The sequence below is a fragment of the Scyliorhinus torazame genome, chromosome 5, assembly GCF_047496885.1.
Source record: "Scyliorhinus torazame isolate Kashiwa2021f chromosome 5, sScyTor2.1, whole genome shotgun sequence".
Lineage (NCBI taxonomy): Eukaryota > Metazoa > Chordata > Chondrichthyes > Carcharhiniformes > Scyliorhinidae > Scyliorhinus > Scyliorhinus torazame.
In genome coordinates, this window is record NC_092711.1 from 75,115,558 (window position 1) to 75,252,126 (window position 136,569).

Sequence of the window (136,569 nt, forward strand, 5' to 3'; positions counted from 1 at the left end):
GGCCTTAATGGGCCGGTTAAGAGGGCCCGAGTGTTCACGCACTGAAAGGGACTGAAGGCAGACGTGGTCATGCTTCAGGAGACACATCTGAAGGTGGCAGGTCAGGTTAAGGAAGGGATCGGTCGGACAGGTGTTCCATTCGGGGCTGGGTGTGAAGAATAGAGGGGTGGCAATACTGGTGGGGGAGCGGGTGTCGTTTGAGGCCAAGAACATAGTAGCGGACAATGGATGCCGATACGTGATGGTGAGCGGTAGGTTGCAGGGGCCGGGGGTGGTATTGGTAAATGTATACTCCCCGAATTGGGATGATGCTGGATTCATGAAAAGGATGTTGGAGCGTATTCCGGACTTGGAGGTAGGGAGCTTGGTAATGGGTGGGGATTTCAACACGGTGTTGGACCCAGCATTAGATCATGCCAGACCTAGGACGGGGAAGAGGCCGGCTGCGGCCAAGGTGCTCGGGGTTTATGGATCAGATGCGGGGGGGGGGGGGGGGGGGAGTAGATCCGTGGAGATTTGCCAGGCCTTTGGCTAGCCAATTTTCTTTTTTCTCCCATGTACATAATGCCTACTCCCGGATAGATTTTTTTGTTCTGGGCAGGGCATTGATCCCGAAAGTGGAGGGAACGGCGTATTCGGCCATAGCCATTTCAGACCACGCCCCGCACTGGGTGGAGCTAGAGCTGGGGGAGGAGAGGGACCAACGCCCGTTGTGGCGGTTGGCTGTGGGACTGCTGGCAGACGAGGAAGTGTGTGGGAGGGTGCGGGGGTGCATCGAAAGGTACCTGGAGGCCAACGACAATGGGGAGGTACAGGTGGGAGTAGTATGGGAGGCGCTGAAGGCGGTGGTCAGGGGAGAGTTGATCTCCATCAGTGCTCATAGGGAGAAGAGAGAGGGCAGGGAAAGGGAGAGATTAGTGGGGGAGATTTTAAGAGTGGACAGGAGATATGCAGAGGCCCCTGATGAGGGACTACTCAGGGAGAGACGTAGTCTCCAGACGGAGTTCGACCTGTTGACCACAGGGGACGAAGTATGAATATGGGGAGAAGGCGAGTCGGATGCTGGCACATCAGCTCCGTAAGAGGATGGCAGCGAGGGAAATAGGTGGAGTCAAGGATGGCAGGGGAACTACGGTGCGGAGTGCGGTGAAAGTGAATGAGGCATTCAAGGCCTTTAACGAGGAGCTGTATAGGTCCCAGCCCCCAGGGGGAAAAGAGGGAATGCGATGATTCTTAGACCAACTGAGGTTCCCTAGGGTGGAGGTGGCTGGTTTGGTGGCGCCAATTTGGGTGGAGAAGCTGGTTAAAGGACGGGAGCATGCAGGGAGGGAAGGCCCCGGGACCGGATGGGTTCCCGGTGGAGTTCTATAGGAAGTATGTAGACCTGTTAGCCCCGTTGCTGGTAAGGACCTTCAATGAAGCAAGGGAGGGGGGACCCTGCCCCCGACAATGTCGGAGGCGACGATCTCTTTGATCCTGAAGCGGGATAAGGACCCACTGCAATGCGGGTCGTATAGGCCGATCTCGCTCCTCAATGTAGATGCTAAGTTGCTGGCAAAAATGTTGGCTACGAGGATTGAGGACTGTGTCCCGGGGGTGATTCACGAGGACCAGACGGGATTCGTAAGGGGTAGGCAGCTAAATCCCAATGTGCGAAGGCTCCTAAACGTGATAATGATGCCATCGGTGGAGGGAGAGGCGGAGATAGTGGCAGCAATGGACGCGGAGAAGGCCTTTGACCGAGTAGAGTGGGAATATCTCTGGGAAGTGTTGCGGAGGTTTGGAGAGGGGTTTATCAGTTGGGTTAAACTATATAGAGTCCCGGTGGCGAGTGTGGTTACGAATCGGCGGAGGTCGGACTATTTTCGGCTGTATCGAGGGACGAGGCAGGGGTGCCCCCTGTCCCCCTTGTTGTTTGCACTAGCAATTGAACCTTTGGCCATGGCATTAAGGGAGTCTGGGAAATGGAGGGGGTGGTCCGAGGGGGAGAGGAGCATCGAGTGTCGCTGTCTGCAGACGACCTGTTGCTGTCTGTGGCGGACCCAGTGGAGGGGATGGTGGAGGTCATGCAGATCCTCAGGGAGTTTGGGGACTTCTCGGGCTATAAGCTCAATGCAGGGAAGAGCGAGCTCTTTGTGGTGCATCCGGGGGATCAGGGAAGAGGGGAAGACGACCTACCGTTGAGGAGGGCGGAAAGGAGCTTTCGGTACTTGGGGATCCAGGTAGCTAGGAGCTGGGGGGCCCTGCACAACCTTGACGAGGCTGGTGGAGCAGATGGAGGAGGACTTTAAACAGTGGGAGATGTTGCCACTCTCGCTCTCGGGCAGGGTGCAGTCGATTAAAATGGTGGTCCTCCCGAGGTTTCTTTTTGTATTCCAATGCCTTCCAATTGTGATCACCAAGGCCTTTTTTAAGAGGGCAGGCAGGAGCATTATGGGCTTTGTGTGGGCGAGTAAGACCCCGAGGGTAAGGAGGGGGTTCCTTGAGCGTAGTAGGGATAGAGGAGGGCTGGCGTTGCCGAATCTGGGTGGCTACTATTGGGCAGCCAACATGGCGATGATCCGTAAGTGGGTGATGGAGAGAGAGGGGGCAGCATGGAAGAGGGGGAGATGGCGTCCTGCAAAGGAACGAGCCTGGGGGCGCTGGTGACGGCACCGCTGCCGCTCTCGCCGACAAGGTACACCACGAGCCCGATGGTGGCGGCAACGCTAAAGATCTGGGGGCAGTGGAGACGGCACAGGGGTGCGACGGGAGCCTCGGTGTGGTCCCCAATCAGAGACAACCATAGGTTTGTCCCGGGAAGGATGGACGGGGGGTTTCAGAGCTGGCATCGGGCAGGGATTAGAAGAATGGGGGACCTGTTCATTGACGGGACGTTTGCAAGCTTAGGGGCGCTGGAGGAGAAGTTTGGGCTACCCCGGGAAACGCTTTCAGGTACATGCAAGTGAGGGCGTTTGTGAGGCGGCAGGTAAGGGAATTCCTGCTGCTCCCGGCACAGGGGATTCAAGACAGGGTGATTTCGGGCGTATGCGTCAGAGAGGGCAAGATGTCGGCGATATACCAGGTGATGAAAGAAGAGGGGGAGGCTTTGGTAGAGGAGCTGAAGGGTAAATGGGAAGAGTAGGGGCTGTGGGCTGATGCCCTAAGTAGGGTTAATTCCTCTTCCTCGTGTGCCAGGCTTAGCCTGATACAGTTTCAGGTAGTTCACAGAGCGCATATGACGGGGGCGAGGTTGAGTAGGTTCTTTGGGGTGGAGGACAGATGTGGGAGGTGCTCAGGAAGCCCGGCGAACCATGTCCATATGTTTTGGTCATGCCCGGCTCTGGAGGGGAGTTGCGAGAACATCTAAGGTGGTGAAAGTCCGGGTCAAGCCAAACTGGGGGCTAGCACTATTTGGAGTAGCGGACGAGCCGGGAGTGCAGGAGGCGAAAGAGGCCAGCATTCTGGCCTTTGCGTCCCTAGTAGCCCGGCGAAGGATCTTGTTAATGTGGAAAGAGGCGAAGCCCCCCAGCGTGGAAGCCTAGATAAATGATATGGCAGGGTTTATCAAGTTGGAGAGGATAAAGTTTGCCTTGAGAGGGTCTGCGCAGGGGTTCTACAGGCGGTGGCAACCGTTCCTAGACTATCTCGCGGAGCGTAAAATGAAGGTCGGACGGCAGCAGCAACCCGGGGGGGGGGGGGGGGGGAAATATCTTTCTTGGGGGGGGGGGGGAGAGAGGGGAAGGGGTTTTTTTCTGGGGGGCATTTGAGCAAGAAAATACATGAATGATCCGGAAAACTGATATGTATGGGGGGAATCCAATGTACAAAGTTCTGTACCATATTGACTTGCCATGTTCATGTCTTGCTATGTGCGCTTTCTTTCTTTTTTGTTACGGGGGGGCGGGGTTTGTTTGTATGGTTGAAAATTTTGTTTAAAAATTCTTAATAAACATATTTTAAAAAACGTCTTGTTCAAACTAAGACAATTGAGTGAACTGTTTACAAACTCTAGTGGATTGGTTGAAAATAATTCCATGTTCTAATATGAGATCACCTGAAAGTCTATGAATTGTCTGCATTGGGTGGAGCCCATGTCGCCTCATGTGAGGATATCGGTGCGAGTGTGCAGATGTGATTTGGCAAATGTAAAATAACTTATCAAGAAATGTTTTGTGAAATTCAATTTGTAGGTAATCTGCGACTCCCGAAACCAAATTTCAACAGTCCCAGCTCCCCATACCTTCCATGCTGTCTCCCCTAGCCTTGCCATCCAGGGATGGTTTTGCAAACCTGCCTGTGTATCTGCCCCAGCAGTGTTTGATTATACTAACCCTGTGCTGTACCTGCCCTGAGAATGTTTGATGATATAGTGTAACTGGAGCTTTACACTGTATCTAGCCCTGTGTTGTACTTGTCCGGGAGTGTTTGATGGGGACAGTGTATAAGGGGATTTCTTCTGTATCTAACCCCGTGCTGTACCTGGCCTAGGGGTTTTTGATGGGGATAGTGCAGGGGAAGATTTACGTTGTATCCAACCTTGTGGAGTGTTTGATGGGAACAGAATCGAGGGAGATTTATTCTGTATCTAACACCATTTTGTATCAGCCTTGGGAGTGTTTAATGGGGCAATGTAGAGGGAGCTGTGCTGTAAGTTTGGAGAATGGTTCAAGCTGGCACTTGGTACTCAGATTTTCCAGTACAGACACCCTTCACTTTAAAAATAACATTTCATTCAGAGATAAGAGAAACCATCACCGGTTCCCCCACTGCCCCCACCCCCGCAGGCCCAGAGGGACATTGAGAGTCCTGAACATTGTTGTACAGTTTGCTTGATATTTTATATGAGCCCTTTTTCCGTTTCATAAAATCCCTATTGTGCAGATGGAGGCCATTCAACCCATCGAGTCTGCACCGACCCTCCAATACGGCACCCCACTCCTCCACCCTATCCCCAGAACCCCACCTAACCTTTGGACACTCAGGGGAAATCTTTTAGAATGGCCAATCCACCTAACCTGTGCGTCTTTGGACTGTGGGAGGAAACCGGAGCACCCGGAAGAAACCCACGCAGACACGGGGAGAAATTGCAAACTCTACACAGTCACCCAAGGCCAGAATCAAATCCCCCCCCTCTGATCTCCAGTCAGCCTCTGTACGAATGAAAAGAGCCCCAGTTTCTCTAATCTCTCCTGGTAACTAAAGCCTCTCTTCCCTGGGATCATCTCAGTGAATCTCTTCTCCACCCTCTCCATGGCCTTGACATCCTTCCTGGTGTAAGATCCCCAAAACCTGATCTAATATTCTAACTGCAGCCTAACCAATGATTTGTAGAGGTTTACATGACCTCTGTCCTTTTGTGCTCCACACCCAGAATTATAAAACCTTGGATCCCATGTGTTTTTGAAACACTTTATCAACTTGTCCTCCCACGTTTAAACATTTGTGTATCTGAACTCGTTTTCGGATTTTGGAGACATTAATATAACATGGCTGAAATACATTGACATCCAATGTCTGATATAATGTGTTCATGATGTGGAGATGCCGGCGTTGGACTGGGGTGAGCACAGTAAGAAGTCCAACAGTGACTTTGTCTACATATATATATATAATATATATATATATGTTTCTGGAACATACCTCTTCATTCACCTGAGGAAGGAGCAGCGCTCCAAAAGCTAGTGTTTGAAACAAACCTGTTGAACTGTAACCTGGTGTTGTAAGACTTCTTACTGTGATATAATGGGATGTTATGGGAGATAGAAGTTTAGTCTGAGTTAGAAACTCAAGCAGGTGCTTCACTGCAGACAGGTCACCGTGGAAACGCTGATAAGACATTCCATTCCACAGAATCGACTCATTGGAAACTCTAATCGGATCGGGGAGAGGACAGAGTTTGTCTGTTATTAACCTAAACTTAAACCAGAGTGAGCAACAGAATAGATTAAATTCTGATGCATAATGTTTCTAGCTACAATAATGGAACTATCAGAAATAATAGAATTAACAGGCAGGGTAGTTTAGGGAGAATGAGGATGTTACTGAAGAAAAGTAACTGCTGGGAACATACATACATAGAAGATAGGAGGACGCCTTTTGGCCCTTCGAGCCTGATCTGCCATTCATCATGATCATGGCTGATCATCCAACTCAATAGCCCAATCCTGCTTTCTCCCCATTGCCTTTGATCCCATTCTCCCCGAGTGCTATATCCAGCCGCCTCTTGAACATATTCAAATTTTTATCCTCAACTACTTCCTGTGGTAATGAATTGCACAGGCTCACCACTCTTGTCTCCTTATCTCTGTCCGAAATGGTTTACCCTGAATCTTCAGATTGTGACCCTTGGTTCTGGACACACCCATCATTGGTAACATTTTCCGTTCATCTATCCTGTCTAGTCCTGTTAGAATTTTATAAGTCTCTATGAGATTCCCCCCTCATTCTTCTGAACTCCAGTGAGAACAATCCCAACCTAGTCAATCTCTCCTCATATGACAGTCCCGCCATCCCTGGAATCAGTCTGGTAACACACCCTCGGGAGCAAGAACATGCTTCCTCAGAGAAGGAGACCAAAACTCCCCACAATACTCCGTGTGGCCTCACAAAGGCCCTGTACAATTGCAGCAGCACATGCCTGCTTCTATACTCGAACCCTCTTGCAATGAAGTCCAACATACCGTTCGCCTTCTTTACTGCCTGTTGTATCTGCATGCTTACCTTCAGAGAATGGTGCACAAGGACACCCAGGTCCCAAAGCACACTTCCCTCTCCCAATTTACAACCATTCAGGTAGTAATCTGCCTTCCTGTTTTTGCTTCCAAAATGAATAACCTCACACTTATCCAAATTATACTGCATCTGCCATTGATTTGTCCACTCGCCCAACCTGTCCAGATCAGACTGTAGGATCCCTGCATCCTCGTCACAATTCGCCCTCCCATCTAATTTGGTACCATCTGCAAACTTTCAGGATGTTACATTTTGTTCCCTCATCCAAATCATTAATATATATTGTGAATAGCTGGGGTCCCAGCACCGATCCCTGTGGTACCCCACTAGTTACTGCCTGATAATTTGAAAAGGACCCATTAATCCCTACTCTTTGTTTCCTCTCTGCCAACCAGTTTTCTATCCACCTCAATACATTTCCCCCAATCCCATGCGCTTTAATTTTGCACAATAATCTCTTATGCAGGACTTTGTCAAACGCCCTCTGAAAGTCCAAATATATCATATCGACTCGCTCCCCCTTATTGCCTGTACTGGTTACCTCTTCAAAGAATTCCAACAATAATAAATCAAATCATCGTTCAGAAAAGCACAGACGATAAATGAGGAACTGATCTTAAAGACAATCTCTTGTAGTTTGTCAGGAGGGGGATGTAATGAGTCAGTTTTAATTGGGTTTTTACATTTGTTCATGGGATGTGCACATTACTGGATAGACCAGCATTCATTGGCCACCCCAAATTGTCCTTGAGATGGGGGCTGCCTTCTTGAAGTGAAAATTTGAGGTTACTATCAGATCAGTTGTGATCTTATTGAATGACGGGCAGGGTTGAGGGGCTGAATGACCTACTTCTGCTCCTATGTTTGTATGTTCATTGCAGTCCATGTAGCAGGGGGACACCCAAAGTGCTGTTAGGAAGGGAGCTCCAGGACTTTTACCCAATGGTCTAATTCCAAATCAGGATTGTTTGTGACTAGGAGAACTTGCAGGCGGACGTGGTGCCATGTACCTGCTGCCCTTGTCCTTTAGGTGGTAGAGTTTATGCTAAATTGCCCCTTACTGTCCAAAGATGTGCTGGTTCGGTGGGGTAATGGGAGTTACAAGTATGGGATGGGGCAGTGGGAGGAGGGTGCTCTTCAGAATGTTGGTGCACACACGATGGGCTGAATGGCCTCCTCCTGCACTGTAGGAATTCTATGGTTCTGTGGAAGTTAGAGGTCGTGGGGTTGGAAGATGCTGTTGAAGGTTAAATGATATACGTTTTCTATGTGAACAAATAATCATATTAAACAGTGGAACTCACGTGAGGATATGGATTACTGACATCTAGATCAATGTATTGCTTGCAGAATCCTTAAAATCAGAGGTAGTATTTTAGAAACAATCCCGGTGATAGCAGATATCCCATTGCTGTTGGCAAGACCAATGTAAATATTTAAAATGGAGGCCATAGGTGGCTGGAGGATGACGCACATGTGGAATTTGTTAGCTATCTGAGATAATAGTGAGGGGAAAGGAAGAGGCCTGGAAAGCAGCAGACATGTTGTTCCAGGAAAAGTGGGGTCTGGTTGTGCAGATGTCAGGTTTGACACAGTACACGGTCACCCTGTGGATGGATTTGTTTATTGTCACGTGTACCGAGTTACAGTGAAAAGTATTTTCCTCCAAACAGATCATTTCGAACATGAAAATAAAATGAAATACATAATAGGGTGACACAAGGTACACTATGTAAATACATAGACACCGGCATCGGGTGAAGCATACAGGAGTGTTGTACTAATCAGGTCAGTCCATAAGAGAGTCATTTAGGAGTCTGGTATCAGCGGGGAAGAAGCTGTTTTTGAATCTGTTGATGCGTGTTCTCAGACTTCTGTATCTCCTGCCCGATGGAAGAAGTTGGAAGAGTGAGTAAGCCGGATGAGAGGGGTCTTTGATTATACTGCCCACTTTCCCCAGGCAGAGGGAGGTGTAGATGGAGTCAATGGATGGGAGGCAGGTTCATGTAATGGACTGGGCTGTGTTCACGACTCTCTGACGTTCCTTGTGGTCTTGGGCTGAGCAACGCCCTGTACAATTGTGGCAAGACATCCCTGTCCCTGTACATAAATCCTCTCACTGAGAGGTCCAACAGACCATTTGCTACTTTACTGCCTGCTGTATCTGCAATGCTTACCGTCAGTGACTGGTGTATGAGGATACCCAGGTCTCATTGCACATTCTTCTCTCTTAATTTATAGCCACACAGATAATATTCTACCTTACTGTTTTTCCTACCAAACCTCACAATTATCCAAATTATACGAACCTGCCATTCATTTACCCACTCATCCAAATCACATTGAAGGATCTCTGCTTCCTCCTGACCACTCATCCTCCCACCCAGCTTTGTGTCATCTGCAAATTTGGAGATATTACATTTTGTTCCCTCATCTAAATCATTAAATGTACATTGTGAATAGCTGGTGTCCTAGCACCGATCCCTGCGGTATCCCACTGGGCACTGCCTGCCACTCAATAAAAGACCTATTTAGACATAGAATTTACAGTGCAGAAGGAGGCCATTTGGCCCATCGAGTCCTCACCGGAAAGACCAACCCACCAAAGCCCATACCATCCACACCTAACCTTTTTTGAACACTATGGGCAATTTAGTATGGCCAATCCACCTAACCTGTACATCTTTGGACTGTGGGAGGAAACCGGAGCACCCGGAGGAAACCCACGCAGACACGGGGAGAACGTGCAGACTCCGCACAGCTAGTGACCCAAGCCTGGAATCGAACCTGGGACCCTGGAGCTGTGAAGCAACTATGCTAACCACTGTGTTATTTCCTGACTGCCAACCAGTTTTCTATCCATCTCAATACACTACCCAATCCAATGTGTTTTTATCTTGCATGCTAATCTCTTATATGAACTTTGTTGAAAGCCTTCTGAAAGTCCAAATAAGCAACATATACTGGCTCCCCCTTAATCAGCTCTACTAGTTGCATCCTCCAAGAATTCCAGATTTCTCAAGCATGAATTCCCTTTCGTAAATCCATGCTGACTGTCTGATGCTGTCACAGACTGTGAATCACTTTGAGATGTTCAGAGGGTGTGAAAGCTGTGAAATAAATACAAGAACTTTCACCTCCACATATATCCACAGGGGAGTTCTCCTGGTGCAGTATGACCAACATTTGTGTTTCAACTAACACCCAAAGAAACACTGAATTAATCAGTCACTGGTCTGCTTGCTGTTTGTGGAACCTTAGTTTGCACAAACTGGCTGTGGTGAAACAATAACAACCTGTATTTATATAACACAATTAATGTAATAAAACATCCCAGGGTGTTTCAGCTAACTTGGAGAAAGTAGGCGGTCAGCAGTTTAGTCAGAGTGAAATCGAGGGAGAAGGCAGATCTCATGGACAAGAGAATATAGAAGGAGCTAAAAGAGAGGAGAGAAACTGGACGATGATGCGAGTTCAGGGCTTGCACAAGCCGGACCTTTAGGATGCAGTTTGGCCCTGTGAGAAGGGAGAGAATCAGCAGAGGCAGCTGATTGACTGTCTCAATCTTAGTGACAAAGAAGCTCTCGGAGCGCCTCACACTTGTTGGAGGTGAGCATGGAGGAGACAGGGCAGAGGGAGAGCACCTATTTCACAAGTTCATAAGATATAGGAGCAGAATTGAGCCATTTGGCCCATTGGGTCTGCTACACCATTCGATCATGGCCGATCTTATCATGGCCGTAACTCCACCGTGCTGCCCATTCTCCAAAACCCATCACCAATTAAAAATCTGTCTAACTCCTCCTTCAATTTCCTCACTGTCCCAGCATCCACCACACTCTGAGGTAACGGATTCCAATTCACAACCCTTTGAGAAAAGTAGTTTCTCCTCAAATCTGTTTTAAATTTGCTACCTCTTATCCTAAGAGTCTGACCTCCCATTCTAGAATGCCCCACAAGTGGAAGCATCAGCTAAAAAAGGAACAAACTTGTATGAGAGTTATTAAAATATTCAGCACACTGTGTATTGAAAATAAAACTGATCTATTCTTCATAGAGAAATATTATTTTAATATAAATTTAGTGTACCCAATTATTTTTTCCAATTAAGAGGCAATTTAGCATGACCAATTCACCTACCCTGCACAGCTTTGGGTTGTGGTGGGGGGAGATGCACACAGACATGGGGAGAATGTGCAAACTCCACACGGACAGTGACCCAGAGCCAGGATCTAACCTGGGACCTCAGCGCCGTGAGGCAGCAGTGCTAACCGCTGCACCACAGTGTTGCCCCTTTATACAGAAAATTAATCATTCTAACCGGGTTGGCCTTTAACATTAGCAGAAACAGATTCAATGAACATGGTTCAATCCTGGATATGATTAACAACAAAATCCAGTCACTGCGGCTACTTGTGAATTTGCTGGTGACTCAGCAGGGTGGATGGCTGGGTGAATCCCTTCCCACACTGGGAGCAGGTGAATGGCCTCTCCCCAGTGTGGACTCTCCTATGTTTCTGCAGGGTGGATGAATCAATAAATCCCTTCCCCCACACAGTGCAGGTGAATGGCCTCTCCCCAGTGTGAATACGCTGGTGAACAGTAAGTTGAGAAGCTCGTCTGAACTCAGTTCCACAGTCAGAGCACCTGAATGGCCTCTCGTCGGTGTGAGAACGCTGATGGAGCATCAGGTTCCCAGCACTTTTATAGCATTTGCTGCAGTCTGGACATTTAAAAGGTCTCTCGCCTGTGAACTCGTTGGTGTGTCAGCAGCATGAATGAGTGTTTGAATTTCTTCCCACACTTGGAGCAGGTGAACGGCTTCTCCCCAGTGTGAACGCACTGGTGTGCAGTGAGTTCAGAAGATCGCCTGAACCCAGTCCCACTGTCAGAGCACCTGAACGGTCTCTCGTCAGTGTGTACACGTTGATGGGATATCAGTTCCCAGGAACTTTTAAAGCACTTCCCACAGTCTGAACATTTAAAAGGTCTCTCCCCAGTATGAACACGTTGATGGCGTATTAGCTCCAGGGAACCTTTATAACACTTCTCACAGTCTGGGCATTTGAATGATTTTGTGTCTGTGTGAACCTGCTGGTGTCTCTGCAGGTGCTGAGACCGAGTAAATCCTTTCCCACATTCAGAGCAGGCGAATGGCCTCTCCCCTGTGTGAACTCGCCGGTGTCGCAGCAGTCCTGATGATTCAGTGAATTCCTTCCCACACTCTGAGCAGGAGAAAGGCCTCTCCCCAGTGTGAACTCGCTGGTGTGTCTGCAGACTGGATAACCGAGTGAATCTCTTCCCACATTTTGAGCAATTGAACGGTCTCTCTCCAGTGTGAACTCGCTGATGTACAGTGAGGTCAGACGATCGCCTGAACCCAGTCCCGCAGTGAGAGCACCTGAACGGTCTCTCGTCAGTGTGAACACGTTGATGGGACATCAGTTCCCAGGAACTTTTGACACAGTTTTATGGTTTCTCCACTGTGTGAACTTGCTGGTGTGCAGTGAGATCTGGTGATGAATTGAACCTCTTTCCACAGGATTTGCAGTTGGGGCATCTGAAAAGTCTCTCTCCAGTGTGAACTCGCAGGGTGAATGACCGAGTGAATTCCTTCCCACAGGATGAGAAGTGGCCTCTCCCTTCTGTTACTGCACCGATGAGTTTCCAGCAGAGACAGGGACCCGAATCCCTCCACACAGTCCCCACATTTCTCAAAACATCTGATGATATTCAGATCCTGATGTGATGTTTGGTTTGAGTTTTCCACCCACAAATCCTCTTCTTCTAATCCTCTGTGAAATTGACTTAAAACAGAAAATAGGGAGTGAGAGAGAGCCCACAAAAATTCAAAGGCAGGTTGTGAAATTGAGTTGAATCAATCTGGTCATTTGTGGGGCCAGCACTACCTAAAAATGACCATGAAAATGGCTGGATTATTGTAAAAACCGAACTGGTTCATTAAGATCCTTCAGGGAAGGGAACCTGCCTCCCAGTCTGGACCTACACAAAACTCGGACCCCTATTGGATCATAAGAAATAGGAACAGCAGTAACATATTCGGCCCATCGGGTCTGCTCTGTTAATTACTCTGATCGTAGATGGCTTTGGTCTATTAACTCCACTTTTCTGCATCTCCCCAACTCCCCTTACCCCCTGAGAGATCAAAACTCTCCATCTCAGCCTGAAGTATATTCAATGATGGAGCATCCACAAACCTCTGGGATAGACAATTCTACGTGACGAGAGAGAAAAAATGTGAGAGAAGTGGGAGAGAAAAAGATTGAGAGGTGGGAGAGAGACAAGTGGTTGGGAAAGACAGGGTATAATGGAGAGATATTTTATAGATGTTAAACTGAACCACCATTTGACAATCTCCCAACCCCTCAACATCCACCACATAGAAGGGTCAGTCTAGCAAGCGAATATGAACAACGTCATCTCCAAGATCCCGATCAGGTCAAACACCATCCGATCTGTCTGATGTCCAATACTGCATGAGCACACATTTCCTCCAGTTTAATATTGGGAAGACCAAAGCTGTTGTCTTTAGTTCCCAGTATAAACCACACTCCCGAGCCAATGACCCCATTATTCTCCCTGGGAACTTTCTAAGGCCAAACTAAACTATTCACAACAATTCCCAAACTGAGATTCTGACCAGATATTCAAATCATCACCAAGACCAACTATTTCTGCTTCAGTTAAATCGCTCAATTCCACTCTGCTGCTGAAACCATCACACATTCTTTTATTACCTCTAGATTTAACAATCCTAAAGCACTCCCAGTCGGCCTCCCACATTCAACCTCCCTGTATTCTGGAGGTCATCAAAATCTTTGCTGCCTATGTGCTTAGTCACACCAAGTCGTGTTCCGCCCCTGTGCTCGCTGACCTACAAAGGCTCCAGTTTAAGAAATCACTCCATCCTTGGTGTCCATTCCCCAGTTTCCAAGCCTATAAATGCTGGAATTTCCTCCCTAATCCTCTCCCCTCTATCTTCCTTTCCTACTTTAAAATATTCCGTAAATTCTATATCCTTGGCCAAACCTTTGACAATCAGTCCTCAAGTGTCCCTACATACTTCTGTGCCAAATGTTGCTTTATAAAATTCCCATGAAACACCTTGGAATGTTCCATGACATGAATGATACGATATAAACACACATTGTATGAGACAAATATTGCTGTTCCTTCAACATTGTTGCATGAATAACCTGCAACTACCTATCGAACAACACTGTGAGAGCAACTTCTGCAGCAGTTCAAGAAGATCAGTCATCAACTTCTCCACAGGTAACGGGATGGGGAATATTTGCAGCTGGTCCTGTGAGTGAAAGCACAGGGGAGTGGGACTAACTGCTTTGTTCTGGCAGAGAACTGGCACTAACAGGAAGGCTAAGCAGTCTTCTTCTGTAATAGTAAGAAGTCTTACAACACCAGGTTAAAGTCTAACAGGTTTGTTTCGATATCACTAGATTTCGGAGCGCTGCACCTTCCTCAGGTGAATCTTCTGTAATGTAATCATTCAATGATTCTACGACTTAACGAACAAGAGACAAACATTGGAAGCCAGGTACTAACTTCTGGAATTCATGCCAAATGCCCCAAATAAAGATGGCGCAGCACATGCGCCATGCTGCCCATTGCCCCCTACAAAGATGGCGGCCGCACTGCTCGCTGTTATCTAAAGGTGGCGGCTGCAACATCGGTCCCAACAAAGGGCCTCGATGTTTTTATTTGCGGATGAGGCCTTCGTCCGGTGTTTATGAAACCTTCTATTCCTGCACCAGGTATTCATGAAGCCTCCCTCCTCACACGCCGGCTGCATTTAACCTCACTCACCCGCTATCTTAATTAGTTCATCTCTGCCTGCAGCTCCTGCACATCCCATCCGAACACTTCCAACACCCGCACTGCGCATACTCCAGTAAGAGAGACACTGCGCATACGCCAGTAAGAGAGACACTGCGCCTGCGCAATGGTCTTCTGGACTGAAGCTGGGGCATAGCCACCCTCTCGGTGAATGCTGGGTAACCGCATCGCCATGGGCAAGCCCCATTGTCCAATATAAAATCATCCATCGCCGATTACGATTTCAGAGATAGATATAAAACAATTAAGTCAGCTGATACAGCATCCGAGCGAATGGGATCTGCTCCATAGTTCTAGCCTAGATTTGATTAAAAGCAGAGTTGGTCAGATGCCAACTCATTTGAACCTCAGCAGACAATGTGAACAGGTGTCTCTTTTCTCACAAAGAGAATATTAAAACATCACCTTCGCACTAAGAAGCAGTGACTGTATATTAATTGCTTTGGACTTTCAAAGCTCAAGTGTTAACAGGTAGAAAAATTGAATAAATCTATTTGCATATATGAAGTTCCATGGTTAAAGAAAAGCAAAATACTGCGGATACAATAAATATGAAATAAAAATAGAAAATGATGCCAATACTCAGAATTTGTACAACTTCCAGGTCAAACCTTAAATTGAAGTGATGTGTCACAGCTTTGAAGAAACTGGTGGGCATCAATATGATTCACAGCAATGGCATCTGCAGTAAATGCAGCACCAGGAATATCAGCTCAGAGTTGTTGAGCTGTCGCCTGAACTATAGAAATTAGACTGGGGAAGGAGAAAGTTTCCTGGATAATTTGATCCAGAAAGTCGTAAATTACATAATTTATGATTTAATCTATGGTCAGGGTTAGGAGGATCATAGAATCCTACAGGAGGCCATTCGGCCCATCGAGTCTACACCACCCCTCTGAAAGAGAATCACACCTCGACCCAAATCCCACACTATCCCCGTAATCCCACCTAGGGCCAATTTAGCATAGCCAATCCACCTAACATGCACATCTGGGACTGGTTTAGTACAGTGGGCAACCCGCTGGCTTGTAATGCAGAACAAGGCAGCAGCATGGATAAAACAGAAATCAAACATTCCCATTTGGTTCCAGGCATTCGCAGATTTTATTAGTTTCTTCTCCATTTTGACCCATTATAAAGTGCCTGATGTTTTCTCATTTCAAAATGATCCCAAATCCAAATAACAGTGTTTGCTCCTTAGTTTTATAGAACAGTACAGCACAGAACAGGCCCTTCGGCCCTCGATGTTGTGCTCAGCAATGAAAACTAAAAATCCCTACAATTGGTTTGTCCAGTCCTTGAAGATGCACTGAAAACCTTCAAGGACCAAGGTTCATTAAATTGCCGTCTAAACAGTTTTTGGCGACGTCTCGCAACACCACACACACGACCACTCAGAGTTCCCCAGCTTTACTACTACTGAAGAGGAAGCTGAGAACGACATGTGATCAACATTTGCCCCGAGACGTCTGAGATAGTGGAACACAATCAGCAGTCACAAACCTGAAGAGAAGGTAATCCCAAAAAGCACTCGATTGTACAAGGAGAGCAAGTATTTGTGCACAGCTGTACTACCAGCGAGAAGTGGGTTCCTGCAATTGTATTGGCAATACCATAATAATCATGGGGGACTTCAACATGCAGGTGGACTGGGAAAATCAGGTTGTTAGCAGATCCCAAGAAAGGGAATTTTTGGAGCAACTTGTGGTAGAGCCCACTGGGGAACAAGCAATTCTGGATTTGGTGATGTGTAATGAGGCAGACCTGATTAGGGAACTTAAGGTGAAGGAACCCTTAGGGGGCAGTGACCACAATATGATAGAATTTACCCTGCAGTTTGAGAGGGAGAAGCTGGAATCAGGTGTAACGGTACTACAATTGAATAAAGGTAACTACAAAGACATGAGAGAGGAGCTGGCCAGAGTTGATTGGAAGGGTAGCCTAGCACGGAAGACAGTGGAACAGTAATGGCAAGAGTTTGGGGGGATTATTCGGGAGGCACAACTGAAATTTTGTTCATGTTTAGTTTATTTCTCGACAGCTCGTGTGGTCGAAACCCAGGGACCACCCTGACTGTTTTATAGCTCGCTTTTTAAAATGAACATTTGATTATCCTCCAAAGCTTCAAATACATTTGCTTGAAATTTCCCAAAACATGACCATGGGCCTGTGGATTACTGGTCTAGTTGGAGGACAATATCACTACGCTATCACCTCCCCATATAAAACCTTTCGTCCATGTTGTCACCAGAGTGTTGTTGGGTTGAAATTAGAATCAATCACTTCAAAATCACTTTCCTGTCTAAAATTATTATTTCTCTCTCAAAGGCCTGGTGCAACATTTACTCAGACAAACCAACGACAATTGGTTTACGTATCCAACTGAATCAGGGTTATAAATGTTTTGTTTTAAAACCCGTGCTGGAGTCTTGTTCTGAGCAGAGATCACAGGCCTGTCCTATAATTGTCAGCCAGCAAGCTGTTGTGAAAGCTTTATTCAAGATAGATTGAGTGTGAGCTTTTGCCATAACATATAATGACTTTCTTGAGATTTAAAAGATTAATACATGGTTATTTCTTGAGGTCGATTCCATTCCCGTGCTGAGGAGATTTCTGTACGAAGTCTTACAACACCAGGTTAAAGTCCAACAGGTTTGTTTCGATGTCACTAGCTTTCGGAGCGCTGCTCCTTCCTCAGGTGAATGAAGAGGTCTGTTCCAGAAACACATATATAGACAAATTCAAAGATGCCAAACAATGCTAGGAATGCAAGCATTAGCAGGTGATTAAATCTTTACAGATCCAGAGATGGGGTAACCCCAGGTTAAAGAGGTGTGAATTGTCTCAAGCCAGGACAGTTGGTAGGATTTCGCAGGCCAGATGGTGGGGGGTGAATGTAATGTGACATGAATCCCAGGTCCCGGTTGAGGCCGCACTCATGTGTGCGGAACTTGGCTATATGTTTCTGCTCGGCGATTCTGCGTTGTCGCGGGTCCTGAAGGCCGCCTTGGAGAATGCTTACCCGGAGATCAGAGGCTGAATGCCCTTGACTGCTGAAGTGTTCCCCGACTGGAAGGGAACATTCCTGCCTGGTGATTGTTGCGCGATGTCCGTTCATTCGTTGTCGCAGCGTCTGCATGGTCTCGCCAATGTACCACGCTTCGGGACATCCTTTCCTGCAGCATATGAGGTAGACCACGTTGGCTGAGTCGCACGAGTATGTACCGCGTACCTGGTGGGTGGTGTTCTCACGTGTAATAGTGGTATCCATGTCGATGATCTGGCACGTCTTGCAGAGTTTGCCATGACAGGGTTGTGTGGTGTCGTGGTCACTGTTCTGAAGACTATTTGTCTATATATGTGTTTCTGGAACAGACCTCTTCATTCACCTGAGGAAGGAGCAGCGCTCCGAAAGCTAGTGACGTCGAAACAAACCTGTTGGACTTTAACCTGGTGTTGTAAAACTTCTTACTGTGCTCACCCCAGTCCAACGCCGGCTTCTCCACATCAGGAGATTTCTGTACCTGACAGGAGGGATAGCATTTGGAGACTCTCGATTCTCGACCAATTCCCATTCACTGTTGGATAATGGAGGTGTCACTGTGTGTAATGTACAACTTAGTAAGAATTGTCAGCAAGGTTAATCAGCACTTTCTAATTGAAGATGCTAATCAGTGGCACATTTCAGTGGCACATTTCAGACACTGAAATGTAGAGTTCTTACCAAAAGTCAATTCAGGAATTACCTGATCAGCGTTTCTGAATTCTGGGGAAAGATCAGACAGCAGTTGTGAAAGGGGCACCACAGCCCCGTGTACGCAATCGGCTGTAGATCCCCAATATTAAACTCTGGTCCAGTTATTAACTTTTATTTCTTTATTCTTTAAGGGGATGTGGGCATCACTGGCAAGGCCAGCATTTGTTGCCCATTCCTAATTCCCCTTGAACTGAGTGACCTCGAGGCCCATTTCAGAGGGAAGTTAAGTGGCAACCACATTGCTGTTGATCTGGAGTTGCATGTTGGCCAGATCAGATAAGGATGGCAGCTTTCCTGAAAGGACATTAGCGAACCAAATTTGTTTAAAAAAAAAATCGATGCTGGGTTCATTGTCATCATTAACTGAGACTAGCTTTCCAGATTTTGTAACTGAATTTATATTATCTCAGCTACTGCTGAATTCAGTCTTAGAATCAGTCTTAGAGATTCAGTCTTAGAATCAGAATGGTGACGCCACAGAAGGGGGCCATTTGGCCCATCGAGTCCATGCAAGAGCATGTGTGGGAATTTGAACCTATGTCCTCAGAGAATTAACCTGGGCCTCTGGATTACTAATCTAGTGACATTACAACAACACCACCATCTCCCCTGAATAACCTTGAACATCAGCAGAAACAAACTCGAACTGTCGGAATGAACATTGTTCAGTGTGATTAACAGCAGCATTAACAACAGAATCCAACTTCACTTGTGAACTCGCTCATGTGTCAGCAGGTTGGATAACTGAGTGAACCCCTTCCCACACTCAAGGCAACCAAATGCCCTCTTCCCAGTGTGAACCCTCTGGTGTGTCAGCAGGGCAGATGACTGAGCAAATCTCTTCTCGCACACAGAACAGGTGAATGGCCTTCCGCCAGTGTGGATTCGCTGGTGTATCAGCAGCTGAGATGACTGAGTGAATCCATTCCCACACAGGGAGCAGATGAATGGTTTCTCCCTGGTGTGACCTCGCTGGTGCAGTGAGGGCGAATGACTGCCTGAAATTCGTTCCACAGAATGAGCAGCTGAACCGCTTTTCCAGTGTGTGAATTCTCTGGTGTGACTGGAAGATGAATAATGCAGTGAATCCCCCCACCCCCCAACACACACTGAGCAGGTGAATGGCCTCTCTCCAGTGTGACTGTGGCGATGAGTTTCCAGCTCCGATGGGTAATTGAATTCCTTCTCACAGTCCCCACATTTCCACGGTTTCCCCATGGTGTGGCTGCGCTTGTGTCTCGACAGGCCGGATGAATGGCTGAAGCCTCGTCCACGCACTGAACATGTGTAGGGTTTCTCACTCTGGTGAACGGTGCATTTTCGCTCCATGTTCAAATTCCGATGATAGGTTTCAATAAATGGAGCAGCTGTCAGATCTTGAAATGATGTTTCTGATGTCTGACTGCAAATCCTCTCCTAATATCCTGTGGAATTGATTTTATAAAGAAAACAAGGATGATAGAACTGTAAAGAGGCCTGTAAATCCCCGTCCCACACACTCTCCCTCCTCCTTGGGCTGAAATCCAAACCCATCTCACCATCTGCACTCTTTCCTCCACTCCCAGTTTTCTCCCTCCCTCTCCTCTGCCTGGGTTCAGTTCTCCAGCTCCTGTCCGCAAACTGACAATAAAATCAGTGGGTCTTATTGGGGGTTTGGGGCCTCCAGCGGGTGTTTCTGAATCTTCCCCGCCCACCTGCCAAGGTTTCCGTCCTTACCAGAGATCAGAGTCCTCATTGATTTGAGTGCAAGGTGTAAGCTCTTATTTATTGTCCCCCCTCCCCCATCCTCTGATGTGAACCATCCTCCAGTGGCTGAAGCAGGATGGTGACCGTTAACCGCTTCCACTGGGCAGAAGATACGAAACTCTGAGAACACACACCAACAGATTCAAAAACAGCTTCTTCCCCATTGTTACCAGCCTCCTGAATGGCCCTCTTATGGACTGAACTAATCTCTCTATGCATCTTCTCTATTCTTGTAGCACTGTACTCCATGTGCTTCACCCATTGTCCAGGTTTATGTATATACGTTGTGTATTTATTGTATGCCCTATGTTTTCCATGTATAGAAAGATCTGCCTGGACTATACGCATGACAATACTTTTCACTGTACCTCGGTACATGTGACAATAAATCTAAATCTACACAGTGTCAAAGACTGTTTTCCAAAGTCACCGATTTACTTTGGCAAAACTTGAACTTTCTTCTTTTATTGCACAGAAATTATTGCAGTGTTTTGGGGAAGATGTTGAAGGCACAAGCATGATATGTTGGAATGATTCCCTTAATATGGAGAGTATTAATGCTTCTGTGAATTGCTTCAAATTTTTATAAACATAGTGAATGTGCTCTATAAATGCAAGTAGTTACTGTTGATTATGGATGATCCTTGTTTGCCATTCCAGGCAGAAAACGCAAGGATACACTCACTCTGCAAAAAGACTATTCGCCAGCTAATTGTGGATTCACGGGGTCGTCCATTTACTGACACAATAACACAGAAACATTGGAGAGGGACCATTCAGATATTACACATGTCCAAAGGGGTTCACTCACCATTTCCAATTGTTAACACTCCAATTTTCAAAGACGAAAGGATTTGATTCATGATTCGCTGTGCAAATATTTTGCACAGGGAAAAGCTTCATTCGTTAACCCCCGTTTACTGACCATTAATGAGTTTACATCTGTTCATCGTCGTTGGTTCTGATATTGTTGCTGTTACAATAACCAGGATGGAATTATGGTGTAGATCCCTTGAGATTCTGTACTAATTCATTCATTTTATATCCTGGCCCACTGGCTCTCAGTAAGATCATTAACTTGTTTTTTAATCTCTCCATTCAGCATAAAAAATCACTATAAACTAATGGAGACATTCAATGACGGGACTATTACACAGCATTCCCCGCTGTGGCGAATATCCCCGATCCACAGCACAGGACACCAGAGCGCAGGAGGAGAGAATATTCTGAATTATACTGGAATTTGAGGAACATAAAGACCAGGATTGAACGGCGGAGCAGACTCGATGGGCCGAATGGCCCAATTCTGCTCCTATTTCTTATGTTCTTTTGATCTCTATTCTGCAACTGTGCTAACCACTGTGCTGCCCGAGGACAAGTATATCTTCAGCCTTTGAATGTGGAAGGAGAATGTTATTTCTGTCTGTGGGAAAGAATTTGAAACAACGGAGTGACTGCAAAAGCACCGAGATACACACACACCGAGCGAGAGTGTCCCAGTGAGCTGACTGTGGAAAGAGCTTTAACCAGTTATACAGCCTGAAACAAACATCACACCATTTACAGTGGGGGTAAACCATACATATGATCTATGTGTAAACAAGACTCAAAGTGATCATCCAACCTGGAGAGACAACTGCAGCATGGATAAACCGTGGAAATGTAGGGACTGTGTGAAGGGATTCACTTATCCATCCACACTGCAAATTCATCAATGCAATCACACTGGAGAAAGACTGTTCACCTGCTCTGTGTGTGGGAAGTGATTCATTAATTCATCTGACTTTCTGACACACCAGTGGGGTTACACAGGGGAGATACCATTTATCTGCTCCGAGTGTTGGAAGGGATATGCTCGCTCATCCCACCTGCTGATACACAAGCGATTTCACATTGCGGAAAGACCGTACACCTGCTCTGTTTGTGAGAAAGGTTTCACAAATTCATCTGATCTTCGAACACACAAGCAAGCTCATGCTGGGGAGAGGCCATTCACCTGTTCCACCTGTGGTAAGAAATTCACTCAGTCATCACTCCTCACTGCGCACCAACATGTTCATACTAGCAATAGACGATTTAAATGTTCTGACTATGAGAAGAGTTTTAAAAGCAGATGTGAAATGCTGACACACCAACGTGCACACACTGGGGAGAGACCATTCACCTGCTCTGAATGTGGAAAGGGATTCGCCTGTTCATCCAACTTTCTGAGACACCAGCGAGTTCACACTGGTGAGAGGTTGTTTACCTGCTGTACGTGTAGGAAGCGATTTGCTCAGTCAGACAACCTGGTTAGACACAAACGACTTCACGAGTGACTGCAGGAGTTGGATTCTGCTATTATTGCTGCTGTTAACCACGTCCCGGACTAAACCATGTTCATTTTGACTTTTGGTGTTTCTTTCTGCTGATGTTAATAATTATAAGTGCTTAGTACTCTTGTTATTTCTCAAATAAATCAGCTTTGTGTTAAACCCATTGTTGTAGATTTTTAGCTTTGCTACCTTAGTGTTTAACATCACCTGGCAGGAACTCAGAAAGGACAATCTGGGGGAGGATCGTACGGCAGGAAGAGAATTTAAGTCTGGGCACAATCCAGGAGATGATGGTCATCTACAACTTGTTCCTAATGGAAAAACCTAACACAGTATTTATATGGGCAGCACAGTGGTTAGCACTGTGGCTTCACAGCTCCAGGGTCCCAGGTTCGATTCTGGCTTGGGTGTCTGTGCGGAGTCTGCACATTCTCCGTGTGTCTGCGTGGGTTTCCTCCGGGTGCTCCGGTTTACTCCCACAAGTCCCGAAAGATGTGCTGTTAGGTAATTTGGACATTCTCAATTCTCCCTCTGTGTACCCGAACAAGCGCCAGAATATGGCGACTAGGGGCTTTCCACAGTAACTTCTTGCAGTGTTATTGTAAGCCTACCTGTGACAATAATAAAGATTATTATTATTATATTCAATCTAGTTATTGGATTTTTCATTTTGTACAGTTTAGTCTCCATGATAGCACAGATATTGTCTTTACTTCTTCATTTCCAGTCAATTTAATATTTGTTTCCTCCAACCAATCCAGAACATCATATGGACCTTCTCAATGAGGCTCCCAGTCCCACCACTTTCAACAATGTTTGTAACAATGGGCGGCATGGTAGCACAGTGGTTAGCACTGTTGCTTCACAGCACCAGGCACCCGGGTTTGATTTCCGGCTTGGGTCACTGTCTGTGCAGAGTTTGCACGTATTCCCTGTGTCTGCGTGGGTTTCCTCCGAGTGCTCTGGTTTTGTCCCACAAAAGTCCGGAAAGACTTGTTAGATGAATTGGACATTCTGAATTCTTACTCTGTGTACGCGAACAGGCGCCAGAATGTGGCGAAGAGGGGATTTTCACCGTAACATCATTGCAATGTTAATGTAAGCCTACTTTAAAAAAAAAATATGTTTATTCAAATTTTCCAACAGAATTTTTAACAAACCCCCTCCCCCCCAATAGCAAAACGAAAGAAACACAAGTCAAAAATTATACAAAACTTATACATTGGGTTTCCCCCATATACAGTAACCCCCCCCAATGACATTCAAACGTACCCATAGGGAAGCCCCCCCCACCCCCACCCACCCACCCGAATTCCTCCCCCCCCGAAAGAGACCCCCCACCCTTGGGTTGCTGCTGCAGCTGACCTCCTCCTAACACTCTGCGAGATAGTCTAGGAACAGTTGCCACCACCTGAAGAACCCCTGCACAGACCCTCGTAAGGCAAACTTTATCCTCTCCAGCTTAATGAACCCTGCCATGTCATTTATCCAGGCTTCCACACTGGGGGCTTTGCGTCCTTCCATAATAGCAAGATCCTCCGCCGGGCTACCAGGGACGCAAAGGCCAGGATACCGGCCTCTTTCGCCCCCTGCACTCCCGGCTCGTCCGTTACCCCAAATAATGCCAACCCCCAACTCGGCTTGACCCGGGCTTTCACCACCTTGGACATAATCCTCGCGAAACCCCTCCAAAACCCATCCAGTGTCGGGCATGACCAGAACATGTGGACGTGATTCGCCGGGCTTCCCGAGCACCTCCCACATCTGTCCTCCACCCCAAAGAACCTACTCAACCTCGCCCCTGTCATATGCGCTCTGTGAGTAACCTTGAATTGTATTAGGCTGAGCCTGGCGCAAGAGGAGGAAGAATTAACCCTACTCAGGGCATCAGCCCACAGACCCTCATCTATCTCCTCCCCAAGCTCCTCTTCCCACTTGCCCTTTAACTCCTCTACCGAGGCCTCCTCTTCTTTCAGCTCCTGGTAGCTCGCCAAAACCCTGTCTTCTCCAACCCATACACCCGAAATCACCCTGTCCTGAATCCCCTGTGCCGGGAGCAGCGGGAATTCCCTCACCTGCCGCCTCACAAACGCCCTCACTTGCATATACCTGAAAGCATTTCCCGGGGGTAACCCAAACTTCTCCTCCAATGCCCCTAGGCTCGCAAACGTCCATCTATAAACAGGTCCCCCCATTCTTCTAATCCCTGCCCGATGCCAGCTCCGAAACCCCCCATCCACCCTTCTCAGGACGAATCGCTGGTTCTCCCGAATCGAGGACCAAATCGAGGCTCCCACCTCGCCCCTGTGTCGTCTCCACTGCCCCCAGATCTTCAACGTCGCCGCCACGACCGGACTCGTGGTGTACCTCGTCAGCGAGAGCAGCAGTGGTGCCAGCGCCCTCAGGCTCGTGCCCACACAGGACGCCATCTCCAACCTCTTCCACACCGCCCCCTCTACCTCCATTACCCACTTATGGATCATCGCCACATTGGCAGCCCAATGATAGCCGCACAAATTTGGCAGCGCCAGCCCTCCCCTGTCCCTACTACGCTCCAAAAACACCCTCTTTACCCTTGGGGTCTTATTTGCCCACACGAAACCCATGATGCTCCTACCTACCCGTTTGAAAAAGGCCTTGGGAATCATAATGGGAAGGCACTGGAACACAAAGAGAAACCTCGGGAGGACCATCATTTTAACCGACTGTACCCTGCCCGCTAGCGAGAGTGGCAGCACATCCCATCTTTTGAAATCCTCCTCCATCTGCTCCACCAACCGCGTCAAATTGAGCTTGTGCAGGGCCCCCCAACTCCCAGCCACTTGGATCCCTAAGTACCGTAAGCTCCTTTCCGCCCTCTTCAACGGTCGGTCGTCTATCCCCTTTTCCTGGTCCCCTGGATGCACCACAAAGAGCTCACTTTTCCCTACATTGAGCTTATACCCCGAGAAGTCCCCAAACTCCCTTAGGATCCGCATGACCTCCGCCATCCACTCCACTGGATCTGCCACATACAGCAACAGGTCGTCCGCATCCAGCGACACCTGATGTTCCTCTCCCCCTCGGACCAGTCCCCTCCATTTCCTGGACTCACTTAGTGCCATGGCCAGAGGCTCAATTGCCAATGCAAACAAGGGGGACAGGGGGCACCCCTGCCTCGTCCCTCGGTACAGCCGAAAGTACTCCAACCTCCGCCGATTCGTAGCCACACTCGCCACCGGGGCTCTATATAGCAACTGACCCAACTGATGAACCCCTCCCCAAACCCAAACCTCCGCAGCACTTCCCAAAGATACTCCCACTCCACCCTGTCGAAGGCCTTCTCTACGTCATTAGCTGCCACTACCTCCACTTCTCCCTCCACCGAGGGCATCATGGTCACATTGAGGAGCCTCCGCACATTAGTGTTTCGCTTCCTGCCCTTTACAAATCCCGTCTGGTCCTCATGAATCACCCCCGGGACACAGTCCTCAATTCTCGTAGCCAGCACTTTTGCCAGCAACTTAGCATCCACATTGAGGAGTGAGATCGGTCTATACGACCCACATTGCAGTGGGTCCTTGTCCCGCTTCAGGATCAGCGAGATCAGCGCCCCGGACATTGTCGGGGGCAGGGTCTCCCCTCTCCCTTGCCTTATTGAAAGTCCTCACTAGCAATGGGCCTCGCAGGTCTGCGTATTTCCTGTAAAACTTGACCGGGAACCCATCTGGCCCCGGGGCCTTCCCCGTCTGCATGCTCCCCAATCCTTTAACCAGCTCCTCCAGCCCAATTGGCGCCCCTAAACCAGCCACCTCCTGCTCCTCCACCCTCGGGAACCTCAGCTGATCCAAAAATCGTTGCATCCCCTCTTCCCCGGCTGGGGGCTCAGATCTGTACAGATCCCCATTGAAGTCCCTAAATACCTCGTTTATTCTCACCGCACTCCGCACCGTATTCCCCCCGCTATCCTTAACCCCACCTATCTCCCTCGCTGCCTCCCTCTTACGAAGCTGGTGTGCCAGCATCCGACTCGCCTTCTCCCCATACTCATACGTCGCCCCCTGCGCTTTCCTCCACTGTGCCTCTGCTTTCCCTGTGGTCAACAGGTCGAACTCCATCTGGAGGTTCCGTCGCTCCCTGAGTAGCCCCTCCTCGGGGGCCTCTGCATATCTCCTGTCCCCCCTTAAGATCTCCCCCACCAACCTCTCCCTCTCCCTGCCCTCTCTCTTCTCCCTGTGGGCCCTAATGGAGATTAGCTCTCCCCTGACCACCGCCTTCAGCGCCTCCCAGACTACCCCCACCTGTACCTCCCCGTTGTCGTTGGCCTCCAAATATCTTTCAATGAACCCCCGCACCCGCCCACACACCTCCTCATCCGCCAATAATCCCACATCAAGATGCCACAGCGGGCGCTGGTCCCTCTCCTCTCCTAACTCCAGCTCCACCCAGTGCGGGGCGTAGTCTGAGATGGCTATAGCCGAATACTCCGTTCACTGCACTTTCGGGATTAGCGCCCTACTCAAAATAAAGAAATCTATCTGGGAGTAGGCTCTATGGATGTGGGAAAAGAATGAAAATTCCCTGGCCAGGGGCCTGACAAACCTCCATGGATCCACTCCCCCATCTGGTCCATAAAACCCCTCAGCACCTTGACCGCAGCCGGCCTCTTACCCGTCTTGGACCGAGAGCGATCCAGTGCTGGGTCCAGCATCGTGTTGAAACCCCCCCCCCCCATTATCAAGCTTCCTACCTTCAGGTCCGGAATCCGACCCAGCATGCGTTTCATAAATCCGGCATCATCCCAATTCGGAGCATATACGTTTACCAGTACCACCCGCACCCCCTGCAACCTACTACTCACCATCACATATCGACCTCCATTATCCACTACAATATTCAGTGCCTCAAACGACACCCGCTTCCCCACCAGTAGTGCAACCCCTCTGTTCTTCGCATCCAGCCTAAAATGGAATACCTGTCCTACCCATCCCTTTCTCAGCCTAACCTGATCTGCCACCTTCAAATGTGTCTCCTGGAGCACAACCACTTCTGCCTTCAGTCCGTTTAAGTGCGCAAACACCCGGGCCCTCTTGACCGGCCCGTTCAGGCCCATCACATTCCAAGTTATCAGCCGGATTGGGGGGCTGCTCACCCCCTCCCCCTCCTGCCGACTAGCCATCTCCTTTTCTAGGCCAGCCACGTGCCCGCGCCTCCCGCACCCTCCAGTCCCCCAGACGGCGGACCCCCGCCCCGACCACCTCTCCTACTTCCAGCTCCCCTTTGGCCAATGCAGCAGCAACCCTATACCCCCCTCCCCCGCTAAATTCACATCTAGCCCTTTTGCTCCCCCCATAACACTCCCGTAAGTCAGCTGATTCCTGCTGACCCCGGCCTCTCCCACCTTTCCATCGACCCCCCCCCAGTGTGAGAATCCCCCCCCCCCCGGCAGTCAGTTTGCGCTCCTCCCCAACACCGCCCCCCCCCCCCCACCCCCCGTCCTTCCCTAGCGCGGGAAAAAGCCCGCGCTTTCCTGAGCCGGCCCCGCCCCCTCTGGCGCAGCTCCTTTTGCGGCCTTACCCCAATTCCCCATCCCCGGGCCTCCACTCCCCCTCTTCCTTCGTGGAGGTCTGCCCCTCCAACACCGACGCCCACACTCTCCCGATCAAATCCCTTCACCCATCCCCCTCCAGCACCCAAACCAAAGGAACATTCCCTAAACGTAATAAACACCATATGCACAGTAAACATCCCCCCACAACAAACCCTCAATTTGAGTTCAACTTTTCAGTCCGTAGAAAGTGCCATGCATCATAAGGCGTTTCAAAATAGTGGTGCCGATCCTGGAACGTGACCCACAATCGCGCTGGCTGCAGCATACCGAACTTCATCCCGTTCCGATGGAGCACCGCGTTAGCCCGATTGAAACCAGCTCTCTTTTTTGCCACCTCTGCACTCCAGTCCTGGTAGATTCGGATCTCCGTGTTCTCCCACCTGCTGCTCCGCTCTTTCTTGGCCCATCTCAGGACACACTCTCTGTCCATAAAGCGGTGAAACCTCAGCACTACAGCCCTTGGCAGCTCGTTGGCCTTGGGTCTCCTTGCTAGGACCCAGTGAGCCCCATTTTGCTCCAGGGGCCTCGGGAAGGCTCCCGCGCCCATCAGCGAATTGAGCATCGTGCTCACATATGCCCCAGCATCGGGCCCCTCCACTCCTTCAGGGAGACCCAGAATCCGAAGATTCTTCCTCCTCGACCTATTCTCCAGGTCCTCAAATCTTTCCGCCCCCCTCTTGTGCAGTGCCTCGTGCGCCTCCGCCTTCACCGCCAGGCCCAAGATCTCATCCTCGTTCTCCGAGGCTTTTTGCCGCACCTCCCGGATCGCCGCCCCTTGGGCCTTCTGGGTCTCCACTGGCTTCTCAATCGCCGCCTTCATTGGCGCCAGCATTTCTGTCTTCAGCTCCTCAAAGCAGCGTTTAAGAAACTCCTGCTGCTCCTGCGACCACTGCGCCCATGCTGCTTGGTCTCCACCCGCTGCCATCTTGTTTTTCCTCCCTCGCACTTTTTGCTGCTCCAAGATCACTTTTTTCACCGCTCCACTCCTGGTCCAATCCATATAATATCGGGGGGACCTTGCTGTCACCTTTCCATACTGGGAGCCGTCGAACAATTGCCGTTGGGGCCCCTCTAGAGAGCCCAAACGTCCGTTCCCGGCGAGAGCTGCCGAACGCGCGACCTACCTAGGCATAGCCGCAACCGGAAGTCACCCGAGCCCTCTTAACCGGCCGATTCAGCCCTCTTAATATTTCATGTGGTCAGCCTAGTCGGGAGGTTTTCCGCCTCTCCCACCCCCCTCCCCCCCAAGCCGATCACCCTTCTTAAGCCAGCCTCCAGCTCGCGTCCCTCGCCTCCGAGGGCCCGCCCTCCCCTTTGTCTCCCAGCAACAGTTTCTCCTCGGTCAGCAGAGCAGCTCCCTCTCCCCCCCACCCCACTATTAGCAACACCACAATCCCAACCCCCCCTGAACAAACTTACCACCTGCTCACCCACCGCTGCACTTCCGTGAGCTAGCCTGGTGACCCCCGTCCATGGCGCCAGACATCCTATCCCCTCCCCACTCCGCTCGAACATACATATTCAAAACATCACAGTCCCCAATAAACACAGTCGTAAAAATCCCTCCACCCACTGAAACAAAGTTAACTTACAAATCTGAGCAACGGCCTAAAAACCTGTTCCAGAGAGCACTGCATATACAGATCAAAACTAAGAAAGCTTTAACAGAATCGATACCGCAATACCCTCCCCCAAGGTTCAATGTCCTCAACCCCCTGCCAGCCTTTTGGCTTTGATAAAGTCCATCGCTTCATCCGGCGATTCAAAGTAAAGTTCCTGGTTCTCATACTTGACCCACAGACGCACTGGGTATAACATCCCAAACTTCACCCCCTTCTTGAAGAGGGCCGATTTTACCCTATTGAATCCAGCTCGTCTTTTAGCCAGTTCCATGCCCAGGTCCTGGTAAATGCGCAACTCACAGTTCTCCCACTTGCAGCTCCGTGTCTGCTTGGCCCACCGCAAAATCCGCTCCTTGTGCAGGAACCGGTGCATTCGCACCCGGATCGCCCTCGGAGGTTCATTCGCTCGGGGCCTCCTCGCAAACGCTCGATGCGCCCTGTCCACTTCCAAGGGTCGAGAAAACGCCCCATCTCCCATCAACTTTTCCAGCAAACTTGTCACATATGCCCTTGCGTCCGACCCCTCACTGCATCCGGGAGGCCGTCGATCCTCAGGTTCTGTCTCCGGGACCTGTTCTCCAGGTCCTCCTGCAATCTTTTCTCGTGGTCCCTTATCAGCCCCACTTCCGCCTCCAACGCGGTTAAATGGTCTTCGTGCTCGGACACCTTCTGGATCGCCAGTCCGTGGGCTTCCAGCCCCTGTTCCACCCGATCAATCGTTGCCTTAATCAGGTCTAACCCTTCCTTCATGTGCTTGGCGAAGCTCTCCTGAATGAACTCCACCCGCTGTACCATTGACCACTGTGCCACCAAACCGGAATCCTGCGCCTCCGCCATGCTTTCCCGTGCTGCAGGTTCTACAGTCACCTTCGCTGCTCAACTAATTCTTCTTATACGACCACTTCTGGTCCACGGCTCCATATACTGGTGGAGGATTTCTCCTCACTGTCTCACTCTCCACCGATGTTTCTAATAAAATTCCGGAAAATCAGGAGAAAAGTTCCAAAAGGTCCGTCACGAGCGGAAGTTAGCAAATGCGTGACCTCCTCCGACACCATGGCCGCCACCAGAAGTCACAAGGATGAAATGTAGAGACAGTTTGGTCTGGTGGGCTCGTGGAAGGGAGGGAAGCAGCAGAGGGAGCTGATCAGATTTACTCAATCTCAGTCACAAAGATGCTCCACAAGCTCCTCACACTTCTTGTTGGAGGTGAGGATGGAAGAGACAGGGAAGAGCGAGAGTACTTCAAAAGGAACTAACTTGTGTCAGAGATATTAAAAGTTTCAGCACTCTGCGTATTTCACACAAATCTTATTTGACTTTTAGCCAGAATATTAGCCCCTGTAAATGGGCTGGAGTTTGTTATCAGCAGAAAGAGACCCAAATGAATATGGTTCAGTCCTGAATGTGAGGAACAGCAAAATCCAATCACTGTGGTTACTTGTGGCCTCGTTGATGTCTCAGCAGGTGGTATGAAGTGGTGAATCTCTTTCCACACTCGGAGCAGGGGAACGGTCCCTCTCCAGTGTGAATTCGCTGGTGTATGGACAGAGTAGATGACTGAGTGAATCCCTTCCCACACTTGGAGCAGGTGAATGGCCTCTCCCCAGTGTGAATTCGCTGGTGCTTCTGCAGGTTGAATGACTCAGTGAACCCCTTCCCACACTCGGAGCAGGTGAATGCCCTCTCCCCAGTGTGAGTTCACTGATGTACAGTGAGGTGAGATGATCGTCTGAACCCAGTCCCGCAGTGAGAGCACCTGAACCGTCTCTCGTCAGTGTGAACACGTTGATGGAGCATCAGGTCCCCAGAACTTTTATAGTACTTCCCGCAGTCTGGACATTGAAACGGTCTCTCATCAGTGTGAACTCGCTGGTGCTTCTGCAGGTCAGATGACCGAGTGAATCCCTTCCCACACTTGGAGCAGGCAAATGGCCTCTCCCCAGTGTGAATTCGCTGGTGTGTCTGCCTGGGGGATGAGTGAGTGAATCCCTTCCCACACTGGGAGCAGGTGAATGGTCTCTCCCCAGTGTGAATTCGCTGATGTACAGTGAGGTGAGATGATCGTCTGAACCCAGTCCCGCAGTGAGAGCACCTGAACGGCCTCTCGTCAGTGTGAACACATTGATGGCTCATCAGTTCCTCAGAACTTTTATAGCTCTTCCCGCAGTCTGGACATTGAAACAGTCTCTCATCAGTGTGAACTCGCCGGCGTCTCAGCAGGCCGGATGACTGAATGAATCCCCTCCCACACTTGGAGCAAGTGAATGGTCTCTCTCCAGTGTGACTGCGTCGGTGAGTTTCCAGCTTGGATGGGGAAATAAACCCTTTCCCACAGTCCGCACATTTCCACGGTTTCTCCTCAGTGTAACTGCATTTGTGGCTTGTGAGGCCTGATGATCGACTGAATCCTCGTCCATACACACAACACGTGTACGGTTTCTCCCCACTGTGAACAATGCTTTTTCCTTCCAGTTTCAAAATCCGCTGATATTCAGGATATGATAAATAGAGGACTCTGTCAGATCCTGATGTGATGCTTGGTTTGAGTTTCCGGACTTGGAAGCCTCCCCTTCGAACACCCTGTGAAACTGATTGAAAACAGAAAATAGGGAGTGAGAGAGAACCCACAAAAACACAAAGGCAGGTTGTGAAATTTAGCTGAATGAATCTGGTCATTTGTGGGGCCGGCACTGGGAAAAAGTGACCATGAAAACTGCTGGATTGTCATAAAAACACAACTGGCCTTTTTGGGAGGAGAGAGAAAGAGCTGAAGAGGGATTTTGTATATCTACAAGACATAATAAGAGAGTAGTAGGCAAAACAAATTCGATCTTGAGCTTCATAAACAGTAATATTGATAAAGAAACTATGCTTCCAGTGACACAGTGATTAGCATTGCTGCGTAACAGCGCCAGAGACCTGCGTTCAATTCCAGCCATGGTGACTGTCTGTGTGGAATTTGCACTTTCTCCCTATGTCTGCGTGGGTTTCCACCTGGTGCTCGGTTTCCTCCAACAATCCAAAGAAGAACAAGTTACTTGGATTGGCCTTGATAAATTGCCCCTTAATGTCCAGGGATGGGTAGGTTAGATGAGGCTATGGGGTTACAGGGACAGGGTAGGGGTGTGGGCCTAGGCAGGGTGTCCTTTCAGAGAATCAGTGCAGACTCGATGGGCCAAAGGGCCTCCTGCTCTGTAGGATCAGCCCCACATTGGGTGGATCTACGGGTTAGTATGGAGAGAGGGCAGCGTCCGTTATGGAGGTTGGATGTGGGACTATTCGCAGATGAGGAGGTCTGTGGGCGGGTGAGCAAGTCCATCCAGAACGATCTGGAAATAAATGATACAGGGGAAGTCTCGGCAGCAGCGGTGTGGGAAGCACTGAAGGCAGTGGTTGGAGGGAATTAATTTTGATATGGGCCCATAGAGAAAAGGTGGAACGAGCAGGGAGGGATAGATTGGTTAGGGAGATACTCCAGGTGGATAGGAGATATGCGGAAGCCCCGGATGGGGGGTTATTGAAGGAGCGGTGGAGGTTACAGAATAGAGTTTGGGCTGTTGTCTACGGGGAAAGCGGTGGAACAACTGAGAAAGGCAAAGGGAGCGGTGTATGAGTTTGGGGAAAAGGCCAATAGAATGTTAGCGAACCAGCTGAGGAAAAGGGAGGCAGCCAGGGAGCTAGGGAGAGTAAAGAACAGAGGTGGGAATGCGGTCCTGGACCCAGTGGGGGTGAATGAGGTGTTTAAGGACTTTTATAGCAAGTTATCCGAGTCGGAACCCCCGGCTGGGTTGGAGGGGTGAGGCAGTTCTTGGGTCAGTTGAGGTTCCCGAGGGTGGAGGAAGAACTGGTGGAAGGGCTGGGAGCCCCAATTGAAATTGAGGACATAATGGAGGGGCTGGAGGTCATGCAGTTGGGCAAGGTCCCAGGGCCTGACGTCTACCTGGTGAAATTCTACAAGAAGTTCTCGGAGATATTGGGCCCACTGCTGGTGAGGGCATTTAATGAGGCAAGGGAGCGGGGAGTCCTTCCCCCAACAATGTCGCAAGCCTCAATCTCATTGATTCTGAAACGGTAGAAGGACCCTGAGCAATGCGGGTCATACAGACCAATCTCCCTATTGAATTGGATGCCAAACTGCTGGCTAAGATATTGGCCACAAGGATAGAGGACTGTGCCCCAGGGGTGGTAGGGGAAGACCAGATGGGATTTGGAAAGGGCTAGGAACTCACGGCTAATGTTAGAAGGCTCTTAAACGTTATCATGATGCCCTCAGAGGGAGAAGGCCTTTTGTCGGGTGGAGTGGAATTACTATTATTATTAGACAACAACCTATCTGATATTCCAATTTTGGTGTGCATTACTCTGTTACTGTTATCATTAGACAATAATAGGAGGGCAAGATGCAAGGTAGCATTGATATTTTGAAGTTTCTGTGTTACAATGAGTGTCACTGGGAGGTGTGTGATAAAATAGGAATGGAAACATCATGACAAAGGGTGGCACGGTGGCAGTGGTTAGCACTGCTGCCTCACGGTGCTGAGGACCCAGGTTCGTTCCCGGCCCTGGGTCACTGCCATGTGGAGTTTGCACATTCTCCCCGTTTCTCCATGGGTCTCACCCCCACAACCCAAAGATGTGCAGGCCAGATGGATTGGCCACTCTTTTGAGGACCACCAACAAAATAGAACAAAGGAAACAAACTTAGGGACAAAGCAAAAAGGGCCGCTCCAGTTAGGGGCACTGCCAAATGTAACAAAGATCAGCAGAAACTTAAAAACATCGAATGAGAGTGCATTTAAAGGGGTCAATAAAGCACCCCAACCCCTGCGGTGCCCACCGGGCATGGAAGGCTTTGATGGTGCCCATGGACACTGCATGCTCCCTTTCTAGGGCACCCTGCTGCGAATGTAGCCGCGGAAAAGGAGTAAATAGTCTGATCGGATGACCCCCTCGGTCGCCAGCTGCCTGGACCTACAACTGATGCGCTTCGCCAGGCCCAGAGCAGGTGCACAAGGAGGTAAGTGGCGCTGGTTCACGAGGTCTTTGGCCCAAGTTGGACTCAGCAAAAACACAGTCCGTGCTGCAACCCTGGAACGACCACCCAATAGAATCCACCTCCTCCCTGCTGGTGTGTGGAGTCTTCAGTCCGGGAGGGGGCTCAGCAAACACACTGCCCACTCGATCCCTCTGCCCTGGAACAAGCACACTGGTAAGAATAAGGAGGATTTTGTCCTTGCTGAAGGCAGATGTTATCAGTTGGGAAGACTGGGCCTGGCCCTCAACCCGGGAGAGGCCCAGCAAACAAGCAGTCCAAAGGGCTTTACTCCCATCTTGTTTTTGAAGTTACCTCCTTGTTGTTGTCCTTCTCTCCTCTCTCCGTCCTTCTCTCCCCTCTCCTTCCTCCAGGCAGCAACAAGCACTGGACACAGGCAGAAAACTGAGCAACAGCAGCAGCAATAGAGAGAGAGAGAGAGAGAGAGAGCAGCAACAGCAGCAGCCACTCTGCACCACAGCAACAACTTCACAACACCAAAGTCTGCACTGGGAGTGCCAGCTTCGGATTGGCCATGCTAAATTGCCCCTTAATTGGAAACAAATAATTGGGTACTCTAAATTTATCATAAAAAATAATAATAATAATACTCACCTCTGTCACAATTTCAGTGTTTCCAAGTTTACAATCTCCTGCTGCAACCTTTGGCTGGAAAGATATCAGAAGCTTTGGAAGCAGCTGTCAAAGGAAATTACAATGGTCAGAAATGTTAGTCGAGGTTAGAAATTAAGATCAGACAAACATTTATCTTGGTTTGAGTTTGCTGGGTGTAAATCCTCTCCTAACCCCCGGTAAAAGGAGTTTTCAAAATCCATCACTCTTCGAGTCCAGGATAGAAGTTCCAAACATTCTTTCCCCCTGTTGCCAGTCCCAGGATTACTTTAAAAAAAAAAAATTCAGAGTACCCAATTCATTTTTTCCAATTAAGGGACAGTTTAGCGTGGCCAATCCACCTACCCTGCACATCTTTGGGTTGTGGGGGTGAAACCCATGCAAACACGGGGAGAATGTGCAAACTCCACATGGACAGTGACTCAGAGCCAGGATCGAACCTGGGACCTCGGTGCCGTGAGACAGCAGTGCTCATGTCCCAGGATTACTTAATGAGGGTTTTACTTGCTTTGCAGGCAGTTCAGTGAAGTTTCACTAGTCTGATTTCTGGGATGGGAGAGTTTGTTTTATGGAGCAAGATTGAGCCTGATTGGTCTGTACCCGATGAAGTTTAGAAGAATGAGAGGTGATCTTATTGAAACATCTAAAATTCTGAGTGGTTTTGATGAAACAATATTTTCCCATGTGGGGATTCAAGAACTAAGGGGGACAGTTTAAAGATAAGAATTCTCCAATTTGACACTGAGATAAGCAGAAATGTCTTCCCTCAGAGGGTCATCAGTCTGTGGATAAAAGCAAATTACTGCGGATGCTGGAATCTGAAACAAAAACAGAAAATACTGGACAATCTCAGCAGGTCTGACAGGATCTGTGGAGAGAAAAGGGAGCTAACGTTTTGAGTCGATGACTTCGTCAAAGCTGAATTCGTGGAATTCTTTCCCAGAGAGCAGTGGCGCTGGGTCACTGAATATACTCAAAGCTGCGTTGGTGTTTTTTAATCTACTGGACAGTCAAACGTTTTGGGTGCAGACAGGAAAATGTAATTAATGGCACATTCGGATCAGCGTTTCTTGAATGGCAGAGCAGTGTCAATAGGCCGAATGGCCTACTCCTGCTGCTAATTCTGATGTTATTCTTCTGTTCTTCGGATTGCTACGCATGGAAGTAGCACCTCACCCCTCTGGAGGGGCCTGTCAATCATCGAGACAATGATTTTCTCTCCTGGTCACCAGGATCCTGAAGCACCACCTCTGACACGTCATCAAGATGACCCCTCAGCCGCGCCGCTAAACAAAGATGGCGGCCGTGGAACTGGGCCTAATACCAGATAAAAGCACCGCAGCTGCAAACGCGGGATTTGCAGGGTGTTTTTCCGGCCTTGTGACCAGCAGAGGGTGTTTATGAAGCCTTCACTCCCTCCCCACCCCGACTCCCGGCTCCATTCCTCCCTCCACCTCACCACCCAAAACAGCTGCTCCCGCAATCGCAGACCTCCGAGCAAAGTGACACTGCGCATGCTCCAGATACAACCCAACATTGCATCTGCGCACTGGGCTCCGTGGAATGAATAGGGCACATTCGCAGACGCAGGGAATGTTGGGTAATAGCCGCACCATTGAAACAGTTAATACAAAATAACTTGGTCACCAATTGCGAAAATAATCAAACAATTTATTGTCAATGGGTATTCTGCTATTCTCCATTTCTCAAATGCTGTTCTCCTGTGGAACAATGCAGAACTTAAAGGTTTTTATCCCCAATGTGTCCTTCCTCTCTCCTCCCAGAAGATCCAAACTCTTGCTGGGTTCAATTCCAGAATCAATAATTCCTGCATCTTCTTCCATCTTGCTCGTCATATGTTCAGTGTTTTCTAGAATGATCCAACACAATGGAAGTCACTCGGCACAAAGTGTGAGGTTGTCCATTTTGGAAGGACAAATATGAATGCGGAATACAGGATTAACGGTAGGATTCTTGGCAATGTGGAGGAGCAGAGAGATCTTGGGGTCTATGTTCATACATCTTTGAAAGTTGCCATTCAAGTGGATAGAGCTGTGAAGAAGGCCTATGGTGTGCTGGTGCTCATTAACAGAGGGATTGAATTTAAGAGCTGTGAGGTGATAATGCAGCTGTACAAAACCTTGGTAAGGCCACATTTGGAGTACTGTGTGCAGTTCTGGTCGCCTCATTTTAGGAAGGATGTGGAAGCTTTGGAAAAGGTGCAAAGGAGATTTACCAGGATGTTGCCTGGAATGGAGAGTAGGTCTTATGAGGAAAGGCTGAGGGTGCTAGGCCTTTTCTCATTGGAACGGAGAAGGATGAGGGGCGACTTGATAAGGGTTTATAAGATGATCAGGCGAATAGATGAGTAGACAGTCAGAGACCTTTTCCCGGGTGGAACAAACCATTACAAGGGGACATAAATTTAAGGTGAATGTTCGAAGATATAGGGGGATGTCAGAGGTGGGTTCTTTACCCAGAGAGTAGTGTGGGCATGGAATGCACTGTCTGTGGAAGTAGTTGAGTCGGCAAAATTAGGGACCTTCAAGCAGCTATTGGATAGGTACATGGATTACGGTAGAATGATATTGTGTAGATTAATTTATTCTTAATGTTAGCACGGTAGCATTGTGGATAGCACAATTGCTTCACAGCGCCAGGATCCCAGGATCGATTCCGGCTTGGGTCACTGTCTGTGCGGAGTCTGCACATCCTCCCCGTGTGTGCGTGGGTTTCCTCCGGGTGCTCCGGTTTCCTCCCACAGTCCAAAGATGTGCAGGTTAGGTGGATTGGCCATGATAAATTGCCCTTAGTGTCCAAAATTGCCCTTAGTGTTGGGTGGGGTTACTGGGTTATGGGGATAGGGTGGAGGTGTTGACCTTGGGTAGGGTGCTCTTTCTAAGAGCCGGTGCAGACTCGACAGGCCGAATGGCCTCCTTCTGCACTGTAAATTCTATGATAATCTGTGATTAATCTAGGACAAAGGTTTGGCACAACATCGTAGGCTGAAGGGCCTGTTCTGTGCTGTATTTTTCTATGTTCTATCATATCTGTACTGACTTTGTGCAAGAGCTACCACTTTTCCTGGTTAAATTCCATTTGCGACAGTTCTGCCCCCATATGACCAGCCCATCTGTATCATCCCGTGATTTAAGGCTTTTGTCCTCGCTAGTTACCACACCAACAATTTTCCATCTGCAAACTTATTGATCATACCTCCTACCTTCACGTATTTCAAATCCTCGATTTTATATATAATTACTATTGGTGGCTGAGGATGCACCAGGATATCCATCAGCACCTAAACCTGCGATTCCTTCCTGCGAGACATTCGAGAGTTTCAATAACTCTGGAGAAACAATGCTGAAAAAGCTGATGTTCTGGTCAAGGCTAATAACTGGGTGTTGCCTTGCCTGTATCTGAATTTACTCCACTCCTGTTCATTCTCCACTTATGTAATAAGCATTGATTGTAATGACTGGGAAGAGGTTGCTGCCAATCAGTCACTACCGTGACAATGTGAGCATCAAACAGCATCATTAGGGTGGCATGGTAGCACAGTGGTTAGCACTGTTGCTTCACAGCACCAGGGTGCCGGGTTCGATTCCCGCTTGGGTCACTGCCTGTGCAGTCTGTACGTTCTCCCCGAAAGACATGCTTGTTAGGTGAATTGAACATTCACCTGAACAGGCGCCGGAGTGTGGCGACTAGGGGATTTTCAAGTAACTTCATTGCAGTGTTAATGTATGCCTAATTATGACAATAAAGATTAGTATTATTATTTTATTGATGTTCTTGTAAAATATTGACCTATTATATTTTCTTTGATAATTTACTTTCGTGATGGAGGTGTCACTGTGAAAAGCGTGCCAGTCAGTAAGGATTGTCAGTGAGGATTGATCAGCATTTTCTAATTGGAGATGTTAATCAGAGGAATTGCAGAGTTTTTTTACAAAAACAATTTAGGACTGAAGTAAAAATTCATAATTTTATTGTTCAGCAGTTTCTTTGGGAGTTCTTAAATTGAAGGATAAGATCACAGACGATGGCTTTTAAAAAGGGACGCTGCCATCACAAAAACCAACATATATCTTGAAGATTAAACTGCAGCCAGTTAATGTTAGGAGGAAAGTAAATAATAATAATCTTTATTGTCACACAGAGGCTTACGTTAACACTGCAATGAAGTTACTGTGAAATGCCCCTCGTCGCCACATTTTGGCGCCTGTTCGGGTACACTGAGAGAGAATTCAGAATGTCCAAATTGCCTCACAGCACGTCTTTCGGGTCTTGTGGGAGGAAACCGGATCCACCCGGAGGAAACCCACACAGACATAGGGAGAACGTGCAGACTCCGCACAGACAGTGACCCAAGCCCGGAATTGAACCTGGGACCATGCCGCTGTGAAGCATTAGGGAGCATTAAGGTTCAGACAGGATAATACCTCTGGGAAAGATATAGAAATAACAGAAATATTAAATCATTACTTTGCATCATTGTTTCCCAGGGAGATAGAACAGGTCAACAGGACATTGAATGATGAGGTGATTATTGATTACACTAATCAAACTCAAAGGGGATAAAACCCCTGATCCAAATGGATTACATCCACGTATTTTAAAAGATTCGCAGGGAGAGACATTACTGCTCATATTTAATAATTCATTAAAAAGGATCAGTTCTAAAAGACTGGCTGCTCAGTAATGTAATTCCTATATTTAAAATGGTGGCCAGAACATGCCCAGGAAATTATGAAACAATTAGCTTCACATTGGTAAATAATCGAATCCTGAGTAAAGGAGGGAACTTTTAAAATCTGGAAAAGATAAACATAACAATGAATAGTCAATATGGATTTCAAATGGGAAAATCTTGTCTGACCAAAGTTATGTGTTTTGCTGCTTGTGCGAGTGCTGCTTATCATTATGTGTAAGCAACCTTCCTCCACAATGTGGTCCTGAGAATTCCATTGATTTGAATGGTACGATTTGAGTCAGAGAGTTTTTCCAGGAGTGAAAGAGGCGCTTTGACCCATCGGGTCTCCACCAGCCATCAAGCACCGATTTACTCTAATCCCATTTTCCAGCACTTAGTCCGTTGCCTTCCATGCAATGGCATTTGAAATGTTCATCTAAATACTTCTTAAATGTTGTGAAATTTACATTCTCTACCACACTTTCAGGCTGTGCGTTCCAGATTCCCACCGACCTCTGGGTGAAAAAACTTTTTCTTTGCATCTCCTATAAACCTCCTGCCATTACCCGAAATCTATGCCCCTGCTTATTGACCCCTCCAATCAGGGGAAAGTTTCCTTCTCTGCCCACTGGTTATTGACTCTTCCACTCAGGGGAAAGGTTCCTTCCTATTCACCCCATCTATTCACCACTAATTCACTGAATAATTTTATACCTCAATCAGGTCCCTCTCAGCCATCTCTGCTCCAAGGAAAACAATCCCAGCCGATCCAGTCTCTCTTGTTAGCTGAAATACTCCCGCCCAGGACATCCTGGTGAATCTACTCTGCATCCTCTCGAGTGCAATCACTTCCTTCCAGAACTGCACACACTACTCCAGCTGTGGTCTAACCAGCATTTTATACAGCTCCATTATAACCTCCCTGCTCCTATATTCTATGCCTTAGTTAATTCACCTTAGTTAGTTCACCTGAGGAAGGAGCAGCGCTCCGAAAGCTAGTGACATCGAAACAAACCTGTTGGACTTTAACCTGGTGTTATAAAACTTCTTACTGTGCTCACCCCAGTCCAACGCCGGCATCTCCACATCATGGCTACCATCGACACCGCAAACTGCCGGCTCAAAGTGGAGAGGATCTCCAGGAAGATCGCGCATATAGACACTGACATTAAGTTTCTACAAAGATGCAAGAAAGCAGACAAGATCCCAAAAGGGCTACAGATCACAAACCCACTCAAGTCGACCTACAACACAGACTTCGCTGAGAGACTCTGCCGTCGCACCTCTCTCACACTCCTCAACCACCTCGTCCGCCAGCTCTACAGCAGACGACGCAACCTGGAAACCAAGATAGAGGCCATATTCTCAACTTGCGCTCAGGATGCAGCAGACCAGCTGCGGAACACCGCCAAACAGATGAGACAACAATACTATGCCACCTATATGCATACCAAGAACAGAAAGCTTGAGAAACTTGGCATCACCACCGGCAGCAACCAAGCCACCCCCGGTGTCACAGTAGAAAACAATACAGGGAAATCTATTGTCAACTTGTCAGACTACACCCTTCAACCAGATGAAATCGAAGTCCTCAGCAGAGGGCTTAATTTCTGCACCACCACCAAAATGGACCCCATCAGTCTCGCGGCAGACACGGAGGAATTCATCAGGCGAATGAGGCTCCGGGAATTCTTCCACAGACCCCAAGAGGCCAACAGCGAACCCAAGCAGACTACCAATGAACCGGAACAGCAGACCGAGAGATCTGCGGTGCGGCAACCGAAGAGGAAAGAGTCGAATTGGACCCCTCCGGAAGGCCGCTGCCTTAGACTCGACATGTATGCTCAAGCCGTCAGGAGTCGCGTCAATGCCAGATTCATCAGTCGCATTCACAAGACAGCCCCGAACGTCACCCAAGCACAACGCAATGCCATCCGCGCTCTCAAGACCAACCGCAGCATCGTCATCAACCAGCAGATAAAGGGGGGCCACTGTCGTACTGAACAGAACGGACTACTGCAAAGAAGTATACCGACAACTGAACAACCAAGAACACTACAGACAGTTACCCGCAGATCCGACCAAGGAACACATCCGCCAACTTAACAGACTGATCAAGACCTTGGATCCAGATCTTCAGAGCACCCTACGTGCTCTCATCCCACGTACTCCCCGCATTGGAGATCTCTACTGCCTCCCGAAAATACATAAGGCCAACACACCAGGCCGCCCTATCGTTTCAGGCAATGGGACCCTGTGTGAGAACCTCTCTGGCTACATCGAGGGCATCTTGAAACCCATCGTGCAAGGTACACCCAGCTTCTGTCGCGACACGACAGACTTCCTACAGAAACTCAGCACCTATGGACCAGTTGAACCAGGAACATTCCTCGTCACAATGGACGTCTCGGCACTCTACACCAGCATCCCCCATGACGACGGCATTGCTGCAACAGCCTCAGTACTCAACACTGACAACTGCCAATCTCCAGATGCAATTCTGCAACTCATCCGCTTCATCCTGGATCACAACGTCTTCACCTTCGACAACAAGTTCTTCATCCAGACGCACGGAACAGCCATGGGGACCAAATTCGCACCCCAATACGCCAACATCTTCATGCACAAGTTTGAACAGGACCTACTCACCGCACAGGACCTTCAACCGATGTTATACACCAGATACATCGATGACATTTTTTTCCTTTGGACCCACGGCGAAGAATCACTGAAACGACTACACGATGACATTAATAAGTTCCATCCAACCATCAGACTCACCATGGACTACTCTCCAAAATCAGTTGCATTCTTGGACACACTCGTCTCCATCAAGGATGGTCACCTCAGCACTTCGCTTTACCGCAAACCCACGGATAACCTCATGATGCTCCACTTCTCCAGCTTCCACCCTAAACACATTAAAGAAGCCATCCCCTATGGACAAGCGCTCCGTATACACAGGATCTGCTCAGACGAGGAGGAGCGTAACAGACATCTACAGACGTTGAAAGATGCCCTCGTACGAACGGGATATGGCACTCGACTCATCGATCGACAGTTCCAACACGCCACAGCGAAAAACCGGACCGACCTCCTCAGAAGACAAACATGGGACACATCCGACAGAATACCCTTCGTCGTCCAGTACTTCCCCGGAGCGGAGAAACTACGTCATCTTCTTCACAGCCTTCAACACGTCATTGATGACGATGAACATCTTGCCAAGGTCATCCCCACACCCCCACTACTTGCCTTCAAACAACCGCGCAACCTCAAATGAACCATTGTTTGCAGCAAACTACCCAGTCTTCAGAACAGTGACCTCGACACCACACAACCCTGTCATGGCAATCTCTGCAAGACGTGCCAGATCATCGACATGGATACCACTATTACACGTGAGAACACCACCCACCAGGTACGCGGTACATACTCGTGCGACTCGGCCAACGTTGTCTACCTCATACGCTGCAGGAAAGGATGTCCCGAAGCATGGTACATTGGCGAGACCATGCAGACGCTGCGACAACGAATGAACGGACATCGCGCAACAATCACCAGGCAGGAATGTTCCCTTCCAGTCGGGGAACACTTCAGCAGTCAAGGGCATTCAGCCTCTGATCTCCGGGTAAGCGTTCTCCAAGGCGGCCTTCAGGACCCGCGACAACGCAGAATCGCCGAGCAGAAACTTATAGCCAAGTTCCGCACACATGAGTGCGGCCTCAACCGGGACCTGGGATTCATGTCGCATTACATTCATCCCCCACCATCTGGCCTGCGAAATCCTACCAACTGTCCTGGCTTGGTACAATTCTCACCTCTTTAACCTGGGGTTACCCCATCTCTGGATCTGTAAAGATTTAATCACCTGCTAATGCTCGCATTCCAAGCATTGTTTGGCATCTTTGAATTTGTCTATATATGTGTTTCTGGAACAGACCTCTTCATTCACCTGAGGAAGGAGCAGCGCTCCGAAAGCTAGTGACATCGAAACAAACCTGTTGGACTTTAACCTGGTGTTATAAAACTTCTTACTTACTTAATAAAGGCAAGTATTCCATATTCCTTTTTAATCACCCTATCTATCTGGTCTCCTGTCTTCAGGGACCTATGGATATGCCTACCAAGATCCCTCTGATCCTCTAGGGTCCTACCATGAATTGTTTATTCTCTTGCCTTGTTTGCAGATTCTTTACCCAGCGTGAAACCGCAGGCTGACGGTGTGCTGTGTAAAACCTAACATTCGACAGACCTCACTTTCCTGCAACAACATGAAGAACCTGTTTAAAGCCACAAACAGAAAGCTCCAGTTTTCTTCTGGAGTTGAGACAAATCAGTTTTCAAAATGATGCAGAGTTTCAGCCAATGAGGGAGATCCGGGCCCAGCCCCGCCCCCCATTCCCTCCGATTGGTTGGAGGACAAGCCTTTCCCGCTCGGTCCTCCACTCCCGCCTCCTATTCCAATTGGCTCGGAGCTGCCGTCAATCACTCCCCGGGCATGGCGAGCTGGAGCATGCGCAGTGCCTGCAGTAACTCCGGTTGAGGCGGTTTGGAAATTCTCAGTCGATCTGATACCGCCGGGTAAGTCATGAGGGAGGGATGGAGCCGGTGGCTTCATAAAAACCCCGTCCAAGCCCAGAATGCGAAGCTCGGATACAGCAGCTGAACCGGTGAAAGCTGCTCGGGCTTTTCCCCGACACAGGCGCGAGTGGACGTAGTGCGGGGCAGGGCGCTCTGTCCCTGGACATGAACCGCACTGCGCATGCCCACATCACAATGCTCGGGGAGTGATTGACGGCAGTGCCGGCTGAATCGGAAGAGGGGGCGGGACTGGAGAACCGAGCGGTAGTGGATGATACTCCAACCAATCGGAGTGAATGTGGGTGGGTGGGACTTCGACTGAAGCATGCGCAGTGCGGGTAATGGCGATGGAGAGATTTTATCTCGGATCCACAAAGGGTAAGAGGAATATTGTGCAACGCAGGGAGCGATAGGTCTGGCTGGTGGGTGTAACAGTTTTTTAAACATGTTGTGCAAGCCCATACCCGGAAAAACTACTTCCTAGTTATCCCATTTCACGGAGCGGGACTGAGAGGATCCAGTGATCGGTGAGGAATAATGACCGCCATCTTTACTCGGGACAATGAGCAGGAGAGCGCATGTGCGGTCGCCATGTTTGTTGGGGGCAATATTTTCAATTATTGGGAGAAGCTTATTCCACATTGCTCAGAATGGAGACAACCTGGCCAGCAAACAGCAATACACTTTCGTCTTGGAACTTGACCTCCCATTGCCCCGGTTTTCACAGACCCAAACATCTAATTGCTGATCAGAGTAGCAACAGAGAAGGAAAGAAGCAAGCAAGCAATTCTGCACCATGGTTCCCAATAACTCAACGGATACCTGACCCCAAAGAACAACAAAGAACAAAGAAATGTACAGCACAGGAACAGGCCCTTCGGCCCTCCAAGCCCGTGCCGACTAAACTACAATCTTCTACACTTCCTGGGTCCGTATCCTTCTATTCCCATCCTATTCATATATTTGTCAAGATGCCCCTTAAATGTCCCTATCGTCCCTGCTTCCACTACCTCCTCCGGTAGCGAGTTCCAGGCACCCACTACCCTCTGCGTAAAAAACTTGCCTCGTACATCTACTCTAAACCTTGCCCCTCTCACCTTAAACCTATGCCCCCTAGTAATTGACCCCTCTACCCTGGGGAAAAGCCTCTGACTATCCACTCTGTCTATGCCCCTCATAATTTTGTATACCTCTATCAGGTCACCCCTCAACCTCCTTCGTTCCAGTGAGAACAAACCGAGTTTATTCAATCGCTCCTCATAGCTTATGCCCTCCATACCAGGCAACATTCTGGTAAATCTCTTCTGCACCCTCTCTAAAGCCTCCACATCCTTCTGGTAGTGTGGCGACCAGAATTGAACACTATACTCCAAGTGTGGCCTAACTAAGGTTCTATACAGCTGCAACATGACTTGCCAATTCTTATACTCAATGCCCCGGCCAATGAAGGCAAGCATGCCGTATGCCTTCTTGACTACCTTCTCCACCTGTGTTGCCCCTTTCAATGACCTGTGGACCTGTACTCCTAGATCTCTCTGACTTTCAATACTCTTGAGGATTCTACCTCAAGTGTGGCTCTGTTCAGTCACAATGAGACCCATGTCAGAAACACACAACCCTAGGGGTGGCAGGGTAATGCAGTGGTTAGCACTGTTGCCTATGGCGCTGAGGATCTGGTATCGATGCCGGCCCCGGGTCACTGTCTGTGTTGAGTTTGCACAATCTTCCCGTGTCTGCGTGGGTCTCACCTCCACAACCCAAAGATGTTCAGGGTAGGTGGATTGGCCACGCTAAAATTGCCCCTTAATTGGAAAAATAAATTGGGAAATCTAAATTTATTTTTTTCAGAAGAAAATCTTTTTATACAGACAGAGCAGACAAACATTTCTTCTTCCACATTCACAGGCCAATGATATTCAGGTCCTGATGAATGAAGTGACTCTGTTAAATCTTGATGTGAAGTTTGATTTGAGTTTCCATCAGTAAATCCTCCCCTTGTAATATCCTATAAAAGAAGTTGATAAAAGTCATCACTAGGGGCAGGCACGGTGGCCCAGCCGGTAGCCAAGGATCGGGGTTTGATCCCGGCCCTGGGTCACTGTCCGTATGGAGTTTGCACATTCTCCCCGTGTCTGTGTGGGACTCACCCCCAGAATCCAAAAAGATGTGCAGGGTAGGTGAATTGGCCTCGCTAAAATTACGCCTCAATTGGGAGAAAGAAAATTGGGTAATCTTAAATTTTTTAAATTAAAAATAAACAAATGCCATCACTGTCAATCCAGTATAGAAATTCTGAACAGACAATTCTAGTTTCTCAGGAACATTTTTCCCCATCCCACATACTCTCTCTCTTCCCTGGGCTGAAATCCAAACCCATCTCACCATCTGCACCATTTTCTTCCTCCACTCCAAGTTTTCTCCCTCCCTCTCCTCTGCCTGGGTTCTGTTCTCCAGCTCCTGTCTGCAGACTTACAATAAAATCAATGGGTCTTATGGGTGTTTGGGGCCTCCAGCGGGTGTTTGTGAATCCTCTCCTCCCACCTGCCAGGGTTTCCTTCCTTGCCAGAGATCAGAGTCCTCATTGATGATTTGAGCCAAAATTTATTATGGGGAAAAAATATTTCCATGTAGGTTCACGGCTCCACAAAGTGTTTCCAACTCCTCCCACCCATGTCCTTAACAGGTTGTCGCATTTATTTGTTTGACAAAAAGAATGGTCTCTGCTCGCACCATGGTTAGCATTGCTGCCTCACGGCGCCAAGGACCCGTGTTCGATCCCAGCCCTGGGTCACTGTCCGGGTGGAGTTTGCACATTCTTCCCGTGTTTGCATGCGTCTCACATCCACAACCCAAAGATGTGCAAGGTAGGTGGATTGGCCATGCTAAATTGCACATTAATTGGAAAAAAATAATTGGTCACTCGAAATGTGGGCTTTCTTCACTCGAGGATGTGGTGAAGCTTTGGAATTCTCTACCCCAGAGGAATGTGCACCTCAGTCATCAGGTATGTTCAAGACAAATATTGATAGGTTTGTAGATATTGAAGATATGTAGATATTGAAGATATCAAAAGATATGGGGATCGTGTGGGAAAATGGTGCTGAGGTAGATCGGCCAAGGATCTCATTGAATGGTGGAGCAGACTCGGTAAGCCGAATGGCCTATTCTTGCTCCTATTATAATCTCTGTGTCCTGGTCAGGATGCAGTGACTTGAGCTTGGCTGTGTCTATCAACATGAACCAGCACCTTCAAGAGAATTGGGAGGGTGAATATTAGATACAGCAGAGAACATAGAACATAGAAAATACAGCACAGAACAGGCCCTTCGGCCCACGATGTTGTGCCGAACCTTTGTCCTAGATTAATCATAGATTATCATTGAATTTACAGTGCAGAAGGAGGCCATTCGGCCCCCTGAGTCTGCACCGGCTCTTGGAAAGAGCACCCCACCCAAACTCAACACCTCCACCCAACACCAAGGGCAATTTTGGACACTAAGGGCAATTTATCATGGCCAATCCACCTACCCTGCACATCTTTGGACTGTGGGAGGAAACCGGAGCACCCGGAGGAAACTCACGCAGACACGGGGAGGACGTGCAGACTCCGCACAGACAGTGACCCAAGCCGGAATCGAACCTGGGACCCTGGAGCTGTGAAGCAATTGTGCTATCCACAATGCTACCGTGCTGCCCTTAAGAACAAATAAATCTACACTATATCATTTTACCGTAATCCATGTACCTATCCAATAGCTGCTTGAAGGTCCCTAATGTTTCCGACTCAACTACTTCCACAGGCAGTGCATTCCATGCCCCCACTACTCTCTGGGTAAAGAACCTACCTCTGACATCCCCCTATATCTTCCACCTTTCATCTTAAATTTATGTCCCCTTGGAATGGTTTGTTCCACCCGGGGAAAAAGTCTCTGACTGTCTACTCTATCTATTCGCCTGATTATCTTATAAACCTCTATCAAGTCGCCCCTCATCCTTCTCCATTCTAATGAGAAAAGGCCTAGCACCCTCAACCTTTCCTCGTAAGACCTACTCTCCATTCCAGGTAACATCCTGGTAAATCTTCTTTGCACCTTTTCCAAAGCTTCCACATCCTTCCTAAAATGAGGTGACCAGAACTGTACACAGTACTCCAAATGTGGCCTTACCAAAGTTTTGTACAGCTGCATCATCACCTCACAGCTCTTAAATTCAATCCCTCTGTTAATGAACGCAAGCACACCATAGGCCTTCGTCACAGCTCAATCCACTTGAGTGGCAACTTTCAAAGATGTATGAACATAGACCCCAAGATCTCTCTGCTTCTCCACATTGCCAAGAACTCTACCGTTAACCCTGTATTCCGCATTCATATTTGTCCTTCCAAAATGGACAACCTCACACTTTTCAGGGTTAAACTCCATCTGCCACTTCTCAGCCCAGCTCTGCATCCTATCTATGTCTCTTTGCAGCCGACAGCAGCCCTCCTTACTATCCACAACTCCACCAATCTACGTATCGTCTGCAAATTTACTGACCCACCCTTCAACTCCCTCATCCAAGTCATTGATGAAAATCACCAACAGCAGAGGACCCAGAACTGATCCCTGCGGTACGCCACTGGTAACTGGGATCTAGGCTGAATATTTGCCATCCACCACCACTCTCTGACTTCTATCGGTTAGCCAGTTCGTTATCCAACTGGCCAAATTTCCCACTATCCCATGCCTCCTTACTTTCTGCATAAGCCTACCATGGGGAACTTTATCAAATGCCTTACTAAAATCCATGTACACTACATCCACTGCTTTACCTTCATCCACATGCTTGGTCACCTCCTCAAATAATTCAATAAGACTTGTAAGGCAAGACCTACCCCTCACAAATCCGTGCTGACTATCCCTAATCAAGCAGTATCTTTCCAGATGCTCAGAAATCCTATCCTTCAGTACCCTTTCCATTACTTTGCCTACCACCGAAGTAAGACTAACTGGCCTGTAATTCCCAGGGTTATCCCTAGTCCCTTTTTTGAACAGGGGCACGACATTCGCCACTCTCCAATCCCCTGGTACCACCCCTGTTGACAGTGAGGACGAAAAGATCATTGCCAACGGCTCTGCAATTTCATCTCTTGCTTCCCATAGAATCCTTGGATCTATCCCGTCAGGCCCGGGGGACTTGTCTATCCTCAAGTTTTTCAAAATGCCCAACACATCTTCCTTCCTAACAAGTATTTCCTCGAGCTTACCAGTCTGTTTCACACTGTCCTCTCCAACAATATCGCCCCTCTCATTTGTAAATACAGACGAAAAGTCCTCTCCTATCTCCTCAGACTCAATACACAATCTCCCGCTACTGTCCTTGATCGGACCTACCCTCGCTCTAGCCATTCTCATATTTCTCACATATGTGTAAAAGGCCTTGGGGTTTTCCTTGATCCTACCCGCCAAAGATTGTTCATGCCCTCTCTTAGCTCTCCTAATCCCTTTCTTCAGTTCCAAAGTGAGAATGGAGGGAGATTGTTGATGTCAATTATCCAATAGAAGCCACTGATACATAAAGGGGTTACAGGTGGCACTATTTGTTCATAGAGATTTGTGTGTGATGTTGGATCAAAGAAACAAATGTGTTTGTGGAGAAGCAGAGCTCTTGCCTCCTTTATTCTACAGCAACGGGTAGCATGGTAACACAAATGGATAGCACTGTGGCTTCACAGTGCCAGGGTCCCAGGTTCGATTACCCGCTGGATCACTGTCTGTGCGGAGTCTGCACGTTCTCCCCGTGTCTGCGTGGGTTTCCTCCAGGTGCTCCGGTTTCCTCCCACAGTCCAAAGACGTGCAGGTTAGGTGGATTGGCCTTAATGTCCAAAAAGGTTAGGAGGGGTTATTGAGTTATTGGGTGGAAGTGAGGGCTTAAGTGAGTCGGTGCAGACACGTGGGCCGAATGGCCTTCTGCACTGTTTGTTCTATGTTATGACCCGGAAGCTCGAACACAAGAGAGGAAATAATGTTCCATAGAAACTCGAATTGTCTGCTCCGAATTTCAATCCTGTACCAACATTGATAACTTTTATAAATTGTTTTTAAAGGATATTGGAAGACGAGGAATTGCAGACAGAAATATCAAACATCACATCAAACTCATGACAAACTCAAATGATTCCTTCTGATCTGAATATCATCAGGCTCTGAATATCATCGGCGAGAAGGGGGAAATGATTGTCCGATCTGTCGACTTCAAAAGATTTTAAACATGAATGTGACTGGAAAAGCACCGAAACCCACACAACAAAAACACCCAAGTGAGAGTGTTCCAGTGAACTGACTGTGGAAGGATCAGTGTGACTGGAAAAGCCCCGAGACCCACACAACACACACCCGAGTGAGAGAGTTCCAGTGAACTGACTGTGAAGAGAGCTTCAACTATTACGCAGCCTGGAAAAACATCACACCATTCACAGTGAGGAGAGACAGTGCACATGTTCTGTGTGTAGACAAGGCGTCTGCTGATTGTCCAATCTGGAGACACACGAGGAGATGCAAAACATGGAGAAACCGTGGAAATGTGGTGACTGTGGGAAGGGATACAGATTCCCATCTCAGCTGGAAACGCATCGACGCAGTCACACTGGGGAGAGGCCGTTCACCTGCTCTCAGTGTGGGCAGAGATTCAGTGCTTTATCCAACCTTCGGAGACATCAGCGACTTCACACTGGGGAGAGGCCGTTCACCTGCCCTCAGTGTGGGAAGGGATTCCATACTTTATCCAACCTGCAGTCACACCAGCAAGTTCACACGAGGGAGAAACCATTCACCTGTTCTCAGTGTGGGAAGGGATTCAGTGATTTATCCACCCTGCAGACACACCAGCGAATTCACACTGGGGAGAGACCGTTCACCTGCTCTCAGTGTGGGAAAGGATTTACTCAGTTATCCATCCTGCGGTCACATCAGCGGGTTCACACTGGGGAGAGGCCATTCACCTGCTCTCAGTGTGGGAAGGGATTCCGTGATTTACCCAACCTGCGGATCCATCAGCGCGTTCACACTGGTGAGCGCCCGTTCACCTGCTCTCAGTGTGGGAAGGGATTCACTCAGTCATCCAGTCTGCAGACACACCAGCGAGTTCACACTGGGCAGAAGCCATTCACCTGCTCTCAGTGTGGGCAGAGATTCCGAGCTTCATCCAACCTAAGGAACCATCAGCGAGTTCACACTGGGGAGAAACTGTTCACCTGCTCTCAGTGTGGGAACACATTCAGTGATTTATGACATTCTGCAGACACACCAGCGAGTTCACACTGGGGAGAGGCCATTCAACTGCTCTCAGTGTGGGAAGGGATTTATTGATTCATCCACCCTGCAGAGACATCAGCGAGTTCACACTGGGGAGAGGCCATTCAGCTGCTCCCTCTGTGGGAATAGATTCACAGTTATCCAGTCTGCAGAAACACCAGCGAGTTCACACTGGGGAGAGGCCATTCACCTGCTCTCAGTGTGGGAAGGGATTCACTCAGTTATCCAGTCTGCAGACACACCAGCGAGTTCACACTGGGGAGAGGCCAGTCACCTGCTCTTAGTGTGGGAAGGGATTACATCGAAAATAGGAGCAGGAAGAGGCCATTTGTCTCTTTGCGCCTGCTCCGCCATTCATTATGATTACTGCTTATCATCCATAGCCTAATCCCGCTTTCCCCTCCATATCCTTAATTAATAATCTTTCTTGTCACAAGTACTCTTACATTGAAATGAAGTTACTGTTAAATGCCACATTCCGGCGCCTGTTCGGGTACATAGAGGGAGAATTCAGAATGTCCAACTTACCTAACGGCACGACACACGGGACTGGTCGGAGGACACCGGAGCACCCGGAGGAAACCCACGCGGAAACGGGGTGAAAGTGCAGACTCCACACAGACAGTGACCCAGCCGGGAATTAAACCTGGGATCGTGATGCTGTGAAACCACAGTGCTAACCACTGTGCTACCTTGCTGCCCTTTGATCCCCTTCGCTCTTGGTGTTATATCTAACTGCTTCTTGAATGCATATAATGCTTACTATTTCCTGTGGTTAAAAAAAATCCACGGGCTCACCACTCTCTGGTTGAAGACATTTCTCCTCATCTCTGTCTAAATGGTCTACCCCGTATCCTCAGACTGCGACCTCTCGTTCTGTACACTCCCACCATCGGGAAAATCTATCCTGCATCTACCCTGTCCCGTCCTCTTACAATATTACAGGTTTCTATGAGATCCCCCATTCTTCTGAACTCCAACAAATATAATCGTAACTGATTCAATCTCTCATACGTCAGTCCCACCATCCCAGGAATCAGTCTGGTAAACCTTCGCTGCACTCCCTCTGGAGCAAGAACATCCTTCCTCAGATAAGGAGACCAAAACTGCACAAAATATTCCAGGTATGGCCTTGCCAAGGCCCTGTATAATGACAGCAAGATATTCCTGCTCCTGTACTCTAATCCGCTCGCAATGAAGACTAGCTTACCATTTGCCATCTTTACCGCCTGCTGTAGTTGCATGCTTTCCTTCAGTGACTGGTGTACGAGGATACCCAGGTCTCGTAGCACATTCCTCTCTCCTAATCTATGGCTGTTCAGATAATAGTCTGCCGCCTTGTTTTTGGTATCAAAGTGGACAACCTTGCATTTCTACAAATTAAACTGCATCTGCCATTCATTTGCCCACTCACTCAACTTGCCCAAATCACACTGAAGGATCTCTGCATCCTCCTCAGAGCTCACCCCGCCCCCACACGCAAAGTGGTGTCATCTGCAAATTTGGAGATGTTGCATTTTGTTCCCTCATCTAAATCGTTAATATACAAGGTGGTGCAGTGGTTTGCACTGCTGCCTCACTGTGCTGAGGATCAGGGTTAAATCCTGCCTGGGTCACTGTCCGTGTGGATACAGCTGTCTCCGTGGGTCTCGCCCCCATAACCCAGGGTAGGTGAATCGTCTACTCCGAATTTCTATCCTGTACCAACAATGATAATTTTTATAAATTCTTTTTAAAGGATATTAGAAGAGGAGGAATTGCAGACAGAAGTCTCAAACATGACATCAAACTCATGACAAACGCAAACGATTCCTTCTGATCTGAATATCATTGGGCTATGAATATCATCGGTGAGAAGGAGAAATGTTTGTCTGATCTGTCGGCTTCAAAAGATTTTAAACGTGAGGGTGACTGGAAAAGCACCGAGACCCACTCAACACACACCCGAGTGAGAGTGTTCCAGTGAACTGACTGTGAAAAGAGCTGCAACTATTACACAGCCTGAAAAACCATCACACCATTCACAGTGAGGAGAGACACATGTTCTGTGTGTAGACAAGGCTTCCACTGATTGTCCAATCTGGAGAGACACGATGAGATGCAAAACATGGAGAAACCGTGGAAATGTGGGGACTGTGGGAAGGGATACAGATTCCCATCTGAGCTGGAAACTCATCGACGCAGTCACATTGGGGAGAGGCTGTTCACCTGCCCTCAGTGTGGACAGGGATTCACTCGGTTATCTAACCTGCAGGCACATCAGCGAGTTCACACTGGGGAGAAGTCATTCACCTGCTCTCAGTGTGGGCAGAGATTCCGTGCTTTATCCAACCCGCGGAGACATCAGCGAATTCACACTGGGGGGAGGCCATTCACCTGCTCTCAGTGTGGGAAGGGATTCCATACTTTATCCAACCTGCAGTCACACCAGCGAGTTCACACTCGGGAGAGACCATTCACCTGTTCTCAGTGTGAGAAGGGATTTATTGATTCATCCACCCTGCGGAAACACCAGCATGTTCACACCGGGGAGAGGCCATTCACCTGCTCTCAGTGTGGGAAGGGATTCCGTGATTTACCTAACCTGCGGATCCATCAGCGAGTTCACACTGGTGAGCGCCCGTTCACCTGCTGTCAGTGTGGGAAGGGATTCACTCAGTCATCCAGTCTGCAAACACACCAGCGAGTTCACACTGGGGAGAAGCCATTCACCTGCTCTCGGTGCGAGCAGAGAATCCGAGCTTCATCCAACCTAAGGAACCATCAGCGAGTTCACACTGGGGAGAAACTGTTCACCTGCTCTCAGTGTGGGAAGGGATTTATTGATTCATCCATCCTGCAGAGCATCAGCGAGTTCATGCTGGGGAGAAGCCATTCACCTGCTCCCTCTGTGGGAATAGATTCACACAGTTATCCAGTCTGCAGACACACCAGCGAGTTCACACTGGGGAGAGGCCATTCACCTGCTCTTAGTGTGGGAAGGGATTACATCGAAAATAGGAGCAGGAAGAGGCCATTTGTCTCTTTGCGCCTGCTCCGCCATTCATTATGATTATTGCTTATCATCCATAGCCTAATCCCGCTTTCCCCTCCATATCCTTAATTAATAATCTATCTTGTCACAAGTACTCTTACATTGAAATGAAGTTACTGTGAAAAGCCATATTCCGGCGCCTGTTCGGGTACATAGAGGGAGAATGTCCAAATTACCTAACAGCACGTCGCTCGGGACTGGTCGGAGGAAACCTGAGCACCCGGAGGAAACCCACGCAGAAACGGGGAGAAAGTGCAGACTCCACACAGACAGTGACCCACCCGGGAATTAAACCTGGGATCATGATGCTGCGAAACCACAGTGCTAACCACTGTGCTACCATGCTGCCCTTTGATCCCCTTCGCTCTGTGTTATATCTAACTGCTTCTTGAAAGCATATAATGCTTACTATTTCCTGTGGTTAAAAATTCCACAGGCTCACCACTCTCTGAAGACATTTCTCCTCATCTCTGTCTAAATGGTCTACCCCGTACCCTCAGACTGCGGCCTCTGGTTCTGTACACTCCCACCATCGGGATAACCTTTCTTGCAGGTTTCTATGAGACCCCCATTCTTCTGAACTCCAGCAAATATAATCCTAACTGATTCAATCTCTCATACGACAGTCCCACCATCCCAGGAAGCAGTCTCGTAAACCTTCGCTGCACTCCCTCTAGAGCAAGAACATCCTTCCTCAGATAAGGAGACCAAAACTGCACACAATATTCCAGGTATGGCCTCGCCAAGGCCCTGTATAATGACAGCAAGATATTCCTGCTCCTGTACTCCAATCCGCTCACGATGAAGGCTAGCATACCATTTGCCATCTTTACCGCCTGCTGTAGTTGCACGCTTACCTTCAGTGACTGGTGTACGAGGATACCCAGGTCTCGTTGCACATTCCCCTCTCCTAATCTATGGCCATTCAGATAATAGTCTGCCTTTTTTTTTGGTATCAAAGTGGACAACCTCGCATTTCTACAAATTAAACTGCATCTGCCATTCATTTGCCCACTCACTCAACTTGTCCAAATCACACTGAAGGATCTCTGCATCCTCCTCGCAGCTCACTCTCCCATGCAACTTGGTGGCATCTGCAAATTTGGAGATATTGCATTAAGTTCCCTCATCTAAATCGTTAATGTATAAGGTGGTGCAGTGGTCAGCACTGCTGCCTCACTGCTGAGGACCAGGGTTCAATCCTGCCTGGGTCACTGTCCATGTGGATACAAGTGTCTCCGTGGGTCTCACCCCCATAACCCAGGGTAGGTGAATTGGCGACGCTAAATTGCCCCTCAATTGGAAAAAAGGAATTGGGTACTTTAAATTTTTAAAAACATCATTAATATATCTTGTGAATATCTGGGGTCCTCGCACCGATCCCTGCGGTACCCCACTAGTCACTGCCTGCCAACTTGAAAAAGACCCATTAATTCCTACTCTTTGTTTCCTGTCTGCCAACCAGTTTTCTATCTATCTCAACACACTACCACTAATCCCATGTGCTTTAATTTTACACACCAATATCTTATGTGAGACTTTGGTCAAAAGCCATCTGAAAGCCCAAATATACCACATCCACTGGCTCCCCATCATCAACTCTACCAGTTACACCTTCAAAGAATTCCAGTCGATTTGTCAAGCATGATTTCCCCTTCATCAATCCATGCTGACTATCCGATCCTGCCACTGGTTTCTAAGTGCTTTGCTATAAAATCTATGAGAATGGATTCTAGAATTTTCCTCACTGCCGATGTCAGGCTTACTGGTCTATAATTCCCTGTTTTCTCTCCATATCCCTTTTTACATCGTGGAATTACATAAACCGCCCTCCAATCTGCAGGAATTGTTCCAGAGTCTGTAGAATCCTGGAAGATGACCACCAATGCATCCACTATTTCTGGAGCCACTTCTTTAAGTACTTTGAGTTGCAGATTATCAGGCCCTGGGGATTTATCAGCCTTCAATCCCATCAATTTCCCCGACACTATTTCTCTCTTAATATTGATCTCCTTCAGTTCCTCCCTCTCACTAAATCCTGCGTTCCCCAACATTTCTGGTGTCTGCTTTGTGAAGAAAGAAGCAAATTATGTATTTCCTTGCTCACCCATTTCTTTGTCCCCTATTATACAATCAGCCTAATTTCCTGTTTTGTGCCATTCCCAACATCACCACTGCAGTTTGGGGTCTGTATACGATGCCCACTAATTATTTTGCCCCTTGGTGTTTCTCAGCTCTACCCATACAGATTCCACATCGTCAGAGCTAATATCCTTCCTCACTATTGTATTAATTTCCTCTTTAACCAGCACTGCCACGCCACTGCCTTTTCCTTTTTGTCTGTCCTTCCTAAATACTGAATATATTCAGTTCCCATCCCTGGTCATCCTGCAGCCATGTCTCCATAATCCCGATGATCTCACACCCGTTTATGTCTATTTGCGCGATTCACTCGGTTATGCCGTCTGCAGTCACACCAGGGAGTTCATACTGGGGAGAGGCCATTCACCTGCCCTCAATGTGCGAAGGGATTTAGTAATTCATCACACTTTCTGAGACACCGACAGGTTCACAACTGATTACAGGGATTGGATTCTGCTGTTATTGTTTCTGTTCTCAATTACATCCAGACTGCATTTTGTTCATTCTGTTGGTCAATCTGGATGGACGGAGGGTTTCTTTCTGCTGGACTGGCCTGTCTCACGATTTTGTCTCCAGTGGGCTGATTCTTTCTGAGCCTTCTTGCGGATATCTGGTTGCACATTTCACAAGGATCAAAGAGCGAAAGCGTGTTTGGAGGTGTTAAGATGTTTCATTCTCTTTGGAAACCCCCAAAATCATGCCGCATTGCCATGAAGATGGGCTATGGTGGTTATATGGCTCTTTTGTTTAATTTATCTTGGTGTTCCTCACAGAAGAAAACTATCAGAGTATGAGGGGCAAGTTGTCTGAGGTGCACTGGGAAACAACATTAAATAGTATGGCGGGTGACAGGCAGTCACTAATATTTAAGGAATTATTACAGATTTACACGGGGATGGTTAGCTCAGTTGGCTGGATGGCTGATTTGTGCTGAGTGACACCAACAGCACAGGTTAAATTCCCATACCGGCTGAGGTTAGCCATAGTCTGTGTCAGTATTTATGCTTCACATGATCCTCCACCCGCCCCTCTACATCTCCCCCATCAGCATCTCCCTCTATTTCTTTATCCCTCATGTATGTATCTAGCTTTACATATTCATGCAACTCGCTGTGGTAGTGAGTTCCACATTCTCACCACTCGCTGGGTAAAGAGGTGTCTACTGAAATTCCTATTGGATTATTGAATCCCATCATAACCTTAAAAATTCCATCAGGTCACCCATCAGTCTCCTCTTTTCCAGAAAAAAGCAGCCCCAGCCTTTCCTGAGTGTTAAATGCTCTCTGTTCTGTATATTATGAATCTTTGTTGCACCTTCTCCAGTGCCTCTATTTCCTTTTTCGAAATGGAGATCACCAATGTTTATAATGCTCCCAGTGTAGTCTAACCCTGGTTCTAAACAAGTTGAACATTTCCTCTTGGCTTTTCAATTCTATCCCTCTGGAATGGAAGCCTATATATGGGCCCCACACTTTAGGAAAGATGTGAAGTTCTTAGAGAGGGTGTAGAGGACATTTACAATAATAATCTTTATTATTGTCACAAGTAGGCTTACATTAACACTGCAATGAAGTAACTGCGAAAATCCACTAGTCGCTACACTCCGACGCCTGTTTGGTACACAGGGAGAATTCAGAATGCCCAATTCACCTAACAAGCATATCATTTGGGACTTGTGGGAGGAAACCGGAGCACACGGAGGAAACCCACGCAGACACAGGGAGAACGTGCAGTCTCCGCACAGACAGTGATCCAAACCGGGAATTGAATCTGGAACCCTGGTGCACTGGAGCAACAGTGCTAACCACTGTGCTAGAATGGCACCAAGGATAAGTGACTCCAGTCAGTTAGAGTGACTGGAGCAGCTGAATTTCTCCCCTGAGATCACAGCATCTGGATGGTAGAGAATGAGGTCATTCAGCCCTTTGAGACCGTGTCGGCTCCCTGTGGAGGAAGCCAGTCTGTCCATTGCCCCGTTCTATCCCCAAATCTGTGCAGGTTTATTTCTTTCAGTGTCTGTCCAATTTCCGATTGAAATCCTTCTGTCGTCTCTGCATCTCCTACCCTCATAGGTAGTAGGTTCCAGGTCGTTACCACTCGCTTTACATGTACACAAAAGCTCCCAGAGCACAGAGGCGTCTATTTGGCCCATTTTCCCCGTGCCAGCTCATTGTACAGCGAACCATTTAATCCCAGAATTCGACTATTTTGTTTTCTTTTTCAGAATGTATCAAATTATCTTTTTGAAGTTACAGTCCAATGAGACTTGAACACTATTTATAGACCGTGTATTCGAAATCACAACGACTCACTGTATTTTGCAAAGAACAAAGAAATGTACAGCACAGGAACAGGCCCTTCGGCCCTCCAAGCCCGTGCCGACCAGACTGCCCGACTAAACTACAATCTTCTACACTTCCTGGGTCCGTATCCTTCTATTCCCATCCTATTCATATATTTGTCAAGATGCCCCTTAAATGTCCCTATCGTCCCTGCTTCCACTACCTCCTCCGGTAGTGAGTTCCAGGCACCCACTACCCTCTGCGTAAAAAACTTGCCTCGTACATCTACTCTAAACTTTGCCCCTCTCACCTTAAACCTATGCCCCCTAGTAATTGACCCCTCTACCCTGGGGAAAAGCCTCTGACTATCCACTCTGTCTATGCCCCTCATAATTTTGTATACCTCTATCAGGTCGCCCCTCAACCTCCGTCGTTCCAGTGAGAACAAACCGGGTTTATTCAACCTCTCCTCATAGCTTATGCCCTCCATACCAGGCAACATTCTGGTAAATCTCTTCTGCACCCTCTCTAAAGCCTCCACATCCTTCTGGTAGTGTGGCGACCAGAACTGAACACTATACTCCAAGTGTGGCCTAACTAAGGTTCTATACAACTATTTTCGAACAAATAGTTGTGCTAATGGTTTGTCTGGGGTTTCGCAGAGTATTCAAAATGGTGTCAATGACGTGGTTATTACACAAAATTAAGACTCAATCTTTATCAATTATTCTGGTGAGGACACCGAGTGCAAGATATCCTAGTTTGCGGACAATTAGAACAAATGTACATTTCTATAAAACCTCATATCCACTGGAGTTCCTAAAGGGTTTTAAATCCAATGGAGTACTTTTGAAATATATTCACTGTTGTAATGTAGGAAACTAAGTACGCATGTGGAATCATATTCAGTTTTAAAATTGTTATTTTCATAGTGTATTCATTGCCATTGGTAACAAGGTCAAGGAAGCCCTTTTATACCTCTAACATGTAGCTTCCTGCAGCCATTTCACCTTCTGTACCTTTTCTATATTAATTATGTATTGATTTCATGGCAAAAATACAATAATTACATTCATGATTATTCAGTGGTGAACATTGATGAGTATCATTAGTGAATTGGTGTATTAGTTAATTATATTGCAAAGACTAGATCTTTATTTTAAAAAATAACACTCAACTAAAATGTTTCCAGAAACTGCAGAGCTATCAGAATTTGTTTGAAAAACTAAATTACCTCATAATTTTGAGAAGTTATGAGTTGTGATGATAAGCCTGTATATAATGTTACATGTACTGGTTTAGCTCCGTGGGATAGATAGCTGGTTTGTAATGCAGAACAAGGCCAGCAGCACAGGTTCATTTCCGGTACCAGGTTACCCGAACAGGCGCCGGAATGAGGCGACTGGGGGCTTTTCACAGGAACTTCATACTTGTGACAATAGAAGATTATTATTATTACTCAGCAGTGTGACCTCCCACCAGCAGGCGGCATCAGACATCAGTCCGGTGATATCCATCTACCAGCAGAAGATTGTAAGGCATAAACGAGGACAGTCGCACATCAGTGTAGTTCCAAGAGAGTCTAATGCAACTCTGTGATAACTTGGTCTGTATAGCTTTCTGATCGGTACCGTACCACGTGTACATTAATAAATCATTGTTCTGGCTAGGTAACCAGCAGTTCTGTAGAATCATTGCAAGACAAGATCACAGAACACACTAGACATCATATTCTGCCAACACTGGGCTTGGCATTGGAGAAATGGTATTGTTACTGGGCGAGTAATCCAGAGACCCAGGTTAATGCTCTGGAGATCTGGGATTGAATCTGCCAATGACAGATGGTGAAATTGAAATTTAATAAAAGTATCGATTCAAAAGTCTAATGATAACATTCTTGATTGTTGTAAAAACTCATCTGGTTCACTAATGTCCTTCAGGAAATCTGCTCTCCTTATGTGGCCTGGCCTACACGTGACTCCAGATCCACAGCAATGTTGTGGTTGATTTGTAAGTGCCCTCTGAAATAGCCTCACAAGACATGCAGTTCAAGGGCAATTGGAATGAGCAGTAAATGCTGGTCCAGCCAGTGACGCCCACCTCCCATGAAAATAATTTTTAAGGCGGCTCATTGTTCAATCTGAAGACGAGTAAGAAACTGTCTCTGATTGGATTTGATTTATTGTCACGTGTACCGAGTACAGTGAAAAGTATTGTTCTGTGTACATTCCAGACAGATCGTTCCATACATGAAAAAACAAAGTGCGGATCTTGGCAGTTTGCTCAGTTCACGAAATAATTTAATGACTTTGTAGACGCAGATTCACATTTTAATCACCATCCGAAACATACCTAATGGTAATGTATGCTCATATAGACAGACACAAACGATACTGTAACTGAATTCGAGGAAATAGCAGAGATTCAACTGAACCACATTCTTGAAAGATTCTGTCTTCATGATGGAGAAACAGGAAAAGCCACTCGGGGAGATGAGGAAATCCAGGCTCAGTGTGGATTTGCTGTCACCCCTCCTTTCTTATACATGAACGGGATTTAGGCTGCAGAATTTTTAAAAAAATTTAGAGTACCCAATTCATTTTTTCCAATTAAGGAGCAATTTAGCGTGGCCAATCCACCTACCCAGCCCATCTTTGGGTTGTGGGGGTGAAACCCACCAAACACGGGGAGAATGTGCAAACTCCACCGGACAGTGACCCAGAGCCGGGATCGAACCTGGGATCTCGGCGCCGTGAGGCAGCAGTGCTAACCCACTACACCACCGTGCTGCCCCGGCTGCAGAAAGTTACACACCTAAACACAGAGGGATCAAATATAAGCAACATATAATTCACAATTCACTTCCATTTAACTATATTTTACTTTGTTTAAAAGCTGTCTCTGGTCTAATCTCAACAAAGATTCATAGGATTTATATTACCCAGTGACACGCTTTCTTTTATTGGTCAGTCACATTTGAAATTCAATGGTGTATATTTCAGAGTGAAGCCTCGAGAGTTATTCAATTCAAAATGAAGTCATATATAAGAAATAAATGTACTGAGGTTCAACGTTGAATAACGAAACAGATATTGAGTAAAATTGGTGGAAAGTTTCTGTAGGAAGATAAGAATGATGCATTAATGATTGAACAGAGAGTATTGTTCCGTTAGATATTTGCTGAACAAATGCTTAAGTTCAATATAAGTTCTATATCTTACAGTCTTACAAGTTGAGACATTTGTTTTAAAGGAACAGCTGTCTTCTTGTAATCAGTGACCTGGCCTCCCAGCTGAACCATTGAAAGCTGCAGCAAGACTGTGCAGTTGAACATTGCACAGGTCCATTAGGTCCTGTGCTGCCAGCTCTGTAGCAAAGAGGTAGGTTATCACAGTCAACTAATATATGAAAGGTCCTCGGTTTGAAACTGGCAGAAGCATTAAATGCTTCTCATTTAGTCTGAGGTAAACTTTCCACACATACATTTGTCCCTGAATATTAACTGCATCTCGTATGTGAGAGGAATAGGAGATTTAGTCTCACATCAGGCACAAAAATTGATTCAGTAAGTCTGAAGTGCTGCATTTTCAAGAAGCAATGAAATGATAAAGATTTTCCTGCTTTGACACCGTTCCGCTATCAGCAGTTTGTTCAACCACAACAGAATTTAATGTGTTTAAAGATGCAGATGAACATAATAACTGTCTCAATCATGTCTAATTGTAAGATAAAAGCAACTTACTGCGGATGCTTCAATCGGAGAAACAAAAACAGAAAATACTGGACAACCTCAGCAGGTCTGACAGCTTCTGTCAAGCGAGATGGCAGCTGACGTTTCGAGTCTGGTTGACTCTTTGTCAAAGCTGGAGACCTGGAAATAGGGTCAGATTCAGACTATTGTGGGTGGACAGTGGATGGGGAGGGGTGGGGGGCAGGGGATTCGTAGAGAAGTGGAGCTGGATAGTTGGCCAGCGATAGGTGGAGAATGACTAAAATGACTTGGACAGAAAGAAAAAGGGAATGTAAATGGGTAATAAAGGCTAAGAACAGTGCTGAGAGAGGCACGTTTAAGAGATTAGAATCTTAACAGCAGAATAAAAGTAAGCAGTGAGTGAAAGGAAGACTAGGAACAGGGGGCAGATTGTCCAAGTGGGGTGGGGGAGGGGGGGGTGACACACTGGTGGGGGGAAAACTGATCGATGGAAGAAATGAAAATAAGTTGCTAGAAATATACATGTGGGGGAGGTAGGGGAGAGTACTAAGTGACATGGTCTCTCAGCCTAACCATCAGAAGCTGCAGCAAGACACTGCAGTTGAACATAGCACAGGTCCATTGGCTGCTCCGCTGCTGTCTGTTTCTGTAGTGTAGTGGTTATCATGTTCATCTAACTCGCGAAAGGTCCTCCATCCAAAACTGGGCAGGAACATTGAATACTTCTCGCTTAGTTTAAGGGAAGTGTGGATAACATGCGTTTGTTTCTGCATGTCATCTGAATCCCATATATTAGATATATATTTGGTCTCATCTCGGCCTCAAACATCATTCAGAGAAGTCGGAGGTAGTGAATATTGAAGAAGCAAAGATCAGAAAAAGATGATCGCATTTTGACACAGTTCGGATATTCTCAGTTTGTTCAGTCCACAACAGAATTTAATGGACTTATGGATGTAGATGAACATTTTTAATCACCATCTGAAACATATCTAATGGTAATGTGTGCTCACACAGACAGACACAAACGATACTGTTACTGAATTAGAGGAAATAGCAGAGATTTAACTAAAACACCTTTTTGAAAATCGGGCTTTGTGGTAGAGAAACAGGAAAAGCCACTCAGGGAGATGAGGAAATCCAGGCTCAGCGTGGATTTGCTGTCACCCCTCCTTTCATTAACATGAACGGGATTTAGGCTGCGGAATGTTTCATACCCAGAACAAAGAGGGTCAAATATAATAAACTTATCATTCTTTAATCTCCTACCTGTGAAGATATGTGATTGTGTTTAAAAACTGACGTGGCCAATCTCAAATGAACGCGACAGAACTTGTATTATTTTCTTTGTCAGTCATGTTTGCAATTCAATGTTGTATATTTCAGAGCGTCTCGATTTCAGTCGAGTACATAAATATCAAATAATATCAAGTTTTGAGTAATGCAACAAATACTGAGTAAAATTGACGTTTTTCGAAGGAACATAAGAATGATGTTGTCACTGAATGAGAGGAAATATTTGCTGGACGGACATTTCTACATTTCATAATTCATTTGAAATCTAATAAAGTAAACTACTTCAGCAAAGTGATCTCTAGAGGGCTTTGTTAAGCTTCACAAATCCCTCTCTAATAGACAGACTCTGTAAACAGGATGTAGATCAAATTAATTAGATTTTGTCATCAACTCAGAAATAATGACTAGATGCATCAGCTGAAAAATATACTTTTGTAAATTCAATATGAAACAATTGCATGATTCCATAATGTTTACATTGTAAACTACACCATCTTCATGTCCAAATCTTCTGGTCATTGGACCAGGGGAACGTTGTCATTAAATCAAACTGAGCAAGGATTCTGCAGAAACTCCTTTTTCAAAAGCAAATTGGAAGAATAATTGGTATAGAGAATCCTCAAGATCACAGAAAGAGAGAAGGGCATTGAGACGAACCGATTTGCTCATTTTCAATCTATATTTTTATTCGACTTTTATCATTTTTACAGATAACACAACATAGTTTCAAAACACAAGTCCAATGGGCTCATTGCCAATCAACTGTTTTTTCAGTGTACTGGTTATCACGTTCCCCTTACGCACCAAATGTCCCATATTATTATTATTCAAAACATTATTGACGTTACTTATCTAAATTTGCAGCTAAGTTGTATCATTGTTATTTGTTGTTCAATAGTTAAACACACCAGCAAATTTCCAAATGATACCCTGCAAAATACTCTGTGATGGAGAATGGCAGGAATCGCAGTCAGAGAGTTCACCCGTGTTAGTTGTGAATGGTTTTCTAATGTGCTGTGGCATTTTATGATTCTCATGTCAGATCAATTTCTCCGCTAATTGCCTAATTTTCAGTCAAATTGTACTCCCATAATTGAAGGTTCTTCAGTGCAATGAGGACGCACAGTTTACTATTCCCGGTCAGTGCGCTGAGCGCTGTTCCCTGTTTCTGTGGTGTAGTGATTATCATGTTAGCTTCACACATAAAGGCCCTCGGTTTAAAATCGCACAGAAACATTATCAAACCCCATTCATTTCCGAGTGTGGAAAAGTTACATGATTGACATTTTCTTTATTCATTTACTCTCATCCCGAATTGCCCTTGAATTGAGTGGCTGAGTTAATCTGCCGCGTGGAACCCCGGTCCCCAGAGCTCCAGCCTGGTTCTCTGCTTCACTGGTCCAGAGACAATTCCACTGTTCAACCACCAACCACTCCCCCAGTGAATCCACTGTCCAATATTACCTGAATATAATAACTTTCAAGCATGTGTCATTTGCTCTGACATGTACCTCAAAATGCATTCAGGATAAGCTGAAAATTCCCGGTACACTGAGCAGGAACATAGATGCTCCTATTTTGATTCGGCACAAATATTAACAATTCGTTCAATGGCGACAAATGCAGGTCAGCGGCTGGGATCCTGCAGCGAGTAACTCACCTCCTAACTCCACATAACCTGTCCACCATCTACAAGGCACAAGTCAGGAGTGTGATGGAATACTCTCCACTTGTCTGGATGGGTGCAGGAACTCACGAAAGACATCTTCGACAGCACCTTCCAAACCCAAGACCCCGGCACCCTGAAAGTTCCCTTCCCAGCCACTCCCCATCCTGACTGGGAAATATATCGGCTGTTCCTTCACTGTCACTGGGACAGAATCCTGGAACTCCCTCCCTAACAGCACTGTGGGTGTACCTTCCCAATGGACTGCAGCGGTTCAGGAAGCAGCTCACCGCCACCTTCTCAATAGCGAATAGTTGTGGGCAGTAAATGCTGGAGAAGCCAGTGATGTTCACATTTCCGAATGGATAAAATGAAACAGACAGACAGCTGCCGGAATCCACCACCATGGAGTCACCTGGATTAGTGAATGGAGATAAGTGAATGTCCACTCACATAGTCAAGCTTTTCGAAAATGTTTCGGTTTTCTTGGGAACGTATTGGTTCCCTGCAGCGTGAGCTCAGCTTCTCAAAGGAAACCCAATGTGAATGAATCCCGCCGTCTGCACCGCAAAGAAATGAAGAAAACATGTTGGTTGACCAACAGAAAATAATATCAAAGGGCTCGTCCGGGATTTGAACCCGGGACCTCCCATATTTTCCTGCAGCCCAAACCCCGAAGCGAGAATCTTACCCCTAGACCAACGAGCCAGTAAGAAAGTGATCATTGGACCAAAAGATACTTTCATTGCCATCCAAAGACAATCAGATATCTGCGGAAATGCTGGGAAAACTCAGGAAGTCAGGCAGCATTTGTGGTCAAAAAACAAAAATCACATTCACCTCCATGACCTTCCACTAAAACCGGGAAAGGTTAGAAATGTAGAAAATTAGAAGCAAGTGAAATCCCGGAGGGAGCAAACAGAACAACAGGAAAGGGCTCTGATAGGGGGCAAGTCAGGAGAGATTAAATGAGAAAATGCCTTGGGTCGCTGGCCACAGGGTGAGGTTAGCATCGAATCAGAGAATAATTACACCACAGAATGAGGCCATTCGGGCTGCCGTGTCTGTGCCAGCTCTCTGTCAGAGCAAAGGAACAAACAAAGAAACAAAAGATGTGTCTGGAGGAGCTGTCAATGGCAGATTGACCAACAACTGCCGCCCGGACACAAAGAACAAGTGGAAACAAGATTCAAACCCAAATCTGCGATGGAAGGACACACAGAATGGGGGCAGCATTTACAGCGTGAGACTGTTGCACACACTCTGAGTGTGAAAGCTGTATTGAGCCCAGTGGAAAAATGCGCTGCTGTTCCTCGAGTGTTTGTTGAGCTTCTTTCGAACTCTGCACATGTGCTGCATCATTCTAGAAAACAGAATATTCAGTATCACAGAAGAGTATCACAATAGCAGAACAGGCTGAAGGGACGAATGGCCGACTTCTGCTTCTATCTTATCCGTTAGTATGTGCTCCCGTGTGTGTATCATTCTATAAAACAGACCATTTACTATCAGAGAATCAAATTTCGTATCTTTGCATGATGGGAATGTGCAATTCGAAACACAAACAGGTCAGCCACCTTGTTGAATAGTAAGAAGTCTTACAACACCAGGTTAAATTCCAACAGGTTTGTTTTGAATCACTAGCTTTCGGAGCACTGCTCCTTCCTCAGGTGAATGAAGAGGTGGGTTCCATAACCATATATATAGACACAGTCAACGATGCAAGATGATACTTTGAATGCGAGTCTTTGTATCATTGACTGTGTCTATATATATGTTTATGGAACCCACCTCTTCACTCACCCGATGAAGGAGCAGCGCTCCGAAAGTTAGTGATTCGAAACAAACTTGTTGGACTTTAACCTGGTGTTGTCAGACTTCTTACTGTGCCCACCCAGTCCAACACCGGCATCTCCACATCTTATTGAATGGCTTAGCAGCCTGAAGGGGCCGAATCGCCAACTTCTGCTTCTATTTCATCTGTTCGTATGTTTGAAAACAGAGAGGAACCATTGACTGAGTCAGAACCTTCAGGTGAATATTGTGGTGGGTATTTGATAAGGAGGAAACATGTGACCATTTCGCCCTCTGGTGGACATCATCACAACTTTACATCGTTTGGACATTTGATGAAAACAGAAAATGAGAGTGTCAGTTCCAGCGGAATAAATGCAGCGGGGGAGACATACACAGAAGCTGCAGTTTGTCCATAAACATCGCCGACACCGACACCAGTTGAACCGACAGGAAATAAAAGTTAGTTTAATCGCTGTGGTTTGTTGTTCATTGTGCAGCTCAGGGCGGGAAATACCTGCAGCAGAAAGGAGCTGGGAATTTCCAAACTTAAATTCATTCACTTTATGGCCTGGTAAGTGTTATCCAAGCCTGGCCATTCACCAACCGCATTTCCCCACAAACAGACGCTGGACACGATCCCAGAAATTCCAGTTCATTCTTTCTGTTTTTCGGGAATGACCTCCCACACTGGGAACAGCATTGGTGTATTTTACACTGCCGCCAAATTCAACCCTGAGTCTGATCCAATCCGCCGGGGCGACCCTGAGAGAATTTCCCTGAGAGTTGTAAAACACTTTGGGATAAACAGTCTGTGTAACCTGTTGGACGAGATGTAAGGACGTGTTTATCTTGTGAACCAGTGGCGCAATGGATAACGCGCCAGACTCCCCATCGGGACATTCGAGGTTCGACTCCTGGTTGGCTCGTGGTAAACGTTTAGACATCAGTTTCAGTCCATGAAAAAATGCATTTTCAATAACTTTAACCCAATTCAGTTGATCGTTTAGATTTACTTTTAGTTGTCTTTTTGACAAATTCCAGTGTATTCTAAAGGGACAGAAACTGACACAAATCAGATGCCAGAAATGTCGGGGATGCTGGGTTTAGTGAGAGGAGGAACTGAAGGAGATCAATATTGGTAGAATCATTCAATCCCTGCAGTGCAGAAGGAGACCATTCGGCCCATCGAGTCTCCACCGACCCTTGGAAAGAGCACCCTAACGAGGCCCACCCCCCGTAACCCAGCCATTTCGCATGGCCAATCCACCGAGCCAGCTTTGCCCTTTGAGTCATTCAATTCCTGACTTGTGACTGTTGATGGTGAAGACGCTGGGGATGGGGGGAGTGAATTACTCTCCGCAGGATTCCCAGCCTTCTTTTAGTGTTAATCAATTTAATATATTAACAGAGAGATTCCCAGCCTCTGACCTGCATTAATCGCCATTGAATGAACTGTTAATATTTGTGCCGAGTCAAAACAGGACCATCTATGTTCCTGCTCAGTGTACCGGGAAGTTTCAGCACTTCTGCTTCTCCTGAATGCATTTCCGGCATATATGAGAGCAAATGACATGTTTTGTAAGATATTATATTCAGGTAATAATCGGTAGCGGATTCACTGGGGGGAGTGGTTGGTGTTGAGTTGTGTTATTGTCGCTAAACTGGCAAAGCTCTGGGGACCGGGGTTCCACACGGCAGATTTACTCAGTTCAGGGGTTATTCGGGATGAGTAACAATGAAAATGTCAATTATGCAACTTTTCCCAAACACTTAAACGAATGGGGTTCGACAATGTTTTTACGCGGTTTCCAATCCAGGGTTTTTTGAGTGTAAAGTAACCATGACAACCACCACACCACAGAAACAGGCACCGAGTTTGGTCCCTGACCGAGAACAGGAAACCTGCATTCTTGTTGCACTGAGGAACCTTCTTTTGAGGGAGTCCAATTCGGCTGTAAACTTAGACAAGCGGCAGAGAAATTGATTTAAGATTATTATTAGAATCAGAAAATGTCGCAGCACATTAGAAAACCATTCACACTTAACACGTGTGAACTCTCTGACCGATTCCTCCCAGTCCCCATAATGGTGGATTTTGTAGGATATCATTTGAAACCGGTGTAAGGTAACGGATTCGCTTAATGAGTAAACAGAAAACTCATCGCCAAATGAGGAACGTCCATAATGTTTCTGCCCGGTTCCGAACCGGGGACCTGTCGCGTGTGAGGCGAACGTGATAACCACTACACTACAGAAACAGCTGGCTGATACTCGCTCCAATGGGCCTGTGTAGAAAGGTCACACTCTTCTGTCACTCAGTTACACTTTGGAGCCTTTGTTTTTTTAGAATTCGGCTGTCCTCATTGGGAATGCTGCAGAGAGACTAATAAATCAATGTAACCATCAAATGGCAAAACGCAATAAGTGGCATTTCGATCACCTCGACCAGCTTTTCAAATGAACAATCTTTTGATTAATCTCAATGTTTTTCTCTGTTTCAATGGTCTTGGGTTTTCTCCATTTCAGCTGATCGTCCAATTCGCTTTTGAAAAAGGAATTTCTGTCGAATCCATGCCCAGTTTGACTTAATGATCAAGTTTCACTGGACCAGGAGATGTGAACACGGAAATTACGTAGTTTACGATATAAACAACATGTAATCATGCAATTGATTTCATACCGAATTTATGAAGGTGTTTTTTCCTGATCAAGCATCTCTTAATTATTTCTGAGTTGATATACGGAATCTAATTATATTTGATCTACAGCCTGTTCACAGTCTGTCTATTCGAGAGGGAATGGTTTTTAGAACTTCACAAAGCCCTGTTGAGATCACTTTGCTTAAGTAGTCCACTTTATTTGGTTTCAAATGAATTTTCAAATGGAGAAGCATTCTCAGGGTGGAATGATTTCTGCTCATTCAGTAATAACATAATTCTCATGTTGCTTCTAAAAATGTCAATCAATTTACTCAGCATCTGTTCCGTTACTCAAAACTTAATCTTATCTGACATTTATGTCCTCATTTGAAAGTGAGACTCTGAAATATACAACATTGATTTGCAAACATGACTGACAAAGAAAATAATTCGAGTCACTGGGAAATACAAACCCCATTGTGCTCATGTGAGATTGAGCACAGTCAGCATGGAAATGAAATGGGATAGTTTTACAGGTAGAGATTTGAGAATGATATTTTTATTATATTTGATTCCTTTTTGTTCTGTGTGTGAGACATTCTGGCGCCTTCATCCCGTTCGTGTTGAAGAAAGAGGGACGCCACAGGATCTGTACCGAGCCTCGTTTTTCTCATCTCCCCGAGTGGTTTTTCCTATTTCGCTATCATGAAGACAGATTTTTTAAAAGATGGCTCTATTAAATCTCTGCCATTTCCTCTAATTCAGTCACAGAATCGCTTGTTTCATTCAGTGATTAAACCTGCATCTGCAAACCAATTCAACTCTGTTGTGGATTGAACGAACCGCTAATATGTGAACTTTGCCAAAATGCGGACATATTTTCCATCTCATTGCTTCAGGACAATTCAGCATTTCTGATTTTGCTGAATGCATTTTGAGGCCGAGATAAAAGTAAATAGAATTGGCTGCAGCACCCGAGATTCCGATAACACCCAGCAACACACTTAAATTATTCTAACTTGTCTCACGTTTAATGTGAAAGATTTGATAATGTTTCTGTTTGGTTTTCAATTGGCGAATGTGATGACCAGGACACCACAGAAAGAGCGGCATAAAGCCCATTGTGCTCGGTTGCAGCTTCACAACAGTCAGCTTTCAAATCAAATGAGAGAATGTTACTTCACAGCAGATTTGAAATGGAAGTGCCAATTTTATTTGATCCTTCCTTGTACAAGATGTGAACAATTCTGTTGGTCAAATCGTGTTAGTGAAAAAGAAAGGCGGCTGTCACCAGATCCGCACAGAACCTCCTTTCCGCGTCTCTCTTACTGCTTTGCCTCCACAGGAAGACCGAGAACAAGTGATTTGTAACTGTGGAAGGGAAGTTAATGAGTTACAAATTTAGAAGCATGCTGGGAATATTAACTATATTTTAACACTGCTTTTGAGCGAAAATAAGGAGGTCATGTAATGTAAACCAAATACTGCTTAGTATGTGGTACTGGCCTTATTATGATAATAAGTTGTTCTTCCAAAGGACAACAAAATGCGTACTCGAATTGTTTTTAAACCAAAGGCAAAACATTCATTTTCCTTTTGCGTATGTTCCCAAGCTTTATCTCTTCAAAGTTGTTTATTTCAACCTATAAATACAATGGTTTTGACTGCATAATTCAGAGTGCAGTGCCTTGGCTTTGCAGCTGAAACACACTCTCTCCACAAGTATATTTGTGTAAATAAATTTCCTTAAATTGAACCTCGAGGAATTTGTCTTTATTATGATTTCCACGACAGTAACCATCTCTGCCATTTCCTCTGCTTCAATTACCATTGTGCTGGCGTTTGTCTTTATGGGCAACATTACTGTCAGCTGGTCTGCCAACATCTATGGAGAGAAACAAAGTTTACCAGTACACTCATTTAAATGATCATTCACAGCAGTATAGGAGGTTATGGTAGGAATGGACAGATAGATAGATGGATTATATAGTTGGAAAGTGGCACAGGAGGTGGGCAGAATAGAAGACCAGGTAGAATAGACAAGAATAGAATAGCATAGCTACAATGCATAATGAGGCCATTCCGCCATCGAGCCTGCACCGATCCTTTGAAAGAGTGCTCTAACCAGGCTCCCACCCTATCACTGAAACCCTGTAACTCAACCTAACCTGCACATCTTTGGACACTAAGGGGCAATTCCGCATGGCCAATCCACCTACAGATATGGAATCCCTACAGTGCAGATGGAGGCCATTCGGCTCATCAAGTCTGCACCGATCCTCTGAAAGAGCTCCCACTCCCTACGTGGGCCCACTATCACACCCAATCCCCGTAACGCCACCTGACCTGCACACCTTTGGACACGAAGAGGCAATTTAGCACAGCCAATCCACCAAACTTGTACATCTTTGGACTGTGGGAAGAAACCAGAGCACCTGGAGAAAAACCATGCAGACACGGGGAGAATGTCCAAACTCCCAAGGCCAAATTGAACCTGGGTCTCAGGTGCTGTGAGGCAACAGTGCTACCCACTGTGCCACCGAGCCGCTTGGACAAATTTGTCAAGGACATAAGACAAAGAGTTCATTGAGGAATGAAGAGTATTAACGGTGGAAAAATTGTGAGAAAGCCGAATATGAAATGGAAGCAACTGAACAGCGAAGGGCAGATAGGGGAGGCTGTAAAGTGTCTCATAGGAAGATGAGGTGTTGTTCTTCCAGTTTACATTGGGCATCACTGGATCATTGCAGCTGGCCTCGGATGGACATGTGTGTTTATTTCAGATTCCAGCAGCCACAGTATTTTGCTTTATTAGTATTAGACATTTTTGATAGAGTAACTATGATAATTGTCATTTGTAAACCCATTATATTCAGTTGTTGACTGAACAAACTGTTACTATGTGTGCCAAGTAGCATGGTAGCACAAGTGCCAGGGTCCCAGGTTCGATTCCCCGCTGGGTCACTGTCTGTGCGGAGTCTGCACGTTCTCCCCATGTCTGCGTGGGTTTCCTCTGGTTTCTCCGGTTCCCTCCCACAGTCCAAAGACGTGCAGGTTAGGTGGATTGGCCATGATAAATTGCCCTTAGTGACCAAAAGGGTGAGGAGGGGTTATTGCGTTACAGGAGTAGGGTGGAAGTGAGGGCTTAAGTTGGTCGGTGCAGACTCGATGGACCGAATGGCCTCCTCCTGCACTGTATGTTCTATGTTCTAAAATACAAACATATTTTGCTGCTTTGTGTGATCTGATTTCTGGAACCACCCAAAGGGAGGTACTAGACTTGGTATTGTGCAATGAGATGGGATTAATTAGTAACTTCATGGTGAAGGCAGCCCCAGGTGGCCGCGATCATATATGTTTGAATTTTACATTCAGTTTGAGGGAGAGAAGAGTGCGTCCAAGGCTAGTATTTTGAACTTGGGAAATTATGAACTTGAAGGACAATTATGAGAGCATGAAATCTGAGCAAGCTGGACTGAACTGTAAGTAAAGGTATACATAAATTACAAGTGCAGCCTATCACGGCTCAGCAATTATGTTTAAAACATAATCTGACCTCGAGCCACTTCATTAAAAACCTGTTGTTCTCAGACACGCTATTCTTCATGTCTTCATTGACAGATTAAGAGTAAAACAGCCCACTGTTTCATTGTAGTTAAAGGACGCACCATTGTAGATGCCTCATAATATTAGAGATTGGCTTGTTGAATCTGTTCATTCCATTCCATCTTATATTCAGCTAATGAGGGAAAAAACTTAAGTACTACAACTTGCAGGCATTTGGGGAGAATGGCGAGTTTGCTGCTCTAATTAGCTCAGATCTCCTTATTAAAAAGTGTATTTAGAAGCACTGGAAAGGATGCAAGAAAGTTTTATTGGAGCAATTCTATACTGACAGGTTATACCCATCAAGATAGATTGTGAAGGTTAGGGGCGTTTCCTTGGAAAAGTGAATGATTGAGGAATGTAAACGTATAGAAGTGTTTTACAGGGTAGACAACTGGAAGATGTTTCCACTTGTATAAGGATGAAAATAAATATAACTTAGTAATAAATCTAATGAATAATTATCTTTACCTAGACATTAAAATAGAAAATACTGGAAATACCCAGCATATCTGGCAACATCTGGGGATTGAAAAACAGTTGACCTTTCAAATCTGTGCTGATGAAGTGTAGTTCTGATGAAAGATCTTGGACATGAAATGTAAACCATGTCTCCCTCTCCACAGACACTACCAGATCTGCTGAGTATTTCGATTCTGGTTTTGGTCACTGTCTGTGCAGAGTCTGCACGTTCTCCCCGTGTCTGTGTGGGTTTCCTCCGAGTGCTCTGGTTTCCTCCCACAAGTCCCGAAAGACATGCTTGTTAGGTGAATTGGACATTCTAAATTCTCCCCCATTGTATCCAAACAGGCGCCGTAGTGTGGCGACGAGGGGATTTTCACAGTAACTTCATTGCAGTGTTAATGTAAGCCTACTTGTGACACTAATAAAGATTATTATTAGATTATTATTTTTGTTGTTAATTCAGATTTCCATCATCTGTAGCTTTTTTGCTTTTCTTTAACTGAACAGTGCTAAGAATGTGGAACTCATTAGTAGAAGGGTTTAAAATCACTGACTGAGCTTCAATTTCAGGTGTAAAATCGCACCACAAAATTCTTTGGATTTGGATTTGTTTATTGTCACATGTACTGAGGTACAGTGAAAAGTATTTTTCTACGAGCAGCTCAAACAGATCATTTAGTACATTAGAGAAAATAAAATAAAAAGAAAATACATAAAAGGGCAACACAAGGTCCACAATGTAAATACATAGACATCGGCATCGGGTGAAGCATACTGGAGTAAAGGTTAGTGATAATGTTAGTGTTCAATTAGTTTTAAAAGATTAGTACGATGATAAAAGATGTAAAAAGAGGATCTGTTTGGCAGAGCTCACAGAGAGTCGCCACGCTCCGGCGCCATCTTGGGTCCAAGGTGAATGTGCCTCCAGGCAAATGCGGAAATGAATTCACTCGGTCATCCTATTTGCTGACATAACAGCTCAGTCACACTGGAGGAAGAGTCTACAGTGCAGCAGGAAGCCATTCGAGTCTGCACCAGCCCTTGGAAATAGCACCCCAGTTAATCCCAAACCTTCACCCGATCCTGGTGACCCACCTAATCTTTTGGACACCAATTTATCATGGCCAATCCACCTAACCTGCATATCTTGGACTGTGGGAGGGACCCAGAGGAAACCCACACAAACATAGGGAGAAACTGCAATCTTCCCAGTTATCCGAGGCCGGAATTGAACCCGGGTCTCTGGCTCTGTGAAGCAGCAGTGCTAGCCACTATGCCACCGTGCCGCCCATTTAGTATCATTCAGATACTGCACATGTACTTTGGTTGCTGTATCAATTAATTTAATAATGTGACATCTTGGCATGTGGTTCCAATCGAAATCGGATCACAAAGCGCCAATTTCGATTGAGCAATATGCGTCTTAATGGTTGGATATATACCCAGCATTCACCGCGTGGAAGACTGTGTCCTATTCAACCTGCAGGAGCGTCTTGCGCAGGCGCACTACCAAGCTGTAAGTGGAGAACGGTCTCTGACTGGGGCATGCGCAGTGCGGTCTCTGACTGGGGCACGCGCAGTGCGGTACGTGCCTGAACATGGGCGGCGAGGGAAAAAATGATCGGGTGAACTGAGCCACGGGGCCGTGAGGTATGGGGGAAGAGACAGCGGAGTGGCTGGGGCTTCATACACACAGCATGAATGCCTCAAACCCCGAATAAGAAGCTCCTGATCCTGTGTTTGGAAAGGACGTTGTTGGGGTGCTCTGCGCCACAGGCCCAGAATAACGGCAGCCATATTGCAGCAGGGCGCATGCGCAGTGCTCCCTGGCCTGTCAGCAGGAGGAGAGAATGTTGTGGATAAGATCATAGATCATAGAATTTGAAATGAAAATGGCTTGTCACAAGTAGGCTTCAATGAAGTTACTGTGAAAAGACCCTAGTCGCCACATTCCGGCGCCTGTTCGCGGTGGTATGGGAATTGAACCGTGCTGGCCTGCCTTGGTCTGCTTTAAAAGCCAGCGATTTAGCCCAGTGTGCTATGGCCCACGGGTACAGTGCAGAAAGAGGCCATTTGGCCCGTCGAGTCTGCACTGGGTCTTGGAAAGTGCACCCTACCTAAGCCCACACCTCCACCCCTATCCGCATAACCCAGCAACCCCACCCAACACTACGGGCAATTTTGGACACTAACGGCAATTCACCTAACAAGCACGTCTTTCAGGAGTTGTGGGAGCAAACCGGAGCACTCAGAGGAAACCCACGCAGACACGGGGAGAATGTGAAGACTCCGCACAGACAGTGACCAAAGCCAGAATCGAAATACTCAGCAGATCTCGTAGTGTCCGTGGAGAGGGAGACATGGTTTACATTTCATGTCCAAGATCTTTCATCAGTACTACTCTGCATCAGCACAGATCTGAAAGGTCAACTGTTGACACTCCCCAGATGTTGCCAGATATTCCCAGTATTTTCTATTTTAATGTCTAGTCAGGGAGAGAGTTCTAGATCCTGAAACTTCTGTTGCTGCAGAAACTGCTGAACTCACTGCTGAGTTCTGAAGGTTATAAAGTGTTGAATGGAAAGATGAGCTGCTGTTCCCGGAGCTCCCTTTGAGCTTCATTGGAACAGTTCAGGAGGCCAAGGGCAGAGAGGTCAGAGTGGGAGGGGGGCAGACAATTAAAATATGATGCAATCGTCCAGCGTGCAATTATTGCAGCCAAATCCTTGATAAAAGCCGCACAGTATATCATCCTTCTTCTTGTGAAGTGATGAATCATTTCCACATCCACCACCCACCAGGGCTGTGAGATCCAGGTTATCACTCTGTGTAAAAATAGGTCTTCATATTCCCTCCTGCATCTCAGGCACCATCAGCTAATGTGAACAGCTTTTCTTTATCGACCTGATCTATGCCTGTATTAATTTTGTACACCTCCATCAATCTCCCCTCAATTTCATTTGCTCTGTGTAGAACAAGCCCAGTTTCTCCAACCTAACCTTGCCGCTAACTTCCCTCCTGGAACCATCCTGAATCTCCTCAGCACTCTGGCAGGATCCTCATATCCTTCATAAGGACTGGTGACCAGAACTGGATGTAATGTTGTGATCTAACCATGACTTTATAATTTCTTGTTTTTGTGCTCAACACCTCTATTTTTGCAGCTCAGACCCAGTCTGCTTTATTAGGTAACCCCTGTTATAAGAAATAGGGAGATCGACAAGACCCACATTAGAATAGTCCAGTTTAGAGGAAACAAAAGGAATGGAAAATCGCTTATTGTCACAAGTAGGCTTCAAAATGAAGTTACTGTGAAAAGCCCCTAGTCGCCACATTCCGGCGCCTGTTCGGGGAGGCTGGTACGGGAATTGAACCATGCTGCTGGCCTGCCTTGGTCTGCTTTCAAAGCCAGCGATTTAGCCCTGTGCTATACCAGCCCCTATGCTGTGCTGGATGAGTTTCAACAGCACATGGACTAAGACAGGGACACAGCTGGACAATGTTACTGAGTGGAAATAGGCGGTGACAGTGATATGTGGACAGAAACACAGCTTGGGGTGAAATATGATCGAGATTGTGAAGCGTCTTATTCAGTCTCAGACAGTTCCCAGGGAGAGAGATGGAGTCGGCGGTGAGGGAGCGGAGTTTGTAACCGGAAATGAAGACAATGTCTTTGTCCATCCAGTAGTGTATGTCAGATAAGTCAGGATGGTGTGCTAGTTGGAGGGGAACTTGGAAATGATGGTGTTCACATATTCCTGCGACACTGCTCCTTCGAGGTGGTGGAAATCAATGGTTTGGGAGCTTCTGTCAAAGTTCTGCTCATGTTGAAAATATATTAAATACTTGTTTCAATCATTCAGCCCCTACTACTCCCTTTCTCTCTCCCTCTCGCAGTGTCAGAATCGTGTAGATCCAGACCAGTTGGCAGGCTCCCTTCCCTGAAGGATGTCAATGAACCAGTTGCGTATTTACAACAATCCAACAGTTTTTATGGTCACATTTTTATGGTGCCGGCCCCACAAATGACCAGATTCATTCAGCTCAATTTCACAACCTGCCTTTGTGTTTTTGTGGTTCTTTCTCACTCTCTATTTTCCGTTTTTAATCAATTTCACAGGAGATTCAGCAAGATTTGCAAATAAGGATGTGAATGTTCCACTGAGATGCTGCGAAACTGAATCCCAATGTAGGTCAGTGAGCACAGGGATGATGAGTGAGTGGGACTCCAGGTTGGCAGGTTCAATTCCCTGAAGGACATCTGAGAGCCAGTTGGGTTTTTACAACAATCCAGCAGTTTTCATGGTGACTTTTTCCCAGTGTCGGCCCCACCAATGACCAGATTCATTCAGCTCAATTTCACAACCTGCCTTTGTGTTTTTGTGGGTTCTCGCTCACTCCCTATTTTCAGTTTTAAATCCGTTTCACGGGTCATTGGAAGGGGAGGATTTGCAGTAAGGAAACTTCATCACATCAGGGTCAGCTCCAGCTGCTCCATTTACCGTAACCTGAATAACAGCGGATTTTGAACATGGAAGGAAACAGCACCATTCACTTTTTTTTAATTAATATTTTATTGAAAATTTTTGGTCAACCATCACAGTACATTGTGTATCCTTTACACAATAATATAACTGTATAAATAACAATGACCTGTTTTATAAACAAAAAATAAATAATATATAACAAAAACTAAAACTAAAACTAAATGGCAACTGCCTTGTCTCAGATAAACACTCACCAAAAATATGATTTAACAGTCCAGTATACAATTATTTATAGCAACGACCTATACATATTATACATATATATTAACAACCCTGAGAGTCCTTCTGGTTCCTCCCCCCCGCCCCCCCCCCCCCCCCCCCCACCCACCCCCCTTGGGCTGCTGCTGCCTTCTTCTTTTCCATTCCCTCTATCTTTCTGTGAGGTATTCGACGAACGGTTGCCACCGCCTGGTGAACCCTTGAGCCGATCCCCTTACGACAAACTTAATCCGTTCCAGCTTTATAAACCCTGCCATGTCATTTATCCAGGTCTCCACACCCGGGGGCTTGGCTTCCTTCCACATCAACAGTATCCTGCGCCGGGCTACGAGGGACGCAAAGGCCAAAACATCGGCCTCTCTCGCCTCCTGCACTCCCGGCTCTTGTGCAACCCCAAATATAACCAACCCCCAGCTTGGTTCGACCTGGACCCCCACTACTTTCGAAAGCACCTTTGTCACCCCCACCCAGAACCCCTGTAGTGCCGGACATGACCAGAACATGTGGGTGTGATTCGCTGGGCTTCTCGAGCATCTCGCACACCTATCCTCTACCCCAAAAAATTTACTGAGCCGTGCTCCAGTCATATGCGCCCTGTGTAACACCTTAAATTGAATCAGGCTTAGCCTGGCACATGAGGACGATGAGTTTACCCTACTTAAGGGATCCGCCCACAGCCCCTCCTCAATCTCCTCCCCCAGCTCTTCTTCCCATTTCCCTTTCAGCTCGTCTACCATAATCTCCACCCTCGTCCCTCATTTCCCTATATATATCTGACACCTTACCGGCCCCCACCCATGACTTTGAGATCACTCTGTCCTGCACCTCATTCGTCGGGAGCTGCGGGAATTCCCTCACCTGTTGCCTCGCAAAAGCCCTCAGTTGCATATACCGGAATGCATTCCCTTGGGGCAACCCATATTTCTCGGTCAGCGCTCCCAGACTTGCGAACTTCCCATCCACAAACAGATCTTTCAGTTGCGTTACTCCTGCTCTTTGCCATATTCCAAATCCCCCATCCATTCTCCCCGGGGCAAACCGATGGTTATTTCTTATCGGGGACCCCACCAAGGCTCCCGTCTTTCCCCTATGCCGTCTCCACTGTCCCCAAATTTTCAAAGTCGCCACCACCACCGGGCTTGTGGTGTATTTCTTCGGTGAGAACGGCAATGGGGCCGTCACCATAGCTTGTAGGCTAGTCCCCCTACAGGACGCCCTCCCCAATCTCTTCCACGCCGCTCCCTCCTCTTCTCCCATCCACTTACTCACCATTGAGATATTGGCGGCCCAGTAGTACTCACTTAGGCTCGGTAGTGCCAGCCCCCCCTATCCCTACTACGCTGTAAGAATCCCTTCCTCACTCTCGGGGTCTTCCCGGCCCACACAAAACTCATGATACTCTTTTCGATCCTTTTGAAAAAAGCCTTCGTGATCACCACCGGGAGGCACTGTAACACAAAGAGAAATCTCGGGAGGACTACCATTTTAACCGCCTGCACCCTCCCTGCCAGTGACAGGGATACCATGTCCCATCTCTTGAAGTCCTCCTCCATTTGTTCCACCAATCGCGTTAAATTTAACCTATGCAATGTACCCCAATTCTTGGCTATCTGGATCCCCAAGTAACGAAAGTCCCTTGTTACCTTCCTCAGCGGAAAGTCCTCTATTTCTCTGCTCTGCTCCCCTGGATGCACCACCAACAACTCACTTTTCCCCATGTTCAGTTTATATCCTGAGAATTCTCCAAACTCCCGAAGTGTCCGCATTATCTCTGGCATCCCCTCCGCCGGGTCAAAGAACAAAGAACAAAGAAATGTACAGCACAGGAACAGGCCCTTCGGCCCTCCAAGCCCGTGCCGACCATACTGCCCGACTAAACTACAATCTTCTACACTTCCTGGGTCCGTATCCTTCTATTCCCATCCTATTCATATATTTGTCAAGATGCCCCTTGAATGTCCCTATCGTCCCTTCTTCCACTACCTCCTCCGGTAGTGAGTTCCAGGCACCCACTACCCTCTGCGTAAAAAACTTGCCTCGTACATCTACTCTAAACCTTGCCCCTCTCACCTTAAACCTATGCCCCCTAGTAATTGACCCCTCTACCCTGGGGAAAAGCCTCTGACTATCCACTCTGTCTATGCCCCTCATAATTTTGTATACCTCTATCAGGTCGCCCCTCAACCTCCTTCGTTCCAGTGAGAACAAACCGAGTTTATTCAATCGCTCCTCATAGCTTATGCCCTCCATACCAGGCAACATTCTGGTAAATCTCTTCTGCACCCTCTCTAAAGCCTCCACATCCTTCTGGTAGTGTGGCGACCAGAATTGAACACTATACTCCAAGTGTGGCCTAACTAAGGTTCTATACAGCTGCAACATGACTTGCCAATTCTTATACTCAATGCCCCGGCCAATGAAGGCAAGCATGCCGTATGCCTTCTTGACTACCTTCTCCACCTGTGTTGCCCCTTTCAATGACCTGTGGACCTGTACTCCTAGATCTCTTTGACTTTCAATACTCTTGAGGGTTCTACCATTCACTGTATATTCCCTACCTGCATTAGCCCTTCCAAAATGCATTACCTCACATTTGTCCGGATTAAACTCCATCTGCCATCTCTCCGCCCAAGTCTCCAGACAATCTAAATCCTGCTGTATCCTCAGACAGTCCTCATCGCTATCCGCAATTCCACCAACCTTTGTGTCGTCTGCAAATTTACTAATCAGACCAGTTACATTTTCCTCCAAATCATTTATATATACTACAAAGAGCAAAGGTCCCAGCACTGATCCCTGTGGAACACCACTGGTCACAGCCCTCCAATTAGAAAAGCATCCCTCCATTGCTACCCTCTGCCTTCTATGGCCTAGCCAGTTCTGTATCCACCTTGCCAGTTCACCCCTGATCCCGTGTGACTTCACCTTTTGTACTAGTCTACCACGAGGGACCTTGTCAAAGGCCTTACTGAAGTCCATATAGACAACATCTACTGCCCTACCTGCATCAATCATCTTAGTGACCTCCTCGAATAACTCTATCAAGTTAGTGAGACACGACCTCCCCTTCACAAAACCGTGCTGCCTCTCACTAATACGTCCATTTGCTTCCAAATGGGAGTAGATCCTGTCTCGAAGAATTCTCTCCAGTAATTTCCCTACCACTGAAGTAAGGCTCACCGGCCTGTAGTTCCCGGGATTATCCTTGCTACCCTTCTTAAACAGAGGAACAACATTGGCTATTCTCCAGTCCTCCGGGACATCCCCTGAAGACAGCGAGGATCCAAAGATTTCTGTCAAGGCCTCAGCAATTTCCTCTCCAGCCTCCTTCAGTATTCTGGGGTAGATCCCATCAGGCCCTGGGGACTTATCTACCTTAATATTTTTTAAGACACCCAACACCTCGTCTTTTTGGATCACAATGTGACCCAGGCTATCTACACCCCCTTCTCCAGACTCAACATCTACCAATTCCTTCTCTTTGGTGAATACTGATGCAAAGTATTCATTTAGTACCTCGCCCATTTCCTCTGGCTCCACACATAGATTCCCTTGCCTATCCTTCAGTGGGCCAACCCTTTCCCTGGCTACCCTCTTGCTTTTTATGTACGTGTAAAAAGCCTTGGGATTTTCCTTAACCCTATTTGCCAATGACTTTTCATGACCCCTTCTAGCCCTCCTGACTCCTTGCTTAAGTTCCTTCCTACTTTCCTTATATGCCACACAGGCTTCGTCTGTTCCCAGCCTTTTAGCCCTGACAAATGCCTCCTTTTTCTTTTTGACGAGGCCTACAATATCACTCGTCATCCAAGGTTCCCGAAAATTGCCGTATTTATCTTTCTTCCTCACAGGAACATGCCTGTCCTGTATTCCTTTCAACTGACACTTGAAAGCCTCCCACATGTCAGATGTTGATTTGCCCTCAAACATCCGCCCCCAATCTATGTTCTTCAGTTCCCGCCTAATATTGTTATAATTAGCCTTCCCCCAATTTAGCACATTCATCCTCGGACCACTCTTATCCTTGTCCACCAGTACTTTAAAACTTACTGAATTGTGGTCACTGTTACCGAAATGCTCCCCTACTGAAACATCTACCACCTGGCCGGGCTCATTCCCCAATACCAGGTCCAGTACCGCCCCTTCCCTAGTTGGTCCGCTACATATAACAACAAATCATCCGCATACAGAGATACCCGGTGTTCTTCTCCTCCTCTAAGTACTCCCCTCCACTTCTTGGAACCCCTCAATGCTATTGCCAGGGGCTCAAACGCCAGTGCAAACAATAATGGGGACAGAGGGCATCCCTGCCTTGTCCCTCTATGGAGCCGAAAGTATGCAGATCCCCGTCCATTCGTGACCACACTCGCCACTGGGGCCCTATACAACAGCTGCACCCATCCAACATATTCATCTCCAAAACCAAATCTCCTCAGAACCTCCCACAGATAATCCCACTCCACTCTATCAAATGCTTTCTCGGCATCCATCGCCACCACTATCTCCGCTTCCCTCTCTGGTGGGGGCAACAGCACCATTCACAGTGGGGAGAAACCGTACACGTGTTGTGTTTGTGGACGAGGCTTCAGCCAAACATCAGGCCTATCGAGACACAAGCGGAGTCACTCTGGGGAGAAGCCGTGGAAATGTGGGGACTGTGGGAGGGGATTCATTTCCCCATCAGAGCTGGAAACACATTGACGCAGTCACACTGGAGAGAAACCGTTCTCCTGCTCCAAGTGTGGGAAGAGTTTTACTATTTCAGCCAACCTGTTGAGAAACCAGCGAGTTCACACAGAGGACAGACCATTTCACTGCTCAGACTGTGGGAAGTGCTATAAAAGTTCCCAGGAACTGATGCTCCATCAACGTATTCACACTGACAAGAAACCGTTCAGGTGCTCTCACTGCGGTACTGGGTTCAGGCGATCATCCCAACACACTGTACATCAGAGGCCGTTTATCTGCTCCAAGTGTGGAAGGGGATTCACTCAGTCATCTGACCTGCTGATGCTCAAGAAAATTCACACTGGGGAGAAACCCTTCACCTGCTCTTAGTGTGGGAAGGGATTCACTCAGTTGTCACAGCTGTTGACACACCAGCGAATTCACACTGGGGAGAAGCCCTTCACCTGCTCTTAGTGTGGGAAGGGATTCACTACCTCATCCACCCTGCTGAGACACCAGTGAGTTCACACAGACAAGAGACCTTGTAAATGTCCAGACCGTGGGAAGGGCTTTAAAAGTTCCTGGGAACTGATGTACCATCAACGTGTTCACACTGACGAGAGACCGTTCAGGTGCTCTCGCTGCGGGACTGGGTTCAGACGATCACCACAACTCACCGACCACCGCCGAATTCACACAGGCACAAGACCTTTCATCTGCTCCGAGTGTGGGAAGGGATTCACTCAGTCATCCAACCTGCTGACCCACAGCGAGTTCACACTGGGGAGAAGCCGTTCACCTGCTCTCAGTGTGGGAACGCTTTCACAACCTAATCCAGCCTGCTGAGACATCAGCAAGTTCATAAATAACTACAGTGATTGGAATTTTCCGTTAATCACACCCAGGACTGAACCGTGTTCATTGGGGTCTGACAGAACCGTGTTCATTGGGGTCTGGTTCTGCTGATGGAAATAAACTGCAGCTACTTACAGGGACTCATATTCTGGCTAAAAGTCAAATAAATTATATCTGTGGAAAATATGCTGTGTGTTGAAACTTTTTAATATCTCTGACACAAGTTAGTTCCTTTTGAAGTTCTCTCACTCTCCCCTGTCTCTTCCACCCTCACCTCCAACAAGAAGTGTGAGGAGCTTGTGGAGCTTCTTTGTGACTGAGATTGAGTAAATCCGATCAGTTGCCTCTGCTGCTTCCCTCCCTTCCACGAGCCCACCGGACCAAACTGTCTCCAAATTTCATCCTTTCCCGAGCCCTGAACCCACATCTTTCTCTAGTTTCTCTCCCATCTCCTCTCATGCCCTCTCAGAGCTCATCTTGTCCATGAGATCCAGCTCCTGCTCCATCGACCCTATTCCCACAAAACTGATCACCCAACTTCCCCATGTTCACTGACTTTGTTGAATCTTTTCTCTATCAGGTACTATCCCTCCCCTTCTGCTGTCATTCTACCCTTGTCAAAAAGCAAACCCTTTACTCCACCATCCTTGCAAATTATTGCCCCCAACTCCAGCACCCCTCTCCTCTCCCAAATCCCTCTCCATTTTTCCCAGAATGCCATGTTTGAATCCCTTCAATCAGGTTTCTGCTCTGTCACCATGCTGCAACATCTTATCAAAGTTACAAATTACATCCTCTGTGACTGTGACAAAGATAAACCTCCCCTCTGTCCTCAGCCTGCCTGCAGCCTTTGACAAGGTCGACCACACCATTCTGCTCCGTCACCTCTTCGCTGTCACCCAGCTGGTGGGGCTGCTCTCTCCTGGTTCCATTCTTCTCCATCAGAGTCATAGAATAACTTGTAATGTCTTCCCTTCCCACTCTCACAGTTACCTCTGGTGTTCCCAAAAGGATCCAGACTTGTCTCCTCTTCTTTCTCATCCACATGTTCCCACAATAACACCATCTGAACACAGTGTCAGTTGTCACATTTACACTGACAGCTCCCAGCTCTACCTCACCACCACATCTCTCCACCTTTGTTAAATTCTCAGCCTGTTTGTCTGATATCCAGTGGTGGATGGGCAGACATTTCCTTCAATTAAATATTGGGAAAACCAAAGTCATTGTTTTCATTCCCGAGCTACCAGCTCCATTCCTCTCCCTGGTAACGTCTGACACTAAACCAAACCTGTTTGCACACCTCATGTTTGAATCTGAGATGCACTGCTGGCCCTTGTGTCTGTGTGTCCCAGGCTTTCTTAGTCAAAATTATTTCAAAACTTTCCCCAGAGAGATCAATCATTTCTCCTTTCATAATCAGATACAGGGAATAAGTCATTCTGAAAGATCTCAAGATTGTGACGTTGAATTTTCTGTCTGCAAATCCTCTCCCTCTAACTCCCAGTAAAAGGAGTTTACAGAGATTTTCCGTGTAAATGCAGGATAGAAATTCAGAACAGACCATTCTAGTTTCTATGGTGCATTCCCCCAAATCTATGAATCTCAGTCCCACACACTCCCCTCCCTCTCTGCTCATTGTTCCAGATTCAGTCTCCAGTCTCCTCCTGATTCTTTTCTCCTCTCCAGATTCTCTCTCCTCCTGTCCTTAAACTGGTGACTCAGACTGTGGCTCAATCGCACTCCTCACACGCATTCTAACAAATAACCCAGCTCACAACAACAAATCATCTTTAACAACTTTATTAGTAATTTCCAATATTGGGAAAGAATCACCTTTTCCCAATTGTGGAAAACAGAAATCCAGCGGGCAGCTCAGAACTTCCTCCTCCCAGGACTGTTTCAACAAGCTGTGTGTATCTGAGTTACATTTATACAGACTCACTCACTAAGTGATCAGATCTCACTGAGCTACAACAGCTCTATCTAAATTGAGTTTTTAACATAATAAAATGTCTCTAGCAGTTTCACAGGAACTTGACGACATATTGGGTCAGATGACCAAAGTCTTGGTCAAAGAGAGTTTTAAAACATTGAACATTACAGCGCAGTACAGGCCCTTCGGCCCTCGATGTTGCGCCGACCTGTGAAACCACACTAAAGCCCATCCACACTATTCCCTTATCGTCCATATGTCTATTCAATGACCATTTGAATGCCCTTAGTATTGGCGAGTCCACTACTGTTGCAGGTAGAGCATTCCAAGCCCTTACTACTCTCGGAGTAAAGAACCTACCTCTGACATCTGTCCTATATCTATCTCCCCTCAATTTAAAGCTATGTCCCCTCGTGCTAGACATCACCATCCAAGGAAAAAGGCTCTCACTGTCCACCCTATCCAATCCTCTGATCATCTTGTATGCCTCAATTAAGTCACCTCGTAACCTTCTCTCTAACGAAAACAGCCTCAAGTCCCTCAGCCTTTCCTCATAAGATCTTCCCTCCATACCAAGCAACATTCTGGTAAATCTCCTCTGCACCCTTTCCAATGCTTCCACATCCTTCCTATAATGCGGTGACCAGAATTGCATGCAATACTCCAAATGCGGTGGCACCAGAGTTTTGTACAGCTGCAACATGACCTCATGGCTCCGAAACTCAATCCCTCTACCAATAAAAGCTAACACACCGTACGCCTTCTTAACAACCCTCTCAACCTGGGTGGTAACTTTCAGGGATCTATGTACATGGACACCGAGATGTCTCTGCTCATCCACACTGCCAAGAATCTTACCATTAGCCCAGTACTCAGTCTTCCTGTTATTCCTTCCAAAATGAATCACCTCACACTTTTCTGCATTAAACTCCATTTGCCACCTCTCAGCCCAGCACTGCAGCTTATCTATGTCTCTCTGTAACTTGTAACATCCTTCCGCACTGTCCACAACTCCACCGACTTTAGTGTCATCTGCAAATTTACTCACCCATCCTTCTATGCCCTCCTCCAGGTCATTTATAAAAATGACAAACAGCAGTGGCCCCAAAACAGGTCCTTGTGCTACACCACTAGTAACTGGACTCCAGTCTGAACATTTCCCATCAACCACCACCTTTTGTCTTCTTCCAGCTAGCCAATTTCTGATCCAAACTGCTAAATCACCCTGAATCCCATGCCTCCGTATTTTCTGCAGTAGCCTACCATGGGGAACCATATCAAACGCTTTACTGAAATCCATATACACCACATCAACTGCTTTACCCTCATCCACCTGTTCGGTCACCTTCTCAAAGAACTCAATAAGGTTTGTGAGGCACAACCTACCCTTCACAAAACCGTGTTGACTATCTCTAATCAAATTATTGCTTTTCAGATGATTATACATCCTATCTCTTATAAACCTTTCCAAGATTTTGCCCACAACAGAAGTAAGGCTCACTGGTCTATAGTTATCGGGGTTGTCTCTACTCCCCTTCTTGAACAAGGGGACAACATTTGCTATCCTCCAGCCTTCTGGCACTATCCCTGTGGACAAAGATGACTTAAAGATCAAAGCCAGAGGCTCAGCAATCTCCTCCCTAGCTTCCCAGAGAATCTTAGGATAAATCCCATCCGGCCCAGGGGACTTATCTATTTTCACACTTTCCAGAATTGCTAACACCTCCTCCTTATGAACCTCAAGCCCTTCTAGTCTAGTAGCCTGAATCTCAGTATTCTCCTCGACAACATTGTCTTTTTCCTGTGTGAATACTGACGAAAAATATTCATTTAGCACCTCTCCTATCTCCTCGGACTCCACGCACAACTTCCCACTACTGTCCTTGACTGGCCCTACTCTTACCCTAGTCATTCTTTTATTCCTGACATATCTATAGAAAGCTTTGGGGTTATCCTTGATCCTACCTGCCAAAGACTTCTCATGTCCCCTCCTGGCTCTTCTTAGCTCTCTCTTTAGGTCCTTCCTAGCTAACTTGTAACTCTCGGGCGCCCTAACTGAACCTTCATGTCTCATCTTTACATAAGCCTCCTTCTTCCTCTTGACAAGTGTTTCGACTGCTTTAGCAAACCACGGTTCCCTTGCTCGACCACTTCCTCCCTGCCTGACAGGTACATACTTATCAAGGACACGCAGTAGCTGTTCCTTGAACAAGCTCCACATTTCCATTGTGCCCACCCCCTGCAGTTTTCCTCTCCATCCGATGCATCCAAAGTCTTGTCTCATCGCATCATAATTGCCTTTCCCCCATATATAACTCTTGCCCTGCAGTATATACCTATCCCTTCCCATCACTAAAGTAAACGTAATCGAATTGTGGTCACTGTCACCAAAGTGCTCATCTACCTCCAAATCTAACACCTGTCCTGGTTCATTACCCAGTACCAACTCCAATATGGCCTTGCCTTTCGTTGGCCTATCTACATACTATCTACCCTCCTGCACACATTGGATAAAAAAGGACGCATCTAAAGTACTCGAACTGTCGTGTTTCCAGTCAATATTTGGAAAGTTAAAGTCCCCCATAACAACTACCCTGTTGCTTCCGCTCCTATCCAGAATCATCTTTGCAATCCTTTCCTCCACATCTCTGGAACTTTTCGGAGGCCTATAGAAAACCCCTAACAGAGTGACCTCTCCTTTCCTGTTTCTAACCTCAGCCCATACTACCCCAATCGACGAGTCCTCATCAAACGTCCTTTCTGCCACCATAATACAGTCCTTGACTAACAATGCCACCCCTCCCCCTCTTTTACCACCTTCCCTGAGCTTACTGAAATATCTAAACCCCGGCACCTGCAACAACCATTCCTGTCCCTGCTCTATCCATGTCTCCGAAATGGCCACAACATCGAAGTCCCAGGTACCAACCCATGCCGCAAGTTCACCCACCTTATTCCGGATGCTCCTGGCATTGAAGGAGACACACTTTAAACCACCTTCCTGCTTGCCGGTACACTCCTGCAACTTTAAAACCTTACTCATGACCTCACTACTCTCAACCTCCTGTAAACTGGAGCTACAATTCAGGTTCCCAAGCCCTTGCTGAACTAGTTTAAACCCTCCCGAAGAGCATTAGCAAATTTCCCCTCCAGGATATTGGTACCCCTCTGGTCCAGGTGCAGACCATCCCGTTTGTAGAGGTCCCACCGACCCCAGAATGAGCCCCAATTATCCAGAAATCTGAAACCCTCCCTCCTGCACCATCCCTGTAGCCACGTGTTCAACACCTCTCTCTCCCTATTCCTCGTCTTGCTTGCACGTGGCATGGGTAACAACCCAGAGATAAAAGTTTGTCCTCGATCTAAGTTTCCACCCTAGCTCCCTGAATTCCTGCCTTACATCCCTATCCCTACCTATGTCGTTGGGACCTATGTGAACCACGACTTGGGGCTGCTCCCCCTCCCCCTTAAGGATCCCGAAAACACGATCCGAGACATCATGCACCCTGGCACCTGGGAGGCAACACACCAACCGCGAGTCTCTCTCGTTCCCACAGAATCTCCCATCTATCCCCCTAACTATGGAGTCTCCAATGACTAATGCTCTACTCCTCTCCCCCCTTCCCTTCTGAGCAACAGGGACAGACTCTGTGCCAGAGACCTGTACCCCATGGCTTACCCCTGGTAAGTCCCCCCCCCCCGCCCCCCCCAACAGTATCCAAAGCGGTATACTTGTTACTAAGGGGAACGACCACAGGGGATCCCTGTACTGACTGCTTCCTCCCAGCCCCTCTCACCGTCACCCATCTATCTTTATTCTTCGGAATAACTACATCCTGAAGCTTCTATCTATGACCACCTCTGCCTCCCGAATGATCCGAAGTTCATCCAACTCCAGCTCCAGTTCCCTAACGTGGTTTCTGAGGAGCTGGAGATGGGTGCACTTCCCACAGATGAAATCAGCAGGGACACTAACGGCGTCCCTGACCTCAAACATTCTGCAGGAGGAACATTGCACTACCTTCACTGCCATCCCCTCTAGATAAAAAAAGAAAAAGAAAGAGCTTACCTGTTATTCACTCCCCTTCGCAGCAAGCACTCACTCAGCAACCTCTGCGACCTGCACGATAACACCAGAGGGAAAATAAAAGAAAAACTATTTACCAGTCACCAGGCAATCCCTTACCTGCAGGCTGTGACGTCAAGGTTCAACTAAAGGTGGAAAATGAAGTGGAAAAGTGGGGAGTTTTAGGGATGAAATTCCAGTGATTAGGGTCCAGGCAGCTAACGGCCCCCAATTGGGATGTGATTAAAGTCAGGGATGAAGGACATCAGAGAATGATGCTCCAAGTACGTGGGCCCCATAGCCCAGTCTCAAGTCCCATATCTGAACTTTGGGACAGTTTGACCATCCCTGGTCTCAGCGAAAAACAATTCCCCGATAAACATCTTGTAAGATCTTGGTTTATTTATAACATAAAAAGTTCGGACCAGTTGAGCCCTGTGCACTCGATGGGGATTGACTTTAACAGATTTAAAATACTCTGGATCTCAGGGTTACAACAAGAATATGTTTCAGTCGAGATTTAAATATATAAATATTGAAAAACTGAACAGAAATGGGGAAAGACAGCAGCTCAATCATTTCAAAGTGAGAAATGAATGGTCTCTGTTTCAGGTGGGACTCCTTCAGAATGAACACTTCCCACCAGCAGCACCAACCCCCCTCCCCCTCCCTGTTCACTGAACATTCCTTCACCCACTCATCCTCCCATTGCACATCCACCAATGGCTCCCAGCCTGGATTCACATTCAGCATGAACTCAGTGAAAGGCTGAGCTGGCCCCGGGATGTAAGAACGGACAAGAGCTGGAAGTGGTTCCAGTCAATACAGTTTGTGCATCATTGTTGAATAAAGAAACTTCATATCTTGTCAAACCCCCATTTCAGACACTTGGTGAATTACAATTTGGAGCCCAGACCCTGTTGCTTCTACTTGGTGCATTCTGTGTGGTTTCAGCAGAGGTAGGGACAGGCTGCTCACATCCCTGCTCTCACTACCCAGAGGCTTGTGGTCTCCACCCTCTGGGTTTCAGAGCTCCTGAGGGTCCTGGGACAGACTGACCCATCTGTACCTGTGCGGGGCAGATTCAGCTGGAGATGGGGCGGCGTGTTGGATACTGCCTCTGGGTTTGGGGGGGAACGGGTCTAAGGTGGGAGCTCTTTGAGTGGAGTTCCCAGTTCCATGTCTCCTTCCTCCACCATCCCTCTCCTGGACCAGCGTCACATCATTCATATCATAGAATTTACAGTGCAGAAGGAGGCCACTCGGCCCATCGAGTCTGCACCGGCTCTTGGAAAGAGCACCCTACCCAAGGTCAACACCTCCACCCTATCCCCATAACCCAGTAACCCCACCCAACACTCAGGGCAATTTTGGACACTAAGGGCAATTTATCATGGCCAATCCACCTAACCTGCACATCTTTGGACTGTGGGAGGAAACCGGAGCACCCGGAGGAAACCCACGCACACACGGGGAGGACGTGCAGACTCCGCACAGACAGTGACCCAAGCCGGAATTGAACTTGGGACCCTGGAGCTGTGAAGCAATTGTGCTATCCACAATGCTACCGTGCTGCCCTCCCACTCATTCCTCCCACTCTGCTGCTGACCAGCTTGGGGGAGATCAGTGACGTGTTGACAGTATCTGTCATCCTGTACAAGGCAGCAGACATCTCCTGCACGGCCATGGTCATGACCTACACTGACCCATTTCAGAGCCGTGCTTGAAGCTCCATGGAGGCAGCCACTCTCTCCATGACAGACAGTCTCAGGAGCCTCCTCCAGCCCTACAACCCTCCACGCTCCCCCACTCCTCCAATTAGGGGAGAAGGTGGCATCGTGGTAATGTCACTGGACCAGTGATCCAGAGGCCCAGGCTAATGCTCTGGAGACACGGATTCAAATCCCAAATCCAATTAATAAACCTGGAATTCTAAAGTTAGTCTCAGCGGCCGTGACAACTATCATCGATTGTTGGAAAAACCCATCTGGTTCACTCATGCCCTTCAGTGAACTGAAGTAAATCTGCCCTCCTTACCTGGTCTGGCCTACATGTGACTCCAGACCCACAGCAATGTGGTTAACTCTAGTGCTGAGCTGGCCACTCAGTTGATGGGCAATTAGGGATGGGTAACTAAACCCGGCCTTTCCAGTGACGTCCACATCCCATAAAACAATCACAAAAAAAATCCTCACCCCCTTCAGCTCCTCGACTTGCTTCACTCCACCATTGGCAGAGGCACCTTCACCTACCGAGGTCCTGAGGGCTGGAAACCCCTCGCTAAACCTGTCTCCTTACGTTTTCCACCCAGCTTCTGACCCTCTGTGAAGGGTCTCCGACATTTTAACCTGTTGATGGGTAAATGCCAGTTGTTGTTGTCACTGCCTCACATTGGAAAACTCAGGAATGTCACAAAAACACTCGGAAACTTCAGACCGAAGATTCTCAGCTGGAAACTTCACCTTCAGTCAGGAACAAGTCACAGCTTTGCATCATCTCTGATTGGACAGCACATTTTGTAAAACAAATCACCATCTAATAATGTTCTTAAATGTCAGAAATTCATTGACTGTGAATAGAATGAGCTCTCTCTGGCTCTCAGTAACAAAGTTTCCACAGCAGCTTGCTGGGTGACACACACAGCACAGGCCTGTTCTCTCTGTCACAAACCCTGGAACCAGATTTCTAAACTGGAGAAGGTTGGATCTGACGACCCAAATATAAACCAACTGTCGGAGTAAAGGTTAAAACGGTTCGACAGGAAAATCACTTTGGACAGGAAAGATTTTCAAAGTGATCGGTGCTGGATTCAGACTAACACCAAACACTCTGACTGGATCCAGAGGACATAGAACATAGAACAATACAGCGCAGTACAGGCCCTTCGGCCCACGATGTTGCACCGAAACAAAAGCCATCTAACCTACACTATGCCATTATCATCCATATGTTTATCCAATAAACTTTTAAATGCCCTCAATGTTGGCGAGTTCACTACTGTAGCAGGTAGGGCATTCCACGGCCTCACTACTCTTTGCGTAAAGAACCTACCTCTGACCTCTGTCCTATATCTATTACCCCTCAGTTTAAAGTTATGTCCCCTCGTGCCAGCCATATCCATCCGCGGGAGAAGGCTCTCACTGTCCACCCTATCCAACCCCCCGATCATTTTGTATGCCTCTATTAAGTCTCCTCTTAACCTTCTTCTCTCCAACGAAAACAACCTCAAGTCCATCAGCCTTTCCTCATAAGATTTTCCCTCCATACCAGGCAACATCCTGGTAAATCTCCTCTGCACCCGCTCCAAAGCCTCCACGTCCTTCCTATAATGCGGTGACCAGAACTGTACGCAATACTCCAAATGCGGCCGTACCAGCGTTCTGTACAGCTGCACAGGAAGGAGAACACAAGAGACTCCAGCCCCGGAGATCAGCTTCATCTGTCCGAGTGTCTGATCCGGGATCAATAAACCATTCCAAGGAGACTGTCACCTCCAGCCCCGGAGATCGGCTCCATCTGTCCGAGTGTCTGATCCGGGATCAGTAAACCATTCAGAGGAGACTGTCACCTCCAGCCCCAGAGATCAGCTTCATTTGTCCCGGTGTCATATCCAGGATCAGTAAACCATTCCGAGGAGACTGTCACCTCCAGCCGCAGAGATCAGCTCCATCTGTCCGAGTGATTGATCCGGGATCGGTAAACTATACCGAGGAGACCGTCACCTCCGGCCTCGGAGATCAGCTCCATCTGTCCGAGTGTCAGATCCGGGATCGGTAAACCATTCCGAGAAGACTGTCACCTCCAGCCTTGGAGATCAGCATCCCCCTGATCGGAGACCAGTAATCCATTCTCACATGTTGTGGGTCACATGTATTTCCTGCCGATTTAGCTGGTGTACCAAATCTAAACTGTTTTTTCATAAATTGCTTTAAAATTACCAATAACTTGGATCCCGTTTTTGGGTAAACTCTTGACTCCTGGACTAAAATCTTGCAGTTTCCAGCATTCATCACGAAATGAAATAAAAATCACTTATTGTCACAAGTAGGCTTCAATGAAGTTACTGTGAAAAGCCCCTAGTCGCCACATTCCGGCACCTGTTCGGGGAGGCTGGTACGGGAATTAATCTTGTTGACTCTAAACACAGTTGTAAAGGAGCCTTCTGTCTGTATCTCGGAGCTCTGAACCATGGAAGAGAGTGACTGGGGCATGTTTCTTACACACCTCAGGGTTAACCCACACATTCAGTCCTGGATCTGATTGACAGCAGCAAAAACAGCCGAATCCAATCCCTGGACAGACTCATGAAGTCGCTGGTGTCTCAGCATAAGTTGTAAGTCAGTGAATCTATTCCCGCACTCGGGGCAGGTGAACGATCTCTCTCCAGCGTGAACTCGCTGGTGAATCATCAGCTCATTGCTGCTTCTAAAGCTCTGTTCACAGGCAAAACATTTAAAAGGTTTCTCGAGGAATTAAGGGCTATGGAGAGAGAGCGAGTAAATGGAGTTGAAATCAGCCATGATTGAATGGTGGAGTGGACTCGATGGGCTGAATGGCCTTACTTCCACTCCTATGTCTTATGGTCTTATATATCAGAGTGAATTTGTTGGTGTTTCAGCAGGTTGTATGACTGAGTGAATCCCTTCCCACACACAGAGCAGGTGAATGGCCTCTCCCCAGTGTGAATTCGCTGGTGCATCACTAGGCCATTGCTGCTTCGAAAGCTCTGCTCACAGTCAAAACATTTAAAAGGTTTTATATCAGAGTGAATTTGTTGGTGTTTCAGTAGGTGATAAGACTGAATGAATCCCTTCCCACACACAGAGCAGGTAAATGGTCTCTCCCCAGTGTGAATTCTCTGATGTACAGCAAGTTCAGATGATCGCCTGAAGCCAGTCCCGCAGTGAGAGCATCTGAATGGTCTCTCGTCAGTGTGAACACGTTGATGACAGGTCACTTCCCCGGACGTTTTAAAGCACTTCCCACAGTCTGGACATTTAAAAGGTCTTTTATCAGTGTGAACTCGCTGGTGTTTCTGCAGGTTAGATGTAGCAGTGAATCCCTTTCCACACAAGGAGCAGGTGAATGGCTTCTCTTCACTGTGAATGTGTTGGTGTCTCAACAGATACTTTTTGCTTTTAAATTTCTTCTCACAGTCACAACATTTGAAAGGTGTCTGATCAGTGTGAACATACTGGTGTGTCAGCAGGCTGGATGACTGAGTGAATCCCTTCCCACAGGTGGAGCAGGTGAATGGCCTCTCCCCAGTGTGACTGCGTCGATGCATTTCCAGTTCAGAAGGGTAACTGAATCCCTTCCAACAGTCCCCACATTTCCACGGTTTCTCCATGGTGCCGGTGTCCTTGTGTCTCTCCAGGTTGAATGACAAGTTGAACTCTCATCCAGACACACAAGTGTATGTTTCTCCCCACTGTGAATGATGCGATGGTTTTTCTGCCTACGTAGTTGGTTAAAGCTCTTCCCACATCAGTTCACTGGAACATTCACTGTCTGTGTGGGTCTCGGTGCTTTTTCAGTCACACTGATATTTGAAATCTTTTCCCACAAACTGAACAGACAAACATTACTCCTTCCACATTCAAAGACTGTGATAGTCAGGTTCTAAAGAATTGAGTGACTGTCAGATTTTGATGATTGGTTGAGTTTTCTGTCGGCCAATCTTCCACTTCGAATATCCTGTAAAAGGAGTTTACAAAAGTCATCTCTGTCAGTCCAGGATAGAAATTCTGAACAGACAATTCTCGTTTCTCTGGAACATTTTTTCCTCTCTTGTTCCCCCAAAGTTGTAAATCCCCGTCCCACACACTCTCCCTCCTCCCTGGGCTGAAATCCAAACCCATCTCACCATTTCTTTCCTCCACTCCCAGTTTTCTCCCTCCCTCTCCCCCGCCTGGGTTCAGTTCTCCAGCTCCTGTCTGCAGACTGACAATAAAACCAATGGGTCTTATTGGGGGTTTGGGGCCTCCACTCACCCGCCTGAGTCCAGCTTCATGTCCGCACTGCGCGTGCTCCAGCTCACAATAGCTGGGGGGTGATTGACGGTGGCTGCTGACCAATAGGAGGAGAGCAATCCGGGTGTGGATTTTCACTGAATTTACCGGCCGCCATCTTGGGTAAGAGAGTCAGGTCTTTTGTTCTTGGAGCGGATCGCTTGGACGGCCATCTTTGTATGGGAAGAGGGAGTGGGCGGGGCTTCCTCCTCACTGGCAGGCCCCGGGGAAACCGGCGATCGCCGCCATCTTGGGAGTGGAAAGCGGGTCTTTTGTTCTTGGAGCAGAGCGCTGGGGCGGCCATCTTGGTTAGGGAAGAGGGAGTGGGCGGGACTTCCTGCCCGGTGACAACACCCGGGGCACCCGGCGGCCGCCGCCATCTTGTGGCGGTGATTCTCTATCCGGGTCTTCAGTGAAGGACAATGAGCTGGAGCTGAGGTTGAAAAGTGTTCAGAGGAAGGTCTGAAATCAGATTTACAGCCAGATATCTGTAAGAACCACAAAGTTCACATTTATTATGTTTGCCAAATGAAATCACAATGCTGCAAACACTCAGTTCTGAAGAACAATCAGATTGGTTTGGAAATGTTAACTCTCTCTCTCTCTCTTCACAGAAGCTGCCAAACCTGCTGAGGATTTCCACAACTTTCTGTTTTCACTTCACATTTCCAGCTTCCGCAGAGTTTTACTCAAATTATTATGTTTTTGAAATACTGTTACATAACCAGTTAAGAGTAAAGCAATTGTCACCATTTAAATGTCCAAATCAGTGATATTTATTTGTTTAACTGAGACTGGGCTGTTCAGGAGCAATGTCAGAAATCACTTCACAAAATATAGTGAAATCTGGAATTCTGTTCAGATTCTGTCAATAGAAACTATAAAAACTGAGATTGATTGAAGTTTGTGAGACAAGAGTATTAATGGTTATAGAATCAAGGGAGATGGATGGATTGAAAAACAGATCAGGCATCTGCAAACTGGAGCTTAATGTCTGAGGTTCAACTGATTCTGGTTTTGTTTTGAAGGTGGTGTCGGTTTCCTGTCCTGTCGATTATCTCCAGACCTGCGGGTAATTTGCCGGAGGTGAGATCATAATTTTTATTTGCGTCATTTGTAGGCTTACATTAACACTGCAGTGATTAACTATGATGAACACAAATTGATTTCTCTTGATTTTTATTCAGAATTTAATTTCTTATAACAAGGTTGGAGTTTATGAACACCATAATAACAATCTTTATTATTGTCACAAGTAGGCTTATATTAAAACTGCAATGAAGTTACTGTGAAAATCCCCTAGTTGCCACACTCCGGCACCTGTTTGGGTAAATTGGAGGAAAATTCAGAATGTCCAGTTCAACTTACAAATCACCTCACGTCTTTCGGGACTTGTGGGAGACCCACGCAGACATGGGGAGAACGTGCAGACTCTGCACAGTGACCTAAGTGGGAATCAAACCCAAGTCCCTGGTGATGTGAAGCAACAGTGCTAACAACTGGGTTACAGTGAAGGGGAAGAGGGTTGGTGCAGTGACACATCCTTGTCTGATCCCAGTCTTCACTGAGATAGTGTCTGGGGTATTTCCATTGATGAGGATCATGGATTGTGTGTCCTCATTGTGCAGGCGGAGGATGGTGGCCAATTTCTGAGGACAGCCAAATTTGAAGAACATACTGAAAAAAACATCACTTTGACGGCGTAAAGCATTTTTGTGAGGTCAGAAAAGACAAAGAACTGCGATTGCTGCTGTTTCGTATATTTTTCTTGTGTTTGTCAAATAGTGTCGATCATGTCTTTGGTGCCTCGTGAAGGGAGATAACCTAACTGTGACTCTGGAAGGAGCTCTTTGGCCACGAAGAGGAGATCATTGAGGAGGATCCTGGCAATGATCTTCTCTGTGGCAGACAGCAGGGAGTCGCCTGTTCAGTTACCACAATCAGACTTGTCTCTCTTGAATATAGTCACAGTGTCACTGAGATCCCCGGCATGCATCCTTCTTCCCAGGTGAAGAATATGAGATTGTGTAGCTATGCCAGGAGTGTAACCCCGCCATGCTTCAGAATTTCAGCAGGAATCCATTCTGCTCCAGAGGCCGTGGTGTTTTTCAGCTGTTGAATGGCTTTTTCACTCCGCTCCAGATCGGGGTACCACGGGGACTGGGCCGGACAGGATACTGTGGAATGGACTTGAGGACGTTAAAGCCAAATACAGAGTCTCGGTCGAGGGGTTCTTCAGAATGTTCCCTCCAGTGAGCACTGACTGACACTCTGTCCTTGATGAGTTCCCCTCCACACTTTGCTCTCAGTGGGGTGGGGCCATTGACTGCTTAGGTCATCAATTGTATTGGCAGCGCTGATGAAACCGTGCATGCCATTGCTTTCCATGAACTGTTGGCTATCCCTCACTCTTTCTACCCTCAAACGGCTTCAGAAACTTGGAAAGCCTAGAGCAGGCACCTCAAAAGCACTGGAGCAGTACTCCCAGCAGTGCCTTCACAAGATGCTCCAAATCCAGGGGCAAGGAGGGCGATCCAACAGAGAAAACTGGGAGTGGGGGAAAGAAAGTCGGGGGCAGAGGTGAGTGTAGTGGCCATCACTAAGGAGAAGGTGATGCGGACGCTGAAAGGTCTGAAGATGGATAAATCACCCAGACCGGATGGACTACACTCCAGGGTACCGAAGGAGATAACTGCGGAGGTTGTGGAGCCATTGGTGGTGATCCTTCAGGATTCACTGGAGTCAAGGGGCTCCCAGGGGACAGGGAAGTGACTAATGTCACACCCCAGTTTAAGAAAGGAAAGAGATAGAAGATGGGAAATTATCAGCCGGTTAGTCTGACTTTGGTTGTTGATAAGATTTTAGAGTCCATTATTACGGAGTTCTTGGAAGTGCATCGTGAAATAGGACTGAGTCAGCACGGCTTCATCAAGGGGAGGTCATGCTTGACAAATCTGTTAGAATTCTTTGAGGAGGTAAAAAGGAAGTTAGGCAAAGGAGAGCCAGTGGATATGATCCATTTGGGTTTCCAGGAGGCCTTTGACGAGGTGCCGTACAACAGGCTGCTAAATAAGATAAGAGCCCATGGTGTTCGGGGCAAGGTACTGGAATGGTTAGAGGATTAGTTGACAGGCGGAGATAAAGGGGTCTATTTCAGGATGGCAGCCGGGGACTATTGGTGTTCCACAGGGGTCAGTGTTGGGGCCACAACTATTCAATACATTAACGGTCTGGAAGAAGGAACAGAGGGCACTGTTGCTAAGCTTTCAGATGATAGAAAGATGTGTAGAGGGACAGGTAGTGTTGAGGAAGCGGGGAGGCTGCAGAAGGACTTGGACAGGTTAGGAGAGTGAGCAAAGATGTGGCAGATGTATTAGAATATGGAAAAGTGTGAGGTTATGCACTTTGGAAGGAAGAATCGAGGCGACTATTTTCTAAATGGGGAACGGCTTCTTGTTAGGTGAATTGGACATTCTGAATTCTCCCTCTGTGTCCCCGAACAGGCGCCGGACTGTGGTGACGAGGAGATTTTCACAGGAACTTCATTGCAGGGTTAATGTAAGCCTACTTGCTACACTAATAAAGATTATCATTATTATTATTAGCTAGTGTACTGTGTGCAGTTCTGGTCGCCACATTACAGGAAGGATGTGATTGCACTGGAGGGTGTGAAGAGGCGATTCACGAGGATGTTGCCTGGAATGGAACATTTAAGTTATGAAGCGAGGTTGGATAGGCGTGGGTTATTTTCATTGGAGCAGAGAAGACTGAGAGGCGACCTGATTGAGGTGTACAAGATTATGAGGGCCATGGACAGGGTGGGTAGGGAGCAGCTGTTCCCCTCAGTTGAAGGGTCAGTCACAAGTGGACACAAGTTCATGGTGAGGGGCAGGGGGTTTTGAGGAAAAACCTTTTCACCCAGAGGGTGGGGACAATCTGGAATGCGCTGCCTGGGAGGGTGGTAGAGGTGGATTGCCTCACATCCTTTAAAAAGTACCTGGATGAAGACTGGCACGTCATAACATTCAAGCCTATGGATCAACTGCTGGCAAATGGGGTTAGGTAGGTAGGTCAGGTGTTTTTCGTGTGTCAGTGTTGGATTTGGATTTTGTTTATTGTCACGTGTATCGAGGTACAGTGAAAAGTATTTTTCTGCGAGCAGCTCAACAGATCATTAAGTACATGAAAAGAAAAGGAAATAAAAGAAAATACATAATAGGGCAACACAAGGTACACAATGTAACTACGTAAACACCGGCATCGGGTGAAGCATACAGGGGTGTAGTTAATCAGGTCAGTCCATAAGAGGGTCATTTAGGAGTCTGGTAACAGCGGGTAAGAAGCTGTTTTTGAGTCTGTTCGTGCGTGTTCTCAGACCTTTGTATCTCCTGCCCAATGGAAGAAGTTGGAAGATTGAGTAAGCCGGGTGGCAGGGGTCTTTGATTATGCTGCCCACTTTCCCCAGGCAGCGGGAGGTGTAGATGGAGTCAATGGATGGGAGGCAGCTTTGTGTGATGGACTGGGCTGTGTTCACGACTCTCTGAAGTTTCTTATGGTCTTGGGCCGAAAAGTTGCCATACCAAACTGTGATGCAGCCAGATAGGATCTGTAAAAGTTGGTATGAGTTAATGTGGACATGCCGAATTTCCTTAGTTTCTTGAGGAAATATAGGCACTGCTGTGCTTTCCTGGTGGTAGCGTCGATGTGGGTGGACCAGGATGATTTTAGGAGATGTGTACCCCAAGGAATTTGAAACTGCTAACCATCTCCACCTCGGCCCCGTTGATACTGACAGGGGTGTGTACAGTACTTTGCTTCCTGAAGTCAATGACCAGCTCTTTAGTTTTGCTGGCATTGAGGGATAGATTGTTGTCGCTGCACCACTCCACTAGGTTCTCTATCTCCCTCCTGGATTCTGACTCGTGCAGACTTGATGGGCGAAAGGCCTCTTCACTGTTGCTGTTGATACAATGTTAGGTGGCATTGTAGACAGTCCAGACGATGGCATAAAATTGCAAGGAGATATTGACAGACCAGGTGAATGGGCAAATTTGTGACAGATGGAGTTCAATGTAATCAAGTGTGAGGTTATCCGTTTTGAGCCAAAAAAGAATAGAACAGAGGACTTTCTAAATGGAAAGAGATTGAGTACAGTGGATGTCGAAGGTGCACAGATCCTTAAAATGCCATGGATAAGTGCAGAAAATAATCAAAAAGGAACGCTAGCATTTATATCTAGAGGATTGGAGTATAAAGTCACAGAGGTTATGCTGCAGTTAAACAAAACCCTGGTAAGACCCCACTTGGAGAACTGTGAGCCATTCTGGGCACCACACCTTCGGGAGGATATTGTGGCCTTGGAGGGAGTGCAGTATACGTTTACTAAAACGATACGCCACGATACCTGGACTACAGGGGTTAGGTTACGATGAGAGATTATTGATTGATTAATTTTATTTATTGTCACATGTACCGGGGTACAGTGAAAAATATTGTTCTGTGTACAGTCCATAAAGATTGTTCCATACGTGAAAAAAAACATAGGGCCTACATAAATGCACAGGCAAGGGGTGAGCATACAGAGTGCATTACTACTCAGTAGAGAAGATGTGTGAAGAGATCAGTTCAGTCCATAAGAGGATCATTCAGGAGTCTGGTAACAACGGGGAAGAAACCGTTCTTGAACCTGTTAGTGCGTGTTCTCAGACTTTTCTCTGATGGGAGAAGTTGGAAGAGAGAATTACCCAGATGGGAGTGGTCTTTGATTATGCTGCCCACATTCCCAAGGCAGAGGCAGGTGTAAACAGAGTCAGTGGATGGGAGGCAGGTTCGTGTGATGGTCTGGGCTGTGTTCACGATTCTCTGTAGGTTCTTAAAATCTTGGACCAAGCAGTTGCCATACCAGGCTGTGATGCAGCCAGATAGGATGCTTTCTATGGTGCATCTGTAAAAGTTGGGAAGAGTTAATGTGGACATGCTGAATTTCCTTAGTTTCCTGAGAAAGTAGAGACACTGTTGTGCTTTCCTGGTCGTAGAGTCGGCGTGGGTGGTCCAGGACAGATTTTTGGTGATGTGCACACCTAGGAATTTGAAGCTGTCAACCATTTCCACCTCGCACCATTGATGCAGACAGGGGTGTGTACGATACTTTGCTTCCTGAAGTCAATGATCAGCTCTTTAGTTTTGTTGACATTGAGGGAGAGATTGTTGTTGCTACGCCACTCCACTTGGTTCTCTATGTCCCTCCTGTAGGTATTGAAGATGTCGAGGGATATGGGGATAGTGTGGGAAAACGGTGCTGAGGTAGATCAGCCAATGATCCCATTGAATAGTTCAGCAGGCTCGATGGGCCGAATGGCCAACTGCAGCTCATATTTGTTGCGATCTCCTGGTCAGGAAGCTGTGAGCTTGGATTTGTCAATCAGCTTGAATCAGCACCTTCAGGAGAATAGAGAGGGTGAATATTAGATACAGCAGAGTGAGAATGGAGGGATTGTGTGGGATGGAGATTTACAGTTTTCGGGGAATAAGAGAGGAAAAAATGTGACATAGAAACTAGAATTGTCTGTTCTAAGTTTCTATCCTATACTGACAGTGATGAGTTTTGTAAATTGTTTTTACAGGATATTAGATGAGAAGGAATTACAGACAGAAATCTCAATAGTCAAGTCTCGATCTGACAGTCACTCCCTTCCCTGGAACCTCAATATCTCCCGCCTTTGAATCTAGAAGGAGAAATGTTTTCCCGAACTGTCCGCTAAAGATTTAAAACATCAGTGTGATTGGAAAAGCACCGAGACCCACACAACACACACCCGAGTGAGAGTGTTCCAGTGAACTGACTGTGGAAAGAGCTTTAACTAGTTACACAGCCTGAAAAAACATCACACCATTCACAGCGAGGAGAGACCCTACCCGTATTCTGAACTGATTGTCGAACCTGGAGAGACAGGAGGAGACCCAAAACATGGAGAAACCGTGGAAATGTGGGGACTGTGGGAAGGGATTCAGAGTCCCATCGAAGCTGGAGATTCATCGACGCAGTCACACTGGGGAGAGGCCGTTCACCTGCACTCAGTGTGAGAACAGATTTACTCGGTTATCCACCCTGCAGAGACACCAGCTAATTCACACTGGGGAGAGGCCATTCACCTGCTCTCAGTGTGGGGTGGGATTCAGTAATTTATCCAACCTGAGGTCACACCAGCGTGTTCACACTGGGGAGAGGCCATTCACCTGCTCTCAGTGTGGGGTGGGATTCAGTAATTTATCCAACCTGAAGAGACACCAGCGAGTTCACACTGGGGAGAGGCCATTCACCTGCTCTCAGTGTGGGAAAGGATTCATTGATTCATCCACCCTGCAGTCACATCAGCGAATTCACACTAGCGAGAAGCCATTCACCTGCTCCCTGTGTGGGAAGGGATTCACTCAGTTATCCACCCTGCGGAGACACCAGCGAGTTCACACTGGGGAGAGGCCATTCATCTGTTCTCAGTGTGGGAAAGGATTTCCTCATTTATCCAACCTGCAGCGACACCAGCGAGTTCACACTGGGGAGAGGCCATTCACCTGCCCTCAGTGTGGGAAAGGATTTACTCAGTTACCCAACCTGCAGAGACACCAGCGTGTTCACACTGGGGAGACGCCGTCCACCTCTCACTGTGAGACGGGATTGCATGTTTCATCGCATCTGCTGTGACACCAGCAATTTCACAATCGATTCCAGAGGTTGGATTCTGCTGTTATTGTTTCTGCTCTACATCCAGGACTGTGTTTTGTTCATTCTGACAGGTGGTCAGTGAGGATGGTCGGAGGGTTTCTTTCTGCTGGACTGGCCGGTCTCACCACTTTGCCTCCAGTGGGCTGATGCTCTTTGAGCCTTGTTGCTAATCCCTGGCTTCAAATGGCACAGGGATCACAGAGTGAAAGGGTGTTTGGAAGTTTGAAGATATTTATTTCCCACTTCACCTTGGAACAACCCCACCCCCACCCAAAACGTGCCACATTGCCATGGAAATGGGTCCTGGTGGTTACATTTGTTTTGTTTAATTGATCTGGATATACCCAGCGATCCAGGTCACTGTCCGTGTGGAGTTTGTACATTCTCCCAGTGTCTGAGTGGGTCTCGCCCCGAAACCCGGGGTAGGTGAATTGGCCACCGTAAATTGCTTCTTAATTGGAAAAAAAGAATTGGGTATTCTACATTTAAAAAACAAAATCTCCGGGTGTTACTCACTTTTCTGGGTGTTACTGACACAAGAAAACTATCCGGGTTTGAGGGACAAGTTGTCTGAGGTGGACTGGGAAACTGGTGGGAGACAGGGAACAGCTAATATTTTAGGAATTATTACATATTTACCAGGGGGTCGGTTAGCTCAGTTGGCTGGACGGCTGGTTCGTGATACAGCGCGAGGCCAACAGCGCGGTTCGACTCCCACACCGGTTGAGGTTAGCCATGAAAGCCCGGCCTTATCAACATTACTCCTCGCCTGAGGTGTGGTGACCCTCAGGTTAAATCACCGCCAGTCAGCTCGCTCGCTCTCTCTCACTTTCTCTCTCAAAGGAGAAAAACAGCCTGTGGTCCTCTGGTTTTTTGTGATTTTTATTTCACAAAAATACACCAAATCTAGGTTTTATTAAGGAACAAAATTCCAACAGGAAAAGTGATTCAAACGTGGCAAACAAGAAAAGTTAAATGTTTGATTGATTTGATTTATTGTCGCATGCTTGGTCTGCTTTAAAAGCCAGCGATTTAGCCCAGTGTGCTAAACCAGCCCCTGTTTGGCCACTTTGGGGATAAAGGTCGACGTTCCAAAGGACTTCCTTGCTGGCCAAGTACTGAAGACTCTCGAGGCCGAGTTCCAAGGAAATTACTGTCAAAGAAGGAGCCAGGAAGGGTTACGCTTCCACAGACTGATCACCTGCATGAAGTTGTAAACGTCAATGTCTTCAAGTCGTTCAGTAAACCTTTTTCTTTTAATGAACATTTGAAATTTACTCTCCAGAGAATTCTGCTTTTGCTTTAATTGATTAAAAACGTGACTGAAACAGTGAAACAAAGTGAATTTATTAAATGGTATGTTGGGGGTGGCTGAGATCAATTAAGTTATAGATAAGATCAGATAACATCAATCTTCGATTTTAAAACTTGCATTTCTGTAGCGCCTTTCACAATCACAGGACATCCCAAAGTGCTTTACAGCCAATCGAGTACTTTTGAAGGGTAGTAACTGGTGTGATGTAGGAAAAACAGCAGCAAATTTATACACAGCAAGATCCCACAAATAGCAATGTGATAATGAGCAGATGATCTGATTTTAGTGATGTTGATTGAGGGATAAATATTTGCCAGGACACCGGGGATCACCCCCCCCCCCCCCCCAACTCCTCTTCACAATAGTGGACACGGGAACTTTTACAGGACCTGAGAGGGGCAGACAGGGTTTCAGTTGAACATCTTATTTGCAAGAAGGAACCTCTGACAGTGCAGCATTCCCTCAGTGCTGGCACAAGGAATATTGGATGTCATTTTTGTCCTCGGGGGCCCCTGGACTGGGATTTAATCCCACAACCTTCTGATTCAGGGTGAGAGGGCTACCCACTGAGCCATGGTTGACACAATAGACAATACAAAGTTAGAAAGGGAAAGTTACATCAGTCACTCGGAGCAAACGAGAAACACTTCTCTTACAATACATATACAGGGAAGAGGCTGCAATGAAATCTGTCCCTTTTAACCTGCATAAAGGCAGGAGGCTCAGATGCACACGCTGAAGGAGGAGTCTGGCCCATCATTCCTCCTGCTTTCTCTTTGAAAAGACTAATTCATCTAACTGCTCTGCTCTTCCCCACAGCCCTGCAAATTATTCCCTTTCAAGTATTTATGTTTGGAAAGATACCATTGAATCTGCTTTCAGGCAGATCAGAACAACTCGCTTCAAAATATTAAAATAAAATCTCCCTCATGGATAAGGCTGGCAGGGCTGAAAGGCAGAGGTTGGTAGATTTAATGTTGGAGGTGGATCGGCAGTAATCCACGGCCCCTAAGGCAGAGTTTTTGGCAGAGAGAAAGATGTACAAATGATGTTTGAGTTTGAATCGACGGGGAATGCGGTGAGCCAGCTTTACAGTTTGCGAGGAGCATTTTATGAGTACGGGGATAAAGCCAGTTGATTATTGGCTCACCAATTGAGACGGCAGGCAGCCACACAGGGAACAGCTCAGGTTAAAGATGAGGGGGGGAGAGCTGGTTACTGCCCCGGATAAGATTAATGGAGCTTTTGAGGTTATTCATTGAGGGCTATACAAGTTTGAACCACTGGAGGATGGCTCGGAGACGGGGCAATGTTTAGATGGATTGGACTTCCCAGTGATAGAGAGAGTGATGAGCAATGGGGTTGGAGGAAGTTATTGTCTGTATTCGTTCCTAGCAATCGGGGAAAGCCCTGGGGCCAGATGGTTTTCCGGTGGAATTGTACAAACCGTTCGCGGCCTTGTTGGTGCTGTACTTACTGGGAATGTTCAATGACTCTCTGCTGAGGGGGGTGCTGCTGGCCACAAAGAAGTTGGGCCTGATTTCTCTCATCCCTGGAAAAGGACAAAGATCCCCTTGAGTGTGGGTCTTATCGACTTATTTCAGTGTAAAATACTGATGTGAAAACACCAGCTAAGATTCTGGCAAAATGTTTGGAGGAGTGCACACCAGAAGTGATCTCTGAGGACCAGACAGGGTTTGTCAGGGGCCACAGTTATCGTCCAACATCAGGAGGCTTTTGAATGTGGTCATGTCGCCCCCTATGGAGCAGGTGCCAGAGGTAACCATCTCCATGGATGTGGAGAAGGCCTTTGACCGTGTGGAGGGCAGCTACTTCTTCGAGGTCTGGGCGATTTGGGTTTGGTCGCACTTTTATTTCCTGGGTGAAACTGCGATATAATTCCTATGGCTAATGTCCAGACCAATGCTGTGAGCTCGGGATATTTTTGACTACACGGGTACGAGACAGGGATGCCTGCTGTCTCCACTATTGTTTGCGCGAGCGATTGAACGGTTGGCCATTGCGCTTAGATCGTCAGTGAAATGGAAAGGATTGAGAGGGGGAGGAACATAGAGTGCCCCTTTATGCAGACGATTAGTTGTACGTTTCTGATCCTCTCTCAGGTATGGGAAATATGATGAAACTGTTGAAAAGAATTGGACATTAAACTGTGGGTAATATTCGATTCTGTGACCAATATTTAGTTAAACACGGATCTGAATAAGGAAACGTTGCAGCCACATGTGAAGTTTAAATGTCTCGTTGTGTCAGGATGAACCAGCATTTGAGGAATATGAAATCTCTGGAGTGTTGGTCTCCAAGTGCCTTATTGAACACAGGAGAATGAGCTCGAATTGGAGCAGAGATAAGCGTGAGTGAGCATCGTAAACTGCTATTGTATCGGGGTGTTCTGGGTCTTCGAGTTTTAACCCTGCAGTTAATTGTCAGGGATGCAGTACAATAAACTCTGAACAAATGTGTGTGTGAGAAGTATCTGAAGCACCAGGAACCAGCGGAAACAGCAGAGCTGAATGTTTTCCAGTGCAGCCACAGTACTGTACTTATTCCAGCTTCCAAGTCCACCTGAGAACCAACCTCCTGGCTATTCATCTACAAGAAGCTTCAGAGCCTCATGAGAATTATTTGTTTCTAAAAACCCTTCACTCCAACTAAATGATCAGCTCAACAAGAAGACAACAGGCCTGCAGCGATATAAAGATTGCAGTCTACATTCCATTTTCATCATTCCAGCTTCAACTTGATCTGTACCTAATTTCTGTGTATGTGCCAGTGAGTGTGAAAGAGACAAGAGACTGAGATGTTCAAACATCCAGGGAAATAGTGTGATAATAAATAACCTTTCTTTTAAAAATCACCAGTAAGCCTGCTGCTGAAATGTATTTTAAATAAAGAAAGATCACCCAGAGGGTAAGAAAATATCACACAAACATCCTGATAATGGACTGGAAAGGACCACGAATTGTAATCAAATGCTGTCTCACCCTCTTCAGGTTGCTATACAGAGGCTGCAGCCTCACACTGAATGTCTACGTGATCCAGAGACACCTCCATGCCACAAACATCAGCTTCAGCCCAGGCGTGGGTGAAACTTTTTAAAAACCAGTTGCATGCTGTTGTTTGACCGGCACTAGGACCCGGCTGGGATCAGAAACCTTCAGGCTCCGCCCACTAGCTGTAGCATCACCAAGACGCTAGCGCATGCGCTCTGCTTCCCCAAGATGGCGGCTGTGAACCAGGGCCTGGTCCCGGGAGAGAGCTGACCGGCGGTGATGTGACCTGAGGATCACCGCACCTCAGGCAAGGGGCCAGGTTGGGAAGGCGGTGCCTTCAGGAATAACTGGGAAGGTGATGTTTGGTCAGTTGCTGCAGTCTGTGTAGTGAAGGTGCTGTCACAGTGGTGTGAGGTGAGGAAGTACAGGATTATCACCCAGCAATGATCAATTAAGGGGAATGTAAATCCAGCTCAGGCTGCTTTCAGATTGGAAAGGGAGCTAAGGTGTGTCCTCTGAGCTGGTGAATGTTGGGGCTTTGGCAGTTTCTCTGTAAAGTCATTCCCTCCCTCCCTCTACCAGCTCTATCTTTAGAGTCATAGAGTTTTACAGCACGGAAAGAGACCCTTCAGCCCATTCATAATAATCTTTATTATTGTCATAAGTACGCTTACATAAACACTGCCAGTTATTGTGAAAATCCCGTAGTCGCCACACTCCGGCACCTGTTCAGGTACTCCGGGAGAATTCAGAATGTCCAATTCACGAACAAGCTCGTCTTTCGGGACTTGTGGGAGGAAACTGTCTCACCCGGAGGAAACCCACATAGACACGGGGAGAACGTGCAGACTCCGCACAGACAGTGGCCTAAGCTGGGAATCGAACCCAGGTCCTTGCTGCTGTGAAGCAGCAGTGCTAACCACTGTGCTACCATGCCGCCCATAAGATTATTAGATTACTAGGTCTGGATGAATTGTTTCCCAGGATGCTGTGGAAGGCGAGGGAGAGAATGCAGCGGCTCTGACCCAAAGTTTTAATTCCTCTCTGGCCACGAGGGGAATTGCCGGGGACTCGAGAACAGCTAATGTGGTCCCACTGTTTAAGAAGGTTGTAGAGATAAGCCAGGGAACTGCAGACCAGTGAGTCTCACGTCACTGCTAGGGAAACTATTGGAGAAAATTCTGATGGACTCTATCTCCACTTGGAGAGGTTTGATCAGGATAGTCAGCATGACTTTGTCAGAGGGAGGTCATGCCTAACAAATTTGATTGAATTTTTTGGGCATGTGACCAGGTGTGCAGATGGGGGTAGTGCAGTTGATGTAGTTTACATGGATTTCAGCAAAGCCTTTGACAAGATCCCACATGAGAGACATGAAATTGATCAGGTGGATTCAAAATTGACTTAGATGTAGGAGACAGAGGGTGACGACTGCTTTAGTGACTGGAAGCCAGTGACCAGTGGCATACCACAGGGATCTGTGCTGGGTCCCCTATTATTCAGCATTGATACAAACAACATGGACGACTATGTGGGGGGGGTAGGATCAGTGCTTTGTGGATGACACACAGATTGGCCGGGCGGTTAACAGTGAGGTCGAGTGTCTTGGGTTACAGGAAGATATTGACGGGTTGGTCAAATGGGCGGATCAGTGGCAAATTAAACTTAACCCTAAAAAGTGTGAGGTGACACATTTTGGAAGGGGTAATGTGACAACAAAGTATTCAATGAACAGCGTGACACTGGGATGTTCTGAGGAACAAAGGGACCTTGATTTGTTTGTCCAAAGATCTGTGAACGTGGAAGGGCAGGTTAATGGGGTGGTGAAAATGACATATGGGACATTACTGTGAGCAGTTCTGGTCACCACATTAGAGGAAGGATATGATTGAACTGGTGGTGCAGAGGAGATTCACCAGGATGTTGCCTGGGATGGAACATTTGAGTTATGAAGAGATGTTGGATAGAACAAACAAAGAACAAATAAATGTACAGCACAGGAACAGGCCCTTCTAACTTCCCACGCCTGTGCTGGCCATGCTGCCCATCTAACTTAAAACCTTCTACTCTCCCGTGGTCCATATTACGTTATTCCCATCCTATTCATGTATTTATCAAGATGCCCCTTAAACGTCACTTGCTTCCACCACCACCTCCGGCAGTGAGTTCCAGGCACCCACTACCCTCTGTGTCAAAAAGTTTCCCTTGCACATCTCCTCTAAACTTTGCCCCTCGCAACTTAAACCTCTGCTTCCTAGCAATTGACTCTTCCACCCCTGGGAAAAAGCTTCTGACTATCCACTCTATGCCCCTCATAATTTTGTAGATATCTATCAGGTTGCCCCTCAACCTCTGTCGTTCCAGTGAGAACAAACCGAGTTTATCCAACCCCTCCTCATAGTTAATGCCCTCCATAATAGGCAACATCCTGGTAAACCTCTTCTGTACCCTCTCCAAAGCCTCCACAACCTTCTGGAAGTATGTGTGGCGACCAGAATTGAACACTATATTCCAAGTGTGGCCTAACTAAGGTTCTATGCAGCTGCTACATGACTTGCCAATTTTTAGACTCAATGCCCTGGCCGATGAAGGCAAGCATGCCGTATGGCTTCTTGACTACCTTCTCCACCTGCGTTGTCACTTTCAATGACCTGTGGACCTGTACACCCAGATCTCTCTGCCTGTCAATACTCAAAAGGGTTCTGCCATTTGTTGTATATTTCCACCTGTATTAGACCTTCCAAAATGCATTACCTCACATTGTCTGGTTTAAACTCAATCTGCCATCTCTCCACCCAAGTCTCCAACCGATCTATATCCTGCTGTATCCTCTGACAGTCCTCATCGCTATCTGCAATTCCATCAACAATTGTGTGATCTGCAAACTTACTAATCAGACCGGTTCCATTTTGCTCCAAATAATTTATATATGCTACAAACAGCAAAGGTCCCAGCACTGATCCCTGCAAAACACCACAAATTACAACCATCCATTCAGAAAAGCACCCTTCCACTGCTACCCTCTGTCTTCTATGACCGAGCCAGTCCTGTATCCATCTTGCCATCTCTGATCCTGTACAACTTCACCTTCTCTCCCAGTCTGCCATGATGGACCTTGTCAAAGGCCTCACTGAAGTCCATGTAGACAACATCCACTGCCCGATCTTCATCAATCTTCTTCGTCACTTCCTCGAAAAACCCGATCAAGTTAGTGACACACGACCTCCCCTTCACAAACCATTCTGCCTCTCGCTAATACATCCACTTGCTTCCAAATGGGAGCAAATCCTGTCTCGAAGAATTCTCTCCAATAATTTCCCTACCACTGACGTAAGGCTCACTGGCTTGTAATTTTCTGGATTATCCTTTAGGCTTGGGTTGTTTCCATTGGAGCTGAGAAGATTGGGGGTGGGGGGAGGGAAATCTGATGGAGGTGTGCAAGATTATTAGGGCTGTACAAAATTATTAGGGGCTTGGACAGGGTGGATAGGGAGCAGCTGTTCCCCTCTGTTGAAGGTCAGTCAGAAGGGGAGATGAGCTCATGGTGAAGGGCAGAAGGTTTCGGGGGGTTCGGAGTTAAAAGCCTTTTTACCCAGAGGGTGGTGATGATTTGGAATGCACTGCCTGGGAGGGTGGTAGAAGCGGGTTGCCTCACATTTTTAAAACAGTACCTGGATGAACACCTGGCACATCAAAACATTCAAGTTCGGTGGCATCGCAGACAGCCTAGATGATGGCATAGAATTGCAAGAAGATATTGACAGACTCGGTGAATGGGCAAATTTGTGGCAAATGGAATTCAATGTAAGCAAGTGTGAGGTTATACATTTTGGACCAAAAGCGAATGGAACAGAGCACTTTCTAAATGGAAAGAGGTTCGGATCAGTGGATGTCGAAGAGACTGGGGGGTTCAGGTGCATAGATCTGTTGTGGGAAAAATAACCCGCAGAAACTAGACTGTAGACTATTCAGTGAGAGAAATGCTTTATTAAATGACAGAGCTCTGGGAGAAGCCCTATACCCTCAGACAGGGAGTCGCCGACTTCTCCTCGATTGTGTTTGGGACTTAGCCTTTATACACATGAGTAAACAAAGTTGACAGTTGATCATGAGTCAGTTCGTTAGGCAGATGCGTTAGTCATTTTGCAATAGGAAACAGCAAGAAATCGAGGCCAACTTCTGCTAATTTACTTAGCAGTTACTATGACAGACACTGCGTTGCAACATCAGGTATGGGCAGTTGCCTTTTTACTGAACATCTGCCTTCATCGCGGTTTGTGGTTGGAACTCTTTGTATGATAGCAGTTGAACAACGGAGAAGTATGATAATAACTTATAACTCAAAGGTCAGTTTGTTGTGCAAATGTCTTTTGCGTAAGTCAGCACATTTAATGTCTTTAAACAGAGTCCATTTTATATCAGGCGGCATCCATTTTGTATTTTCAAAGTCTGTTCGGAATTCTACCTCTTCAGATCCTTAAAATGCCACAAACAAGTGCAGAAATTAATAAAAAAGGCTAATGAAATGCTGGCATTTATATCTGGAGGATTGGAGATTGGACAAGTTATGCTGCAGTTGGACAAAACCCTGGGAAGACCCCGCTTGGGGGCTGTAAACAGTTCTGGGCACAACACCGTTGGAAGGATATTTTACGCTTGGAGGGAATGCAACACAGGTTCAATCAAACAATACCCCACTATATCTGGATTACAGGGGTTAAATTACCAGGAGAGATGACACAAATTAGGCCTGTTTTCGCAAGAATTTAGAAGGTTAAATATCTCTTAAGATATTAACAGGGAAAGACAGGGTCGATGAAGATAAACTATTTCCACTGGTTGGAGATTCTAAAGCTGGGGATCATTGTCTAAAAATCAGGGCTGGACCGTTCAGGAGAGATGTTAGGAAGAACTTCATACACGGATGGGAGAGGTTTGGAACTCTCTCCCACAAACAGCAGGTGAAGCTGGATCAGTTGTTAACATAGATACATAGAAGATAGGAGGAGGCCTTTTGGCCCTTCGAGCCTGCTCCACCATTCATCACGATCATGGCTGATCATCCAACATAAGTTTAAATCTGAGGTAGAGTTTTGTTGAGCAAAGATATTCAGAGATATGGAGTTAGGTCACAGATCAGCCTGATCTCACTAAATGGCAGGACAGACTTGAGGGGCTGAATGGCCTACTCCTGTCCCTATGGGTATTCCTGTGATTCGGAAATTCCGACAACACCATGACAGGGAAAGAGTCCGGATTAGAACCTGAGTTAGTCCGAACTGCAAACCATCCCTCCAGATCCTTGCCCTTCATGGATTTAATGAAGGTCAAGGCAATAATTGGATTATTGAAAGACTTGACAGAGTTGTTGGATACCATTTTTCGGGAGCAGGATAAAGCCTGACGGAATTCACTCCCCACAGCCTTGAGCTGCCTTTGACCTTCATCGACGTCGCGACGCTTCGTTTGTGTTGCTGCCGAAAAGTCCCGAATCCTCACTCCCTCCTGGAGCCGGACGCCACCTCACCGTAACCGTCTCCGGGACCTTCTGCCGATCTTTCAAGTTGTGGAAGTGAATGACAACAGGCCTGGGATGAAAACTATCCCTCAGTCTCAGAGACAGGATATGATGCACTCTTTCTAATTTGGAACACTCAGGCTTCACATCCAGCTGAGAAAACGTGGCAGCCGGTCCCCGAAGAACCTAACGGGAGCCTTACCCTCCACACCTTCTGACAGGCCGACGACTCGAATGTTCTTTCTCCGACCCTCGGTCCTCCAGGACCTCCGCCAGCCACTCGGCTGGTTTTCAAAGGATTGAATTCTTGCCTCCGTCGAGGAGGCATCTTGCTGAACGTTCAGGATTCTCTCCTCCGGATCATCGAGCCTCTTCATGGTGTTTTGCAGCTGGGCCTCATGAGCTCACAGATATTGAGTCAGCACACTCCACCTCTGGTCAATAACACGGATAATATCAGCAGTTATCATTTTCGCCGCCTGCCAGAGCCCCAGAGTCGAGAGACCTCCTGAGGATCAGGCCACCATGCTGAAAAGGTGGCTCCACCCCGCTGAATCCACCTGCGCTGTTTTATCACTGATTTATTCACTTTTTCCGGCATAATCCTACCAGACCAAACTCTGACGTCTTCCAGGGACATGATGACAAATATGAATTCAAGGAATAGGGAGACGAGTGGCGGGCTCTCCGGATAATCGACAGATTATAGGTGAGTGGCACCAGAACCTGTGGAAAACCAGCTACTCCCGCACCTGTATCACATTCTCCCCCCCCAGATTGATAGGTTTCCAGATATTGAAGATGTTGGGGGATATGGGGATAGTGTGGGAAAATGATGCTGAGGTAGATCGGCCAATCATCCCATTGAATGGTTCAGGTTCGATGGGCCGAATGGCCGACTGCAGCTCATATTTGTTGTGATCTGGACAGGAAGCAGTGAGCTTGGATCTGTAAATCAACATGAATCAGCACCTTCAGGAGAATTAGGACGGTGAATATTAGATACAGCAGAGTGAGAATGGAGGGAGAGTGTGTGGGATGGAGATTTACAGCTTTCGGGGAATAAGAGAGGAAAACATGTTCCATCGGAACTAGAATTATCTGTTCTGAATTTCTAACCTGTACTGACAGTGATGAATTTTGTAAATTGTTTTTACAGGATATTAGATGAGGAGGAATTACAGACAGAAATCTCAAACGTCACGTCTCGATCTGACAGTCACTTCCTTCCTTGGAACCTGAATGTTATCGGGCTTTCAATCTAGAAGGAGAAATCTTTACCCAAACTGTCAGCTAAACATTTCAACCATCAGTCTGACTGGAAAAGCACCGAGACCCACACAACACACGCCCGAGTGAGAGTGTTCCAGTGAACTAACTGTGGAAAGAGCTTTAACCAGTTACTCAGCCTCAAAAACATAACGGCATTCAGAGCGGGGAGAGACCGTACCCTTGTTGTGGACAAGGCCCAGCCTGGAGAGACGTGGGAGACCCAAAACATGGAGAAACCGTGGAAATGTGGGGCCTGTGGGAAGGGATTCAGAGTCCCATCTCAGCTGGAGATTCATCGACGCAGTCACACCGGGGAGAGGCCATTCACCTGCTCAAAGTGTGGGAAGGGATTTACTCAGTTCTCCAGCCTGCAGGCACACCAGCGAGTTCACACTGGGGAGAAGCCACTCACCTGCTCTCGGTGTGGGAAAGGATTTACTCGGTTATCTACGCTGCAGACACACCAGCGAGTTCACACTGGGGAGAGATCATTCACCTGCTCGCAGTGTGGGAAGGGATTTACTCAGTTATCCAATCTGCAGAGACACCAGCGAGTTCACACTGAGGAGAGGCCATTCACCTGCTCTCAGTGTGGGAAAGGATTTACTCAATTATCTCACCTGCAGAGACACCAGCGAGTTCACACTGGGGAGAGGCCATTCACCTGCTCTCTGTGTGGGAAAGGATTTACTCGAGTATCCAACCTGCAGTCACACCAGCGAGTTCACACTGGAGAGAGGCCGTTCACCTGCTCTCTGTGTGGGAAAGGATTTGCTGAAGTATCCACCCTGCGGAGACACCAGCGAGTTCACACTGGGGAGAGGCCATTCACCTGCTCTCAGTGTGGGAAGGGATTCACTCAGTTATCTCACCTGCGGACACACCAGCGAGGCCACACTGGGGAGACGCCGTCCACCTCTCAATGTGAGACGGGATTGCATGTTTCATCGGACCTGCTGTGACGCCAACAATTTCACAATCGATTACAGGGGTTGGATTTTGCTGTTATTGTTTCCGCTCTACACCCAGGACTGCATTTTGTTCATTCTGACAGGTGGTCAGTGGGGATGGTCATTTGTTTCTTTCTGCTGGACTGCCCGGTCTCACCACTTTGCCTCCAGTGGGCTGTTGATCTTTGAGCCTTGTTGCTAATACCTGGCTTCAAATTGCACAAGGATCACAGAGTGAAAGGGTGTTTGGAAGTTTGAAGATATTTAGTTGCCATTTCTGTTTGGAACCCCGCAAAGCATGCCACGTTACCATGGAGATGGGCCCTGGTGGTTACATGGTTCTTTTGTTTAAGTTATCTGTACGTTCCTCACAGAAGAAAACTATCCGGGTACGAGGGGCAAGTTGTCTGAGGTGGACTGGGAAACTGATTGGTACAGGGAATACCTAATATTTAAGGAATTATTACATATTTATCAGAGGGTCGGTTAGCTCAGTTGGCTGGACGGCTGGTTTGTGATGCAGAGCAAAGCCAATAGTGAAGATTCAACTCCCGTTCTGGCTGAGTTTATTCATGAAGGCCCCGCCTTCTCAACCAGGCCCCTCGCCTGGTTGAGGACAGTGCGGAAGGATGTTTCGGAGCCATGAGGTCATGTTGCAGCTGTACAAAACTCTGGTGCAGCCACATTTGGAGTATAGCGTGCAATTCTGGTCGCCGCATTATAGGAAGGATGTGGAAGCATTGGAAAGGGTGCAGAGGAGATTTACCAGAATGTTGCCTGGTATGGAGGGAAGATCTTATGAGGAAAGGCTGGGCACCAAACCTCAGGAAAGATATATTGGATTGGATTGGATAGGGTGGACAGCGAGAGCCTTTTTCCTCGGATGGTGATGTCTCGCACGAGGGGACATAGCTTTAAATTGAGGGGAGATAGATATAAGTCAGATGTCAGAGGTAGATTCTTTACTCCGAGAGTAGTAAGGGTGTGGAATGCCCTGCCTGCAACAGTTGTGGACTCGCCAACACTAAGGGCATTCAAATGGTCATTGGATAGACATATGGGCGATAAGGGAATAGTGTAGATGGGCTTTAGAGTGGTTTCACAGGTCGGCGCAACATCGAGGGCCGAAGAGCCTGTACTGCGCTGAAATGTTCTATGTTCTATGAGGTGTGCTGACCCTCAGGTTAAATCACCTCCAGTCAGCTCTCTCTCTGTCAAAGGGGAGAGCAGCTTATGGTCCTCTGGGATTTTTGCGACTTTTATTTCACATATATACAACAAATATAGATTCCTTTTAAGGAACAAAAATCCAACCGGAAAAGTGATGTAACCGTGGCTAACAAGAAAAGTTAAAGATTCCATGAGATCCATTAGAATTCAGCAAAGGAGGACCAAGAAACTGATGAGAGCAAACTGGCGAGAAACATAAAAACCGACTGGAAAAGCTTCTCCAGAAATGTGAAAAGGAAAAGATTAGCAAAGACCAATGTGGGTCCATTCCAGGCAGAGACAGGAGAGTTTATAATGGGGAGCAAGGAAATGGCAGATAAACTAAACAATGTGTGTCTGTCTTCACAGAGGAAGATGCAGAAATTGTCCCCAAAACACCAGAGAACCAAGGGACTGGCAGAGATTAGTATTGGTGAAAAAGTAGCACTGGAGAAATTAATGGGGTTGAAAGTGAATAAATCCCCAAAAGCTGATGATCCACATCCCAGAGAGTTGAACGAGGTGGCTGTAGAAATCTCTATTCCTCATTCTAAATTCTCCTGACTCTATCTGGAACGGACAAACCTTTTGTCTGAGCAAAATGTTTCCTTTTTACGTAGCCACAGAAGCTTTGACAGTCCATTTTTATGTATTTTGCCAGTTCACATTCTATTCTCCCTTTTTTCCCTCAGTGTCTTGGTCGAAGAACGGAAGTAAATCCTCGGGAATGAATGATCACTTTGGACAGGTCCTGAGACAATTAAGTTTCAACTTCCAGGACAGAGTAACTATAATCTTGGAGTGTGATTGTAGGTTATGTAAAAGGGCAAAGTTCTAATTTAAAGTTTAATGTGTAGGTTTCCGAGTTTAAGTAGCTTCTAGTTTGTTTGTTTGTTGTATTAAAAGTCCCGTCATGTGATCCTTTAATTTGTTGACTGGGAATTTGATTTTTTCCAAGAAGTTGCTGACCTTTACGGAGATCCTAATCCACAAGTTTTATCTTCCTATTTGAGCCTCGGGCACCTTTCAGTCTCTATTGCTCGTGTCAATGACAGCCAGGTGATGGAGCTGAGGGCAGAATTTAGCTGAGAATAACGGGGCTTGTTCCCCAGGTGGGAAACTGCCATGGGCGTCGTTAATAGGGGCTGATTTAGCACCGGGCTAAAGAGCTGGCTTTTAAAGCAGACCAGTGCAGGCCAGCAGCACGGTTCATTTCCCGTACCAGCCTCCCCGAACAGGCGTCGGAATGTGGCGACTAGGGGCTTTTCACAGTAACTTCATTTGAAGCTACTGCTATTATGTGACAATAAACGATTTTCATTTCATTTTTCATAATAGAGACAGGAAGGTGCTGGAAGACTGACTGAGAACTGCACCTCCAACCAATCAGGGTTCAGGGGGGGGTGACCGGGGCTGACGGTGATGCGACCCCCAGGGTCCAGTGCTCCGTGTCCAAAGCAGGGAGTCACGAGAACAGGGTACAGAGAAGCCGAAGGGGAACCATTTGGGACCCAGAACATTGTGAACATCCTGCTACTCTGGTTGTCTTTGATCCTCAAGTAATTTTCTGTTTTTTTTTAACCATGTTTCTGTTTCATCAATAAACTTATAACAGGAAAATATTTGAATTTGTTGGACTTTTCCTGAATAAATTTATTCACTTTTGGGAAAGTGGGTGAGAGGGGTTGACAAGCTCTTTAACAGAAAGTGAGTCCCTCTAAGGTAATTGGCAAAGGAGCCAGAGGGGTAGAGGAGATTTGATTTTTCTTTTGACAGTGTTTGAAAATGGGGTTCAGGGAATCAATCATGATTGACAAATTTAGCAAGGTTCTCTGAGGAAGTAACAAGGGATGTCAATAAAGGGGAACCTGTAGATGTGCTTTATCTGAATTTCCAGAAGGTATTTCCCAAGGTACCACATCAAAAGTTATTACACAAAATAAAAGCAGCAAATGAGCTGGGGTGGGGATGGACACAGATGACGTTATGGAGATTCAAATATCTGGTATTAGTGATGGTGTGGATATGGGGTCAGAAACTTAACTTGGGGTCAAATCTTGGGGTCATGGTGGCACAGTGGGTTAGCACTGCGGCCTCACGGCGACGAGGTCCCAGGTTCGATCCCGGTTCTGGGTCACTGTCCGTGTGGAGTTTGCATATTCTCCCCGTGTTTGTGTGGGTTTAGGGTCTGGTTTAGCTCAGGACTAAATCGCTGGCTTTGAAAGCAGACCAAGGCAGGCCAGCAGCACGGTTCAATTCCCGTACCAGCCTCCCCGAACAGACTAGGGGCTTTTCACAGTAACTTCATTCGAAGCTTACTTGTGACAATAAGCGATTTCATTTCAATCTGATATGGAGATTGTGCAGAGTGTGTTTCAGCCTCAGACAGTTCCCAGGGAGAGGGATGGACTCGGGAGTTAGGGAATGGAATTTCTAATGGTGACTGAAGACAACGGCTTTGGTCTTCCCGATTTTTAATTGGAGGAAAACCTTTCATCTAGTATTGGATGTGGGATAAGCAGTTTGATAATTTAGTCACAGTGGAGGAATGGAGAGGGATGGTGGTGAGGCAGAGCTGGGTGTTGTCAGTTTACATGGGAAAACTAACACGGTGCTTTTGGATGATGTCACCTAGTGGCAGCTTGTAGATGGGAAATAGGAGGGACTGAGGGTAGATCCTTGGGGGAAACCGAGTACAAGGACTGGAGAGGAAAGGGAGTTTGGAGATGGAGAAGTAGTTTGTAAAGATGGGAGGAACAAGTGTTTTTTTAGGATGGGTGATGACAGTGGATTCAATGCTGAGAGAGACAGTAACAGCAGAGAGTGAGAGCTGTTCACAATATCAGCTCACATGGAGAATTTGGGATGTCAGCAGTTTATGGGAATTATCAATCGAGCAGAACGGGGGTCTCATGGACAAGGTGAATTCTGACGGGAGAGAAAATGGAGAAAGATGCAAGTTCAGAACTTGGACAAAAATGGGCTTTAGAGACAGTTTCGTCCGGTAGGTTAGTGGAGGAAAGCAGCAGAGGCAGCTGATCGGATTGTCTTAACCTTAGTGACAAAGAAGCTGTGAGAGCGCCTCACACTTGTTATTGGAGGTGAGGATGGAGGAGATGGGGAGAAGGAGACCTTCAAAAGGAACTAACTTGTGTTAGCGATATTAAAAAGATACAACACACTTTGTTTAACTCAAATTGATTTGACTTGATTTTTATTCAGAATTTAATTCCTTGTAACTGGATTAGAGTTTATGAACATCAGCAGGAACTGACCCCAATGAACATGTTCCAGTCCAGGATGTGATTAACAGCGAGCTCCAATCACTGAAGTTACTTGTGAACTTGCTGGTGCATCAGCAGGTTGGATAACTGAGTGAATCCCCTCCCACACTCAGAGCAGGTGAACGGTTTCTCTCCAGTGTGAACTCGCTAGTGTACGGTGAGGTCAGATGATCGCCTGAACGGCCTCTCATCAGTGTGAACACGGTGATGAGATATCAGTTCCCCAGAACTTTTATAACACTTCTCACAGTCTGGACATTTAAATGGTCTCTCCCCAGTGCGAACTCGCTGATGTACAGAGAGGTCAGATGATCGCCTGTACCCAGTCCCACAGTGAAAGCACCTGAACGGCCTCCTCGGTTTGAACACGTTGATGGGACATCAGTTCCCAAGAACTCTTATAACACTTCTCACAGTCTGGACATTTAAATGGTCTCTCCCCAGTGTGAATTCGCTGGTGTCTCAGCAGATTGGAGGAATGAGCAAATCCTTTCCCACACTGCGAACAGGTGAATGGCCTCTCCCCAGCATGAATGTGTTGGTGTGTCTGCAAGTGGTATGTGTGTATGAATCCCTTCCCGCACTCGAAGCAGGTGAACGGTCTCTCCCCAGTGTGAATGCGCTGATGGATTTTCAACTTGGATGGATAATCAAATCCCTTCCCACAATCCCCACATTCCCAGGTTTTTCCCCGGTGTGACTGCATTTATGTTTCGAAAGGCCAGATGATCGACTGAAGCCTTGTCCACACACAGAACACGAGTACGGTTTCTCCCCACTGTGAACGGTGCATCTTCCTTCCATCTTCAAACTCCCATGATGTTTATGTTACAAACGTTTTGGTGAGTGTAGATCTTGATGTGATGTTTAGTTTGAATTTCCTGACTGAAGTTCCTTCACTTCTAATACTCTGCGAAATTGATTCAAAACAGAAAATAGGGTGTGAGAGAGAACGCACAAAAACACAAAGACAGGTTGTGAAATTGAGCCGAATGAATCTGGACATTTGTGGGGCCGGCACTGGGAAAAGGTGACCACGAAAACTGCTGGGTTGTCATAAAAAACTGGTTCACCTCTTTGGGAGGAGAGTGTGTGTGAGAGAGGGGGTGTGTGTGAGAGAGGGGGAGTTGTGTGAGAAGGGGAGTATGTGAGGGTGCGAGCGAGAGAGAGGATGCGAGAGAGAGAGGGTACGGGAGAGAGGGTGCGGGACGGAGAGCATTTGGGAGAGAGGCAGAGACAGAGAGAGGGTGTGTGTGTGTGTGTGTGTGAGAGAGAGTGTGTAAACACAGCGAATGGTAATGACCTGAAACGCAAACACTTGCGTTTAAAGGACGATAATGTTCACTTCCTGATGAATCGAGTGAAGCTGTCACATTGTGATGTAAGAGTTTGTTCAAGGTTCCGGTCTGTAAATCCTCTTCTAATACCCTGAAAATGAAATTTGCAAAAGGTATCAATGTCAATCCAAAAATGGAATTCAGAAAATAAATTTGTGGTTTGGGTTTGTCGTGTGTAAATTCTCCCTTTCTAACTTCCTGTAAAAGGAGTTCCCCAAATCCACCGTTGTGTGGGGCGGCACGGTGGCACAGCGATTAACACTGCTGCCTCACAGCACCAGGAACCTGGATTCAATTCCGGCCTTTTGGGTCACAGTCTGTGTGGGTCACTGTCTGCCCCTGTTTGTGTTGATTTCTTTGGGCTGCTCCAATTTCCTCCCACAGTCCAAAGGTAGATTGGCCGTGTTAAATTGCCCCTTATGCCCAAAGATATGTTTGTCAGGTGGGATTACGGGAACAGGGCGGGGGCTTAGGTAGGGTGTTCTTTCAGAGGATCTGTGCAGACTTGATGGGCTGAATGGCCTCCTTATGCACTGTCGGGATTCTATGATTGTCAGTCTAGGATAGAAATTCCCAACATTCCCTTCTCCTGCTCCCTAGTCCAGTTCATGCTCCCCGCTAAACTTTTTAAAAAAACTTAGTGTACCCAATTATTTATTTTGTATTTATTTATTTCCAATTAAGGGGCAATTACTGATACTGCGCAGCTTTAATCACAGCCTGGCCCCGCCCTTCATTCAGTCCGATTGGTTGGAGGACCAGCTGCGCTTGGTCGGTCCTCCAGTCCCGCTACTCTTCTTATTGGTCCGGAGCCGCTGTCAATCACCTGGACATTGTGATAGTTCCAGATGGTGAGAGCCGCCACAGGCTCAGGCTGATTGTCCAATAATTTTTTTTAACTAACTAGAGTACCCAATTCACTTTTTCCAATTAAAGGACAATTTAGTGTGGTCAATCCACCAACCTTGCACATGAGGGTGAAACCCACGCAGACACAGAGATAATTTGCAAACTCCACACGGACAGTGACCCAGGGCCAAGATTCAAACCCAGGTCCTCAGCGCCGTAGTCCCAGTGCTAACCACTGTACTGCCCTCTCCACGCTTATACTTTGCCCCTCGTCGTCATCAGCAGTCCCTCATTTGAGGATGACGTCTACTCAGGGTCTTGAGTTTTTGCCATGGGTGGACAGAACCACAGATGTTGAGACCATCAGGTATTGGGATCAGGAGAGGAGGATGTATTTCCCTTTCCATCAATCCACCGCCCCATCATTCAGACATTGGGACTCAAAGGGTGATAACAGTTTGATGGACAAGTTGGCTGCATTCTGAACAATGGGTAACAAGCTCCTCCCACTCATCGAAACGTTGCCCCCGACAAAGATGGCGACCATGCATGCGCCATGGTGCACACTCATTCCAATAAAGATGGCGGCCGTTAATCCAGGCCGAAAATGAGGGGCTGCAGCCCCGTTTAGTACAATCTGGATCCGGTAAACTCTTTTCAGAGTTTAATGACTCACACAATGTGCTTACGCAGCGTTTCCGACCTTCCCCGCGATTTCACGCACCCTACATATTGTTAACCGCCTCTTACAAATCATGGATGCAAACAAAAAGAAGCCGCTCTCCATCGCCATTACTGATACTGCGCATGCTTCAATATCAGCTGGTCCCGCCCCTCATTCACTCCGATTGGTTGGAGGACCAGCCCCTCTCGGTCGGGCCTTCAGTCTTGCCCCTCCTCTTCCTATTGATCCGGAGCCGCTGTCAATCACCCGGGCATTGTGACAGTTCCAGATGGTGACAGCCGCCACAGGCTCAGGCTGACTCGCTGATTGTCCAATAATGTTTTTAAAAATAACTAGACTACGTGGCCAATCCGCCTACCCTGCACATCTTTGGGTTGTGGGGCAAAACCCACGCAAACACAGGGAGAATGTGCAAACTCCGCATGGACAGTGATCCAGAGCCAGGATGGGACCTGGGACCTCAGCACCGTGAGGCAGCAGTGCTAACCACTGTGCCACCGTGCTCCTTGATTCTCCAATAATAACAGTGAGAGTCTCAGTAACAATAATAGTGGAGATGGGGCCCAGAGGAGAACAGCAAAGGATTCACTCACTTTGAGAGCAACAAACACTGTCTGTTCCCATAATAAGTCAGGCTGCAGTATGTGAGTGAAAACATCATTGGATCAAATGTAATGATGATACAGTAAGCATCTAGAGAACCAAAACTAAATTTGGTTTTCAAATAATAGTGAAGTAGTCATGGTTTGTTGACCACATAATATAATCCGCTTCTGGTGTGTGTTACTCTGCCCCATTAGACAATAACCTTTAAAAAAAAATTAGTATACCCAATTCATTTTTTTCCAAGGGAAATTTAGTGTGGCCAATCCACCTACTCTGCACATCTTCGGGTTGTGGGGGTGAGACACACACAGACTTGGGGAGAATTTACAAACTCCACACGGTCAGAGACCCAGGGCCAGGATCGAACCCGGGACCTTGGCACTGTGAGGCAGCAGTGCCATCGTAGCACAGTAGTTAGCACAGTTGCTTCACAGCTCCAGGGTCCCAGGTTCGATTCCCGTGTTGGGTCAATGTCTGTGCAGAGTCTGCACATTCTCCACATGGGTTTCCTCCGACAGCTCCAGTTTCCTCTCACATTCCTAAGCTGTGCCGGTTTGGTGGATTGGCCATGCAAAATTGCCCTTAGTGTCCAAAAAGTTTAGATGGTGTTACTGGGTTACTGGGATAGGGTGGAGGTGTGGGATTAGATAGCGTGATCTTTCCATGGGCCTGTGCAGACTCGATGGGCCAAATGGCCTCCTCCTGCACTGTAAATTCTATAATTTATGATCGAGCGTTAAGCACTAGGTGGCCACCATGCCGCACCCTTTATTAGGCAATAACCTGCCTGTTATTCCAATTCTGGTGTATGTTACCACTGCAGGTCCTGGGCTGATTGGAGTCTGGTACAATAAACAGAGTCTGGTTCCAGTGCCTCTGAGGTCATTTGACCTGCATGTAAGCTGACATTAATGGAGACAAAAGGCCCAGTAAATATCCAATTGTAATAGGAGGACAAGGTGTAAGGAAGCAACGATATTTTGAGGCTTCTGTGTTGTGGTGAGTGTCACTGGGAGGTGTGTGATAAAATAGGAATGGAAACATGACAGAGACACGTGTGACTGACTCCACCTGACTGAGAGCTGTTATACCCAAGGGGAGAGCAATGAGGACATGGGGAACTCCAGAGATTTCTGATATTCGAGGTACATCTGTTAGAGGAGCTGAAAATATTCAGTTCCTTCTCATAGTTCTCGAGTTACACAGTCACACAGGAAATGTATCCGACAGCTCATCAAAACCAAAGTTTTAATCTTCTCTTTGAGACACACTGTGATTGAAAAGGTCAAATGTTAAAACATCAGTTTGAGAAAATTCAGAATGTCACAAAGGTGAGTGAACTGTCCAATTAACCCCATTCACCATAACTCTGCCAATTTACCGTCCACAAGAATTTATCCAATTCCCTTTGAAATTTACTGTTAAATCTGCTTCCTGCAGCCTGTCAGTGTGAATTCTAGATCACATCACATCACTGTGTAAAAACAATTCTCCTCAACACCTCCTTGGGTTCTGTTCTAAAATATCTTAAATATCTGTGTCCTCTGGTTACAAACCCTCCTGCTCTTGGGAAACAGTTTCTCCCCATCGACACTATCACAAATCTTTCCTCATTTTAAACACCTCTATTAAATCTCCCCTTCACTTTCCCTGATCTCAGAGGGACAATCCCGGTTTCTCCTGCTCTGAGTCACAGGGACTCGAAACGTTAACTCTGTTTCTCTCAGTACCGATGCTGCCAGAATGGCCCAGTTTTTCCAACATTTTCTGTTTTTCCAACATTTTCTGTTTTTCTCCCTCTTTTTCCTTCTTCAATCTATCACAAACACTTCATGATTTTGAACACCTCAATTAAATAGGAATAGGAGTGAAATATAGATGGAAGGAGAAAGAAAGACTGATAGAACAACTGAGAGATTTAAAAAAACAGAAAGGTGAGGTGGCAAGAGATAAAAGCTGAGAAATAGAGGAAACAAGTAACACAGAAAGAATGGTATAAAATATAAGGGAGCAGGTTATCCGTTCCCAGCTACAGAGAGCAGAGGGAACTCAGTGACTGATCCACAAACACAGCCGGTTCTGTCCGGGAATGGAGACTCTGAACGGAAATAACCGGCTCATTTGTAAATGTCACCACAATGTGATCTGCGTGACTCTGCCCTTATTCTGTGGGCAGATATAGGCTGCACTGACAGATGTTCTCACCAGTTTGTGGCCCTTGAATTTATTTTCTGCTCAGAAGTCAGATGTGCTGTTTGGAACCGGCAGCAGAGAAACAGGAAATTGTGTTTCCTGAGAATGAAACAGAAGGCGTCAGTTTCACGTTATCACCGTGAACAGTCTTCCTGCCTGTGAGGGTGACCTCACTCTGACAGCATCAAGAACAACCACACAGATTGCTGCCGGTCTCAGCATTACATTCACCTCACTTCCCATTTTAAACATTAAAATATGAGGTTATTTAATTTTTTAACATGTTCTCTGAATTGGAAGATGGACTGAGGATTATCACTGGGAGAATTAAGGGGACATTATACAAAATTAAATTTCCCTCAAAGAGGGTTTTTAGAAAATAGGAGATTAAAAGTGAGTCAGGGCCAATCAGAGAGAGAGAAAGTGAGAGGTAGAGAGAAAAAGGATTGAGTCTCCAGAAATGAGATGTTCACTCAGAAAGCGGAGAGGTTCAGTGTGTTCGGTGCTTCTTCAGAGAGAGTTAATGAGAGAGAGAGACGTTTAGTGAGTTTAGGCGCTCTGTGAAATAGAAAGGTTAAAGGAGTGAGTGTGTGAGAGAAAGATAGAGAATGGTTGGAGGTATGTGAAACGAGTGAGTGAGAGCGGAGAGACGTTAAGTGAGAATCTGAGAGAGAACAGAGATGTTCAGTGAATGAGAGACAGAAGAGCAGGTTCACACACCCGAGGATCACTGAGAGCGATCAGAATAAGGAGTCCACCCAGAAAACGGCCAATAGGAATCTTCAGCTGAACACATCACTCATTCTTAAAGGGACAGTCGGGGCTCTGACACTGTTCAGCTCCCAGTTAAAGGGGCAGACACATCAATAAAACTAGAAATTCTTGGACACAAGCTGCAGCTCCTTCTTTATCTGGGAATGAAACTATTGTCTAATTCTCCCTGCTGTTACCAGGTTCCTGTGATGCCCTCCTGCTGCTATTTTAATGCAAACTTCCAGCAATCTATTTTAAGTAGGTTTCAATTCAATGAATTCATTGTGACTGTCACACAAACACAATAAAATGTTTTAGACGGATTCCGATGCATTTTCAGCCTGGAAACTGAAACCAGCTTTACATTCAATCAGGAACATCACAGCTTTACACCAATCACTGATTTGACAGCACAGTAGCCTAAACAGCAGGCCTGATGGGATGCATCCCAGAGTGTTAAAAGAGATGGCTAGGGAAATTGTAAACGCACTAGTGATAATTTATCAAAATTCACTAGACTCTGGGGTCGGTCCCAGAGGATTGGAAAGTAGCAAACGTGACACCACTGTTTAAAAAAGGTGGTCGGCAGAAAGCGGGTAATTATAGGCCAGTAAGCTTAACTTTGGTTGTAGGGAATATGCTGGAATCTATCGTTAAGGAGGAAATAGCGGGGCACTTGGAGGGAAATTGTCCCATTGGGCAGACGCAGCATGGGTTCACAAAGGGTAGGTCGTGTCTGACTAATTTGGTAGAATTTTTTGAGGATGTTACCAGTGCAGTAGATAACGGGGAGCCAATGGATGTGGTATATCTGGATTTCCAGAAAGCTTTTGGCAAGGTGCCACACAAAAGGTTGCTGCATAAACTAAAGATGCATGGCATTGAGGGTAAAGTGGTAGCCTGGGTAGAGGATTGGTTAACGAACAGAAAACAGAGAGTGGGGATAAATGGGTGTTTCTCTGGTTGGCAACCTGTAACTAGTGGGATCCCTCAAGGATCAGTGTTGGGCCCGCAGTTGTTCACAATTTACATAGACGATTTGGAGTTGGGGACCAAGTGCAATGTGTCAAAGTTTGCAGACGACACTAAGATGAGTAGGAATGCAAAAAGTGCAGAGGATACCGGAAGTCTGCAGAAGGATTTGGATAGGTTAGGTGAATGGGCTAAGGTCTGGCAGATGGAATTCAATGTTGCCAAGTGTGAGGCTATCCATTTTGGGAGGAATAACAGCAGAATGGATTATTATTTAAATGATAAGATGTTAAAACATGCTGCTGTGCAGAGGGACCTGGGTGTGCTGGTGCACGAGTCGCAAAAGGTTGGTGTGCAGGTGCAACAGGTGATTAAGAAGGCTAATCGAGTTTTGTCTTTCGTTGCTAGAGGGATTGAGTTCAAGACTAGGGAGGTTATGCTGCAATTGTATAGGGTGTTGGTGAGGCCACATCTGGAGTATTGTGTTCAGTTGTGGTCTCCTTACATGAGAAAGGACATATTGGCACTGGAGGGAGTGCAGAGGAGATTCACTAGGTTGATCCCAGAATTGAGGGGATTAGATTATGACGAGAGGTTGAGTAGACTGGGATTGTACTCATTGGAGTTTAGAAGGATGCGGGGGGATCTTATTGAAACATATAAAATTATGAAGGGAATAGATAGGATAGATGCGGGCAGGTTGTTTCCACTTGTCGGGAAGCAGAACGAGGGGGCATAGCCTCAAAATAAGGGGAAGTAGATTTAGGACGGAGTGTAGGAGGAACTTCTTCACCCAAAGGGTTGTGAATCTCTGGAATTCCTTTCCCACTGAAGCAGTTGAGGCTCCTTCTTTAAACATTTTTATGAAAAAGATAGATGCCTTTCTAAAGAATAAAGGGATTCGGGGATATGGTGTACGGGCCCGAGAGTGGAGCTGAGTCCACAAAGATCAACCATGATCTCATTAAATGGTAGAGCAGGCTCGAGGGGCCAGATGGCCTACTCCTGTTCCTAGTTCTTATGTTCTTGTAATATGGATCAAGGCTAGCAGCGCGGGTTTAATTCCCGTACTGGCCTCCCTGAACAGGCACCGGAATGTGGTGACTAGGGGCTTTTCACAGTAACTTCATTGAAGCCTACATGTATATGCAATTATTATTATTACATTTCCAGCATTCACCATTGTTCTTCCCGACTCTGAACACAGTTGTAAAGGAGACTTCTGTTCCGTGTCTAGGGGTTCTGAGATGTGGAAGAGAGTGGCTGGAACATATTTCTTACACACCTCAAGGTTAACCCACACGGAGACTTTGCTGACAGTGAAGAGAGATGAGAAAGACCAAAGTGCCATTTATCCCTCTCAGTGTGACCCTGAAGGACTGTGTCCAGGCTGAAGTTCTGTTCCTGCCGTGTGATCCTCCCCCAGATTGTCCTTTCTGAGCTCAAGACAGGTGATGTTCAACACTCAGATGGGAAAGACAAAAATCTGCACAATGTTTCAAACAAAGCAGATTTATTTCACATTTATTCAGAATAATAAACCTCATCAGTAGATTAAGGCAGTCAGAGTGAACATTATTCAGTCCTGGACATGATTAACAGCATCAATCAGGGTATAATCTAAACCTTGTAGTCGCTTGTGAACTCGCTGGTGTGTTAGCAGGTGGGATGAGTGAGTAAACCCCTTTCCTCAGACATTGCAGTTGAATGGCTGCTCCCAGTGTGAACTCGATGATGTTCCAGAAGATAAGATGAGAAAATTCCTTCCCACATATGGAGCAAGTGAACGGCCTCTCGCCACTGTGAACTCTCTGGTGTGTCAGCAGGTTGGATGACTGGCTGAATCCCTTCCCACACACAGAGCAGGTGAATGGCCTCTCCCCAGTGTGAACTCGCTGGTGATTAAATAGGTTGGATGAACGAGTGAATCCCTTCCCACATACTGAGCAAGTGAATGGCCTCTTCTCACTGTGAACCTGCTGATGTGTCAGAACGTGTGAATCCCTTCCCACATTCAGAGCAGGTGAATGGCCTGTCCCCAGTGTGAATTCTCTGGTGGTTCAGTAGGGCAGATGGACGGCTGAATCCTTTCCCACACACAGAGCAGGTGAATGGTCTCTCCCCAGTGTGAGCATATTGGTGTGTTAGTAAATCCTTTTTGTTTTTAAAGCTCTTCTCATAGTCAGGACAGTTAAAAGAGTTGTTAGCAGAGTGAACAAGTTGATGTGTCTGCAGGTGGGATGACTGAATGAATCCTTTCCCACACAGGGAGCAGGAGAATGGTCTCTCCCCAGTGTGAATACGTTGATGGGCCAACAGATCCTTTGTACATTTAAAACTCTTCTCACAGTCAGGACATGTAAATGGTCTCTTATCATTGTGAACAAGTTGATGAGTCATAATGTGGGATGACCGAGTGAATCCCTTCCCACAAACAGGGCAGGTGAATGGCCTCTCCTCAGTGTGAACTCGCTGGTGTGTCAGAAGGTTGAATGAATGGGTGAATTCCTTCCCACAAATGGAGCAGACAAACGGTTTCATCCCAGTGTGACTGCGACGATGAACTTCCAGTTGTGATGGGTACATAAGAACATAAGAACTAGGAGCAGGAGTAGGCCATCTGGCCCCTCGAGCCTGCTCCACCATTCAATGAGATCATGGCAGATCTTTAGTGGACTCAGCTCCACATTCTGGCCCGAACACCATAACCCTTAATCCCTTTATTCTTCAAAAAACTATCTATCTTTATCTTAAAAACATTTACTGAAGGAGCCTCTACTGCTTCACTGGGAAAGGAATTCCATAGATTCACAACCCTTTGGGTGAAGAAGCTCCTCCTAAACTCAGTCCTAAATCTACTTCCCTTTATTTTGAGGCTATGCCCCCTAGTTCTGCTTTCAGCCGCCAGTGGAAACAACCTGCCCGCATCTATCCTATCTATTCCCTTCATAATTTTATATGTTTCTATAAGATCCCCCCTCATCCTTCTAAATTCCAATGAGTACAGTCCCAGTCTACTCAAACTCTCCTCGTAAACCAACCCCTTCAGCTCTGGGATTAACCTAGTGAATCTCCTCTGCACACCCTCCAGTGCCAGTACATCCTTTCTCAAGTAAGGAGACCAAAACTGAACACAATACTCCAGGGGTGGCCTCACTAACACCTTATACAATTGCAGCATAACCTCCCTAGTCTTAAACTCCATCCCTCTAGCAATGAAGGACACAATTCCATTTGCCTTCTTAATCACCTGTTGCACTTGTAAACCAACCTTTTGCGACTCATGCACTAGCACACCCAGGTCTCTGCACAGCAGCATGTTTTAATATTTTATCATTTAAATAATAATCCCTTTTGCTGTTATTCCTACCAAAATGGATAACCTCACATTTGTCAACATTGTATTCCATCTGCCAGACCCTATCCCATTCACTTAGCCTATCCAAATCCCTCTGCAGACTTCCCAGTATCCTCTGCACTTTTTGCTTTACCACTCATCTTCGTGTCGTCTGCAAACTTGGACACATTGCCCTTGGTCCCCAACTCCAAATCATCTATGTAAATTGTGAACAATTGTGGGCCCAACACTGATCCCTGAGCGGCACCACTCGCTACTGATTGCCAACCAGAGAAACACCCATTAATCCCCACTCTTTGCTTTCTATTAATTAACCAATCCTCTATCCATGCTACTACTTTTCCCTGAATGCCATGCATCTTTATCTTATGCAGCAACCTTTTGTGTGGCACCTTGTCAAAGACTTTCTGGAAATCCAGATATACCACATCCATTGGCTCCCCGTTATCTACCGCACTGCTAATGTCCTCAAAAAATTCCACTAAATTAGTTAGGCACGACCTGCCCTTTATGAACCCATGCTGCATCTGTCCAATGGGACAATTTCCATCCAGATGCCTCGCTATTTCTTCCTTGATGATAGATTCCAGCATCTTCCCTACTACCGAAGTTAAGTTCACTAGCCTATAATTACACGCTTTCTGCCTACCTCCTTTTTTAAACAGTGGTGTCACGTTTGCTAATTTCCAATCCGCCGGGACCACCCCAGAGTCTAGTGAATTTTGGTAAATTATCACTAGTGCATTTGGAATTTCCCTAGCCATCTCTTTTAGCACTCTGGGATGCATTCCATCAGGGCCAGGAGACTTGTCTACCTTTAGTCCCATTAGCTTGCCCATCTCTACCTCTGTGAAGACCGCCCAAAAAACCTGTTCAGTTATTCAGCCATTTCCTCATCCCCCATTATTAAATCTCCCTTCTCATCCTCTAAAGGACCAATATTTACCTTAGCCACTCTTTTTTGTTTTATATATTTGTAGAAACTTTTACTATCTGTTTTTATATTCTGAGCAAGTTTACTCTCATAATCTATCTTACTCTTCTTTATAGCTTTTTTAGTAGCTTTCTGTTGCCCCCTAAAGATTTCCGAGACCTCTAGTCTCCCACTAATCGTTGCTACTTTGTATGCTTTTTCCTTCAATTTGATACTCTCCCTTATTTCCTTAGATATCCACGGTCAATTTTCCCTCCTTCTACCGTCCTTCCTATTTGTTGGTATAAACCTTTGCTGAGCACTGTGAAAAATCGTAACTGAATCCCTTCCCACAGTCTGCACATTTCCACAATTTTTCCATGGTGAGGGGTCTTTATGTCTCTCCCGGTTGAAGCTTTGTCCACACACAAACAAGCGTTTAATTTCTCCCTGCAGTGAATGATATGATACTTTTTTTGAGGCTGTGTGACTGGTTAACACTCTCTCCACAGTCAGTGGACTGGAAAACTCTCATTGGGGGTGGGTCTCGGTGCTTTTGCAGTCACACTGCTGAAACAGAACAAACACTTCTCCTTCCAAATTCAAAGAATGAAGATATTGAGCTCTTAATCAATTGAGTGACTGTCAGATTTCGATGTGATATTTGGTTTGAGTTTTCTGTCGGCCAATCCTCCACTTCCAATATCCTGTAAAAGGAGTTTACAAAAGCCATCGCTGTCAATCCAGGGTAGAAATTCTGAACTGACAATTCTAGTTTCTCTCTTTTGGTCCCCTAAAGCTGTAAATCCCCGTCCCACACACTCTCCCTGGGCTGAAATCCAAACCCATCTCACCATCTCTTTGCTTTTCTCCCTCCCTCTCCTCTGCCTGGGTTCAGTTCTCCAGCTCCTGTCTGCAGACTGACAATCAAACCAATGGGTCTTATTGGGGGGTTTGGGTTCTCACCATTGTCCCCGCTCGCTGCGGATCTCATTCAGCCTGTGGGAGCCGCACTCACTCTCACTGCGGCTGCGCTCAGCCCGGAGCAGCACCGCGCATGCTCCACAGAGAGGCGACTTCCGGGGGCGGGACATTCGGACGCCTGCGCGTTCTGGCTCCTGTGATGGAGATAGGGCGTATTCATCCGCGCCCGGCATTCCTGGTAGGCTTATCCGCCATTATTCCGTTACGTTCCTAGGGGTGATAAATTGGTTCAGGCACGTTTGATACAGTTCGGTGTTTGTACCGAATGGGGCGGCCGCATCGGTGTTTTTCTCTCTGAACGGTCCCTGTTGACGACTGTCATCTGTTTCGAGGTCGATATGCCGCAGGGCGCCTGCGCGGCCGCCACCTGTCTCAGGTGCAGCAGGGCGCCTGAGCGGCCGCCTCTTTCTCAGGTACTGCAGGGCGCATGTGCGGCCGTCCTGGACCCGGAAGCCGGAAGAGAGAATCTTGTGAATTTCTCTCCTGGACTGAGAGTGAAAGTCCTTTGGAAACTCCTTCAGGAAGTGGAGGATTTGCCAACGGGAACTTCAAACCAAGCATCACATCATCATCTGACAGACTTACTCGATTCATTAGGACCTGAATATCATTGGGAGGTAAAATGGTTTGTCTGTTCTGTCCGTGGATAAAGATTTCAGATATCAGAGTGACTGGGAAACTTATAATGACCATTGCAGGTTAAATTTGAGACTAATTACACCGATCACATTGGAGAAGTTAAATAATTTGCTGTTGTACTCTTATGTATGCAGGTAAATTTTAAAATTACCGCATTAGCATACTTGGCAGCTAAACTGGGCAAATGCTGACCTTGTTAGTAGTGAGTTACTATCCCGGATTTTATTAAAGTTTGTTGTTCCTATTGCATTTCATTCAGCTCATCGTGGCTACAAAATAGGTAGTCAGCCTAATCTCAATTTCCAGATTGTGGTATGTAGCTTTTTAAGTTACATCAATTCAAATGTCTATCTGAATACTTTATAAATGTTATGAGGGGTTCTGCCATCATTTCCGGCAGCATGTCACAGATCCTCACCACCCTCTAAACCTCCTAGTCCTTCCCTAAATCTCTGCCCCCTTTTATATGTATCCCTCAACCAAAGGGAATTGGACCTTCCTATCCAATCTATTTAGATCCCTCAGAAATTTAAAAATATATAAATTTATATATTTTTCCAATTAAGGGGCAATTTAATTTGGCCAAGCCACCTACCCTGTACATAGTCATAGAATTTACAGTGCAGAAGGAGGCCATTCGGCCCATCGAGTCTGCACCGGCTCTTGGAAAGAGCACCCTACCCAAGGTCAACACCTCCACCCTATCCCCATAACCCAGTAACCCCACCCAACACTAAGGGCAATTTGACATGGCCAATCCACCTAACCTGCACATCTTTGGACTGTGGGAGGAAACCGGAGCACCCGGAGGAAACCCACGCACACACCGGGAGGATGTGCAGACTCCGCACAGACAGTGACCCAAGCCGGAATCGAACCTGGGACCCTGGAGCTGTGAAGCAATTGTGCTATCCACAATGCTACCGTGCTGCCCCAAATTTGGGTTGTGGGGGTGAAACCCACACAGACAATAGGAGAATGTGCAAACACCTTACAGACTGTGACCCGGGGCCAGGATCAAACCCGGGTCCCCAGCACACAGGCACAGAGTCACTGTGCCACCATGATCCCCCAGAATTTTATACATTTAGAATAATCTTTATTATTGTCACAAGTAGGCTTACATTATCACGGCAATTAAGTTACTGTGAAAATCCCCTAGTAGTAACACTCTGGCACCTATTCGGGTACGCAGAGGGAGAATTCAGAATGTCCAATTCACCTAACAAGCACGTCTTTTGGGACTTGTGGGAGGAAACCCATACAGACACTGGTGAACGTGCAGGCTCCGCACATAGTGTCCCAAGTGGGAATTGAATCCCGGGATCCTGGTGCTGTGAAGCATCAGTGCTAACCACTGTGCTACTGTGCCACCCATAAAACAGTTCCGCTCCATGTTCTCCGATTAAAGAAGCTGAAGCGCGCAGAGTGGGTCTTGAACCCACGGCCCTGGGATTAAGACTCCCATGCTCTGCCGACTGAGCTAGCCAGGCTGCTTTTCATAATTTCATTGTGGTCTCTCTTCAGTCTTTTCTGTTCCAAAGAAAACAGCCCCAGTTTATCCAAACTTTCCTCAGAGCAAACATTGTCAATTTCTGGCTGATGTTCGTAAATCCCCTCTGTACTGCCTTCATTGGCCGGGGCATTGAGTATAGGAATTGGCAAATCATGTTGCAGCTGTATAGAACCTTATTTAGGCTACACTTGGAGTATAGTGTTCAATTCTGGTCGCCACACTACCAGAAGGAAGTGGAAGCTTTAGAGAGGGTGCAGAAGAGATTTACCAGGATGTTGCCTGGTATGGAGAACATTAGCTATGAGGAGCGGTTGAATAAACTCGGTTTGTTCTCACTGGAATGATGGAGGTTGAGGGGAGACCTGATAGAGGTCTACAAAATTATGAGGGGCATAGACAGAGTGGATAGTCAGAGGCTTTTTCCCAGGGTAGAGGAGTCAATTACTAGGGGGCACAGGTTTAAGGTGCGAGGGGCAAGGTTTAGAGGAGATGTACGAGGCAAGTTTTTTTTACACAGAGGGTATTGGGTGCCTGGAACTCGCTGCCGGAGGAGGTGGTGGAAGCAGGGATATTTAAGGGGCATCTTGACAAATACATGAATAGGATGGGAAGAGAGGGATACGGATCCAGGAAGTGTAGAAGATTTTAGTTTAGATGGACAGGCACAGGCTTGGCGGGCCGA

The 136,569-nt window shown here is 46.8% G+C and overlaps 2 protein-coding genes, 7 long non-coding RNA genes, 1 other non-coding gene and 1 pseudogene across 13 annotated transcripts in view; 4 read left to right on the forward strand and 7 right to left on the reverse strand.

Moving 5' to 3' along the window:
* Nucleotides 1-8,319: 8,319 nt before the first annotated feature.
* On the reverse strand, nucleotides 8,320-14,632 carry LOC140418500 (uncharacterized). Its single transcript, XR_011945087.1, has 2 exons — nucleotides 14,560-14,632; nucleotides 8,320-12,521 (listed from the first exon to the last, which is right to left on the reverse strand). It is a non-coding gene; the product is annotated as an uncharacterized lncRNA (long non-coding RNA).
* Nucleotides 14,633-18,805: 4,173 nt separating this feature from the next.
* Nucleotides 18,806-19,759, reverse strand: LOC140422643 (uncharacterized; annotated as a pseudogene).
* Nucleotides 19,760-29,422: 9,663 nt separating this feature from the next.
* Nucleotides 29,423-36,706, reverse strand: LOC140418502 (uncharacterized). Its single transcript, XR_011945090.1, has 3 exons — nucleotides 36,180-36,706; nucleotides 35,270-35,353; nucleotides 29,423-32,210 (listed from the first exon to the last, which is right to left on the reverse strand). It is a non-coding gene; the product is annotated as an uncharacterized lncRNA (long non-coding RNA).
* Nucleotides 36,707-44,889: 8,183 nt separating this feature from the next.
* Nucleotides 44,890-61,203, forward strand: LOC140418503 (uncharacterized). 2 transcript variants are annotated; one of them, XM_072501977.1, is made up of 2 exons: nucleotides 44,890-44,945; nucleotides 50,653-61,203. In XM_072501977.1, the coding sequence occupies exon 2, from the start codon at nucleotides 53,958-53,960 to the stop codon at nucleotides 54,909-54,911; it is 954 nt and encodes a 317-aa protein (XP_072358078.1). In that variant the 5' UTR covers nucleotides 44,890-44,945; nucleotides 50,653-53,957; the 3' UTR covers nucleotides 54,912-61,203. The 2 variants fall into 2 exon arrangements, with proteins under 2 accessions (XP_072358078.1, XP_072358079.1); XM_072501978.1 differs by lacking the exon at nucleotides 44,890-44,945 and adding an exon at nucleotides 46,043-47,571.
* An 8,770-nt stretch (nucleotides 61,204-69,973) lies between these two features.
* On the reverse strand, nucleotides 69,974-70,046 carry trnav-cac (transfer RNA valine (anticodon CAC)). The gene has a single exon. It is a non-coding gene; the product is annotated as a tRNA-Val (tRNA).
* Nucleotides 70,047-83,890: 13,844 nt separating this feature from the next.
* Nucleotides 83,891-84,519, reverse strand: LOC140418522 (uncharacterized). The gene is made up of 2 exons (XR_011945108.1): nucleotides 84,397-84,519; nucleotides 83,891-84,312 (listed from the first exon to the last, which is right to left on the reverse strand). It is a non-coding gene; the product is annotated as an uncharacterized lncRNA (long non-coding RNA).
* Nucleotides 84,520-97,174: 12,655 nt separating this feature from the next.
* LOC140418515 (uncharacterized) lies at nucleotides 97,175-119,420 on the forward strand. 2 transcript variants are annotated; one of them, XR_011945100.1, is made up of 4 exons: nucleotides 97,175-97,290; nucleotides 97,829-97,886; nucleotides 98,429-98,520; nucleotides 118,491-119,420. It is a non-coding gene; the product is annotated as an uncharacterized lncRNA (long non-coding RNA). The 2 variants fall into 2 exon arrangements; XR_011945101.1 differs by lacking the exon at nucleotides 98,429-98,520.
* LOC140418524 (uncharacterized) lies at nucleotides 98,533-105,863 on the forward strand. The gene is made up of 2 exons (XR_011945110.1): nucleotides 98,533-100,358; nucleotides 103,424-105,863. It is a non-coding gene; the product is annotated as an uncharacterized lncRNA (long non-coding RNA).
* Nucleotides 119,421-120,995: 1,575 nt separating the features above from the next.
* Nucleotides 120,996-124,070, reverse strand: LOC140418516 (uncharacterized). Its single transcript, XR_011945102.1, has 3 exons — nucleotides 123,945-124,070; nucleotides 122,386-122,510; nucleotides 120,996-121,992 (listed from the first exon to the last, which is right to left on the reverse strand). It is a non-coding gene; the product is annotated as an uncharacterized lncRNA (long non-coding RNA).
* A 5,903-nt stretch (nucleotides 124,071-129,973) lies between these two features.
* Nucleotides 129,974-133,794, reverse strand: LOC140418504 (uncharacterized). Its single transcript, XR_011945091.1, has 2 exons — nucleotides 133,715-133,794; nucleotides 129,974-133,455 (listed from the first exon to the last, which is right to left on the reverse strand). It is a non-coding gene; the product is annotated as an uncharacterized lncRNA (long non-coding RNA).
* Nucleotides 133,795-134,198: 404 nt separating this feature from the next.
* The window catches only part of LOC140418510 (uncharacterized), a 14,124-nt gene continuing 11,753 nt past the window's right edge, over nucleotides 134,199-136,569 (forward strand). The window contains exon 1 of one of the 2 annotated variants that reach the window (XM_072501988.1): nucleotides 134,199-134,349. The gene's annotated coding sequence lies outside the window, so the exon portion shown is untranslated. The remainder of the gene's footprint in view (nucleotides 134,350-136,569) is intronic. The other variant, XM_072501987.1, reaches the window with a different exon arrangement.

Bases quoted from the DNA above. Each gene is read 5' to 3' on its own strand.
- LOC140418503 (XM_072501977.1), top strand. From the start codon at position 53,958: ATGCAAAACATGGAGAAACCGTGGAAATGTGGGGACTGTGGGAAGGGA.